This window comes from Mya arenaria, chromosome 6 (genome assembly GCF_026914265.1).
Source record: "Mya arenaria isolate MELC-2E11 chromosome 6, ASM2691426v1".
Lineage (NCBI taxonomy): Eukaryota > Metazoa > Mollusca > Bivalvia > Myida > Myidae > Mya > Mya arenaria.
In genome coordinates, this window is record NC_069127.1 from 31,853,648 (window position 1) to 31,958,628 (window position 104,981).

The 104,981-nt window shown below is 34.6% G+C and overlaps 1 protein-coding gene across 6 annotated transcripts; it reads right to left on the reverse strand.

Moving 5' to 3' along the window:
• Positions 1–1,821: 1,821 nt before the first annotated feature.
• Positions 1,822–97,402, reverse strand: LOC128239189 (uncharacterized). 6 transcript variants are annotated; one of them, XM_052955701.1, is made up of 4 exons: positions 97,073–97,402; positions 50,489–50,572; positions 43,146–43,229; positions 1,822–2,984 (listed from the first exon to the last, which is right to left on the reverse strand). In XM_052955701.1, the coding sequence occupies exon 4, from the start codon at positions 2,938–2,940 to the stop codon at positions 2,281–2,283; it is 660 nt and encodes a 219-aa protein (XP_052811661.1). In that variant the 5' UTR covers positions 2,941–2,984; positions 43,146–43,229; positions 50,489–50,572; positions 97,073–97,402; the 3' UTR covers positions 1,822–2,280. The 6 variants fall into 6 exon arrangements, with proteins under 6 accessions (XP_052811661.1, XP_052811662.1, XP_052811660.1 ...); XM_052955702.1 differs by lacking the exon at positions 50,489–50,572; XM_052955700.1 differs by lacking the exon at positions 43,146–43,229 and having other exon boundaries at positions 97,073–97,401.
• Positions 97,403–104,981: the final 7,579 nt, after the last annotated feature.

The following is a 104,981-nucleotide window of genomic DNA, read 5'->3' on the forward strand; positions in this document are numbered from 1 at the left end:
TAACACCTTAAAAGTTTGTTTGCTCGAAGTTTCATTAAAAATAGTATTATAAAGAAGTACGTTCAAATGTATGAAAACGGTTTGGGAATCAATTTTAAAAGGGGTCCCAGCCCCTTAGTCCTGCTTGGCTCTGATTTCTTAATACGGAAACTAGATTTTTTCTTATCTGCCCGGTTTTAAGGTGTTCAACCCACGTAGTCGATTTTCCATTATATGCATAGTAAACCCATGATATTTTATTATCATTTTAGGGATTTTTGTGAATAGGAAAATAAATGTAACTGTACTAAAAAGTAGGTTTGTGACATGAAAAAAGGACAAAATGTGGGCACGCCGCATCTACTTTCCATAAAATAAAAACTAAGCGATTCAAGTCTAAAGTTATTTTGAAAAAACAATTGATACACTTGAAAAGGGTTAAAACCTAAACATGCGTCGAAATGTATTTAAGTACTACGTGTAGAAAAATTATGACGGCAAACAATCACAGTAACCCCCGACTTTATCAGGAGGGGGCATCCTCGAGGCCCCCTGCCATCCCCCCCCCCCAAATGTATTACATGAAGCTTACGGCGTCTCTGAAATGAGTGAAAACACGCACTATGTACTTCAAAAACTTTTATCGGCAATTTTTTGTCCAAGCATTTATTTTACATCTTCTATATCAGCATTCAAAACATTTTGAATTTATTTTTGTTATTGAAACTCTCAGATAATTAGCTGACATGAGGATCGAATACCTTCAACTGACGGGCTGTGACTCATTCTGCCCGAAGTGAGTGAAGTCAGACATAGGAAATTCAAAGTTCCCCAAGTCTGTTGAAGATCAATGACGGAGCAATTTAAACGGATGAAAGTAAATACGTAAATTCAACAATATTTAAGCGTATGTTTTATGTAAACTGAAAAAAAACACTGTTCAAAGCACATATTGGCATTTCACATCCCAGATACCCTAACGTAAAGTCTCAAACATCTCCTGGTTGATTTTCTGTGATTAGGAAAAAAAAGATGTTTCCAAGATCTGAGTCACATGAAGGGAATGAACTCCTGCTAGTTTTATATAGTACCGTCATATGACCATTCGTAATACCTCGGCCATTTTCCATAAAAACAACCTCGAATGTTTGTCGGTACATCAGTAAAAGTATATCGTATTTTTTTTTATCTAAATAACATAAATTAATTGTAGTGTTTAAACATGTTTTTTTGTATAATATATCTAAGTTTAAATTGATTGCCAGCGAAGTGCATTATTGCATAAATAATCTTCATTCCCGAGACTAAATTCATTAAGTTCAACTGCTAAATTGAAATTACTACGCGATCTACTTGCAGCGTAGTTAAATGTAAAGATTTTAGACTTAGTAAACCGCCGTTATACATCCGAGGATGTTTTCGATGGAAAATGGCGAAGGAGTTCCAAATTGTCATATGACCTTTACAACTAATAAAGTGACATGTGACCTAAAAGTATGCTTTTTTTCTTTAGGTACTCTTTAGATATTTCATGGCATATCGTTGTATGAATCGACTTGTAATACAAATATTAAGGAAAAACACAAACTTATAGGTCAAATTCCACTAATTCCTACAAGTCTCATGGCAATCGTAACAACTCGGCCATCTCCGGCAAACATCGGGATAGATGTTGGATACCGACCGAGTTGATCCGATTGGTCACATGACATAATAACAGGATTTCACTTCCATCTGGTGACTTTGTAAAAGCCAGAACCGATAAAACATAAAGTTAAATTGCACAGACTCGTAGCAGACTCTTCTGTTCGTTATGCGAGAATGGACCACTCCCATCATAGCCTTCGTTTAAGATTTAATGTAATATACATGTATATATGTATAAGAACCAGATATCTGTCAGTTAAAATCCAAAACTTGAACTGTAAAATAACTTGAATAAATTTTAATATTTACAATCAATAAATTAATATCACTTAAACGTATTTCTAACATAATAGGTTTCCTTCGAGTCTTTGAAAATCATGGCCTCTGCACACGCAAGGTAACGTCGCATTTTGCAACATTGAAGGCAACATTATGTTTCTATTACGACAATTAAATAAACGCACTGCACGTTATAAGGCACATAATATTTTAGCTACGAATTCGCTGACAGCATGGACAAAAACACTAATTTTGCATAATCTCAACTTCCACCTTAAAAATCGCACACACTAGTGTTTCCATGTCAAATTATAAACACAATGAAGAACTAATATTCCAATGATGTCATAGAAACCGGAAATGACGTCACAATCACTACGTGCCCTTATCCCCTTCATCCGGGATACCCGCCTGCTGTTGGCGTTTCTTTGCCTTCGCGGTCGTTCTTTGTCGTCTTGTGTTCGGTCCAGTGGGCGGGAGACCGAGCGGCGTGACATCGCCCTCCGGTCTCGGGGGGACGCCATTTTCCGGCTCGTTTTCTTTATTCTCTTTATTTGTGTTTTCCTCAATACGGAGCCGTAGTTCGGGTGAATCCGAATGCACTCGCCCGATCTGAATAATCTTAGGCTTAGTCTGTTTGGGTTCATTATTGTTACCGGGCTCTACACATTCGTGAATAGTATCGTCCGAGATCCGGTGCTTGCCCTTTGACACAAGGCCATCCATTGACTTTGAGAAGGCGGCAAATGACGTCTTCAATCCACTGTGACCGTCAGTTTTATCCTCCTCTTTTATGTTTTCTTCATCTACTTCCTGTATTTCATCGAAGGTAACCGGCTGTGTCTTATAGCGGACGCCCTGCCGCGCGGCCCGCGACTTCTTCTTCCGCTGGACAGGATGTGAGCCGCCACTGCCGCCGCCGCCGCCCGTGGGGTAGTCTGGGGTCAAGTGGAGGCGGGAAAGCCGCTCCGGAAAATGGGTCTCGAAATGGAACAGCGGGTCATGCACGCGTCCCTGCACCGCCATATTGTTCATGTCACGTGGTAACGTCTCCGAGGCGTCAACAGGCGTTCATCGGTCTGTAATTATACAACACAGCATGTTTACCATCAGGTGATCAATTTGCGCCAACTACCTCCCGGTAATTAAATATTTACTTGCGGTGCAGATTGCATGTTTTGCCTTTCTATGAGGCAATCAATTTAACTTAAAGGATCTAGACATCAGATGAGAATAACTGCAAGAAAATTGTCAAAAAAAACAGATAAAAATGATATCGATGTGTACAACGCATTGCATCTTACTTACTGATGTATCACATCGCTTAGGACACATGTATGTTTTGCAGTTTTCGTATTTTTAGAAATCGGAATTTATTGAGGTTGTCTACAAAGTAAATCCCAATTAATTTAAAAATAGCGCCGGTATATGTATCTGTACTGATCACGTGACTTGCACATGCTAAATATACGCCCTATAAACTGGGAAAACAGAATACGCTTATTTTAAACGGGTAAACTCAGCTGAGACAGTGGCAAATATTCTTTTAATCGTGTAAATATGATTTATTATCGGCCTTATACTAGCTCATATTGACAATTCTAGGTTTGTCATTTGGAAATAATGTATTTGCCGATTTAGGGACCATCCGGTGTCTGGGCCCTTTTAATATGCGTTGACGTCAATTCAAAATATGGATGGTGTCTTTTTCAAGTAACATGCAAAAAAAGAGAGATTAATCAGATATGTTTTTTTCGCCGATGAATCTTATTTCCAACATCAAATATCTCCGTATTTACAAATCTGTCTGCGGAGGCAAAACTGAGATATCTTATCCTATAGAATGTCTACCTACATGCAACATATGGGGACGTCTCTACAATGCAGACGTCTTTTTATCGACTACAGCTAGAGGTTGAGTTTGTTCCAACTTCCCTTCAACACCTATTGGTAATAATTCAATCTGCCAATATATACGCTTTCATTTGTAAACTATTTGCCCATTATCAAACCACAAAATATATTACAGGTTGTTAAAAGACGTTTGATGAATTTTAAACACATGTTGAATGGCGCAATTAAGTCAATCTGCTGAGAGAATGTTATACACTTTGCAGCAAAAGAAAGTATGCACTTTGGTTTTAAAGAGTTTGAATGCATTCCATATCACAAAACATGCGGGGTACTAGATCGCACAACTTAAGTTCCAAAACTCTACATGTAAAAAGGCAAGCATTTTACACACACTTCATTGAGAAATGTTGGTTAATTAACTGAGCCCATTGCTCGGGCATCTACGCTCGGGTCGGAATAAACCTATCTTACACTCTCGGCCGTGGAAGATACTTATAATCTTACCCACGGGCAAAAAGGGTCTGGTATGTAAAAAATAATTAAATGTATTTTTACTATATATTTTTACTATATATTGTTTAACTGAAGTGGGAGAAAAAGAATCTACCATGGCCGCTTGTGTAAGATCTCCGGTAAGCTCGGTCTTTCTATTTGAACAATGGCCGAGTGTTGTCCGATTTTGCTTTTTCGGTTTTCTGGGTGCAGAACAGAAGATTGCTTTAGTGTTGTTGTTTTTCTAATATAAGTCCTTATAAAACAATGAGACTTAAACAGTATATGCACGGAGTCACCAGATAATATAGCAGCTTTGGTAGATAGTTACCCAAGGGTCGTATATTCCTGTTATTTTTCTTTTTATTTAAATCGAATCATCCATTTCCGACAAATGATTTTGAAATTTTCTCCTCTGGCACTTTTAGCAAGATCTAAAAATGTACATAATACAAAACTTGTACCAAAAAATTGCGATACTGCGCTCAGTTTAATCCTGTAATATTGGATTAAAGTTTCGAGAAATTTGGACCAGGTGAGAAAATAACATGTTTTCAATTTTTGAAAAACATACTTTGCTATATAACCACCCAGCTGTATACATTATTTCTGCCATTAGCATTATTTATGTTAACGTCACTTAGGTATTGTTAAAGAATTTACACCGCTAAAACGTATTAAATTTTGAAGAGTGTTCACTTTTCAACGGAGTATATCCAACATGCTTTATCACACACCTGCCCATGTTGAACATAGATAATTACATTTGCAGACTCTTCCAATTAAACAACCTCTTAAATTTCACCATCCAATTAACATTTAACATTTGAAGCTCAGACATTTTAAGCGATATAAACTGATGATACGAAATGTTCCGTACATTAAACATGGGAAGTAGCACACACAAAAATATCAAAAGCGATTACAAATACCTGAAGCTGCTGTTTTCAAACTAAGAGGTAAGTTAGAGAATATCCAATGTTCCGTATAGCATTTACAGGTCTTAAAACATATAACAAAACACACTAAACACTCAACAAGTACCACAGCAAAGAAATAACTCCTGAGTATTTTTGTGTGGTCATGTCATTGGATCCTACACCTCGGTATTGAAGACATCTGTATAAATGATTACAAGCAGTACATCGCCAGTGTGGTATTGATGTAGGAAACTGCAGGTCGTAATTGACCGCGCTGTTTCGCATTATGTGCGAGAATTCCTTCCATTCCTTTAGTAACAGCTGCTCCAGGTTTAATAAGCAATACATACTTACATAGGCGTCTAAAGCGTTTCTTTTCTAGCATTTGACAACATTCATTCATATAAAAAAGTATATATGTGAAACGTTGCCTTCAATGAAATAAGTTTTGGTTAAACATTAGCACTATCCGTAGAAATAAGTATACGATCTGAGGCTGTCCACATGTTCTAGCGTTTAAAACATTTACAATATCGTCATGGCGTCAATTTTGTTTGAAGCTCATGAACGAAACTAATTTAAGTACAATCGCATTCTATATTGGTCCATCTGTTATTGAAATACAATATCCCTCTGCATTGAATCAACAATTATTGAAATACAATATCCCTCTGCAATGTTTAAAAATGTTGAAATAGCATCTCCCGCTGCAATTATCCATCAATTATTAAAATATCCTACACTGATTAAGACAACATCTGTCTTTATATCGATCAAATATTTAATCAAATATCATCCCACTCTGCTTTGATCCAACACCTATTGCAAAACAGTTTCCTTCTGCATTAATCCAACACCTATTAAAATACCATCTCGCTCTGCATTGATCCAACAATTATTGAAATACCATCTTATTCTGCATCGATCCAACAATTATTGAAATACCATCTCACTCTGCATTGATCAAACAACTTTTGAAATACCATTTCCCTCTGCATTGATCAAACAATTATTGAAATACCATCTCACTCTGCATTGATCAAACAACTTTTGAAATACCATCTCACTCTGCATTGATCCAACAATTATTGAAATACCATCTCACTCTGCATTGATCCAACAATTATTGAAATACCATCTCACTCTGCATCGATCCAACAATTATTGAAATACCATCTCACTCTGCATTGATCAAACCACTTTTGAAATACCATCTCACTCTGCATTGATCAAACAACTTTTGAAATACCATCTCCCTATGCATTGTTCCAACAATTATTGAAATACCATCTCACTCTGCATTGATCAAACAATTATTGAAATACCATCTCACTCTGCATTGATCAAACAACTTTTAAAATACCATCTTCCTCTGCATTGATCCAACAATTATTGAAATACCATCTCACTCTGCATTGATCCAACAATTATTGAAATACCATCTCCCTCTGCATTGATCCAACAACTTTTGAAATACCATCTCACTCTGCATTGATCCAACAATTATTGAAATACCATCTTATTCTGCATTGATCCAACAATTATTGAAATACCATCTCACTCTGCATCGATCCAACAATTATTGAAATACCATCTCACTCTGCATTGATCAAACCACTTTTGAAATACCATCTCACTCTGCATTGATCAAACAACTTTTGAAATACCATCTCCCTCTGCATTGTTCCAACAATTATTGAAATACCATCTCACTCTGCATTGATCAAACAACTTTTGAAAAACCATCTCACTCTGCATTGATTCAACAATTATTGAAATACCATCTTATTCTGCATTGATCCAACAATTATTGAAATACCATCTCACTCTGCATTGATCAAACAACTTTTAAAATACCATCTCCCTCTGCATTGATCCAACAATTATTGAAATACCATCTTATTCTGCATCGATCCAACAATTATTGAAATACCATCTCCCTCTGCATTGATCCAACAACTTTTGAAATACCATCTTATTCTGCATCGATCCAACAATTATTGAAATACCATCTCACTCTGCATTGATCCAACAATTATTGAAATACCATCTCCCTCTGCATTGATCCAACAATTATTGAAATACCATCTTATTCTGCATTGATCCAACAATTATTGAAATACCATCTCCCTCTGCATTGATCCAACAATTATTGAAATACCATCTTATTCTGCATCGATCCAACAATTATTGAAATACCATCTTATTCTGCATTGATCCAACAATTATTAAAATACCATCTCACTCTGCATTGTTCCCAATTATTGAAATACCATCTCACTCTGCATTGATCCAATAATTATTGAAATACCATCTCACTCTGCATTGATCCAACAATTATTGAAATACCATCTCACTCTGCATTGATCCAATAATTATTGAAATACCATCTCCCTCTGCATTGATCCAACAATAATTGAAATACCATCTCACTCTGCATTGATCCCCAATCATTGAAATACCATCTCACTCTGCATTGCTCCCAATTATTGAAATAACATCTCACTCTGCATTGATCCAACAATTCTTGAAATAACATCTCACTCTGCATTGGTCCACAATTATAGAAATACCATCTCACTCTGCATTGATCCCTAATTGTTGAAATATCATCTCACTTTGCATTGATCCTCAATTATTGAAATACCATCTCACTCTGCATTGATCCCCAATTATTGAAATACCATCTCACTCTTCATTGATCCAACAATTATTGAAATACCATCTCACTGTGCATTGATTCCCAATTATTGAAAAACCACCTCAGTCTGCTTTGCTCCCAATTATTGAAATACCATCTCACTCTGCATTGATCCAATAATTATTGAAATACCATCTCACTCTGCATTGATCCAACAATTATTGAAATACCATCTCCCTCTGCATTGATCCAATAATTATTGAAATACCATCTCACTCTGCATTGATCCAACAATTATTGAAATACCATCTCACTCTGCATTGCTCCCAATTATTGAAATGCCATCTCACTCTGCATTGATCCAACAATTATTGAAATACCATCTCACTCTGCATTGATCCAACAATTATTGAAATACCATCTCACTCTGCATTGCTCCCAATTATTGAAATACCATCTCACTCTGCATTGATCCAATAATTATTGAAATACCATCTCACTCTGCATTGATCCAACAATTATTGAAATACCATCTCACTCTGCATTGATCCCCAATTATTGAAATACCATCTCACTCTGCATTGATCCAACAATTATTGAAATACCATCTCACTCTGCATTGATCCCCAATTATGAAATACCATCTCACTCTGCATTGATCCCCAATTCTTGAAATACCATCTCACTTTGCATTGATCCTCAATTATTGAAATACCATCTCACTCTGCATTGATCCCCAATTATTGAAATACCATCTCACTCTGCATTGATCCCCAATTATTGAAATACCATCTCACTCTGCATCGATCCAACAATTATTGAAATACCATCTCACTCTGCATTGATCCCCAATTATTGAAATACCATCTCACTCTGCATTGGTCCCAATTATTGAAATAACATCTCACTCTGCATTGATCCCCAATTATTGAAATACCATCTCACTCTGCATTGCTCCCAATTATTGAAATACCATCTCACTCTGCATTGATTCCCAATTATTGAAATACCATCTCACTCTGCATTGCTCCCAATTATTGAAATACCATCTCACTCTGCATTGATCCAACAATTATTGAAATACCATCTCACTCTGCATTGATCCAACAATTATTGAAATACCATCTCACTCTGCATTGATCCCCAATTATTGAAATACCATCTCACTCTGCATTGCTCCCAATTATAGAAATAACATCTCACTCTGCATTGATCCACAATTATTGAAATACCATCTCACTCTGCATTGATCCCCAATTCTTGAAATACCATCTCACTTTGCATTGATCCTCAATTATTGAAATACCATCTCACTCTGCATTGATCCCCAATTATTGAAATACCATCTCACTCTGCATTGATCCAACAATTATTGAAATATCATATCCCTCTGCATTGATCCCCAATTATTGAAATACCATCTCGCTCTGTATTGATCCCCAATTATTGAAATACCCTCTCACTCTGCATTGATCCCCAATTATTGAAATACCATCTCACTCTGCATGGATCCCCAATTATTGAAATACCATCTTACTCTGCATGGATCCACAATTATTGAAATACCATCTCACCCTGTATTGATCCGCAATTATTGAATAACCATCTTACTCTGCATCGATCAGCAATTATTGAAATACCATCTTACTCTGCATTGATCCAACAATTATTGAAATACCATCACCCTCTGCATTGATCCAACAATTATTGAAATACCATCACCCTCTGCATTGATCCAACAATTATTGAAATACCATCTCACTCTGCATTGATCCAACAATTATTGAAATACCATCGCACTCTGCATTGATCCAATAATTATTGAAATACCATCTCACATTGATTCGAACCGCAATTATTGAAAAGCCATCACACTCTGCATGGATCCACAATTATTGAAATACAATCCCCCGCTGCATTGATCCGCAATTATTGACATACCATCTCACTCTGCATTGATCCAACAGTAACATACCATCTCCCTCTGCATTCATCCAACACTTATTGAAAGACCAGCTCCGCATTTATATTGTCAGAGTTTTATGGCATAACCACCAACAACGGTAATCTGATAACGTTTAAAACGCATTCGAGAACAAGGAACTCTTCAAATTGTCAGATAAATAACAGCGCGAAACATAAAAAATCTTAATGCCAGAATAACCAGTTTAAATCGATCCACAGCTCCTAGACTGAGCTGTTAGTTGGACAAAATTAAAGGTTTCTTAGGAGGTATTGTCATCAAAGATAACCGAAACCATCTGATTCTCGTTTGAAATGGTGACCAACATATACATAGGCCATTTCTGACTTCAAAACCATATTAGTTAAACAACCTTGATACTGAACCTGTAGCTGGTTCTACATTCCAAATAAGAATTTAAGATCTTTAACTAAAACCGTTTTGGGGTGGCATTCAAAATTGGTCTTAATTGGATCTCTATACGAATAACGGACATATACAGTAAATGGAGTCAGTGATGTTAAACCATAAGAATGACTTAAGCCGCATATAAATAACCACCCTTGGTTTCGTTATCCCATATTGAGATAAGTGGTTATAAAAGTGATCACTATCTGGGGCATGATTTCAGAAAAAATAGTAACAAAATAATATTTATCTGACGCATCATACTAAATAATGAAGTTCATGGTCATCTTGCTTCAGAAAATAGAATGTTAAAGTAGATATTTCAGTTTACAGTTTGGTTAAAAAATGCTATTCGTCACCAATGCCAATAAAACAAACAATCAATATCTCATGGTCATAACTGTTAATTTATAATAGGATTCTTTCTGTCCACCATGATGTTTCCTATGTTAAGATGCTGGTAGAGCACAAGAAAGATCTAAATACTTATTTACAGTATACACTATTTCGTAATGACAACCCATTTGTTAAATGGACTAGCTCATGTTTTGAACCAAACACAAGTTTTCCCGATAATGCATATGGAAACACTTATTTTATCATTATTTGACTATATGATATCGAAATTGCAATACAATTAAAGAATAAAACAGGTATTTTGGTTTTAGTTTGGTGCGTACCCACACTGGTTAAGTCAAGGAAAAACTCCGACGCCTTAACAAAAACATATACGAAATTGATGGATATTTTAACATTACAATACATTGATAACATCACGTGATACAACAATTAAGCAAGCCCGCAACAACAATCGCCGAAAGCCGTTATTTACGCTTGTAAAAACTGTCGGCTTCAAGGACGATATTTGAGCAAATATCAACATTTGCTGATGGGTTCCAACTTTCGGTATCTTTGTTTTAAAACTCTAAATGATTTGCCACACATTATTTCGTGATACAAAAGTGCATTTTACAAACCACGAGCGAGTCCTCTTAAATAGCAAACATCAAATACTGGAAACCACAACTGTAACACTTAATTACAATATCTTTAGAATATCATCATGTTGATAATATAAACATTATTTCCTATTTAAAGTTTCTCTTGAATTTGATCGATCTAACTTTCATCTAAACACCAACGCTTCAAATTACTCGATAAATAGCATAGAAAAACATGAAATTCCTCAACTTTCAAACGTCCAGAACAAGTGTAACGCTTCAAATTACTAAATAAATCACAAGGAGTTCTAAACATGAAATCTCTCAGTACAGAAACTCCTCATAAATCATCGGTCTAAAACAGCCATTGGCTTCCTAAGGCTGTTTTCTCTGGTTAACAAAATTGAAGAGTCTCCTAAGAAGGCTCTAAAACCGTGAAACATAAACATACTTCCATGTCAACGACCCCAGCGAACACCGTATTCAATATGTTTTATTTTGATTTGATACTGTGACCTAGTTGTACCAACGCATTATGTACTGGAAGCAATCAAGTCGTATAAACTGTGAAGCCTCTTGACAATGCCATTTCTGATCATTCAGGGACTTGGCCCATATGCCATGATTTAAACAACTTTGGTACAGACTCTTAGATTAGAACCTAAGCATTTTGATTGGCCTGTATATTTAGCTGACCAATAGGCTTAATGGAATCACTGAGGCATATCTAAGGAAAAATTTAATATTGGTTACTGCCCTGCAGGGTCCTAATTTTAGCAAACTTGGTAAAGAACATTTTGCTGATGCTTCTCGGTCATATTGCTTCAGAATAAAGTGTTTTATTTTACTTATACAGTTTGGTCTTTATCAATGTCAATAAGACAAACATGATATTTTGGTTGGTGCATCAGGTGCTATGACTAATCATAGTGAACTAAAAGACTACAAAAGAATGTGCAAGTACAAAAAGCTTTTAAACCACTAATTACATAATTACAGTGTCGTTATCTCATTATCCTAAATACAGTTTATAATCGAATTGTTTTTGCCGATGGGTTCATATGTGTAATATTCTGGTAGAACAGAATGGAAGGAAAGTGCAGTCAGTACATACGGTTTCGTATATCCTTCTTGAAGTAGTCGGTCTGTGCAAATGCCACACACTTTTTCTATATATCCAACATAATAGAAGTAAATATGTCCAGAGGAAACCACTTCTTATGAAAAAATACACTATCTTCAGAGTATCATTATGTTGATGATAAATTTAAAGCGTGTCTTTAATGCGATTGATCCGATGTTCATTTGAAGGCAATTTCTGCAGCAGTTGTAATGGCAGTGTTTGCGTGCAGTGCAAGGTAAGCAGAGATCGATGTCGAGCATATTCAGGAGGCAATAGGGAACCATTAATAGTACTGTAACGCTTCAAATTGCTCGATAAATAACGTAATAAACATATGGTTACATGAAATATCTCAATTTAAAAACTCCAGAACTACCATAATGCTTTAAATCGCTAGATAAATAGCAGTTACACATGAAATCTCACATTTCTAAAAAACAAAACAACATAAATCATTAGTTCTGAACGACCATTGTTTTCGCTTTGGAGGACTGTTTCTACGCCGAACTCAATTTAAGTGTCTAAGTCTTCCCAGTTTAGTGCTTCCGTATAGTTATCGTTTAAATCAATGACCGTTTCCAGCACAAAGCCTCTTAGGCGAAATACGACCCTTGACGGCCACATTCATGAAACACGAAGGAACTGCGGTAAACACCGCGGATCTTTGTCCTTATTTGAACAATCTGGTCAAAACATCGATTGGACCCACCTCATGTTACTTATCACTTATCTATTACTTTCATAAAAGAGATTACCTAAGGACAGTAACCCCTCATTGGCATGATTTGGGCGCACCTGGTCAAGGACATTCTGATAAGCTGATTCTTCGAACAAAATATCTTAGTTCTTTGTAATCTTGCTTCAGAAAATAATATTTGAGAGTTTTCTGTGAACAGTTTGTTCGTCAGCAATGCCAATACAACAACATGATCCTGATAAAACTGAAGCGTAGTACACTCATTTACTGTAAAATAATTAGCAAGTACAAAACCACACACTTATGTGTCATGAAAAACATACATTGTCATTATATCATAAACATAACTATAGTTTATCAGATTGTTTCTTAACATGATGCTTCTTAAGCGTATCATGCTGGTTGAAAAATATACATGAAATACAACGTTTATTTATGACTGTATGTTGTGATTACACACATAAAAATGCTGCAGTTTTGTGCGAATTTTCTCTTCTGTATATGGACTGATAATGAATAAATCACTTTCTTCATGCTATCGCACACGTCATTTTAAACTTATACCATGAGCACATAACTTGATGACGTTGTGCACAAAAAGTAGTCTACACGTACACATACAAATACAAGTAGTATCTACTAACCTCTCTTTTGTTTTGTTTATCTGTCATATATCAATAAACAGTTTGCTGTTCTCCGTAACTATAGGAGAACTTAACAGTTTAACTAAAACTTGTTGATGGATTTTAATTTCAATTTTTACAAAACAAAATGGCAAGCTGTTAATAATGTTTATCTTCAAGGCCAAGCAGATGCTTTCAATGAAAAGAATGCTGAACGTTAAACAAGGAGACCGATATACTAAAAAATAATCTTTAAAAATTACATAACATATATTCGACATAAATACTGCTCTATTTTTAAATCACTGAAGCTAAACATTAATTTTTCATCTTGATGCAAAATTTCGAATATATATTGGCAGAGAGCAACCGTTGAACCTAGTTCAAAATTATATAAAAACGATGGTTGATGCAATGAAATTAATTAATGTTTTTCTGTTAATTGCATATGCTTTGATTTATTAAAAAATAGGCTCGTTAGTAATACCTTATTATATATATTCTTATCTTCATTACGTAAACGTATATATATATATATACGTTTATGTAATGAAGATAAGAATATACAAACAAGCAATATCTTTAAAGAGATGAAGACGGATGATTTTTCTGACATCTTTGAGAGTTAAAATTTGATACCCATTTTTCTTTACAAATGGTACGACATCTATGTGCCAACATTAGTACCTTAATCGAAATAAAAAAAATCGTTAATTACAAATACATGAATAGTAAGAAATTATGATTTCGAAACGCCGCATTTGAAAACTGGTGTTTTTCTTCATGGGAGCATGCTAGAAAACATTGTAATGGTGAAAACATAAGAAATAAGCACAAAAAGAGTAGATTATAATACAATGAAAAAAAAACAGTTTTGATTTTCGTTCGAATACCTTACAGTAACATTTGAGACAATATTTATCAGAGGTTTATCGACGTAAATGGGAGACAATTTTGCAGCAACGGGTTCTTCAGGTATTATTATTGTTGCACAAGTTATATTTCGACATGACTATCTATGAGTGTCTATTAGTCTCCTAAATGATATTGCTTTTAGTAGCTTCCGATATAGGCTTTGGATAAAAAAAGTTAAAGGAACAAAGTACAACGGGAGGTTACTTTGCAATAAAGTACTTAAAAAGTTGGAATTGCCGTGCTGTTCTAGTCTACACATTGTCTACACATTGATACTATCAATTTTTCAACTTTCCATAAAATCCTATCAGTAGTTACTGAGTCATGCTTCACGCAAATGAAATCATTAGTCGAGGAAATCAAAGTGCAAAGCGAGATAACTTTGCACGGAAGTTCCCATGAGTTACAGTTCCTGCGTTGTACATTTGTACCAATGTTCAAAGTTTAATTCTTAGCTATGCTTTTGACACACCATATTTAAAATTTAAAGAAAATAGGGTCTAAAACAATGATACCGAGAGTTATAATTAATTCCCAATGCAAAAGTTCACTTTGCCATTTATAATTGTTCAAAGCCTCAGTGAATTCCTCCCAATAGTGTTCGAGTAATGCCATGGACAATGTTTACTATAAAATAATTTTGAGAAGGGGAAAGAACTCTGTAACAAAGTACCCAAGAGTTTTAATGCTTGCAAGGTGCAGTTTCATACAATTGCTTCAAGAAGTTTTTGAATTCTGCTCAGGACAAATATTGTTTGATAATATTCATAACAGTAAAGATAAAACTCGTCGTTGAAGAGACATGATGAATTGTTCATTCAAGGTTGCAATAAAGATCAAGCAGTGCAACGCCTTGTATAATTAATTATCTGTACATCTTCCGTCTAAAGACAGTATTGTTTTTGGTACTTTGGAACCATTTCACGAATAGTGATATCAACAGGCGGTTGATAATGCAGACTTTACTAAATAATTAACGTCGGCTCACACGCAATCTGTCACATCTTCTTATATCATCTCTGGCAATATTGTGCACACGATGCATTTCACAGCAGAGAATTCTCGCATGTCTCGATTTTGTCTGCGAAACAGAAATTCTGAATATCAGCAACAAAAACACTACCAAGAATATTGACTAGCAAGTTTTACAATAGATGTCATTTTCAATCTGAATTTCTTTATTGCGTTGTTGCAAATCCGATTCAAGACTCGGGGTGTTACTTTGTGGTTTCTAGTACTAAAACATTTTCAACCAGTAAACCTTTTATACGCCAACTATTTAAAATGGGTATCTTCGGTACTAGATCTTATATCTTCCAGACTTGAAGCTTTTAGTTAAAGCGACGTACCCAAGCCAATTCTAATGTTATATAAAAGTCCAACAGCCAGTATACACATATATTTTGTGATATACACCATATGGCCTTAGAAACAAAAAAGAAACACCTTGGCAAATTCAATGATTTAGCCTTCTGTTCTTTTACAGCGTGTAGTAGCGCATCTGGGCAAGCTGGCTACTTGCTTTCGTGAAGTACGGATCGTATATTTAGGATATGATTTGAATTACATTGCGCATCTGGCACTTATGTTACATTCACATTGGACTAATTTTGTATATTTCTCTTATTACGACACTAAATAAGAACTATGCGCAATGGTTCTTTTATGAGCTACCAAACATTAACAATGTCATTAAAGGCGACAGCACGTACCGCGGAAATCAATGTTCGCTTTTCTGTTGTATGTGTCTATACTAGGCTTTAACAGGTTTTCATTACAATAAACCTGATGTATTTATTTATTATTCTAGCTTGCATGGCTTATTCAAAGATTAGTTTTAAAATTTGCTACATCTGCATGGCCATAATTTCGTGCAGCTAATGTTGTTGAAAATAGGTTATGGGAAGATAACAATACACTTAATGTAAGTTTTGGTTTTCTAACGACTGTACAATACCATTCAGCCACAGGTCGACGGCAACAAGCGGTATGATTGGCAATTCCAGAACGATTTACTCTCGTTTTTGCATTTGATTGCGTGTAACACAATGAAGGAAAATCACATTAGGATCATCCTTTTGAAGTTTGGGTAATATTGGCAAATCAGACGTGTGTTTTAACGGACGATGAACGATTACAACACGTATTTCAGATTTGGCGGTCAACTGAGTTTCTAAACATGCTACTGAAAAATCTAGATACGTACTAGAACAGGGGTGTTTTCAATTATCTGTCAATAGAGCATTTGATTAAGTTTACAAAAGTAAATGCTAGATGTGAAGAATTTTTCCAAATGAAACGCATTTCAAATCATGCTTTGACTCATAAACATCTCTATGGACCGTTTAAGACTAATACAAACAAACATTTATTAAGATAAGTTGCGAGCAAATGCGCAAACAACTCACTGCATATATCACTGTCATATGTCTCATTTTTCAATTCATGAATGATAATCTAAATGCCATTCACTTTGAATTCACGTGAAATGAAATGTAAACGATTCACATATAGTATACGTTTAATAACATATAAGGACAAAATCAAGTTACATGTTCAAACAAAGAGCTTTATATGATCTAAAAAAATAACAACATACACTTCAGCACTTGCTCCTATTGATATTCAACTTATTCCAATGCTTGCTCCAAATGATATTCAATTAACTTCACAGATTGCTCCAATTGATGTTCAACTTACGTCAATGCTTGCTCCAATTGATATTCAGCTTACTTCAATGACTAGGCGAATTGATGTTCAACTTACTTCAAAGCTTGCTCGTAATCAGTCATGTTTAGTTCTGTTATTAGTTCATTGATTGCTCCAATTGATTTTCAGCTTACTTAAATGATTGTTCTCACTGATATTCAACTAACTTCAATGCGTCCTCCAATTGATGTTCAACTTACTTCAAAACTTGCTCCAATTGATATTCAACTTACTTCAAAGCTTGCTCTAATTGATGTTTAACTTACTTCAATGACTGCCCCAATTGATGTTCAACTTATTTAAAAGCTTGTGGGCTTTTTCTAATCTAACACTATATAATCATCAACTTCCGTTAACTATTTAACCATAGTCTTATAATCACCAAACATTGAAAAGAAATAACAATGTAACTAAACATGACTGATTACGAGCAGCAAGCTTTTAAATAAGTAATTGCATTGAAGTTAGTTGAATATCATATCAGTTAGATCAATCATTTAAGTAAGCTGAATATCAACTGGAGCAATCAATGAACTAATAACAAAACCAAACATGACTGATTATGAGCAATTTAGAATTATTCTAAATTGCAGAAACACCTATAAGGTCTTCCCAATCTTTCACCACTTCATTATCTACATTCGTTGACTATCGACTGTCATCAGCGTATAATCACATAAACATTGAACTAATCAAAAACAAACAAATCACGTTTCATGAATGTACCACACGTAGTTCACATACATTAGATTCGACAACTTAGCTATATATTTACCAGTCTCTAATTGCAGTTTTGAAAAACAAAAACATGACTGTGTCCTATTTATTGGATATAACTATCATACATGTAAATCCATGGCCTCCTTTTCATAATCTTATTGCCTCTGAAGCTCGCATCAAAGCAGGGCAAACAATGACTTCAAAGAACTCGGATAAATGGAAGAATAATGACTTGAATAATCCTGTCCAACCTAAGAGGTTTGGAGGTTATTTCGGATGTAGGTGGTACTTAACTGTGCCACCACGAAACGTTTCCAAACATCAAGTAATGTACATTTTCTGGTTCAGAGTAAATTTGTGTGTATAGTATTAAACTCTTTTAGATTCAAACACCAACTGTCAGAAAACGGCAAGGGATACATCAAGGTTACTCAAAATGCTACCACTAAAATGCACAATGTTGTCCGGGCAGTTGGTGGTTAGCGGACTCGCTTCTCACCAGCAAGCTACGATTCCCCAGTTCGATGCCCTAGCGAGTTTGGTTGGTGGTCATCAAACCGGACTGATGGCTTTTCTCCGGTTTCTCGAACAACACAAATTTACACTTTCGAACAACAATATTGAGTAAATTAATACAATTTTCTTCACAATCGTTGAAAAATAAATAAAATTTAAACTAAAATGCCACTATTCTAATGATGCTACAATGCAGAACTACCAAGATTTAGTATGCTTTTTGTCTTTAATAGAAGCTTCCGTATGAACACGTAACTTCGCAGATACGTCAATTAATTTAACTGTTGGAGGATTCCACCTAGCACTTGAAGGACGATTGAATTAATGAAGTTCGAAAACTATCTAACTTTTTTGTTCGAAATTCTTCTCGAAAATGCCAAAACTGTTTAGAAGCCATGGTAATTACATCAATTATGTAATTTGTCTCGGTTCTCTGTAATTTACTCAAATGTCGTAAGAAGAAAAAAATGCAAATGAAATTCGAAATATTTGCATTTTTCAAACTGTACGAAACTGGGCTAGATTTTATATAATGTATACCAAAACGTATAACATGGAAGATCGAGTGTAATTTGTCGGTTTAACTTGTGAAAACATTTCAATAAGGGACAGTATTATCACACTATTATTGAATTTTTCCCTATAAGATTCGATTTTCTTTCACAACCTTTTTACAATTTAACAAAATGCTTTAAATTACGCTACATTTTTCGCCTCTTAGTTCCGATTTTCAGATGTGTTTTTTTCAGATTTGAAATACCTGTGTTTTTCCCTAGTCGACTTCCTAAGTTTGTGTCGAACTTTCCAACTATAAAGCAGACTTCCTCAATTACCTTTCTTACAAAAGGTTCACTTTGCACCGAACATTTTGCAATATTAAACCAGCGGTCTTGGTCTTGGAAATATTGCTTCCCAGTTCACGATTTTAATGCTTCTTTAAGTGCGACTTGGGTGTAACATTTTTAAACCAACTTGACATACAATATAAATGTAGTAAATAAGTATGAAAGCAAACAGGTATGTTCTTAATTATTTCTCAAGGTAAATCAGCAGTAGGTATGATCCCAAGCTACATTAATGTCTTTATTGTGCGAGTTTTATGACCAAAGTATATATTGTTAATCTTACCCGACCTACATTTGTGAAAGCAAGCTTAACAAGTCAATGGGAACAAAGAGCAGTGCAATTATCGCCAGTCACGGCACCTCTGGATAAATGTATTACCGATTACGCAAAATCCAAGACATCGAATTGCCATTTCTCAAAACAATCCTACGACATTGCCGACGCATATTTGTCAAAATTAGCTCGTTCAAAATTAGGAACGGAATCCGGTTTGTCTTTAAAGATTATTACCAGGAAACGCACAATGATAGTGCCTACCAGACACCAAAAGAATGACTCACAACGTCACAAACTGCACATGCAACAAAATATCCGTAATAATACAAGTATATCAATAATAAAAAAGTCCAGGTGCATAACTCACTTTGTAAAATATCTAAGTGATTGGTCATCTTGCTTCAGAACAATTTAAAAGACTAATTTCTGCAATTAGTTTTTGTTAGAAACTGCTCTTCATTACCAATGTCAATAAGACAATCATGGCCATACAGATGGAGAAGCAGAAGCCATGATATATCATAGTGAACTCAAAGATAACAAAACAAATGACAAGTACATACAAACCAGTGCTTCTAAACCACTAATTTCATAACTATAGTGTAATTATCTCATGATCATAAATATGTTTCATAATTTTATTGTTTTGTTTTTTACACTACTCATATGCATTCTTTATCTCATAGTCCTAATTATATTTTCATTATGGGATTATATCTGTCTACCATGATTCTACAATACACAAGAAAGGTGAAAACAATGCATATTGTTTAGATGTCTGTTTTGGATAAAGGAAAAGGTTGATGTTTTTGTAACTCTTAGAAGATAACTTGAGTGTTTGACTGAAAAGTTTTGATGCATTTTTAGCTTTATTTTCTAAATAACTCTTACTACTAAAATCAACATACGCTTTTACTTAAATAGTGCATGTTAAGCAAGGGACCAATACATTCCAAAATAATCAGTAATAATTCATCTTTCAATATTATATAAAGCATATTCCAAAAACATACTGCTGTACTTTTAAATTATTAAAGCTACATACTAATTAACCATCTTGATAAAAATATCGTGATGAGTATAGGCTGAGAAAAAAATACTGAACCTTGTTCGAACCTATATCATAAGGATGATGGATGCAATGGAATTAATTCATGATATGAAGTTCATATCGTATGAAATGATTAATTCAGAAAAAAGCCATAGCGGTTGTTAATAAAATCTTGTTCAAGTCACTGCGTCTTCGTAATAGTTTAAATCATATTAGACAAGTAATATCATTTAAGGGGTCTCGCTCATGCTTTTGTAAAATGCTCTTTTTTATATGGCGAAATTTAGTGCGATATATCATTAAGAGACTTGAAACTAAGATACTGACGATTGGAGCCCTTGGAACAAATATCGATAAATGCTCAAATTGTCTCTGAAGTCCACGATTTTTAAATAGCGTTAAAAAACAACAACAAAGGACTTAAGGGTTTGTTTAGGACTCTTCTTGGGCGAGTGTTTTTGTCAGTTTTCATTTGTTTCTATTGTTTCCTTGATTATTTCCCTGAAGTGTTTTCAGATTTGTTTTCAGATGCATTACCGGGAAAATATGGTGCCAACACACGAATGAATCCCTTTAAAAGATGGAGACGGATGTTTTTTTTCGGCCATTTTTGTAAGCTAAAATTCAATTTCCATTATCCTTTACAAATGGGATGACATTTATGTGCTAACATTTGTACCTTAATCAAATTAAAGCTACATTTCACCATTCACAAATATATAAATATTTAACTAGAAAGGATGTTTACGAAGCACCATATTTAAAACTGATGTCTTCATGGTGCGAGAGTTATTTTTGCTCAATAGACAATTTAACTTTTTTATTTTTAAGTGCCCTTACTTTTATTCACATAAGTAATTACCGTAAATGCGTTGTGTACCAATTAATATTGGAACGATCAATGCTCAAAGTTTTATATTTTGTAATGCGTTGGTCACCCCTTTTTATTCCATAGAAAAACGGGCGATAACCTGATAACCTATCAGCAATGGGACAAATATTTATAATTTTATTTAGTTTTTATTTATAAATATTCAAAATTTTAATGAATTCCTTAAAATACTTTTCGAGTAATGCTCTGGGCATATTTTTCCATGAAATAATTTAATAATGGAAGATAACTTTGCAACAATGTACCCAAGAGTTATAATTCTTGCAATGACAAGGGTTATTCAATTATTTCAGGTAGTTTTCGTGTTCCATTCCACACACAAATTGGTCTATAATAGGAATAAGAGTAATGATAAAATTTGTTGAAGTAGAGATATGATGAATTGTGTATACAGCGTTTCAATGAAGATCAATCAGTGCAATGCCGTGCATATCTGAACATCTTATTCTGATTGATGACCGTCTTGTTTTTCGGTACATTGGAAACATTTCAGGAACAGTGATATCAACAGGCTGAAGGTTGATGATGCATAATTTACTAAATCATCTTTGTTGGCTCACACGCACCCTGTCATGTCTACTTATCTGGCATAAAACGATGCATATAAACAAAACAATACATTTCACAATAGAGAATTACGGCATGTTTCGTTTTTGTCTGCGCAACAGACATTCTGAATATCAGCATCAACAACTTTATCAAACATGTTGACTGGTAGGCCGTACACTAGATGTCATTTTCAATCTAAATTACTTTTATTGCGTTGTTACAAATCCGATCGCAGACTGTGTGTCGTTTGGTGCTATCTAGACAAAATAACTTGCTATAGGCCAACTACATGTACATAGATAAAGGTCAGCTGTTCTCGAAACCAGATATACCAAGAATATAGCCTGTATATAGAATAGGTATCTACGGTACTAGATCTAATGTCTTCCAGCCTTGAAGCGCTTAGTTAAAGCGACGTACTCATGCTAATTCCAGTTTAATATTAGGGTCCAATAGCCAGCATACACCGTATAACGACACCTGGGACCAATAACAATCCTTCTCCCAGACGACACCAATAGTCGTAGAAAACATGTGTTTTTCAGACAAAGATAAAATGAACAATACCTGCACAGTGCGGGAACTCCAAGATCTGCGAACTCCATGTTTTAGCCTTCTGTTTTACTTAATACAGTGTGCATCAACGCTTCTGGTGAATCTGACTAGGATCGTCTTTAATCGCGCGAAGAATGGATTGTATATTTAGGATATGATTTAAATCAGATTGCGCATCTGGCAGCTATCGTGTATGGTGGTATATAACTGCCGTAAGATAACATGTTAACGTTCGCGATTTATTTCGCGTTTACCACTTAATTTAATCGATACTTTTTCGGTAAGATAAATATCATATGACTAAAAACTGGTTTTAAGGTGCCCAGAAGTGCCACCTGTTACCGTTTATTAGCTGTACAACATTAAGCGGTTAACTAGTTATGGTTTGCGAATTCCACTTAATAAGTAACATAATAACTGGAATTCTGGATAAGATTCGTCTTACCACTTACCTATAAATGCATTTTTTGGCTTTAGCAGTAAATGTTTATCTAGTCAATATTTGCGATTTCCACTTAGTAAGTAACTAACCAGTTAAATGCCACCATAATCTTGCATTTACCTAAGCTACGTCGACAAATCATTACAAAATGGCTCTTTCTGAGTTTGCAGACATTAATAACGTTTAAAAGAGATGTCATGAAGTCGATAAAAGGCGCCGCGAACATCAATGATATCTTGTCTGTTATAAGCGTGTATACCAGGTTTTCACTACAATTACATTGCTGCCAATTGTATAAAACTGGTTAATTCCTTAGCCAAAATATTTATAGATTGGTCGATATTTATCCAATAAATAAAATTAAACAATCAAAACATTAAAAGACCAATACTAGCCTATTATATTATTGGATGTTAATGTTTTTATTTATTTGTCTATATTGCATGGACTATTCAAGGATGAGTTTTAAAATCAATTGAGTTGCTATATTTTGCTGAATTTGTGTACTCAATTCCAGTATATCAAGGTAATTGGAAAATGAAACAAAATATCATAATGATGATTTTTGAAGTTAGAACATTAAGCCATGGGCCGAGCCCAACACAACTAAATTACAATCTTAATTACTAAGATGTATGATTGGTGAATGTACACTGAAGTAGTACGGTACTGTGTTTTCCCATGGGTTCGCAAGAAACTTATTGAAATACACCTTAGAAAGATTCATGTAAAGTTTGTGTGATATTTGTAAAATATATTATATTTAACCGACGATAGGCCTTCACAATATTCATTTCAGAATTAGCACGAAGCTTTGAAAGATATGACTAAAACACTAGATACATTCCAGAATGTGATTGCTTTCAATTTCTTTCTATCTGCAAACAAAGTATTTGAAAAATATCCAAGAAGTAAATGCTTGATTGTGAAGTTTCCCCCAATAAAACGCAATTCAAATTGTCCTTTAACTGCATAGATATATCTACAGGCCGTTAAATACTAATAAAATTAAACATTTATTAACATTAGCCTGAAGCAAATGCTTATATTTATTATAGCCCATAATTGCAAAAAAAAGTCTCTGCATCTATTACTGTGCAATTGATGTCTCATTTGTGAACTCAAGTTTGCTCATTCAAACGTCAGTCACTTTGATTTCACGTCAACTAAAATGTAAACAGTTCATTTAAAACATAAGTTTTATAAAATATACAATAATGACAAAATAAAGTTTAATTACACGTTCAAAGAACGAGCTCTATTGTATTTCTTACGTAAATGGTTTTAGGAAAAAAAATCAACATGCAGTGCTTGTTCCAATTGATATACAACTTACTTTTCTGTAGCTTTTTGCATATTACTTCAATGCTTGAATATATTTTATTCATGAAGTGTGTTGCTTGTGGAGTTTTGTGTTGTTGTTCCATGTTCCTGGTTTGTGATTGCTTGTTTTTGTGTTCTGTCATTGGTGTTGACCCTGTGTCATTAAACGGGGTTCGTGTTTAAACTTTCGACTACTGGACTTGTTTCTTTAGTTTTTCATATAAATATTGCTCAAATTGATATACAACTCAATTTACTTCAACGCTTGATCTTATTGATAAACGACTAACTTCAACGCTTGCTCCAAATGAATTACAACTAACTTCAATGTTGGCTCCAAATAAAATACAACTACAAGTAACTTCAACGCTTGCTCCAACTGAAATACAACTAACTGCAACGCTTGCTCCAAATGAAATACAACTAACTTCAATGATTGCTCCAAATGAAATACAACTACAAGTTACTTCAACGCTTGCTCCAACTGAAATACAACAAATTTCAACGCTTGCTCCATATGAAATACAACTAACTGCAACGCTTGCTCCAAATGAAATACAACTAACTTCAATGATTGCTCCAAATGAAATACAACTACAAGTTACTTCAACGCTTGCTCCAACTGAAATACAACAAATTTCAACGCTTGCTCCATATGAAATACAACTAACTGCAACGCTTGCTCCATATGAAATACAACTAACTTCAACGCTTGCTCCAAATGAAATACAACTAACTTCAACGCTTGCTCCAAATGAAATACAGCTAACTTCAATGCTTGCTCCAAATGAAATACAACTAACTTCAACGCTTGCTCCAATTGATTTACAACTAATTTCAATGCTTGTTCGTATTTGATCAGTTATGTTTAGTTGTTTTGTTATCAAATGTTAATATTCTCTGGTGATTATAATCTGAAAAGTATAGTCGATAGTCAACGAAAGATGATGATATAGTGTTAGACTGGAACAAACTGATAAAAAGCCAAAAAAAAGCATTTGTTGCAGAAACAAACGCTGAAAACTAGAAGGGCATCCCAATCTAACACCATATCATAATCTCCTTCCGTTGACTATCAACTAAAACCAGCAGCTTATAATCACCCTAACATTGGAATATTCAAAAACAAACAAACACATTTTATGACTGAACCACACGGAGTACACAAACATGATATGCCGTTTCCTGTACTCATTTTCCTTTAACCACTCTATATGTTTCCCAGTTTTTAATAACCTATTTTAAATAAATAAGTGTGTGTCCTATTTATTGGATTATTACCATCATACACGTAAACACAAAGCTTCCTTTTCATTATCTAATTGCCTCTGACATTCTCATCAAAGCAACGAAAACAATGACTTCAAAGAACACGGATCAATCGAACAATAATGACTAGAATAATCATGTCGAACCCAAGTAGTTAGGAGGTTGTTTCGATTGTGTGTGGTACTTGACTGTTACAGCGCAAACGCCTCAAGCCAACATGAAGTGTACGTTTTCTGTTTCAGAGTAAAATTGTGTCTATAGTAACCTCTTTCAAACCCCAAATGTCAGAAAAGAACAAGGGATGCATCCAGTTTATGCAAAATGCTACCATTAAAATGTATACTTAATGTGTCCGGTTAGCGCAGTGGTTAGCGCACTGGCTTTACACCAATTGGTTCGCTTTCCGGCTTATGTGAGTTTGGTTGAAGGTCGCCGAACCGGACAAGTCGATTTTCTCTGGGCACTTCGGTTTTCTAAACACTACAAAACCACACTCTCGCACAACGATGGTCACTCAGCTTAAGCTAATGTAAACTTTCTTCACAATAATGTATAATTAATAGATTTAAAACAAAAATGCTACCAATTAACTACCAAGATGTGTGGTGTTTATAAGGATCTCACCTCTTCACACGTAACTACACATAACTACAATAATGGATACGGCGAAAATATTAACTATTTGAGGGTTCCAACTCGCGCTTAGAGGACGATTAAACAAATGCGTTTCGTAAAATATCTTATTAATTTTGATTGAAACACTTTTTGGAAATGAGAAATCTGTTTTAGACATGCAAAATCTGTTTAAAAGCCATTGCTTTTACAGAATCAACGTCAGTTTTCTCTTTCCACTGAGACAAACATCGAGAAGACATTTGTTCACCGATTATGGAAGCTATTTCATCCATATAGTGGACATGTAATGGCGCCGTTGAAATAACAAAATAATTCTGGTTTTTCTCCAAATACCTCTAAATAGTTTAACAAAATTGTGCATTTTTTATATGTTTTCAATTTAATTTACCTGTTTTTTCCTAGATGTATTCATTAATTTGTGTCAGACTTAAACTATTTAGCAGAGACTCCCTCTAAAACCTTAATACAGACAAGCATCTAATATTTTGCAATATAAAACCCACGGCCTTGGTACTGGAAATATTGCCGCCCATATTGATCTGATTTCAAGATTTAATGGTTCCTTAAGTTCGACTTGGGCGTTACATTTTAAAACTAACTTGACCTACAACGGAAATGTACTAAATTTGTTAAAGTACTCTTTTGTTCGTAATTATTTCTTAAGGTAATTCAGAAGTAGGACTAGGTATTTCTAAGAATTTTCCTAACGTTTTCCTGGCGCAAGATTTTCAAACTAGCCATAACGCAATAGGAACGGAATCCGGTTTGTCGTTATTGAGTACTACCACGGAAAACACATAAAAGTCAAGGGTTCCCAGGCAATAAACGAGCGATACACAAAGTCACAAACTACACATGCAAAAATCCGATGTAACTAACGAATGCACTCGAGCCTTCAGTCAAATATACTATGAGTACTCAACCCCATTCTTACCCTAACAGTTTTCAAGAAAATGTTATATGTACGCTTCAAAAACGAAGGCCAACAATTTTTTTTGAAATAGCCAACATAATAGAACTAAATCAGCCCAATGGAAAGTTCAAGCTAAATTATAATGTCTTCCTATTACCATCATGTCGATAATTTAACTATAATTTGTGCTTTAGAAAGATTCAACTTTCATTTAAAGACCACCTCTCTCTGCATTTGTGTTATCAGGGTTTGCGTGCACTGCGGTCGTCCAATTCTGGCTCAGTTTCAAATCAATCATAAACCGGGAATTCACGTTGCAATTGGGAACCAGCAACGCTCTAAATTGTGAGCGAACTAAGATAGAGAAACATGAAATACTTCATTATCATCAGTTCTGAAAAATGTGTGTCTCATAAAAGCCGTTTCTTCCGATGTTAAAAATGATGAGTATCCTAAGACCGACTTTCATCAAATCTTATTTTATCCGAAACATTCACTTTTTTAATCAATGAACTACCAGCGCAATACAAACAGATACAAAATCGCCGTATGGATTTATAATAATCGCCCTCGACTGAGTTATTGCCTGAAACATGAATGACTAGACCTGAAATAAAAGCAAACTTGGCTTAAAAACCCTTAGCCAAGGAGCAAAAATTGAACAAACTTGGTAAAGTACATGAAGTCTGATGCTTTTTTATCTACGTTCTTGGTATTTTTATTTACAATGTCAATTAGACAAACATGATCATTCAGTTCAAGCAGGTGCAATGACTGATCCCTATGAACTCGACGACGACGTAAGAATGTGTAAAGTACAAAATAACACATGCTTCTTAACCACTTATTACATAAAGATAGTGTCAGTATCTCATTTATGATCATAATTATATTCCATAATCTGATCGTTTTTCCGGTGAGTTACTTATGTATCACGAGTTACATACTGCTCGACGGCATTCATTATCCCATGATCATGGTTGTGTTTTCTTAATCGGATTGTTTCATGATGTTTCTATACACAAGGAAGGTGAAAAGAGTACATATTGTCTGTCTTAGATCAAGATCCGGTTTGCTGTTCTCTGTAACTGTCAATTAATTGGATAATTTAACTAAAAAGTTTTGATGGTTTTCAATTCCAGTGTATACACAACTTAATTGCATGCTTGTGATGTTCTTAATAAGTTTGGCTTATTAAACTAGCATATGCCAGCAGATGCTTTTACTAAAATATTGCATATAAACAAGGGGACGGATACAATTAGAAAGCAGCCATTGAACCGCGTTCAAAACTATTATATAAGTATGATGGATGTAATGGAATAAATTAATGATATTAAATTAATTAAATATGATATTACTGATTTATAGTAACATTCATAATATTGACATCAACTCACTAATAAAATTATAATTTTTTTTCGAATTACTTTAAATTATATTCAACAATTTCATGTTATTCATAATTGTTTCAACCTTTAACTAATTCCTTCTGAATGCCCTTGGTATACAAAATAAACAAGGCGAGTTACTCTGATACAAAGTACTTTAGAGTGGTACTTGCAAGGTGCAAGTTACAAGCGTTGTTTAATTCCTTCAGGCAGCTTTCGATTTTGGTACGAAATTTGTGATGATAAAGTTTGTCGAATTTGAGAAATGATGATTTGTTCAAACATAGTTGTAATGGAAATTAATGCAACCCAGCGTATAAAAGTACATTTTGTCTTGAATTATGAACGTCATAAGATTGTTTTCGGTGCATTGGAAACATTTTTACGGAATGTGACATAAACAGTCTGGCGGTTTATGGTGCATACTTAACTTAAATCATGTTCATTGGCTGACAGCAACCTGTCACACTTACTTATCTTCTCTGTCATAAGACTATGCATATATACAATATGATACATACGATGCATATCACAGTAGTCTCGATTTTGTCTACGAGACGACAAACATTCTGAATGTCAGCAACACAAACTTTACCAAGAATATTGACTAGTAGGTCATACCCTAGATCTGTCATGTCCAATCTGTAATACTATTTTGTGTTGTTGCGAAATCTTTCCCCGACTGGGAGGTTATTTATTGGTATGTAGCACTCAAACGCTTCAGATCTGTTACCCTGCTATAACCTTTATACAGGTACGAGTCTGCAGCCAATTATAAAGAACTGGTTAAATAATCGGGAGGTTATCTTTGGTATAGTTTGCACATGCAAACAATTTATTTGGTCAACAGTCATAATTGGATATTTTTTACTAATCAATAAATATTTCGAATAAATTAAAACAAAGCATAAACCGGTTTTGTACAGTTCTCGAAACTCAAAAGACCAGATTTGCAGGCTGTATATAGAATGGATATGTACGGTATCAGATCTCATATCTTCCTGATTAGAATCTTTTAGATAAAGAGAGCAACATCTCACTGTTACCATGAACTGTTACCCGCTATCGTACTGTTTTACCCGCTGAAGATATAGTACGGTGTGATACGGGGTTAACCTTATACAGTTTAATCGTCAGTGACGTTTAGGCGCTTTGTTTATATTTTGGTATCAGAAGACAATGGCAAGGTAGCATAATTAAATTCTTAACCCATATTTACAGCAAGAAATAAGGTAAGATTTCGTTGTATAATAAATGAATTTAATATAATGGTAATTAATACAAAAGCCAGAACAAACAAACAAACGCATTGCGTATCAACACAAATATCGAATGTCCGTAAAACACCATATGGGATTCAGTAAAAAAAACCACCTGAACAATACCTGCATGATTTCGGAACTACAAGATAATAACATTTGCGAATCCCATGTTTTAGCCTCCTGTTCTTACACAGTGTGTGTCTTGTCAATCTTACTAAAACACTTGATTTTTGTTGCTTTCGCGATGCACGTATCTTAAACTGAAGATAATCCGACATGATTTAAATTAGATATAGCATCTGGCAGTTATCTTACATTTTCTTCGTCTTTATTTTTCACATTTTTCTTACAACAACAATTATAAAGCTATGTACAATGGTTCGTTTTGAGTTTCCAGACATACACATGTTCTCAATAGCTGCCATTAAAGGCGACAGCAGGTGCCGCAATATGACTGATTGATTGTCTGCAATAAAAAAAACACTAGGTTATCGTAGGTTTTTACAACAATAACACTTGTGTATTTTTTTAATTTATCTTTCTAGCATGGACTATCAAGGATATCACGGATATAAATATGCATGGCAATTATTTTATGCACCTAATTCTGGTGTATTAAGATAATTGGAAATTAAGAAAAAAACATAATATTTGTTTGTGCAAGAACATTGAATTATGATTCGAGCGCAACACCTGCACAGCTACTTAACCACTTATCTTTGGTGCAAAGAAAATAAGCTGTCGACAATTCCGCGGTACAGCTGTGTCTTGTGTTTACTTATACACACGTGAGTATGAGTTATCTTTTATGAGATGATTATAATAAATTGACATATTTCGAAAATCGGAGAATGTGGTACCGTGTAATAACACATTTACTGCAGGTTGACTACGACTTCGTTTCAAAGTTATGCATCCTGCGGTTCAAGGAGCTTTTCTCCCAAATCGGACGTGTGCAAATTTTGAAATCTGCTAGCATTTCAAGTATACTTTGTTGCTTACACACACCGTAAGAACTTTCAGGCGTATTTAAATATTACTATTGTGTAAAGTCCTAGAACTCGACAAAACTTATCAGCACTTCTTCAAAAATGAAGTATGCACATATTTACAAAAGTGGTGGCGCTGTTGCTGTAGTAATGGCGCTGTCGTGATAAGTTAGTCCATAATTGCACACAGCACACTGCAAATATCACATGTGCCATTTGTGTATTTTATGCGGAAATACAATTGTAGTTTTGCAGGGTTTGCATGGTACACAAGAAAGCATCATTCCTGTGAAAATACATTGGCAATGCAAATATTTCTTAACTCACAATGGGCTTTCACAATAGTTATTTCATGTTTAAAAGTGTTCGATTAAGCTTTCAAAGATGTGGCAAAGTTATCTAGATATATACAAGAATAAAATATTTATTTTCAATTCTAGATGTGAAGATTTTTCCCAATAAAACGCATTTCAAATCATGCTTTTACTGCATGAACATTTCTACGGGCCGTTTAAGACTAATAAAAACGAATGTCTGTCATGATAAGTTTGACGTAAATGTTCCTACGTATGTGAGCCCATACATGCACAGAGCACACTGCAAATACCTCATTTTTCATTCAAGTGTGTTCGTTTAGAATTCAGTCGTTTAGGCTTCATGTGAATTTAAATGGTTCGCGTATGTTAAAACAGAAAAAGAAATACTGATACTAATTCAGATTTTTGAACAACGAGCTCTTTTGTATCTCAGTAGTGTATATTACTGCAGGATAAACATGCAATATTTTACCAAAGTAATTCTACAATTGTCTTAAACGCTATTTCGTATCTAATCATTTTTGTAATTTTTTTTCACAATACCACAAAACAAGTGTCGAAGAATAAGCACACAGTTCAAAATCAAACGGTTATTCAAATCTAGAACCATACAACTTTTTCCATTTACTATCGCCTATTCTATTCGCCTCGGACGATTATCATTACAGCTTATAATCAACAAAACACTTAAAATTTATTAACAAAATCATTCCATCATTTAATACAATAAGTACATAAAATATGGTGAGCAGTTTTCAATTGTTTTTTTTTTTTTGTTGTTGTTTAATATTTTTTTTTAAATAACGTTGTGTCCTGTATATTGGATATAACCATCATACATGCAAATCCATAGCCTCCTTTTCCTGGCCTTTTTGTCTCCGAGGTTCTCATCAAAGCAAGGCGAACAATGGCTTCAAAGAATTCGGAACAATTGAAGGATAATCATTGGAATAATCCTGTCTAACCCAAGTGGTTGTGAGATGATCTGGAATTCTTGTGGTACTTGACTATGCCACCGCGCAACAAAACCAGACACCACAATCACTTTACACTTTCTTTTCCAGAGCAAAACCTGTCGGTAGGAACATCCTAGTAAACTGTTAAAACCCGAAGTTTCAGAAAAAAGGCAGGCATACGAAATATTTAAACTGCTTTATTTCACTAATTTCACAAATACTAAGACTTTTAAAGATGTTTTTCTTCCAAAGCTTCACTATTTGATGGTCCCGTCTGTGCAATAAGCTCATAACAACGACAATGAATGTGTTACATCAGTGCTATAAGCTCATAACTACAACAATGAATACAGCAAGTAGCTTCACTACAACAATGAATACAGCAAGTAGCTTCACTACAACAATGAATACAGCAAGAAACTTCAATACAACAATGAATACAGCAAGTAGCTTCAAAACAACAATGAATACAGCAAGAAGCTTCACTACAACAATGAATACAGCAAGTAGCTTCACTACAACAATGAATATAGCAAGTAGCTTCACTAAAATAATGAATACAGCAAGAAGCTTCACTACAACAATGAATACAGCAAGTAGCTTCACTACAACAATGAATACAGCAAGAAGCTTCACTAAAATAATGAATACAGCAAGTAGCTTCACAAAAACAATAAATACAGCAAGTAGCTTCACTACAACAATGAATACAGCAAGTAGCTTCCCTACAACAATGAATACAGCAAGTAGCTTCACTAAAACAATGAATACAGCAAGAAGCTTCAATACAACAATGAATACAGCAAGTAGCTTCACTAAAACAATGAATACAGCAAGAAGCTTCAATACAACAATGAATACAGCAAGTAGTTTCACTACAACAATGAATACGGCAAGTAGCTTCACTACAACAATGAATTCAGCAAGAAGCTTCACTACAACAATGAATACAGCAAGTAGCTTCCCTACAACAATGAATACAGCAAGTAGCTTCACTAAAACAATGAATACAGCAAGTAGCTTCAATACAACAATGAATACAGCAAGTAGCTTCACTAAAACAATGAATACAGCAAGAAGCTTCAATACAACAATGAATACAGCAATTAGCTTCAATACAACAATGAATACAGCAAGTAGCTTCAATACAACAATGAATACAGCAAGTAGCTTCACTACAATAATGAATACAGCAAGTAGCTTCACTTCAACAATGAATACAGCAAGTAGCTTCACTACAACAATGAATACAGCAAGCAGCTTCACTACAACAATGAATATAGCAAGTAGCTTCACTACAACAATGAATACAGCAAGTAGCTTCACTACAACAATGAATACAGCAAGTAGCTTCACTACAACAATGAATACAGCAAGAAGCTTCACTAAAACAATGAATACAGCAAGTAGCTTCAATACAACAATGAATACAGCAAGAAGCTTCACTACAACAATGAATACAGCAAGTAGCTTCACTACAACAATGAATACAGCAAGAAGCTTCACTTCAACAATAAATACAGCAAACAGCTTCACTTCAACAATGAATACAGCAAGTAGCTTCACTTCAACAATGAATACAGCAAGCAGCTTCGCTCAAACAATGAATACAGCAAGTAGCTTCACTAAAACAATGAATACAGCAAGAAGCTTCACTACAACAATGAATACAGCAAGAAGCTTCACTAAAACAATGAATACAGCAAGAAGCTTCACAATAAAAATGATTATAGCAAGAAGCTTCACTACAACAATGAATACAGCAAGTAGCTTCACTACAACAATGAATACAGCAAGGAGCTTCACTAAAACAATGAATACAACAAGAAGCTTCACTACAACAATGAATACAGCAAGTAGCTTCACTACAACAATGAATACAGCAAGAAGCTTCACTTCAACAATGAATACGGCAAGTAGCTTCATTACAACAATGAATACAGCAAGTAGCTTCACTACAACAATGAATACAGCAAGTAGCTTCACTTCAACAATGAATACGGCAAGAAGCTTCACTACAACAATGAATACAGCAAGTAGCTTCACTTCAACGATGAATACAGCAAGTAGCTTCACTACAACAATGAATACAGCAAGAAGCTTCACTAAAACAATGAATACAGCAAGTAGCTTCATTAAAACAATGAATACAGCAAGAAGCTTCACTACAACAATCAATACAGCAAGTAGCTTCACTTCAACAATGAATACAGCAAGTAGCTTCACTACAACAATTAATACAGCAAGAATCTTCACTACAACAATGAATACAGCAAGTAGCTTCACTAAAACAATGAATTCAGCAAGAAGCTTCACTACAACAATGAATACAGCGAGTAGCTTCACTACAACAATGAATACAGCAAGTAGCTTCACTACAACAATGAATACAGCAAGAAGCTTCACTACAACAATGAATACAGCAAGTAGCTTCACTTCAACAATGAATACAGCAAGTAGCTTCACAACAACAATGAGTATAGCAAATAGCTTCACTATAGTAGCGTTCAATATCTCCTCTTTACTTATAACTACGACAATGGCTTCATTATAGAAGGGTTCTTATTAATCTCTCCCTTTAGCTCATAACTAAGACAATGAATATAGCGAACAGCTTCGTTGTTGACGGGTTCCATCTCACGCATATCTACAACACTAATATAGCAAAAAACTTAATACTAAAAAATACAGTAGGTTTCCTGTTATCTTATTTACGCATAACTACGACAATGAATGTAACAAAACGCTTCACAATTGATGAGTTCCACCACCTCTCACTTATAAAACCATTCAACAAATGCATTTCATAAAATATCTCACTTTCAGAAAGTAGCAAATGAACAAGTAAATGAAACTGCCAAAAGCTATATAAATGCCATTGTAATTTACAGCATTAGCAAATTTTTGTCCAATTTAAAGACAATTTACTCAAATGTCGCGGAAGGAATGATGTGCAGATGCAATTCAGAACATTCCACACTTGTCAATCTTTACGAAGCTGGTTAATTTATGTGAATCGTCAACCAAGTGAGAATTGTGGCTACTTTTATCGGTGAATACGGATCAAGTTCAATTGGAATCGGTGTTTGAACATGTTGATGATGGACAGTATTAATATCCAATGTATATATTATTTCTTTATAGAAGAATATCGTCATATATCAGCTATTTAAAATGAACCATGATTTCCATCAATTACTCATTTATTCATCAAATATGGAAACTATTTCATCGATATGATGGACATGATGTCATGCCTAAAGTACAGTTTTGTTCTAAATGCTTATCACATCGATAAGGTTTTACAAACTTGGTGTATATGAAAAACGTTACAGGTTTTTTTTTCATTTTTAAGATTTCTGCTTTTTTTCCAAGGACGTTTTATAAATTTGTCTAATGCATGCTTCTGGCTTTCAAACAATAAAACAGACTTGGTTCTTGGTTGTGACTTCGACGCAATATTTTAAAACAAACTTGGCGCATTCAAGCTAAATAAAGCATATTTTATAAAAAGAAAACAAACACCTTTGATCTTAACTATTTCTCAGGTAAATCAGACGGCGAGTATTCTCCAAAGCTGCTTGAATGTCTTGCATATATATGAGGGATATGTGAGGTAAACCATGCTAGTGTTCCCGAGGAAATACTTCCCTAATCTTCCACAATCCCCACTGTGTGCTGCATATTTTATCAAATTTACGGCAACTTGCAGAAGTGGATTACCGAATTCTCCGAATCCAATACTTTGACTTACGAATTCTAGGAATTCTCCTATATATTTGCCTAGCATTTCTTTAAGAATAACCTATGACGGGAATCCGATCAAATTAATGCTTATAACCACGGCATGAGTTCCAAGCACGCTATTTGTTCCTTATGTGTTTCGGGCAGTGTCTGCTAGGCCTTAACATAGACTTACGAATTCTAGGAATCCTCCTTACCGTTTGTTCTACATTTCTAAATTAACAGGTTATGAAGGGAACTGAATCCGAATTCTTGTTCATGCATATAACCACGGAAAGAGACCCATCACGGCATTTGTTCATTGTCTGCAAGGCCTTAGCTCGGCACACTTGTTGAAAATGCCAAAACCGTATGAATGTCATGGTATCTTAATTCTTTAATAGCAATTTACTAATTGTTCTGAGTTGAATTAAAGGTAAACTCAGAAAAGTCTTCACACATGACAGGGAGAGTGTATGAAGTGTCGATAAATATGAAAAAAGTTGAAATGATATTTGTATTTGAAAATGATGATGATTGACAGTATTGATACTTTATACCTATATTGGGAACACTGTTCATATCTGAGTTTAGTCTTAAAGGGCTATCAGTATATACCAGATATTCCAAATGTGAATTTATCAGTGTCTAAATGACACTTTTTATACATCAAAAACGACCGACGGGCATGTAATGCCGCCTTCCATTTCTTTCTCATCTCCCCTGCTTTCCTCTAAATGCCTCTAGCCAGTTATACGAAATGCTGTGTACAGCGCACCTGATGTGCTTAAATATGCTGCAGTTTCATGACCTAGAGGTTAATCCCCTTAAAGGCAATCCCAAGCTAGCTCTTAAGATGACCTCCAAACTCCGCAAGTTTCATTATAAACCATCAATCCAAACTAAAATTATTGGGTGGAAACCACATCTTTCTGGTTTTTTTGTAATAGTGCCCTTGACCGAATCTATCAAAAGCAATCCCAAGCTAGTTCTTTACAAAAGCTTCACATTCACCAAGTTTCATTATTACCCAACAATCGAAACTAAAATTATTGGGAGGAAACCATTTTTCGATATTTGGTTACAGTGACCTTGACCCCACCACCCCCTTAAAAAGCAGCCCCAAACTAGCCCTTCACTTTGCTACCTATACACCATTATTCAGTTACCAGTGACCTTGACCTTTACAGTATCTCCCTCAAAATCAATCCAAAGCTAGCGCTATACATTAGTTACCTAGTAAAGCTTTTGATCAAATGTGCTTTTATCAGGAAATAAAACTAGGTAAATCATACGACGTGTGCATTTTGTGTACATTTTGTTTAATGTCTAAAATATGAGGCACGTGAGGGCTTTATGGTTGTATTATAACCTATATAATAATTTCCGCATCTGATACAATTAACACCGACTCGGGAAAGCTAAAGTTGGGCAGAGCGCCCATATTTCGTAAAATTTGTACAACAAGGAAACTTGAGGAAATGGATTACCGCATACTTGAAATTCAAGACACCGTCTTACCAATTCTAGGATTTCTCCTACAACTATTGGCGCCGCATTTCTACCAGGACAAGCTTTACTGAAACACGTTGGGAACGGAATCCGGCTTCTTGTTATTGCTTTTAACCACGAAATGAATTTTAAGGATGACATAAACCACTTGTATATCGAATTTCATTTTGTATTTTTTTTCATGATAATTGTAATCTCTCACGATATAATAAAAGTAAATAACTACAAAGACGGCATTAACACGGCATTTACTATTGTTTATTAGAATAAGTTACTTCATCATGTAATTATGTTCAAGGTACCGGTAATCTCCACGTAATTACAGAGTGACATACAGATATATAACAAAGCACAGTTTCCCACGATATGCTGCACTTACATAAAACATGGCATTAGCTATTGTGTATAACAATAAGTTACTTCATTACGTAATGGTGTTCATTGTAAGAGTAATCTTCCACTGCACAGTGACATACACAAATATTATAAACGCTTAAGCACAATATAAGGAACGCAATTAAAGCTGCACTCTCAAAGATTTACTGTTTTTACAACTATTTTATTTTTTGTCTTGGAATAAACAAAAGTGTTCGTAAATATCTGCAAATCAGTGATAAAAGACTGCTGACACACGTAATACATAAGAATATTACAGTCTATCACATTGATGTTTTTCAAAAGATTTATATTTGATATAGTTGGTTACATCATTATTACGGCAAATGCCACGGGGCTTTTAAGAGCTGTCAGATGCATTGCGCTAGAAAGTGAGAAACTGTGTTCCCCTGTGTGTAATTATATTTTCCTACTGTCTGGCTAAATCCATAATGCAGCGAATGAACAACAAACACATACGTTTGTTTTGCATTGCACATGTCGGCTTTGCGATGATGATTTTCTTATGTACTGTTCCTACTTATGTACTATAATGAACTTTTGAACAGTATGGAAAGATGACACCGACGGCACCGACGACACAACAGAAACGACGCCGACTGCCGAGACGCCGACGAAACATCGAAGCCGATGGCACAACAACGCCGAAAACACGACGCCGACGACACAACAGAAGAAACGACGCCATCGGCACCACAAAGCCGACGCTGCCGCTGAGGAATCCGAAAAAAATGCTATGACAAAACTTCTACTTATTTCTTTAAACAAAAGCAAGTGCAAATAAAACAAATTTATTAGTAACAGGAAACAACAGAAATACTAGGAATTCTAGAATGTTAAAGTTGTCTTTCAATCATAATAAGTATGTACCGTGAGCAAACTTTCCTTTGCCAAACACCTTTCAGACTAAATTATGTTTGTTTTATTGGACTATTATTCGGCTAATGAATAGCTGATGTTAACGCATTTATCCCCAAGTATTGCACAACTCATTTTGCTGTCAACATTCTCCCAAGAAAAGTATTTCCAGCATAAATATCTTCACCGACTGTTCAAGAGTATTGAAACTAGAAACATTTAAACGAAAGATACGAGGCATTCTCAAAGACTTGTAGGAGACATTTAAGACAATTGAGATGCATGTTTTAAGACGTGTAGGATACAAGGTTGAAGACTTGTAGGAGGCATGTTTAAAGGCTTGTAGGATGCATGTTTTAAGACTTGGAGAAGCCATGCCTAACAGTTGCATTGCCTAGCACACCAAATTATACGTTTCAGGAAAAGTTATTTACGATGTTGTACTGGTCAATTCGGAACAAAGAAATATTATTTGCTAAAAGATGTCTGACATGGGTTATCTGGAAGTTATAAATAGTTTATTTATACCATTTTCTAAACACGTTTGAAAGAAGACGTTAAACAGAGAGGTATTTTGTCCTTGCTTCAAACTGAGCCAATTAAAGTTAAAACCGTATGAGCTTCCATACTTCATTGTATCTAGTCTGTGCCCAATAACAACTACCATATTTAGTCAATTATTTTTGTTTTATTTTTGAAAATAAAGGGGCTAGACACCAGATGATCCCAAAATCGGCAAAACATTATTTCCACTAAAACAAGCCTAGATTTGTCAATACGATTTAGTATAAGGCCGACAATACATCATTTAACATGTTTAAAAGAGTAATTTGTAGCTCAAGCGCACAATGGTTTCCCAGTCCTAGTGTGTACAATTAGCATGTGAAAGTCACGTGATTTGTACAGATGCACATACAGACGTTATTTTTTAACTGGGATTTACGTGGTAGACAAAGCCAGTAAATTTCGAAATGAAAAAAAAACGCGGAAGATACATTTGTCGTAAGCGATGTGACACATCAGTAACTTTGATTCGATGCGATGTACACAAAGATATCAATTTTACGTTTTTGACATTTTGTTTCTTGCAATTGTATCAGCAGGTGTCTGATCCCTTTAATAAAAAATAACTAATACAGGTTGGGTTGATTCTGTACTTGTTCAACTTTTTTTACCCGCTTCCAACTTTCTATTATCCAGTCGTAGATCTTGTTTATTTTGATTACCTAAAATACTTGTAAACTCGTAGTAATCATGTTTGTTCTAATTTCCTCAGTACTTCCCATCAAAGCAGGGAGGGAACACTGACGTCAAAGCACTGAAGATTGGAAGGATAATCACTGGAAAAATCCAGAAACCAAAGAGTTATTTTAATGTGCGTCGTAATAAACGGGCATTGCAGTCAATAACTTCTAATTAAACGAACAAAACGTAGAATGACAGAAAATAAATCGTATACAATTGCAAGTTATTGTAATGACAAAAAAACAAAACTCCTCTCTCACAGATAGTTATGTATTTCTTCAAAAGGAGTTCGTAATATTCCTCGCTTTTATTACATCGTTTATCAGAGCCTTTGCTGGAAATGTCAATCTGTCTGGCTGTCACCATAAATTGCAGCATTTATTTAATCGTTCTCATTAGGCCGCAATTTCACATCTGACACGTGAATAATACAAAATTAAAGTAAAAAAAGTCTACAGTTTAGCTGTCATACTTACGAAGCCGGGTAATTTATAGGTATTGTGCGATATGCTATATGCTATGTAACTCCTGCTATATCTTTTATTGTCATATGACCTGTAAAATTTAGTTCATTATAATATGTTCTCAAAAGTATGTAATTTTATCTTTAGATTTGAGATCTGAATAAGACGTCCCGACCATGAAATATACCATTCAGAATGTCTGAAAATTGCGTTAGGCGTTATAAAACATAGAGTTAATTAATAGAAATGTTTTTGCTTCATCTGTTCAGTTGATGGAAATTTTAACATTCTAATACGCAATGTGTTCGTACTCCTGCTTGAATTGAAAATAGCATGTTTTCTCACTTTATTTCTATTAGGGTTTGCGAGATTTTCTGACATTCACAAAATCGTATAATTGATTTTTAGTTTACGTAAGAAAAAAAAATACTTTAGGGTTGCATATTGCTAAATATTGTACAGGCATATGACACTAGAGAAAATCGCAGGACTTCATTACATTCACACCACTGTATTTCCCCTTGGCACTGAACATTTGCAGACGGATTTGGAAATATATTGTATCTGAAAGTCGATTAACTGATTATATTTACACCTCAACTTCCATTCCTTAAATGAACTGCCTTTCGGCAATTGCGTTCATCAATCGATGAACGCAACATCTTCGGATATGTTCGGATCGTAATTCATTGCATAACAATATACATGAAAGCTATTGATCTTGTTATTGGTTGTATTGTGTCAGCAGATCCCGTAAAATAAAGATCAACATTTTAGGAAGTGTTAGTTTATTATATTTTAAATATATTGGTGCCAGAAGTGTTTCAATTTTTACGTTTTAAAGTGATTTCAAGTGGTTGATCTTTTCCCGCGTTATTGTGACGTCATTTGAAAAAAATGTTTCCGGTTATAGTCGGGTCGTTCTATTTACAGAATGGGTAAGAACGGGTTACTGAAAAGTTTTCTTAAATGAAATTAAATAGTTTTTTAACAATTCTTGAATGAAATAATGAACTATTGGTGTAAATATAAGGAATGAATTGCGGGGTTGATGTCATTATCGGGGATATTACCGCAATTGGGTTGGTCAAAGTACGCGTGGAGTCCATCGGACTCCACACACATTGACCAACCCAATTGCGTTCATACCCCGATAATGACATCAACCCCGCAATTCATTCCTTAACACACCACTGTATTTTCCCTTGGCACTGAACATTTGCAGACGGATTTGGACATATATTGTATCTGAAAGTCGGTTAACTGATTTTTGACGTATACATTGGACGTTATATTTTAAATACAAACCTGGGCTGGTATTCAAAATTGGTTTTAATTGGATATAAGAACGACGTAGCTAATCGAATTACTGGATATTAAAAACTGACCAATAGAGTGAATGAAGTCAATGATGTATGACCATAAGATTTACTTATGTTGAATACTGAATACCACCCCAGGAGCCATATTCAATAAGCAACTTAGATTGAACTTAAATTTATGATTAGAAACTTAGTGTTTTCATTGGACTGTATATTAAGCTGACCAATGGGCTAAATGGAATCACTGAGGCATGTCTACGGATAAAGATTAGATCAATGAACAATATGGCCCTGAACTATAAATGTAGAACATTTGTTAGGAAAGACCTAACACCTTGTGGCTTTGTTCTTAATTGTTTCTCAGGGAAATCAAACGGAAAGTACTCCCCAATGCTGCATTAATGTCTTAGATAATACAAGAGGCATGTGTGAGGTTTATGGGGTTATTATTACCAAGGGCATACTTTCCTTATCCTCCAAAATCCACACTGATTCGGGAAAGCTTAACCCACTTTTTGTTGAACATTTCACCCACGTTCCGACTTCGGGAAATTGATTACCGAATACGCCAAATGCAAGGCACCGACTTGTAAATTCTGAGAATTTTCCAAACTATTTGCTGCTCCTCATTTTTTTCTAAACTTTCTTTACTGAAACGTCCTAGGAATCAAATCATGCTCGCTTATTACCACGTACGGAATTCCAAACGTGGCATTAGCTACTGTTTGTTCATATGATTAAGTTCTTCTGTATGTAATTACTTTCAAAGTATAAGAATATTCTCCCATGATATATTGCCCAGTGCATATTGTAACCCAATGAATTACGAAGCATGCGAAATAATTGAGAGCTGGCTTATACTAGCAGCAAATGGCGTGAGAGTCAAAGTTTATCTCGTTTGTGTGTGTTTGTTATCTCCGTACCACCCAATCCTTGGTGGGCGTCTTTTTCGTGGCCTGCGTGCAAGTATGTAGTACAGTAAATCCCTTCTATTCAGACCACCTATGGGACTTTGAGAAAATGGTCTTTATAGCGGGTTGGTCTCATAACTGAGTTTGTGATGATTAGGGTTGTGAATGGTCAAGGTCAAGTGGTGGAATACATTAGATTCTAACTATGTAATGCTGAGTAATGGAATTACACAGTACATATTTTAGTTTTGGATTTATTTTAAGTTATGTACCCGGCAAAATGTGCCACTTTATTTCACAAATATGGAGCTATAATTTGAGTCTGCATCTGTGGCGGAGTGAATACTATTGAAACAGAGAGAATAAATAAAAAGTTCTGTCATTTTTCATTACATCATAATTTATTCAACGCGTTACGTGTATCAAAACAACACAGGTGCAATGTACGAAAAGCCCTTAAACTATATGTACCGCTAACTCTTACGGGCCTTTTTTCTCATCTGATTTGTCCAAACAGTTAAGTAATGTCAAATGATTTTTTAACATCATGGAAATAAGTCATAACACTCAAATTAATTAACTATTAAATATAGTCTAGATTTTTAAAAAAGGAATCATACCGTACGGTTGCGTGTGTGGTCTGTGTGCTGTGTGTGTACGTATGTGTTTCTCGTCCAGAGTCTTTTGGGCCCTTACCGTCTTCCCTTAAACAGGTAGAATATTTGATTGTTTGACTTCCATGCTTGTCCCTGTAGTTTTCATTGTATTATTTCTATGGAATACCCTTAGACACATATTCCGTAAAAGTTGTACAATAAGGAAACTTGAGGAAATGGATTACCGCATACTTGAAATTCAAGACACCGCCTTACTAATTCTAGGAATTCTCCTACAACTATTTGGCGCCGCTTTTCTACCAGGACGAGCTTTACTGAAACACGATGGGAACGGAATCCGGCTTCTTGTTAGTGCTTTTAACCACGAAATGAATTTTAAGGATGACATAAAACACTTTTATATAGACTTAGCTTTTTCATTTTGTAAATACTTTCTTGTTAGTGGTAATCTCTCACGATATAATAAAAGTACATAACTACAAACACGGCATAAACACGTCATTTACTATTGTTTATTGGATTAAGTTACTTCATCATGTAATTATGTTCAAGGTACCGGTAATCTCCACGTAATTACACAGTGACAAACAGATATATAACAAAGCACAATTTCCCACGATATGCTGCACGTATATAAAACACGGCATTAGCTATTGTGTATAACAATAAGTTACTTCATTACGTAATGATGTTTATTGTAAGAGTAATCTTCCACAGTGACATAAAGAAATATCACATAAACTTAAGCACAATTTAAGGAACGCAAATAAAGGCACACAAATGCACATGTTTTCTATAAACCTAATTTAAAGTTGCACTCTCACAGATTCAATGTTTGGACAACTTTTTTATTTTTTGTCTTGGAACGACCCAATTTTTGCGAAAATCCATGGAAACCAGTTATATAAGACTGCTGGCAAAAAATAGATAGCAGATTTATATATTTAAGTTCAAAAATTGATGTTTTATGAATTTTTCTTAAACCATTAGTAAGCCATAAATCATTAATTTTCGAACGGAAATATGAAACTCTCCGATCTGATTTTTGTCAGCAAACTTATATCATTGCTTTGCAGATATTTACGCAAAAATTTGCTCTTTCCAAGACAAAAAATAAAAAAAAATTGTAAAAAGGGTATATCTGTGAGAGTGCAGCTTTAATACATTTAATACAAATTAGTAATAAATTTCTTATACTGTACATTTGATAACCTAATCAATGCTTATGTTAAAAGAAGTGGTGAAAATAAAATAGAGAGTTTGAAATTTTAACTCTATAATGATTGGCCCTGTTTTTACAATTGAAATATAACATCAACTGTATGCATTCGTTCATCTAAAAATAGCTCATTTCGATCCCACCCCCAATTTATTACTTTGTATGAGTGGAAATTTGCCGATTACGAAATTTGAGTTTTGTATTTTTGCGATACTTTGCATAAGTATCTTTGCAAAACAAGGAATTTTTGCGATTACGAAATTTGAGTTTTGTATTTTTGCGATACTTTGCATAAGTATCTTTGCAAAACAAGGAATTTCAGGGCCTTTAAGAGCTGTCTTATGTAAGCCAGTGAGAAACTAATGGCCTAAGTTCCCCGGTGTGTAATTATATTGTCCTTTTGTCTCGCTGTGTTAGCAGTGTTACTAGCGCACGCCAAAATACGGACGTTTACGATCACGTCTCATATGGCTCAAGACCACAGTTATCTGCCCCCCGTTGACCAAGATCCGGATGTGAATACAGAAAAAAAGAGTGCTTGTGTTCAAGTATCAATATTTTATTAAAATTGAATGAAAAAGAAGCAAAAAATGTTCTTTTTGCAGAGAACTTGACTGAATTTGACACTCTATTGCAGAAATTGATAGTTTTCAATGTAAATATTGGAAAAATCATAGCTTGTGGAAGTCTGAAAATTAGTTCTTTGTAGCCGATTGACTCCCTGGTGGAAGGGTTATGTATTTGAACTCAATTTTGACAGTCGGGTCAATGGTCAACATGGTGTTTTCTTGTGATTATATTTTGTGTCTTGAATTGTTCTAGAGATGCCATGTCCTTGTTTTTCAATTGGGGTGTGTATAAAGTCAAAAGCCAGGTTAGTGTCTATATGAAACATATAGTAAAAATAACTGTGGTCTCACGCCATATACTGTAATGTACTCCGATCAACCCTAAATTTGCTTCGGACATCCATAGTTTAAAATCTCCTACGCAGTGATCTCCCCTAAAAAGCAGAATCGATCTCTACCTACATTTGCGAGTATTCCATATGTTATACATAACACTATTAAAGTCTATCACATTGATATGTTTTTCAAAAGATTTATATCATATATTTGATATTCGGTTTAAGAGCTGTCAGATGTATTGCGCTAGGAAGTGAGAAACTGTGTTCCCCGGTGTGTAATTATATTTTCCTACTGTCTGGCTAAATCCATAATGCAGCGAATGAACAACAAACACCTACGTTTGATTTGCTTTGCACACGTCGGCTTTTCTATAATAATTTTCTTATGTTCTGTTCCTACTTATGTACTAAAATCAACTTTTGAACAGTATGCATAGATGATACTGACGGCACAACGACACCGACAGCACAACGACGCCGATGACACAACAAGGCCGACGACACAATAACGCCGACGACACGCCGATGACACAACAAAATCAAGGACAAAACAACGGCGATGACAGTACGACACCGACGACACAATTACGTCGACGACACAGCGATGTCGATTACACATCAACGCCGACGACACATCAACGTCGGTGACACAACAACGCCGACGACACAACGTCGCCGACAACACCACAACGCCGACGACACAATAACGCCGACGACACATCAACAACAACGCCGACGACTTCACACAGCCGAAGACATAACGTCGCCTACGACACAACAGCGCCGACGACACAACGACGCCGACGACACAACTGCAACAACGACGCCGACGGCATCACAAGGCCGACGCTGCCGCCGAGGAATCGAAACAAATGCTATGACAAAACTTCTACTTATTTCTTTGAACAAAACAAGAGCAAATAAAACAAATTTATCAGTTACAGGAAACAACCAACATGGAATTCTAGTATGTTTAAGTTGTCTTTCAATCATAATAAATTTGTACTGTGAGCAAACTTTCCTTTGCCAAACACCTTTCAGACTAAATTACGTTTGTTTTACTGGACTATTATTTGGCTAATGAATAGCTGATGTTAACGCGCTTATCCCCAAGTATTACACAACTCACTTTTCCTGTCAACATTTTCCCAAGAAAAGGTATTTCCAGCATAAATATCTTCACCGACTGTGTAAGAGTATTGGAATTAGAAACACTTAAACGAAAGATACGAGGCATTCTCAAAGACCTGTAGGAGACCTTTAAGATCATTAAGATGCATGCTGCATGTTCCAAGACTTGGAGAAGCCATGTTTTAATACCTAACAGTTGCATTACATAGCATACAAAATTATACGTTTCAGCAAAAGTTATTTCCGATGTTCTATTGGTCAGTACGAAACAAAAAGAATATAATATGCCTAGAAATGTCTGCCATGGGTTATCCGAAAGTTATAAATATATGATTAATAACATTTTCTATACACCTTTGAACAAAAGAAGACGTTAAACAGAGAGGTATTTAGTCCTTGCTTAGAAATGAGCAAATTGCAGTCAAACTTTTATGAGCTTCAATACTTAAGTGAATCTAGTCTTGGACTAATAATAACTCGCATTTTTAGTCTATTATATTTGTTTTATTTTTGAAAAAAAAACACAACAAGAAAACAAATATTTTAGAATATAATTATTAAATATATCTCGCTTCAAAAACCTATGCTTACTTTAGCTAGCTAATAAGTAGTTCGTTGACCATGACTTTACGTTCATTGTTCATCAAACTACGTCAATTACAATATTAAAGGGGCTAGATACCAAAAGATCGCAAAATCGGCGAAACATTATCCTCACAAAACAAGCCTAGAATTGTCAATACAAGTAAGTATGAGGCCGACAATACATGATTTAACATGATTAAACGAATATTCTGTTGCTGTCTCAGCTGAGTTCACCCATTCAAAAAAGCGAATAATGGTTTCCTAGTCCTAGTGTGTATACTAAGTAAGTGAAAGTCACGTGATTAGAACAGAAACATATACCGACGCTTTTGTTTTAATCGACTTGGATTTACGTGGTAGACAAACCCAGTAAATTTCGAAATGAAAAAGAATAGCAAAAACTACGAACGATACATGTGTCGTATGTGTTGCATCAGTAAGTTTGATTTGATGCGATGTACACAACGATATCAATTTTAAGTTTTTGACAAATTTCTTTTTCTTGCAATTGTATCATCTGGTGTCTAGTCCCTTTAATAAAAATAACTAATACAGGTTGGGGCTGATTTTGTACTTGTTCAACTCTGTTTACCCGTTGTCAACTTTCTATTATCCAGTTATAGATCTTGTTTATGTTTATTACCTACACTACTTGTAAACTTGTAGTAATCATGTTTGCTCTAATTTCCTCAGTACTTCCCATCAAAGCAGGGGGAACACTGACGTCAAAGCACTGAAGATTTGAAGGATAATCACTGGAAATATCCACAAACCCAAGAGTTTTAGTATGTGCGACGTAGGAAACAGACTTTGCGGTCAATAACTTCTAATTAAACGAACCAAACGTATAATGACAGAACATAAATCATATACAATTGCAAGTTATTTTAATGACAAAAAGGCAAAAATTATCTCTATCAGATACTCCATTTCTCTTCAAAAGTATTTCGTAAAATTCCTCGCTTTTATTACATCGTTTATCAGAGCCTTTGCTGGAAATGCTGGAAATGTCAATCTGTCTGGCTGTCACCATAAATTGCAGCATTTATTTAATCGTTCTCATTAGGCCGCAATTATTACAACTGACACGTGAATAATACAAATTAAAATGCGGAAATGTCTACAATTTAGTTGTCATACTTACGAAGTTGTGTGTTTCTATTAAAAGTAGAGAAAATGATACAATTGTTTTGAGGAGAGTCTGTGATTGGTTATTGCGTTTTAAATTATATAGTGTGGATATAATTAAGATGAGCATGTCTATAAAAGAACACGTTTTCTATCGGAATTAGTCTTAACAGATTTTATTATTAAAGCTACATTACGAGCCTTGAATGGGAGCGAATTAATTGGTTCACAGTGTTGTGAAAGGGGTTTACTCCTACTGTGTCCTTTTGTGTCAAAATTATGACCTGTGAAATTGAGTAATTCATAATATGTAATTCCAAAGTGTGTTTTTTTTTTTCTTTAGATTTAAGATCTGAATAAGACGTCCCGACCATGAAATACACCATTTACTGACTGAAAATATCGTTAGGCGTACTAAAAACATAGAGTTAATTAATAGAAAGTTTTTGCTGTACCTGTTCATTTGATTTTAGTTTTTGCGTTCTGATACGCAGTGTGTTCGTACTTGCTTTAATTAAAAATGGCATATTTTCTCAATCTTTTTCTATACGGGTTTGCGAGATTTTCTTATATTCGTAAACTCGTATAATTCATTGTTGTTTTATGGAAGATTGTTGTAAGGAAAAACGTCTTGTACATCGGAAAAAAGTACAAAAATGTGCTTTACGGTCATATGCTACTAAATATTATACAGGTCATATTGCATATAATGAAATGGTAGGAGCTCATTCCCTAACACCACTGTATGTCCCCTTGGCACTGAACATATGGAAACGGCTCTGGAAAGATATTGTATTTGAAAGTCAATGGACTGATTTTTGATGTATACCTTGAATGTTATATTTTAAAAACAAACTCGACCTGGGCTGGTGTTCAATTATGGTTTATATTTGATATAAGAGCGATGTAGCTAATCGGATGACTTGTTATTAATAACAGACCAAAAGAGTGAATGAAGTCAATGATGCCTGACCATAAGATTAACTTATATTGAATACTGAATACCGCCCCTTGAGCCGTATTCAATAAGCAATAAGGTTGAACTTAAATTTATGATTAGAAACTTAGTGTTTTCATTGGACTGTATATTTAGCTGACCAATGGGCTAAATGGAATCACTGAGGCATGTCTAAGGATAAGGATAAGATCAAAAGTGAAGACTGGTCCTAAACTATAAATGTAGAACATTTGTAAGGAAAGAAAACTAACACCTTGTGGCTTTGTTCTTTATTGATTCTCAGCGAAATCAAACGGCAAGTACTCCCCAATGCTGCATTAATGTCTTAGATAATACAAGAGGCATGTGTGAGGTTTATGGGGTTATTATAACCAAGGCCATACTTTCCTTATCCTCCAAAATCCACACTGATTCGGGAAACCCACTTTTTGTTGAACATTTCACCCACGTTCCGACTTCGAGAAATTGATTACCGAATACCCCAAATTCTGAGAATTTTCCAAACTATTTGCTGCTCCTCATTTTTTTTCAAAACTTTCTTTACTGAACGTCCTAGGAATCAAATCGTGCTCGCTTATTACCACGTACGGAATTCCAAACGTGGCATTACCTACTGTTTTTTATATAATTAAGTTCTTCTGTATGTAATTACTTCCATGGTATAAGAATATTGTCCCATGAGATATTGCACAGTGCATATTGTAACCCAATGAATTACGAAGCATGCGAAATAATTTGAGAGATGGCTTAAGTAAGCAGCAATTTGCGTGAGAGTCAAAGATTATCTCGTTTGTGTGAGTGTGTTATCTCCGTACCACCCAACCATTGGTGGCCGTCTATCTCACGGCCTGCGTTCAAATATGTAGTACAGTAAAAACCATCTTATCAGACAACCAATGGGACTTTGAGAAAATGGTCTTTATAGCGGGTTGGTCTCATAACTGAGTTTGTGCTGATTAGGGTTGTGAATGGTCAAGGTCAAGTGGTGGAATACATTAGATTCTAACTAGGTAATGCTGGGTATCGGTATTGCACAGTACATAGTTTAGTTTTGGTTTTATCTGGAGTAATGTACCAGGCAACATGTGCCACTTTATTTCACAAATATGGAGCTATAGTTTGATTCAGCCTCTGTGGCCGAGTGAATACTGTTCAGGCCGAGAAAATAAATAAAAAGTTCTGTCATTTTTCATTACATCATCATTTATAATAAAAAACGTGTATCAAAACAACACAGTTGCAATGTACGCAAAGCCCTTAAACTTCATGTACCGGTAACTCTTACGGGCTTTTTTTCTTATCTGATATGTCAAAACAATAAAATAATGTCAGATGATTTTTTAACATCATGAAAATAAGTCATAACATTCAAATTAATTAACTAATAAATATAGTCTAGATTTTAAAACGAATCATACCGTATGGTTGCGTGTGAGGTCTTTGTGCTGTGTGAGTACGTTTGTGTCTCTCGTCCAGAGTCTTTTGGGCCCTTACCGTCTTCCCTTAAACAGGTAGAATATTTGATTGTTTGACTTCCATGCTTGTCCCTGTAGTTTTCATTGTATTATTTCTATGGAATCCCCTTAGACAAATATTCCGTAAAAGTTGTACAATAAGGAGAAATGGATTACCGCATACTTGAAATTCAAGACACCGCCTTACTAATTCTAGGAATTCTCCTACAACTATTTGGCGCCGCTTTTCTACCAGGACGAGCTTTACTGAAACACGATGGGAACGGAATCCGGCTTCTTGTTAGTGCTTTTAACCACGAAATGAATTTTAAGGATGACATAAACCACTTTTATATAGACTTAGCTTTTTCATTTTGTAAATACTTTCTTGTTAGTGGTAATCTCTCACGATATAATAAAAGTACATAACTACAAAGACGGCATTGACACGGCATTTACTATTGTTTATTAGAATAAGTTACTTCATCATGTAATTATGTTCAAGGTACCGGTAATCTCCACGTAATTACACAGTGACAAACAGATATATAACAAAGCACAATTTCCCACGATATGCTGCACGTATATAAAACACGGCATTAGCTATTGTGTATAACAATAAGTTACTTCATTACGTAATGATGTTTATTGTAAGAGTAATCTTCCACAGTGACATAAAGAAATATCACATAAACTTAAGCACAATTTAAGGAACGCAAATAAAGGCACACAAATGCACATGTTTTCTATAAACCTAATTTAAAGTTGCACTCTCACAGATTCAATGTTTGGACAACTTTTTTATTTTTTGTCTTGGAACGACCCAATTTTTGCGAAAATCCATGGAAACCAGTTATATAAGACTGCTGGCAAAAAAATAGATAGCAGATTTATATATTTAAGTTCAAAAATTGATGTTTTATGAATTTTTCTTAAACCATTAGTAAGCCATAAATCATTAATTTTCGAACGGAAATATGAAACTCTCCGATCTGATTTTTGTCAGCAAACTTATATCTTTGCTTTGCAGATATTTACGCAAAAATTTGCTCTTTCCAAGACAAAAAATAAAAAAAAGTTGTAAAAAGGGTATATCTGTGAGAGTGCAGCTGTAATACATTTAATACAAATTAGTAATAAATTTCTTATACTGTACATCTGATAACCTAATCAATGCTTATGTTAAAATAAGTGGTGAACATAAAATAGAGAGTTTGAAATTTTAACTCTAAAAGGATTGGCCAGTTCTGTTTTTACAATTGAAATATAACATCAACTGCTCATTTCGATCCCACCCCCAATTTATTACTTTGTATGAGTGGAAATTTGCCGATTACGAAATTTGAGTTTTGTATTTTTGCGATACTTTGCATAAGTATCTTTGCAAAACAAGGAATTTCAGGGCCTTTAAGAGCTGTCTTATGTAAGCCAGTGAGAAACTAATGGCCTAAGTTCCCCGGTGTGTAATTATATTGTCCTTTTGTCTAGCTGTGTTAGCAATGTTACTAGCGCACGCCAAAATACGGACGTTGCAACATTTACGATCACGTATCATATACTGTAATGTACTCCGATCAACCCTAAATTTGCTTCGTATATCCATAGTTTAAAATCTCCTACGCAGTGATCTCCCCTGAAATGCAGAATCGATCTCTACCTACATTTGCGAGTATTCCATATGTTATACATAACACTATTAAAGTCTATCACATTGATATTTTTTTCAACAGATTTATATCATATATTTGATATTCGGTTACATCATAATTACGGCAAATGCCATGGGGCTTTTAAGAGCTGTCAGATGTATTGCGCTAGGAAGTGAGAAACTGTGTTCCCCTGTGTGTAATTATATTTTCCTACTGTCTGGCTAAATCCATAATGCAGCGAATGAACAACAAACACCTACGTTTGATTTGCTTTGCACACGTCGGGTTTTCTATAATGATTTTCTTATGTTCTGTTCCTACTTATGTACTAAAATCAACTTTTGAACAGTATGCATAGATGATACTGACGGCACAACGACACCGACAGCACAACGACGCCGATGATACAACAAGGCCGACGACACAATAACGCCGACGACACGCCGATGACACAACAAAATCAAGGACAAAACAACGGCGATGACAGTACGACACCGACGACACAATTACGTCGACGACACAGCGATGTCGATTATACATCAACGCCGACGACACATCAACGTCGGCGACACAACAAGGCCGACGACACAACGTCGCCGACAACACCACAACGCCGACGACACAACAACGCCGACGACACAACAACAACAACGCCGACGACATCACACAGCCGAAAACATAACGTCGCCTACGACACAAGATCGCCGACGACACAACGACGCCGACGACACAACTGCAACAACGACGCCGACGGCATCACAAGGCCGACGCTGCCGCCGAGGAATCGAAAAAATGCTATGACAAAACTTCTACTTATTTCTTTGAACAAAACAAGAGCAAATAAAACAAATTTATCAGTTACAGGAAACAACCAACATGGAATTCTAGTATGTTTAAGTTGTCTTTCAATCATAATAAATTTGTACCGTGAGCAAAATATCTTTTGCCAAACACCTTTCAGACTAAATTATGTTTGTTTTATTGGACTAGTATATGGCTAATGAATAACTGATGTTAACGCGTTTACCCCCAAGTATTACACAACTTATTTTTGCTGTCAACATTCTCCCAAGAAAAAGTATTTCCAGCATAAATATCTCCACCGACAGTTAAAGAGTATTGAAAGAGGCATTCTCAAAGTCTTGTAGAAGACATTTAAGACCATTATAAAGATGCATGCTTTAAAAATTGTAGGATGCATGTTTGAAGACGCGAAGGAGGCAGGTTTGAAGACGCGCAGGAGGCAGGTTTTAAGACGTGTAGGATGCATGTTTGTAGACTCGTAGGAGGCAGGTTTTAAGACGTGTAGGATGCATGTTTGTACACGCGTAGGAGGCAAGTTTAATGGCTTGTAGGATGCATGTTTGAAGACGCGCAGGAGGCAGGTTTGAAGAGGTGCAGGAGGCAGGTGTTAAGACGTGTAGGATGCATGTTTGTACACGCGTAGGAGGCAAGTTTAATGGCTTATAGGATGCATGTTTTAAGACTTGGAGAAGGCATGTTTTAATACCTAACAGTTGCATTGCATAGCATACCAAATTATACGTTTCAGTAAAAGTTATTTCGGATGTTCCATTGGTCAATTCGAAACAAAAAGAATATAAAATGCCTAGATATGTCTGCCATGGGTTATCCGAAAGTTGTAAATAATTGATTAATATCATTTTCTATACACTTTTGAAGAAAAGAAGGCGTTAAACAGAGAAGTATTTTGTCCTTGCTTTGAAATAACCCAAATGTAGTTAAAATCGTATGAGCTTCAATACTTCATTGTATATAGTCTGTGACCAACAACAACTCCCATATTTAGTCAATTACTTTTGTTTTATTTTTGAAAATAAAAACCTAAGAAAACAAATATTTTAGAATATATATATATATAATACATCTCGCTGCTAATTCCTTTGCTTACTTAAGCTAGCTAATAAGTATTCCTTCGACCATGACTTTACGTTCTTTGCTCATTAAACTACGTCAATTGCAGTTAAAGGGGCTAGACACCAGATGATCCGAAAATCGGCAAAACATTATCCTCGCAAAACAAGCCTAGAATTGTCAATACAAGTTAGTATGAGGCCGGCAATACATCATTTAACATATTTAAAATAATATTTGTCACTGCCTCAGCTGAGTTTACCCATTCAAAACAACGCATAGTGTGAATACTAAGTAAGTGAAAGTCACGTGATTTGTACAGAAACGTATACCAACGCTGTTGTTTTAATCGACTTGGATTTAAGTGCTAGACAAATCCAGTAAATTTGAATATGAAAAAGAAAAGCAAAAACTACGAAAGATACATGTGTCGTATGCCGTGTGTTACATCAGTAAGTTTGATTCGATGCGATGTATACAACAATATTAATTTATAGTTTTTAACAAATTTCTTTTTGTTGCAATTTTATCATCTGGTGTCTAGTCCCTTTAATCAAAATAACTAATGCAGTTTGGGGTTTATTTTGTATCTGTTCAACTCTGTTTACCCGTTTTCCACTTTCTATTATCCAGTCGTAGATCTTGTTTATTTTGATTACCTACACTACTTGTAAACGCGTAGTAATCATGTTTGCTCTAATTTCCTCAGTACTTCCCACCAAAGCAGGGGGAACACTGACGTCAAAGCACTGAAGATTGGAAGGATAATCACTGGAAAAATCCACAAACCCAATAGTTTTTTGTATGTGCGACGTAGAAAACGGGCATTGCGATCAATAACTTCTAATTAAACGAACCAAACGTAGAATGACAGAAAATAAATCATATACAATTGCAAGTTATTTTAATGACAAAAAAGCAAAAAAACATCTCTATCAGATACTCCATTTCTCTTCAAAAGTATTTTTAAATTCCTCGCTTTCATTACAGCGTTTATCATAGCCTTTACTAGAAATGGTGGAAATGTCAAAGCTGTCTGGCTGTCACCATAAATCACAGCATTTATTTAATCGTTCTCATTCGGCCGCAATATTCATATCTGGCACGTGAATAATGTAGAATTAAAGTCAGAGAAGTCTACAGTTAAGCTGTCATACTTACGAAGCCGGGTAATTGATAGGTATTGTGCGACTATTAAAAGAAGAGCAAATGGTATGAAATTTTTGAGGAGAGTCTTTGATTGGTCATTGGTTTTTAGATTGTAGGGTGTGGATATTATTAATATGTGCATGTCTATATAAGAACACGTTTTCTATCGGAATTAGCCTTAACAGATGTTATTATCAAAGCTACATAACGAGCCTTGAACAGCAGCGTCTCGAATTAAGTGGTTCACAGTGCTGTGAAGGTAGTTAACCCCTGATATGACATTTAGTGTCATATGACCTGTTGAATTTAGTTCATCATAATATGAACTCAAAAGTCTGTAATTTTCTCTTTAGATTTGAGATAGAATAAGACACCCGACCATGAAATACACCATTTAGACTGACTGAGAATCTCGTTAGGCGTACTAAAAACATGAGAGTTAATTAATAGAAATTGTTTGCTGTATCTGTTCATTTGATTTTAGTTTTTGCGTTCTGATACGAAGTGTGTTCGTACTTGCTTTAATTGAAAATGGCACGTTTTCTCATTCGTTTTCTATACGGGTTTGCGAGATTTCTTATATTCATAAACTCGTATAATTCATAGGTGTTTTATGGAAGATCGTTGTAAGGAGAAACGAATTGTACATCGGAAGAAAAGTACAAAAATATGCTTTACGGTCACATGCTACTAAATATTATACAGGTAATATTGCACTTAATAAAATGGCAGGAATTCATTCCCCTAACACCACTTGCACTGACCATATACTTTGGAAAGATATTGTATTTGAAATTCGATCGACTTTTTTAGCTATACCTTGGCTGTTATATTTAAAAACAAACTCGACCTGGGTTGGTATTCAATACTGGTTTTAATTGGATGTAAGAACGATTAAGCTAATCGGATTACTGATTATTAATAACCAACCAATAGAGTGAATGAAGTCAATGATGTATGACTATAAGATTGACTCAAGTTGAATACTGAATACCACCCAAGGAGCCGTATTCAATAAGCAATTTAGACGAACTTAAAATTAAGATTCAAAATTAAGTGTTTTGATTGGTCTGTATATTTGGCTTACCAATAGGCTGAATGTAATCACTGAGGCATGTCTACGGATAAGGATTAGATCAATATTGAACAATGGCCCTGAACTATAAATGTAGCACATTTGTAAGGAAATAAAACAAACACCTTGTGTCTTTGTTCTTAATTAATTCTCATGGAAATCAAACGGCAAGTACTCCCCAAAGCTGCATTAATATCTTAGAAAATACAAGAAGCTTGAGTGAGGTTTATGGGGTTATTATTACCAAGGGCATACTTTCCTTATCTTTCCAAATCCACAATAATTCGGAAAAGCTTAACACACATTTTGTTGAACATTTCATCCAAGATTCTACTTCGGGAAATTGATTACCGAATACTTCAACTGCAAGGCACTGAATTGCGAATTCTGAGATTTTTATAACTATTTGCTGCTCCACATTTCTTTCAGAATTTTTCTACTGAAACGTGTTTGAATCGACTCATGATCGCTTATTACCACGTACGGAATTCCAAACGTGGCATAAGCTTCTGTTTTTTTATTATTAGCTTCTTCATTATGTAATTACTTTCAAAGTAAGAATAATTTCACATGTGATGTAGCATCGTGCATATTGCAATCAAATGAATTACGAAGCATGCACAATAATTGAGAGCTGGCTTATGTTAGCAACAAATGGCGTGAGTGTCAAAGTTTATCTCGTTTGTGTGAGTGTGTTATCTCCGTACCACCCAACCATTGGTTGCCGTGTATCTCGTGGCCTGCGTTCAAATATGTAGTAAAGTAAAACCCTTCTATTCAGACCACCTATGGGTCTTTGAGAAAATAGTCTTAATAGCGGGTTGGTGCTGATTAGGGTTGTGAATGGTCAAGTGTTGGAATACATGTAATTCTTACTATGTATTGTTGTGTATTGGTATTGCATGTAGTACATATTTTAGTATTTGTTTTATCTCAAGTTATGTACTATGCAAAATATGCCACTTTATTTCACGAATTGAAGCTATAGTTTGAGTCTGCATCTTTGGCCGAAAGAACACTATTCAAGCAGAGAAAATAAAACAGTTTTAAGGTACAATATTTATTGCCGGTTTCCCGACGTACCATATTTATTTGCCACTGCCCTAAACCATATTATTGCATTGTGATTATTTCTTTCATTTAAGGAATGAATTGCGGGGTTGATGTCATTATCGGGGTATGAACGCAATTGGGTTGGTCAATGTGTGTGGAGTCCGAAGGACTCCACGCGTACTTTGACCAACCCAATTGCGTTCATATCCCCGATAATGACATCAACCCCGCAATTCATTCCTTATATTTACACCAATAGTCCATTATTTCATTCAAGAATTGTTAAAAAAATACTTCATTTCATTTAAGAAAACCTTTCAGTAACCCGTTCTTACCCATTCGGAAAATAGAACGACCCGACTATAACCGGATTTTTTTTTCAAATGACGTCACAATAACGCGGGAAAAGATCAGTCACTTAAAATCACTTTAAAACGTAAAATTGAAACACTTCTGGTACCAATATATTTAAAATATAATAAACTAACACTTTTAAAAATGTTGATCTATATTTTACGGGACCTGCAGCCACAATACAACCAATAACAAGATCAATAGCTTTCATGTATATTGTTATGCAATGTATTACGATCCAAACATATCCGAAGATGTTGCGTTCATCGATTGATGAACGCAATTGCCGAAAGGCAGTTCATTTAAGGAATGGAAGTTGAGGTGTAAATATTAGTTTTAAGCCTTTAACAATACCAGTGACCTACTAATTGTATGTTAAGCAGACAATTTATAGTTTTTGTAACAGAAAATTTTATTGGGAAAAATGCCTTATAACAAAAAAGAAAAGATTTTCCGACCTACCCTATATGTTTGGGCATGTACACAACCGGAAACAAACATATTTTTAACGCTTAACTTTTTGCTAACACCTTTCTTTCCAGCTCGACTGAAACACTATGGAAACGAAATCCAGCTTCTTGTTCATGTGTATCATTATCACAAGAAGAATTGAAAACATGACATTAACCGCTCTCATAAAAAAGGCTTCATATAACTTCTTCAAGTTATGCAATTACTCCGGAGGTCATCATCAGCATCAGCCTCATAATACTTTTGTAATGTTCTTTCCTTGTGAATAAGACAATAATTCAATATAACAATTTATCACATTGATATGTGTTTGTTTTTAAAATATTCATATTATGTATTTGATATTTGGTTACATCATAATTACGGCAAATGCAATGGCGCTTTAAAGAGCTGTCAGATGTGTTGCGTTATGAAGTGAGAAACTGTGTTCCCCTGTGTGTAATTATATTTTCCTACTGGCTGGCTAAATCCATAATGAAGCGAATGACCAACAAACACCTACGTTTGTTTTGCTTTGTGCACGTTGGCTTTGCTATGATGATTTTCTTATGTACTGTTCCTACTTATGTTCTAAAATGAACTCTTGAATAGCATGGAAAGACGACACTACGACGCCGACGTCACAACAACGCCGACGACACAATAACGCCGAAAACACAAATGCGCCGACGAGACAACGACGCCGACAACACAGCAACGCCGACGACACACCAACGCTGATGACGCAGCGACGATGATGACACATCAACGTCGACGTCACAAATACGCCGATTACACATCCACGCCGACGACACAACGACGCCGGCGATACAACCATGCCGGCGACACAACAACGCCAACTGTACAACGACGCCGAAAACGCAACAACGCCGACGACACAACAACGCCGACGACATAACACAGCCGAAGACATAACTTCGCCTACGACACAACATCGCAAACGACACAACCACGCCGACGACACAACAGAAACATGGACGCCGACGGCACCAGAAAGCCGACACTGCCGCTGAGGAATCGAAACAAATGCTATTACAAAACTTCTACTTATTTCTTTGAACAAACAAGTGCAAATAAAACAAATTTATTAGTATCAGGAAACAAAAAAAACAGGAATTCTAGTATGTTCAAGTTGTCTTTCAATCATAATAAATATGTACCGTGAGCAAACTTTCCTTTGCCAAACATCTTTCAGACTAAATTATGTTTGTTTTATTGGACTATTATTTGGCAAATGAATAACTGATGTTAACGCGTTTATCCCCAAGTATTACACAACTTATTTTTCCTGTCAACATTCTCTCAAGAAAAAGTATTTCCAGCATTAATATCTTCACCGACAGTTAAAGACTATTGAAAGAGGCATTCTCAAAGACTTGTAGAAGACATTTAAGACCATTAAGATGCATGCTTTAAAAAATATAGGATGCATATTTGTAGACGCGTAGGAGGCAAGTTTAAAGGCTTGTAGGATGCTGTCTTAAGCCTTGAAGAAGGCATGTTTAAATACCTAACAGTTGCATTGCATAGCATACCAAATTATACGTTTCAGTAAAAGTTATTTCCGATGTTCTATTGGTCAATTCAAAACAAAAATAATATAATATGCCTAGAAATGTCTGCCATGGGGTTATCCGAAAGTTAATAATAATTTATGAATACCATTTCTAAACACTTCAGAACAAAAGGGAACGTTTATCAGAGAGGTATTTTGTCCTTGCTTAGAAATGAGCCAATTGTAGTTAAACTCGTATGAGCTTCAATACTTAAGTGAATCTAGTCTTGGACCAATAACAACTACCATATTTAGTCAATTATTTTTGTTTTGTTTTTGAAAATAGAAACCTAAGAAAACAAATATTTTAGAATATAATTATCAAATATATCTCGCTTCTAAAACCTATGATTACTTTAGCTAGCTAATAAGCATTCCTTTGACCATGACTTTACGTTCTTTGTTCATTAATCTACGTCAATTGTAGTTAAAGGGACTAGACACCAGAGGATCCTAAAATCGGCAAAACATTATCTCCACAAAACAAGCCTAGAATTGTCAATACAAGTTAGTATGAGGCCGACAATACACCATTTAACATATTTAAAATAATATTTTGTCATTGTCTCAGCTGAGCTTACCCATTCAAAAAACCGCATAATGGTTTCACAGTCCTAGTGTTTATACTTAGTAAGTGAAAGTCACGTGATCAGTACAGATACATATATCGACGCTATTGTTTTAATCGACTGGAATTTACGTTGTAGACAAACCCAGTAAATTGCAAAATGAAAAAGAATAGCAAAAACTACGAAAGATACATGTGTCTTATGTGGTGTGTTACATCAGTAAATTTGATTTGATGCGATGTACACAACGATATTAATTTAAAGTTGTTGACAAATTTCTTTTTGTTGCAATTTTATCATCTGGTGTCTAGTCCCTTAAATAAAAATAACCAATACAGGTTGGGGTTGATTTTGTACCTGTTCAACTCTGTTTACCCGTTTTCAACTTTCTATTATCGAGTCGTATATCTTGTTTATGTTTATTACCTACAATACGTGTAAACTCCTAGTAATCATGTTTGCTCTAATTTCCTCAGTACTTCCCATCAAAGCAGGGGGAACACTGACGTCAAAGCACTGAAGATTGGAAGGATAATCACTGTAAATATCCAGAAACCCAAGAGATTTTTGTATGTGCGACGTAGGAAACGGGCATTGAGGTCAATAACTTCTAATTAAACGAACCAAACGTAGAATGACAGCTATTTTAATGACAAAAAATGCAAAAAAACATCATCTCTACTAGATACTTCATTTCTCTTCAAAAGTATTTTGTAAAATTCCTCGCTTTCATTACAGCGTTTATCAGAGCCTTTGCTGGAAATGTCAAAGCTGTCTGGCTGTCACCATAAATTGCAGCATTTATTTAATCGTTCTCATTAGGCCGCAATTTTCACATCTGGCACGTGAATAATACAAATTAAAATGTAGAAAAGTGTACAGTTTAGTTGTCATACTTACGCAGCCGGGTAATATATAGGTATTGTGCGACTATTAAAAGAAGAAAAATGATATGAAAGTTTTTCGGAGAGTCTTTGATTAGTAATTGCTTTTTAGAATATAGGGTGTGGATATTATTATATGTGAATGTCTATATAAGAACACGTTTTGTATCCGAATAAGTCTGAACAGGTGTTATTATTAAAGCTACATAACGAGCAGTGCCGTAGCTACATTGAGGCAGACCGAGGCAGCTGCCTCTGTGTTTTTGGGGCATATAACAAGTTCTATAGTTCTAAACATAACTCTTTTTGACTTTCTTCTTACGAAGCCGGGTAATTTAAAAAGATTTGTGTGACAGTTAAAAGTAGAAAAAAATGATAATAAAGTTTTGAGGAGAGTCCTTGATTTGTAATTGCTTTTTTGATTGTACGGTGTGGATATTATAAATAAGTGCACGTTTATATTAGGACACGTTTTCTACCGGAATAAGTCTGAACAGTTGTTAGTATCAAAGCTACATAACGAGCATTGAATGGCAGCGTCTCGAGTAAAGTGGTTCACAGTGCTGTGAAGGGAGTTAACTCCTGCTATGTCCTTAAGTGTCATTTGACGTGTAAAATTTAGTAAATCATAATAGGTAACTCAAAAGTAAGTATACTGAATACCACCCCAGGAGCCACATTCAATAAGCAACTCAGATTGAACTTAAAATTAAGATTAAAAATTAAATGTTTTGATTGGTCTGTATATTTCGCTGACCAATAGGCTGAATGGAATCACTGAGGCATGTCTACGGATAAAGATTAGATCGATGAACACTGGTCCTGAACTATAAATGCGGTACATTTGTAAGGAAAGAAAACTAACACCTAGTGGCTTTGTTCTTAATTAATTCTCGGCGAAATCAAACGGCAAGTACTCCCCAATGCTGCATTAATGTCTTAGATAATACAAGAGGCATGTGTGAGGTTTATGGTGTTATTATTACCAAGGGCATACTTTGCTTTTCTTACTAAATCCACACTGATTCGGGAAAGCTTAACACACAATTTGTTGATCATATTACCCAAGTTCCTACTTCGAGAAATTGATTACTGAATACTTCAAATGCAAAGCACTGACTTGCAAATTTTGAGAATTTTCCTAACTATTTGCTGCTCCACATTTCTTTCAGAACTTTCACTACTGAAACGTGCATGGAATCGACTCATGATCGCTTATTACCACGTACGGAATTCTAAAGAAGGAATTAGCTACTGTTTTTGTTAATATAATAAGCTTCTGCATTATGTAATTTCTTTCAAGGTATAAGAATATTATCCCATGAGATGTTGCACAGTGCATGTTGTAACCCAATGAATTACGAAGCATGCGAAATAATTGAGAGCTGGCTTATGTTAGCTGCAAATGGCGTGAGCGTCAAAGTTTATCTCGTTTGTCGAAGTGTGTTATCTCCGTACCATTGGTGGCCGTCTATATCGTGGCCTGCGTTCAAATAATATCGGGTTGGTCTCATTTCTGAGTTTGTGCTGATAATAGTTGTGAATGGTCAATTGATGGAAAACATTAAATTCTTTCTATATATTGCTGGGTATTGGTATTGCACAGTACATATTTTAGTTTTGGTTTTATTTTAAGTTACGAACCAGGCAACATGTGCAACTTTATTTCACAAAGAAGGAGCTATAGTTTGAGTCAGCATCTGTGGCCGAGTGAATATTGTTCAGGCAGAGAAAATAAATAAAGTTCTGTCATTTATTCATTACATATTCAATGAACAACACGAATCGAAACAACACATTTAACAATGTACGGATAACCCGTAAAAAACATTTACCGGTAACTATTTTTCTTATCTGATTTGTCAATACAATACAGTAATGTCCAAAAAAGAATCTTGACGTTCATACAATTGATTGTGTATTTCCAAGAAAGCCCTTTGGCGTTAATGACCTTTCGATTGTGAATTTCCAAGAAAGAAACGTTAGTGTTCATAGAATCTCGATTGTGAATTTCCAAGAAGGAAACGTTAGTGTTCATAGAATCTCGATTGTGAATTTCCAAGAAAGAAACGTTAGTGTTCATAGAATTTCGATTGTGAATTTCCAAGAAAGACACGTTAGTGTTAATAGAATCTCGATTGTGAATTTCCAAATAAGAAACCTTGACGTTCATACAATTAATTGTGTATTTCCAAGAAAGACCCTTTGGCGGTAATAACCTTTCGATTGTGAATTTCCAAAAAAGAACCGTAAGCATTCACAGTTCTTGATTGTGAATTTCCAAGAATTAAACGCTGGCCTTTATACCCACTTGATTATAAATTTCCAAGAAAAAAAACCTTTGGGATTCATACCCACTTCATATTTTGAAAATGATATATTATGTTTGTTCTATGTGTTTTATGCTCATTTTGATTGGCGGCTCGAGGAAATAGCAAGCATCAAATGCGATAAGAGATTTCTTATAAAAATAGACTCTTTTGTACTTAAGCCAGTTAATCCAAAGCAAAATATCTTCCAATCTTCTCACATAAAAGCAATATTAATATCATCTGAAATCCTCTTTCAATAAAAAGAATCATATATTTGATATTGCAGGATTTTTACCAGTGATAACATTATGGAAGAGTGTATCGTACATAATGCTGATGTGATCATGTAAAGCCTAAAAATACATTTGGTTCGGGTTCGGCGCCGACCCTGCCGTTTTATAGTCAGCTAGCAAAACAAAATGTGTGTGCTTTTATATGTACTGTTAAATCTTCCAGCTATATACAGAATACTTCTTTAACACAATTATCCAATGATGACAAAAAGCCTACCTACCCTACCTGTTTTTAAACAGAATGTAACTCTAACCAAAGCATTTTTATTCTTGCCTTGTCGACTTGTTTATGACGGCTTGCTAGTTATAGAACGACATGTTGCAATAATTATTTCGACCTATCTAGCGAGTTTCGACTGAATAAACAAAGTTTTGTTACTTAAAAGTGCAAATAATTGCGATGCCAGGTTTCTGCGCTTCCCTGTTGTTTATTTATCTGTTCAACCCTCTGTTTCCCAGTTTCCCATTGTGTTTAGCTAAGAGCGTGTCCTGTTTATTTTATATCACCTATCAAGACAAGCATCACCTAATAAACGTTATGGTAATCTAATAGTTATCGATATCAGTGATCGTAAAACAGGGCAAACAATGACGTCAAAGCGGGTGAACTATGACGTCAAAACCCTCGAAACAATGGGAATACTCATGGTTGTTGGATTATCTTAAATGGCTTCGCGCCACAAATCATGCTTTTATTCCGCATATTAAAATATGTGAGCATTTAATTTGCGTAAAATAAACAGCGGTGTAAGGTAACAGGCAGGCTTGAACCCTATGTACGAGATGCCAAATGGTGATGGATGACTTACTATTTTCATATAAATCCATACCAAAATCTTGAAAGCTATACTATCATCATATCAAATGTTTCACGAAGCCAATTACACATATATATTGAGAGAGAACGAGGAATCACATGACTTGAAGGGGTTCTCACATTGGTCTCCAAGGGTCACAACTGATGTAAACAAACAAGTAAACAAGCAAATCTAACATATTTTACAATTGTCGAAGCAGAAAATAACATGGTAGTTTAAAGGTCAAGAAATATTTTTATATCTTTTCTTGCAGAAAAGTTGTTTAGAAATTGACGTCACTTACTCGATTGTTTACATCGGTTGGAACCCGTGTTGACCTACGTGAGAACCCCTTTAAGTCACGTGATTCCTCACACTGTATAGTGTATACCTCAAAATGGAATCAATTTCAATGTCAGAGCAGTGGACGGATTTAATAGGTGATGAATTTCATTATTTGTTTGAGTGTGTCCATTTCAATGGTTATAGGTCGAAATGTATGTCTCGTTACTATTTCAACTATCCCAATACTTATGAGCTTGATGATCTAATTAATAGTAATGACCAAACTTCTCAAACTAGCTTTATTTTCTAAGACCATCATGAACATGTTCAAGTAAATTTCACTCTCCTTTATATCTGTATAATTGATTTTGCATAATAAATGTCTGATATTTTCATAAGTGTGCCACAATGCCAATTGTTTGAGAACATTGCACTGTGGTTGTTTTGTTGTTTGAACTGTTTCTTTGTTGTTTATCAGTTGTTGTAGCTCATGCATATTATATGCCTTGATATAAATAAAACTTGAAACTTGAAACTTGGGTGATGACGTCCTAGAAACTTCTCTAGTTTCTCTGAATGCCACGATCATCAGTTTTATTTCAGTGTTGTAACATCGTGTTTCTAATTCGAAACTCTTATCTACCACGTTTATTTATTTTTTCAAAGAAAGTTTAAAAGCTTCCCATTTGGCTCAGGCAATTTGCACGATAAAACCAGTGGGCGTTTAAAGATACTTGATTTGAAGAGTTTATTTAAAGAGTTCAATGGAAATTGGAGCTTTTTTTAATCCAAGTGTGCCTATGTCGTAAATTTAGCACATTTGTAACGAAAGAAAGTTTAAACATATTTGATCTTAATTAATTATCAGGTAAATTAAACGGCGAGTATCCCTTTATGCTGTTATAATGGCTTACATACGAGGCATGTGTGAGGTTTATTATGATATTATTACATGGATATCATAATTTCTTAATCTTTGCAATCCACATTGTAAATTTGGAAAGCTTCATTTCTTCAATGAAACCATTTGTTGTTCTGCATTTTACACAAGTAACACAGGCAACTTAGGTGAAATTGACTACAAACTACTCTAAATCTTAGACACTTTCACTATTGTAAATAGCTTTTAATATAAAATGGTCAAATTTAAACATGTTCACTAAAATAAATTCCTTTATTTAGGCAATTAATGAAAATATCCACATATCGATCATAACGCAATAAAAACAGTATAGTGTCGGGCCGAAAAAATATGATCGTGTGCATAGAATTTTGTTTGGCCTAAGCATATAGAGTCAAAAAACGTTCGCTTGATATCCCAGGGACCGGCAAAAATACTTCGAGCCTTAGGAATATTGAGCCAAGCGGGAATGTTTACAACGAGTAAAACAAACTCGGTCCTTAGCATCCAGTTCGAGCCAACGGGGAAATCGAGCCAACCGATATCGAGACACGGGTTTCGACTGTATTATAATAGTCCATTACAGACGTGCGTTAATCGCCTATGAACTTCTCGTAAAAGAAGAATGATCAGTCGTAATACTTTTGTTGTTGGTTATTAAACAGCTGTTTATCAAACATTAAGAAAGTATTGTAAGCAAAATAACCCGGTGCCAAAAGTCTGTCAGCCATAATTGTATTTGTTTACCGGAATATAATGTTGTCTAATGAATACCTGGTGTGAACAATATTAAGTTTTTAAGAAAGTAGTAAACACTTCACTGTTCATTTGATTTATACGACATTTAAAGTGACTTCTTCACAAATATATATGTTTTGTAATGTTTGATGAAGTTAAGTTTTATTACTTAATTTTATGAACAAACAGCAACTGCCAGATAATTAACAGAACAGAATTGTGTAAATACAAGCCTAAAAAAGTTCAATTTTTAACAGTGTTACTAGCGCTTATTGCTTATTGACAAAAAAAATAGCATTTACTGTTACATTTTAGCTGAACTTATCAACATAAGATCTTTTATCTGAATATTTGACGATGATTTATCTTTGGAAAAAGTATGTTTTTGTACATATCATACAAAATTAAAACGATGTCTCATAACCATATAAAAAGGTGAACGAGACCTTTTTAAAAGTTTCGGACAAAACGCAACAACATCAATAGTGTAGATGTATACAGATATGTGATCTCTTCTGAATAGTGCATGTATCAACATTTCATTTACAGAATTCAAATATTTTTATAAATCCCTAGCTTTTTACCATTAGTTTCTCAAATATATTGACTAATTCAGTTGTCCGGTTAGCGCAGTGATTAGTGCAATCAATCTGACAGGGGTGACCCGGATGCGATTCCAGGCCTTGGCGCATGTAAGATTGGTTTGTGGACAAGTGGGTTTTCTTCGGGTACTCCTGTTTGCCCCACAACACAAGACCACACTCTCGCCCAACATCGTGAACAATATTAGTTGCAACAATTTGTTTTACAATTGTTGTAAAATTAAAAACGTTTAAACTAAACTAAAATATAGGTCACAACAATTCACCAACCCTCATACATCCATCTTATAACTAACATAAGTTCATAATATATGTGCAGGTACATACGTATTTGCATTATTCATAAATTCAAGAATCATATATAATAATCAGAGCGTTAATTTTAAGATAACTCAGTGCAAATTAAATATTCAAAGACATGCATTACTGCATTAAGGGGTTTCCACCACAACACAATAGTAAAATGTACCGTGGGCTAAGAGCAGGAAGGTTGTAACTCAATATATAAATAGAAGGCATTACGATATTCTTGTGCTAGGCTCTCTATACATCCTTAGCGACCTGTTTTGGTGTTTAGAAGTTCTTACGCAAAAATTAAGTTAACAGATCTTTGTTGAAATTCCATATTTAATTTAAACGAAAAATCCCTCCGTTTTTATGTTAATGTATTTTGTTATGTGTCAAAATGTTGCAGACCATCCTGTGAACAATGCATTGTGATTCTTGTTAATATATATTTTTAAATAGAAAAGAGTAGCTACAATTTGTTGTAGATTAGAAAGTGTCAATCACTCTGGCACTTGAAACAATTGCTATTCGTGTAGCACTTAAAACATGACATTTAAATGAAAATACGTTTTGAAATAAATTATGTTGAAATCTTCTATAATCGTAAAGTTCTCAAATCCCCTACAAATGTAAGAAAGGAAGCATGCATTATGTTTGCTAAGTATTTTAAGGAAGTCGTTCACAATTTTTATGTTGATAACGAGGGTTTTAAACTTCGTTGAAATTAAGTTATCTTACTTATTCTTATGAACAAACACCAAACAGCAACTTGCAGATATTTATTTAAACGTAATTGTAAATCTAAGCTTACAATGACTCAATTTTTAATAGCGTCACTAAATCACGTTGGCAAAATAAATTTCCCTGTTTTGCATCTGAAAGCACTTATTTTATCATTATTTTATTCTGATACCGAAATTGCAGAAGAAAAAAAACAGTTAAAGTATAACAACGTATTATGGTTTAGTGGGGTGCAAACCCACGCCGGTTAAGTCAAGAAATATTTTTTTTAAATCCACAGACCCCTCAGGTAATAGACAACAGGCGATGGATATTTCGACCTTTTAAGAATACAATGATAACATCACGTGATAATGTCAATCAACCAATCACGCTTCGACGAATCGCTGAATCCCGATGTTTTAAACAGTATTGATATATCAATATAAGAATTGAGGAGAAAGTCAAATATATTGATACGGACATGAATCCCGTTAGTAATGCTATACAAAAGTGTTGTCTTATAGGCGATATTTGACCAAATAGCAACATATGCTGAAGGGTTTCAGCTGCGAGATCTTAGTTTTAACATTTTAAATCATTTGCCAAAGTTCATTTCTTTAACCTCACTCGGCAAAAAAAACCCTGACTTTCCAAAAACATTTTGTGTTTTGGTCCTTTAAACCAACACTTGGACTGTGGCGGTCCCTAACAACGTAAGAATGCTACAACCACTTCTGATTTATGACAGTCGCAAGAAAGATTATTGTTTTCGGTACATTGAAAACGTTTCACGCGCAACGATACACCAGGTGTTTAAACAATGCACCATCTCATAAATAAGTTTACGTAACCGCGCAACATGTCTCATTTTGTTTTTTAACACCACGCGAGAGTTGATGCACAATCTAATAAATCATGTTTCGTTACTATGCAACATGTCACATTAACTGACAGGCGAGGCGCATCTGTAGGGGTTGATTCAGTAAGTCTGCAAAACAGAGAGTATGTTTATCAAACCCAAACAACTAGTATCTAATCAAAGTTTTATCCGTCTCTGTTCATGTATCATGGTTTTCTCTTGATTGTACAATGCCAACATCGTAAGTTATACGCCTCTTTGTATCTGCGATAACAAGTAACAAGTCAGTCTGTGTTAAAGGGAAAAAAGTCGCCAAATTTACGGAGTACGGAATATCGCTTGATTTTAAAATGGAATCCGGTATAGGTCACATACTACTAAATAAATTCCCAATATATTCTATAGACAAGTGGCCAAACTGCATGTGAAGTAACACTGATTCTTGTGCTTCACGACCCCGAACTCCATTTTGGGGTAGAAAGTTCCACATGTGTACAAAACATTAAACAACGTTTCTTATAAGGAAAATAAAATGAGTTGAACCTAACCACTCAGTATTCGATCAAGTGACCAAATCCGGGGTAGGTGTACAAACAATGCGGTGAAAATGTAAACATTAAACTAGATCAAGTATAACTGCCGTAAGATAACATTTTGACGTTCGCGAATTGTTTCGTGTGAACCACTTAATTTTTGCGATAGCTATCTAGCTATCTAGTTAATATTCGCGAAACTTTTCGGTAAGATAAATATCATAAGACTACAACTGGCTTAAAAGTGCCCAGAACTGCCACCTATTTTCCTTTTGTGCTGTACAACATTAACAGGTTAACTAGTTATGGTTTGAGAATTATACTTAATAAGTAACATAATAACTGGTTAACAAGATAAGATTCGTGTTACCACTTATCTAAAAATGCATTTTTGACTTTTAGCAGTAGCTGGTTATATAGTTATGATTTGCGAATTCCATTTAGTATGTAACTTGTAACTGGTAAACTAGATAAGATTTGTGTATGGGTTACCTTAACTGATGACTAACACGTACATCCATTACATAACATATACACTGAAGTATACACACGTCCACACATTTGAAGCAACAGTATTTTAGGTACAACTTTACTTCTGCTTAGATGTTATTATGTAGCACGCTATGTCTTGTTTTGTGTTTATGTGGCCTTGGTCCTTGTTCATTTAAACAGGATCTTGGCTATATGTATTATGATATGATATATTAAAGGGAGGTAATAAAACCAAATTTTATTAATTTGTTTTTTAAATAACGTAATTTCTTTCATGCTTTTCGATGAAATATGGGGTTTTACCAGTGAAATAACACAGTGAAAATATCAATTTAATATTTTCACTGCAAAATAAGGAGTGAAAATATCAACTTTCAGAACTACTTTAAATTCCTTTGTTGTTACATGTACTTGCCTTGATCAAAACAGAACACTGGACCTCAATAAATTACGTCAAAAAATGTTTAAAAAATATAAAAGAAATGTTTTATAAATTTAAACAAATAAATATATAATTGGAAATTAACAACTTACCGTTTATTACCGGTTATCCCGTTTATCAAACATTTTACTGATCTTTGAAGCTGAATGTTCGAACATTTGCTTTCATACCAAACAAATTACAGACAAAAACAACTGTTCGAACATAAATAAAATTTTATATCATCGTTCAAATGTATTTTGAACTGTTAACCATTGTAGTACGTAAAATGAGCTTCCTGGAGAAATCCCCACCCACACCTCAAAATGTGTCAACAAACTAGCGTGGCATTTACTCTTTTAATATCTGGAAAACAAACATTTTAAAGCGAAACAGACTGGTCTCTGACAGTAAGATGACTGAATATTAACTTACTATAAAAACAAGCGTACATGCAGCCTTAAACTAAGAAAAATGGTTAAAATCCAATGAGTATCCACATTTGTTTTGCTAACACATTTGACCTTCCAAATTTTCATTCTTTAAATAGCGGCGTAGTAATTTGGTTATGATTCATGTCCATCTTAAAATAAAAAGTGTTTTCATTATTTTTGGAACATATGTGCACTAATAATACTTCATTGTTTACTGTTCATAAAGCTTTGCAATAAAACACGAGCGAATATTAAGCTATAAGAATGAATAGCAGAGAACTATTTCTCAGCAAACTGAAAGTAGAAAAGTTGACAGCTATAATTATGCATGAGGGGCGCCCCACGGGTAGCGGCGTAAAGCCCACCCTTTTCAAAAAGGGGGTTATTCAGAAATAAATAAAAAAACACAAATAAAACTCCGAAAATAAGCATAAAAGAAACAGAAAATTTGTTTATTTCAGTGTAAGATCGTATTTAAAATCACTCGTGATCATAAAAAAACTACATTTTCACTCGTGGCTTCGCCACTCGTGAAAATATGTTTTTCTATGACACTCGTGAAATAAAATACAATCTTACACTGAAATAAAAAAATATCCTCTATGTCTATTTAATAAACTTTCGGTAAATACTTAACTAAGCATGACGTTAACAACGTTGTTAACTTAACAAAGTTCTGCACAATCGGCCCAATGTCAGTTTTTAAACAAATTCAAAATTAGGTTTTATATAAAAGATCACAATATGAAATGTTTTTATTTATTTAGCGAACGTAGTTAGTGTATATGCTTAATTTATAATCAGGCATTTTTTCGGTTTAATAATTGTTAAATATTGTAACAAAAATGAATTAAATTATCTAAAATATCGGTATTGTATATTATGTCCACATGGGCCAAGGCCTTCGGGTTAATTTGTAAATACATCTTGAAATTTTGAATCTTGTCCCTGTAGTTTTCATTGTATTTATGAAAAATAAAACTCAGTTAAAATAACGTTTTAAATAATAAGCTTACATTACGTTCATTAAAATGAGACAAATATATATCCCAACTTTAAAAAAACAACAACTATCATCTGGTAAGAGCATATAATATTCGTATGAATGCGAAAAATATAAATCCCTACTTTAAAACAAAGAGCTTGTATCCGGTTAAAGCATATATTTTCTTATGAAAAGCAGAAGATGCAACTTTTGATGCAAATGATATCTTTATTCAAGGATATCTGGCATAACAACAATTGCATAAACGACGCAGTATGTCTGTATGTGCATCTGTGATATGGCAAGGGAATGTTGCACAAAGATATGTTCATGAATATAATAAATAGTGAATTCTATAAATCATCCTTCCAAGTTCCTGAAAACCATAGTTTTATTGGTACAGATGATTAAAGTATATTTTAAGGTAATCTAGCCATAATTTATACAAAACATGCTACTGGTTTTACTTTCAGTTTCTAAATGTTAAGTTTGAGTATACTTTTACGGTTTTTCCCGAGAGCTTTTTTATATAGACATTATGATATTTTAGAAACAAATTAATAAAATTGCTAACTAATCATAGTTTTTTTTCAATTACCTCCCTTTAATACATCATTTAGTAGTAGCTTCATAACGGTATTATTAAAATGTAATCCATCGACGAATAACATAATAGTTTATCACTATTAATTAAACATAGAAATAATCACGATGATAATATCTAAAAAGCAATATTTGCATCCTAATAATGGATGGCCTACCTCATTATGCAATCGGTCTTTATTGTATTGTTATGCTATTTGTCTCTCGTTTAGCGTTTGTGAGGCCTTGAACCTTAGTTTAAACATCATTAAGTCAATATATATATATATCATACAATGCTGGTATGTCATACTTGTATATACATGATACAGTGAAACTGTTTGAAACGAAAGCAGAGCTTATAATGTTTGTCTCAAGATAGTTTTACTTACACTGATCAGCGGATGAATGCACACTTTAGAATAGTATTTATGTATGATTTTAAATATTTAAAGTGACACTCTCATTCAAAATCAATACATAAACATGTATAACAAACATCCATTTTGACTGATAAACCTTTAACTACTTACTAAATAATGCATTTATGGAAACTATGAATTACTGATAACAAGATTGTAACAGTTTAATTAATAGCAGAAAGCGCAACAGTATTAAATGATTGGTGAATGTAAAAAGATTTACAGTGATCTACAATAGTCTCATAACGTATAAATAGCGTGTTTTATGCTCATTTCTTTCAAATCAAACTCGGCATCCTTTATAACAACCACTGTTTTCGACATTTATTCATCCTTTCTTGAACATTAAGACAATATTATAAATTGTGGTAACTCATATCCGGGAGTTAGAGTGCATCTTTAATATGCTAACAATAATTACTTATGAAAATGTACGTTTATGAGGCATCAAATTCAGACAGGGACATTGGTTGAGCAAGGTGGATAACATATAGAAGCTTATCAAGATAGATATAACCGGTACATCGAGATAACAGAGTTCGACATAGCGAGTTTCGACTGAATATACAATGTTATGTTTCTTAATAGTGCAAATAATTGCGATGCCAGGTATCTGCACTTCCCTGTGGTTTATTTATCTGTTCAACCCTCTGTTTACCAGTTTTCATTGTGTTTAGCTTGGTGCGTCTCCTGTTTATTTTATATCAACTTTCTAGACAAGCATCACCTAATAAACATCATGGTAACCTAATAGTAATCGCTATCAGTGATCGTCAAAGCAAAACGAACAATGACGTCAAAGCAGGGCGAACAATGACGTCAAAGCAGACGTCAAAGCAGGGCGAACAATGACGTCAAAGCAGGGCGAATAATGACGTCAAAGAAGACGTCAAAGCAGGGCAAACAATAACGTCAGAGCATGGCGAACAATGACTTAAAAGCAGGGCGAACTATAACGTCAAAGCAGGGCGAACTATGACGTCAAAGCAGGGCGAACTATGACGTCAAAGCAGGGCGAATGATGACGTCAAAGCAAAGCGAACAGTGACGTCAAAGCACTCGGAACAATGGGAATAATCATGTTGAATCCAATTAAAATGGTTGTGCGATTATCTCAAATGGCTGTGCCGCCACAAATCATGCTTTAATTCCGCAAATTAAAATATGTGTGTATTTTATTTGCGTAAAATAGCGGTGTGGAGTAGCATGCAGGATATAAAATAAATGATCTTATGAATAGTAACAGTAAATCCAAACTTCTAAAAATAGATATATATTTTCTAAGATCATCATGCCCAAATTCAAGTGAATTTCTTTCTCCTATATATATGTTTCATTGATTTTGTATAAATAATGTCTTATAGTTTTTTTAATGTCAAATGTGTGAATACATTTCACTGTTGTTTTTGTTATTTTAACTGTTTCTTTGTTGTTTATCAGTTGTTATATTACAAGCATGGTTTTATATGCCTTGATACAAATAAACCATGAGACTTGAAACTTGGGTGATAACGTCCTAGAAACTTCTCTAGTTTCTCTGAATGCCACCATCATCAGTTTTATTTCAGTGTTGTAACATCGTGTTTCTAATTCGAAACTCTTATCTACCACGTTTATTTATTTTTTCAAAGAAAGTTTAAAAGCTTCCCATTTGGCTCAGGCAATTTGCACGATAAAACCAGTGGGCGTTTAAAGATACTTGATTTGAAGAGTTTATTTAAAGAGTTCAATGGAAATTGGAGCTTTTTTTAATCCAAGTGTGCCTATGTCGTAAATTTAGCACATTTGTAACGAAAGAAAGTTTAAACATATTTGATCTTAATTAATTATCAGGTAAATTAAACGGCGAGTATCCCTTTATGCTGTTATAATGGCTTACATACGAGGCATGTGTGAGGTTTATTATGATATTATTACATGGATATCATAATTTCTTAATCTTTGCAATCCACATTGTAAATTTGGAAAGCTTCATTTCTTCAATGAAACCATTTGTTGTTCTGCATTTTACACAAGTAACACAGGCAACTTAGGTGAAATTGACTACAAAATACTCTAAATCTTAGACACTTTCACTATTGTAAATAGCTTTTAATATCAAATGGTCAAATTTAAACATGTTCACTAAAATAAATTTCTTTATTTAGGAAATTAATGAAAAAATCCACATATCGATCAAAACGCAATAAAAACAGTATAGTGTCGGGCCGAAAAAGTATGATCGTGTGCTTAGAATTTTGTTTGGCCTAAGCATATAGAGTCGAAAAACGTTCGCTTGATATCCAGGGACCGGCAAAAATACTTCGAGCCTCGCGAATATTGAGCCAAGCGGGAATATTTACAACGAGTAAAACAAACTCGGTCCTTAGCATCCAGTTCGAGCCAACGGGGAAATCGAGCCAACCGATATCGAGACACGGGTTTCGACTGTATTATAATAGTCCATTACAGACGTGCGTTAATCGCCTATGAACTTCTCGTAAAAGAAGAATGATCAGTCGTAATACTTTTGTTGTTGGTTATTAAACAGTTGTTTATCAAGCATTAAGAGTGTATTGTAAGCAAAATAACCCGGTGCCAAAAGTCTGTCAGCCATAATTGTATTTGTTTACCGGAATATAATGTTGTCTAATGAATACCTGGTGTGAACAATATTAAGTTTTTAAGTAAGTAGTAAACACTTCACTGTTCATTTGATTTATACGATATTTAAAGTGACTTCTTCACAAATATATATGTTTTGTAATGTTTGATGAAGTTATGTTTTATTACTTAATTTTATGAACAAACAGCAACTGCCAGATAATTAACAGAACAGAATTGTGTAAATACAAGCCTAAAAAAGTTCAATTTTTAACAGTGTTACTAGCGCTTATTGCTTATTGACAAAAAATAGCATTTACTGTCACATTTTAGCTGAACTTATTAACATAAGATCTTTTATCTGAATCTTTGACGATGATTTATCTTTGGAACAAATATGTTTTTGTACATATCATACAAAATTAAAACGATGTCTCCTAGCCATATAAAAAGATGAATGAGACCTTTTTAAAAGTTTCGGACAAAACGCAACAACATCAATAGTGTAGATGTATACAGATATGTGATCTCTTCTGAATAGTGCATGTATCAACATTTCATTTACAGAATTCAAATAATTTCCTCTTTAAGTCCCTAGCTTTTTACCATTAGTTTCTCAAATATATTGACTAATTCAGTTGTCCGGTTAGCGCAGTGGTTAGAGCAATCAATCCGACAGGGGCCACCCGGGTGCGATTCCAGGCCTTGGCGCATGTAAGATTGATTTGTGGACAAGTGGGTTTTCTCCGGGTACCCCGGTTTGCCCAACAACACAAGACCACACTCTCGCCCAACATCGTGCCAACAAGAGTGAAAAATATTAGTTGCAAAAATTTGTTTTACAATCGTTGTAAAATTAAAAACGTTTAAACTAAACTAAAATATAGGTCACAACAATTCACCAACCCTCGTACATCCATTTTATAACTGACATAACATAAGTTCATAATATATGTGCAGGTACATACATATTTGCATTATTCATAAATTCAAGAATCATAATTAATTATCAGAGCGTTAATTTTAAGATAACTCAGTGCAAATTAAATATTCAAAGACATGCATTACTGCATTAAGGGTTTTTCACAACACAATAGTAAAATGTACCGTGGGCTAAGGGCAGGAGGGTTGTAACTCAATATATACATAGAAGGCATTACGATATTCTTGTGTAAGACTCTCTATACATCCTTAGCGACCTGTTTTGGTGTTTAGAAGTTCTACGCTAAAAATAAGTTAACAGATCATTGTTGAAATTCCATATTTAATTAAAACGAAAAATCCCTTCGTCAATGTGTTAATGTATTTTGTTTTGTGTCAAAATGTTGCAGACCATCCTGTGAACAATGCATTGTGATTCTTGTTAATATATTTTCAAATAGAAAAGAGGAGCTACAATTTGTTGTAGATTAGAAAGTGTCAATCACTCTGGCACTTGAACAATTGCTATTCGTGTAGCACTTAAAACATGACATTTAAATGAAAATACGTTTTGAAATAAATTATGTTGAAATCTTTTATCGTAAAGTTCTCAAATCCCCTACAAATGTAAGAAAGGAAGCATGCATTATGTTTGCTAAGTATTTCAAGGAAGTCGTTCACAGTTTTTATGTTGATAACGAGTGTTTTAAACTTCGTTGAAATTAAGTTATCTTACTTATTTTTATGAACAAACACCAAACAGCAACTTGCAGATATTTATTTAAACGTAATTGTAAAACTAAGCGTACAATGACTCAATTTTTAATAGCGTCACTAAATCACGTTGGCAAAATAAATTTCCCTGTTTTGCATCTGAAAGCATTTATTTTATCATTATTTTACCATGATACCGAAATTGCAGAAGAAAAAAAACAGTTAAAGTATAACAACGTATTATGGTTTAGTGGGGTGCAAACCCACGCCGGTTAAGTCAAGAAATATTTTTTTTAAATCCACAGGCCACAAGGTAATAGACTACAGGCGATGGATATTTCGACCTTTTAAGAATACAATGATAACATCACGTGATAATGTCAATCAAGCAATCACACTTCAACGAATCGCTGAATCCCGATGTTTTAAACAGTATTGATATATCAATATAAGAATTGAGGAGAAAGTCAAATATATTGATACGGACATGAATCCCGTTAGTAATGCTATACAAAACTGTTGTCTTATAGGCGATATTTGACCAAATAGCAACATTTGCTGAAGGGTTTCAGCTGCGAGATCTTAGTTTTAACATTTTAAATCATTTGCCAAAGTTCATTTCTTTAACCTCACTCGGCAAAAAAAACTTTCCAAAAACATTTTGTGTTTTGGTCCTTTAAACCAACACTTGGACTGTGGCGGTCCCTAACAACGTAAGAATGCTACAACCACTTCTGATTTATGACAGTCGCAAGAAAGATTATTGTTTTCGGTACATTGAAAACGTTTCACGCGCAACGATACACCAGGTGTTTAAACAATGCACCATCTAATAAATAAGTTTACGTAACCGCGCAACATGTCTCATTTTGTTTTTTAACACCAGACGAGAGTTGATGCACAATCTAATAAATCATGTTTCGTTACCATGCAACATGTCACATTAACTGACAGGCGAGGCGCATCTGTAGAGGTTGATTCAGTAAGTCTGCAAAACAGAGAGTATGTTTATCAAACCCAAACAACTAGTATCTAATCAAAGTTTTATCCGTCTCTGTTCATGTATCATGGTCTTCTCTTGATTGTACAATGCCAACATGTATCGTAACGTAATGTCTATTTAATAAACTTTCGTTAAATACTTAACTAAGCATGACGTTAACAACGTTGTTAACTTTAACAAAGTTCTGAACAATCGGCCCAATGTCAGTTTTTAAACAAATTCAAAATTAGGTTTTATATTAAAGATCACAATATGAAATGTTTTTATTTACTTAGCGAACGTAGTTAGTGTATATGCTTAATTTATAATCAGGCATTTTTTCGGTTTAATAATTGTTAAATATTGTAACAAAAATGAATTAAATTATCTAAAATATCTGTATTGTATATTATGTCCACATGGGCCAAGGCCTTCGGGTTAATTTGTAAATACATCTTGAAATTTTGAATCTTGTCCCTGTAGTTTTCATTGTATTTATGAAAAATAAAACTCAGTTAAAATAACGTTTTAAATAATAAGCTTACATTACGTTCATTAAAATGAGACAAATACAAATCCCAACTTTAAAAAAAAAAACTAGCATCTGGTAAGAGCATATAATATTCTTTTAATATGAATGCGAAAAATATAAATCCCTACTTTAAAACAAAGAGCTTGTATCCGGTTAAAGCATATATTTTCTTATGAAAAGCAGACGATGCAACTTTTGATGCAAATGATATCTTTATTCAAGGATATCTGGCATAATAACAATTGCATAAACGACGCAGAATGTCTGTATGTGCATCTGTGATATGGCAAGGGAATGTTGCACAAAGATATGTTCATGAATATAATAAATAGTGATTATTATAAATCATACTTCCGAGCTCCTGAAAACCATAATTTTATTGGTACAGATGATTAAAGTATATTTTAAGGTAATCTAGCCATAATTTATATAAAACATGCTACTGGTTTTACTTTCAGTTTCTAAATGTTAAGTTTGAATATACTTTTACGGTTTTTCCCGAGAGCTTTTTTATACAGACATTATGATATTTTAGAAACAAATTAATAAAATTGCTAACTAATCATAGTTTTTTTCAATTACCTCCCTTTAATACATCATATAGTAGTAGCTTCATAACGGTATTATTAAAATGTAATCCATCGACGAATAACATAATAGTTAATCACTATTAATTAAACATAGAAATAATCACGATGATAATATCTGAAAAGCAATATTTGCATCCTAATAATGGATGGCCTACCTCATTATGCAATCGGTCTTTATTGTATTGTTATGCTATTTGTCTCTCGTTAAGCGTTTGTGAGGCCTTGAACCTTAGTTTAAACATCATTAAGTCAATATATATATATCACACAATGCTGGAATGTCATACTTGTATATACATGATACAGTGAAATTGTTTGAAACGAAAGCAGAGCTTATAATGTTTGTCTCAAGATAGCTTTACTTACACTGATCAGCGGATGAATGCACACTTTAGAATAGTATTTATGTATGATTTTAAATATTTAATATGCTAACAATAATTACTTATGAAAATGTACGTTTATGAGGCATCAGATTCAGACAGGGACATTGGTTGAGCAAGGTGGATAACATATAGAAGCTTATCAAGATAGATATAACCGGTACATCGAGATAACAGAGTTCGACATAGCGAGTTTCGACTAAATATACAATGTTATGTTTCTTAATAGTGCAAATAATTGCGATGCCAGGTATCTGCACTTCCCTGTGGTTTATTTATCTGTTCAACCCTCTGTTTACCAGTTTCCATTGTGTTTAGCTTGGTGCGTCTCCTGTTTATTTTATATCAACTTTCTAGACAAGCATCACCTAATAAACATCATGGTAACCTAATAGTAATCGCTATCAGTGATCGTCAAAGCAAAACGAACAATGACGTCAAAGCAGGGCGAACAATGACGTCAAAGCAGACGTCAAAGCAGGGCGAACAATGACGTCAAAGCAGGGCGAATAATGACGTCAAAGAAGACGTCAAAGCAGGGCAAACAATAACGTCAGAGCATAGCGAACAATGACTTAAAAGCAGGGCGAACTATAACGTCAAAGCAGGGCGAACTATGACGTCAAAGCAGGGCGAACTATGACGTCAAAGCAGGGCGAATGATGACGTCAAAGCAAAGCGAACAGTGACGTCAAAGCACTCGGAACAATGGGAATAATCATGTTGAATCCAATTAAAATGGTTGTGCGATTATCTCAAATGGCTGTGCCGCCACAAATCATGCTTTAATTTCGCAAATTAAAATATGTGTGTATTTTATTTGCGTAAAATAGCGGTGTGGAGTAGCATGCAGGATATAAAATAAATGATCTTATGAATAGTAACAGTAAATCCAAACTTCTAAAAATAGATATATATTTTCTAAGATCATCATGCCCAAATTCAAGTGAATTTCTTTCTCCTATATATATGTTTCATTGATTTTGTATAAATAATGTCTTATAGTTTTTTTAATGTCAAATGTGTGAATACATTTCACTGTTGTTTTTGTTATTTTAACTGTTTCTTTGTTGTTTATCAGTTGTTATATTACAAGCATGGTTTTATATGCCTTGATACAAATAAACCATGAGACTTGAAACTTGGGTGATAACGTCCAAGAAACTTCTCTAGTTTCTCTGAATGCCACCATCATCAGTTTTATTTCAGTGTTGTAACATCGTGTTTCTAATTCGAAACTCTTATCTACCACGTTTATTTATTTTTTCAAAGAAAGTTTAAAAGTTTCCCATTTGGCTCAGGCAATTTGTACGATAAAACCAGTGGGCGTTTAAAGATACTTGATTTGAAGAGTTTATTTAAAGAGTTCAATGGAAATTGGAGCTTTTTTTTAATCCAAGTGTGCCTATGTCGTAAATTTAGCACATTTGTAACGAAAGAAAGTTTAAACATATTTGATCTTAATTAATTATCAGGTAAATTAAACGGCGATTATCCCTTTATGCTGTTATAATGGCTTACATACGAGGCATGTGTGAGGTTTATTATGATATGATTACATGGATATCATAATTTCTTAATCTTTGCAATCCACATTGTAAATTTGGAAAGCTTCATTTCTTCAATGAAAGCATTTGTTGTTCTGCATTTTACACAAGTAACACAGGCAACTTAGGTGAAATTGACTACAAAATACTCTAAATCTGTATCACTAGAGTCGAAAAACGTTCGCTTGATATCCCAGGGACCGGCAAAATACTTCGAGCCTTAGGAATATTGAGCCAAGCGGGAATGTTTACAACGAGTAAAACAAACTCGGTCCTTAGCATCCAGTTCGAGCCAACGGGGAAATCGAGCCAACCGATATCGAGACACGGGTTTCGACTGTATTATAATAGTCCATTACAAACGTGCGTTAATCGCCTATAAATCATTTGATTTATACGACATTGAAAGTGACTTCTTCACAAATATATATGTTTTGTAATGTTTGATGAAGTTAAGTTTTATTACTTAATTTTATGAACAAACAGCAACTGCCAGATAATTAACATAACAGAATTGTGTAAATACAAGCCTAAAAAAGTTCAATTTTTAACAGTGTTACTAGCGCTTATTGCTTATTGACAAAAAAATAGCATTTACTGTCACATTTTAGCTGAACTTATTAACATAAGATCTTTTATCTGAATCTTTGACGATGATTTATCTTTGGAACAAATATGTTTTTGTACATATCATACAAAATTAAAACGATGTCTCCTAACCATATAAAAAGGTAAATGAGACCTTTTTAAAAGTCTCGGACAAAACGCAACAACATCAATAGTGTAGATGTATACAGATATGCGATCTCTTCTGAATAGTGCATGTATCAACATTTCATTTACAGAATTCAAATATTTTCCTCTTTAAGTCCCTAGCTTTTTACCATTAGTTTCTCAAATATATTGACTAATTCAGTTGTCCGGTTAGCGCAGTGGTTAGTGCAATCAATCTGACAGGGGCCACCCGGGTGCGATTCCAGGCCTTGGCGCATGTAAGATTGGTTTGTGGACAAGTGGGTTTTCTCCGGGTACTCCTGTTTGCCCCACAACACAAGACCACACTCTCGCCCAACATCGTGCCAACAAGAGTGAAAAATATTAGTTGCAAAAAATTGTTTTACAATCGTTGTAAAATTAAAAAAGTTTAAACTAAACTAAAATATAGGTCACAACAATTCACCAACCCTCGTACATCCATCTTATAACTGACATAATATAAGTTCATAATATATGTGCAGGTACATACATATTTGCATTATTCATAAATTCAAGAATCATATTTAATAATCAGAGCGTTAATTTTAAGATAACTCAGTGCAAATTAAATGTTCAAAGACATGCATTACTGCATTAAGGGGTTTTCACAACACAATAGTAAAATGTACCGTGGGCTAAGGGCAGGAGGGTTGTTACTTAATATATACATAGAAGGCATTACGATATTCTTGTGCTAGGCTCTCTATACATCCTTAGCGACCTGTTTTGGTGTTTAGAAGTTCTACGCTAAAAATAAGTTAACAGATATTTGTTGAAATTCCATATTTAATTAAAACAAAAAATCCCTTCGTCAATGTGTTAGTGTATTTTGTTTTGTGTCAAAATGTTGCAGACCATCATGTGAACAATGCATCGTGATTCTTGTTAATATATATTTTTAAATAGAAAAGAGTAGCTACAATTTGTTGTAGATTAGAAAGTGTCAATCACTCTGGCACTTGAAACAATTGCTATTCGTGTAGCACTTAAAACATGACATTTAAATGAAAATACGTTTTGAAATAAATAATGTTGAAATCTTCTATCGTAAAGTTCTCAAATCCCCTACAATTGTAAGAAAGGAAACATGCATTATGTTTGCTAAGTATTTTAAGGAAGTCGTTCACAGTTTTTATGTTGATAACGCGTGTTTTAAACTTCGTTGAAATTAAGTTATTTTACTTATTTTTATAAACAAACACCAAACAGCAACTTGCAGATATTTATTTAAACGTAATTGTAAAACTAAGCTTACAATGACTCAATTTTTAATAGCGTCACTAAATCACGTTGGCAAAATAAATTTCCCTGTTTTGCATCTGAGGGCACTTATTTTATCATTATTTTATTCTGATACCGAAATTGCAGAAGAAAAAAACAGTTAAAGTATATAACAATGTATTATGGTTTAGTGGGGTGCAAACCCACGCCGGTTAAGTCAAGAAATATTTTTAAAAAATCAACAGACCCCACAGGTAATAGACTACAGGCGATGGATATTTCGACCTTTTAAGAATACAATGATAACATCACGTGATAATGTCAATCAACCAATCACGCTTCAACGAATCGCTGAATACCGATGGTTTAAACAGTATTATTATTGCAATATGAGAATTGAGGAGAAAGCCAAATATATTGATACGGACATGAATCCCGTTAGTAATGCTATATAAAATTGTGGTCTTATAGGCGATATTTGACCAAATAGCAACATTTGCTGAAGGGTTTCAGCTGCGAGATCTTAGTTTTAACATTTTAAATTATTTCAAGTTCATTTCTTTAACCTCAATTTGGCAAAAAAAAACCCTGACTTTCTAAAAAACATTTTGTGTTTTGGTCCTTCAAACCAACACTTGGACTGTGGCGGTCCCTAACAACGTAAGAATGCTACAACCACTTCTGATATATGACAGTCGCAAGAAAGATTTTTTTCGGTACATTGAAAACGTTTCACGCGCAACGATACACCAGGTGTTTAAACAATGCACCATCTAATAAATCAGATTACGTAACCGTGCAACATGTCTCATTTTGTTTTTTAACACCACACGAGAGTTGATGCACAATCTAATAAATCATGTTTCGTTACTATGCAACATGTCACATTAACTGACAGGCGAGGCGCATCTGTAGGGGTTGATTCAGTAAGTCTGCAAAACAGAGAGTATGTTTATCAAACCCAAACAACTAATATCTAATCAAAGTTTTATCCGTCTCTGTTCATGAATCATGATTTTTTCTTGAGTGTACAATGCCAACATCGTAAGTTATACGCCTCTTTGTATCTGCGATATCAAGTGACAAGTCAGTCTGTGGAAAACACATACAAAAATCGCTAATTTTACGGAATACCGCTTGATTTTGAAATGGAATCTGATAAAGGTCACAGACTACTTAATAAATTATCTATATATTCTACATCCAATAATAAAAATTGATCAATTTACACGCGAAAAAACACTGAAGTAGCGAGAAAGTTCCACATGTGTACTATATATTAAACAACGTTAGATAAACTACATGTAGTAACGTTTGCTATAAGAAAAATAAATTTAGTTGAACATCTCATCAACATTTCAAATGCTGAAGGAGTCCAGCTGCCAGTATCTTAGTTTTAACATTTTAATTTATTTACCAAAGTTAGCTACAACTTTACTTCTACTTATGTGTTACCATGGAGCACGCTATCTCTTGTTTTGTGTTTATGTGGCCTTGGTCCTTGTTCATTTAAACAGGTTATTGGCTATTAAGTGTTAGTCCTGGGCGGAAGGTCGATTAAAAGGATGCACACGATCGATTGTTATGATGCAGTGAAGTGCAAGGAAGTGATTGTGCATTTTAGATATAAACGTAGAGATTATTTATATGTTTTATTTCTATCGATTAACTATTAAATTGTCTTTCCTTGCATTTCATTTTTAATAACATCATAATGACGCTACTACATGTATTATGATATGATATAGTAAAGGGAGGTAATAAAACCAAATTGAATTCATTTGTTTATTTAGCAATGTTATATCTATATAAAAAGCCTTCGGTGAATACTTATCTTAGTATGACGTTTACAACGTTACTAACTTTAACAAACTTCTGAACAATCGGCCAAATGTCAGTTTTTAAACAACCTAAAAACTAAGTTTTATATAAAAGATAACAGTCAATATAAACTTAGCTTATGTAGTTGCTGTATCTGTATATGTATATTTTGGCTTTTTTTCTTTCAATGTATAAAGTTGTTTTTTTAAATTTAGTAACTCAAATGTATTGAATCATCTGGAATCACTGTATTGTATTTGTATATGTTCACATGGACCATGGCTTACTGGATATTTTGTAAATACATCTTGAAATTTTGAATCGTGTTCATGTATGTTGCATTGTATTCATGAAAATAAAACAGAGTTAAAACAACGTTTTAAATATTAAGCTTATATAACGTTCAATAATTGAAGACAAATATAAATCCAAACTTTAAAACAAAGAGCTCGTATCTGTTTTGCGCATATAATTTTCTTATGAATGAGAAAAATATATATCCCAAATTTAAAACAAAGAGCTTGTATCCGGTTAAAGCATATATTTTCTTATGAAAAGCAGACGATGCAACTTTTGATGCAAATGATATCTTTATTCAAGGATGTCTGGCATAACAACAACAACATAAACGACGCAGTATGTCTGTTTGTGCTTCTGTGATATGGCAAGGGAATGTTGCACAGAGATATGTTGATGAATATAATAAATAGTGAATATTATAAATCCTTCCAAGTTCCTGAAAACCATTGTTTTATTGATACAGATATTTAATGTATAGTTTAGATAATCAAGCCAACATTTATACAAAAAAATGTTACTGATTTTATTTTAAGTTTCAAAATGTTAAGTTTGAATATATTTTCAAGGTTTTAATCGAAAGCTTTTTTATACAGACACTATGTTAATTAAGGAACAAATTAATAAATTTGCCCTATAATCATAGTAATGGTTATATTAAAAATGTTATAATGCAAAACTGATATAAGGGTAAATCAATATGGAAAAAATCTCTCGGTGTTGATAATTTTCTGAAATGCACACACACATCTATGCATCCTAATGATGATGGCTCACCTTAATATTGAATCGGTCGTTATTGTGTTTAATGAATACATATGTAATCTAAACCTTCAAATCATTACTGCTCTGGATGTTTAATGAATACATATGTAATCTAAACCTTCAAATTGTTACTGTTCTGGATGTTTAATGAATACACATGTAATCTAAACCTTCAAATTGTTACTGGTCTGGATGTTTAATGAATACATATGCAATCTAAACCTTTAAATCGTTACTGGTCTGGATGTTTAATGAATACATCTAAACCTTTAAATCGTTACTGGTCTGGATTTTAATGAATACATATGTAATCTAAACCTTCAAATCGTTACTGCTCTGGATGTTTCATGAATACATATGTAATCTTAACCTTCAAATCGTTACTGCTCTGGATGTTTAATGATTACATATGTAATCTTAACCTTCAAATCGTTACTGCTCTGGATGTTTAATGAATACATATGTAATCTTAACCTTCAAATCGTTACTGCTCTGGATGTTTAATGAATACATATGTAATCTTAACCATCAAATCGTTACTGCTCTGGATGTTTAATGAATACATATGTAATCTTAACCTTCAAATCGTTACTGCTCTGGATGTTTAATGAATACAAATGTGATTTAAACCCTCAAATCGTAACTGCTCTGGATGTTTAATGAATAGATATGTAAGCTAAACCTTCAAATCGTTACTGGTCCGGATGTTTAATGAATACAAATGTGATTTAAACCTTCAAATCGTTACTGCCCTGGATGTTTAATGAATACATATGTGATCTGTTGTATTTCTAACATGATTTGAGACAGTTGATTCAGCTGTTCTGTTTTATGTTTTATTATGAGAGCTCATCATCAAATATTTCAAGTTAAAAAGTTAACAACGATGTCGTTAATCACTCTGTTAACTTTAACAAAGTTCTGAACAATCAGCCATCTGTCTAGATCTTTAACTGCCTGCTGTATTGTGGTTTGTACATATTGTGGTGTCTGTTTTTTTGTGTCAGTTTCTTGTTGTTTGTGTACCTGTTTAACTCTCATTTTACTCATTTCCAATAGTTTTTTAAGCGGTTATTGTGTAGCACTTACATTATAATGTTAAGTCATAGTATGTTGACAAATCTAATCTAATTATCTAGGTACTTAACATCAAAACAGGGCCATCAATGACGTCAAAGCTCTCGGAGCACTTGAACGATAATCAGTGGAGTAATCCTGTCGAACTCAAGTGGTTGTGAGATTATCTGGAATGTCTGTGCCACCGCCAAGCAAGCATGCATCCGGGGCGAGCTGCATAGACAGAGAGAACGGCACTGCGATCTGTTAGCCTGTGTTAGGGCACTGGCACCGATTTTCAAACTCTTTTTTTAAATAAAATTAATCAAACATATCCTTAAAAAACAGTAAAAATTACGGTCCCAAAAATGTGAAAAATTATTGAAAATTATTATTTCTTACATATGCTTTTTGCACTGTCTATTTAGAAAATATATACTGAGTAGAGATTACGTAAGTGCATACTTATGGAAAAAAATATAAATTTTTAATAATTGTTCACATTTTTGGCATCATTATTTTTAGTTTGGAATTATTATATATATATATATATATATTTTAATTTGAGTTTGAAAATCTGGTGCCGGACATTCTAGCCTGTTGAGCTGTATGTGCACTTATCGTTGTTAAGATAAAGTTGTAGAACAGCTTTGGCATGGACATTGCGTCCCACGGCCTAAACGAACCAAACGCGAATGAGAGTTAAACGATCGTATAAAAGGCAAATTACGCCTGCTATATTTACAACAATCATTTAAACTTGATAAAATAAGATATCAACTTTTTATATATAAATAAATAAAAACATAATACCGATATGGTAAAGACAAAAAAAAAGTGATTTTTGAAGTTGCTGCGGCTCAGAGCAACTGGACTGCAATAATACAATGGCAAAAATGCAGCATTAACGAAATGCTTCTTATTTAAGAGTAATTTACACAAATGTCCGTTGTCGTATGTGGCAAAAATATCAGATAACGCTGTAAGAAGATTAATCTAAAACGAGAAGCGAACCAGATATTCGTCTGTGAACATAGCGAAAGTTCAATTGGTGAAATTGGATTTGAAGACATATGAATGAAGAAAACTGTAAATACATTCGCTATATTTAGTATGAAAAGGCTTCAATTAGCAAAGCTATTTTAAAACCAACCGTGATGACAGCTGCGCCTCGTATATTCTGTAAATAAGGAAACCAATTAATCCATATAGTGCTATAAAATGACGCTGTCCTTTTTTTTAACCGCCCCTGGTTTTCTCGTAATTTGTTTTTTCTCCTATAAATGTCTCTAAATGCCCTTAAAGGAACTATACACCAGATTGGCACCAAAAAAAGTTTTTTTCTGTAACGAATCTCAGGACAACTATTTAATAAAATGTTTAACTCATTGTTATCACAATTGTTAAAAATTCCAAAATGTAAAAAAATCGGGTCGGAGACCGGGTTCGAACCGGTGTCGCCAAAATTGCAGTCCACTGTGCTACGAAGGTTGCATCGAACGGGTGGAATTTTTAAGTTATATACCTAACTTGGTAATATCACGTGATAACATCGACTAGCCAATCACGCATAAGGAATGAATTCAACTAGGTAGACATGCCTAGAAATAAATCAATACATTAAAAATAAATTAAAGGCAAACTATGTTGTACTTCAGTTAGTAAGTTTCAATGCATTGTACACATCGATACCAAGTTTATATCAGTTTTCGACAATTTTCTTTTTTTTTCGCTATTCAATCATACGGAGTGCAGCCCCTTTAAGCACATTCTTTGTTAAATCCGATCAGGTGTTTTAGATTGTAAATACTTTGTTAACCGAATTGGTAAAGTTAACAAAGTGATTAACGAGATAGTTGTGAACTATTTTATTATATACCCATCATAAATCCACACGCAATACATATCGCAAAATAGTGTAGTCCGTATTCCACTCCAGTGCAATACGGCCGTATTCCACTGTTGTGACGTCACGTCATAACAAATATCGTTGCGCGATTTTATAATGACGTCATAAAACAAAATAGTGCGTCGGTAAAATGATCTAAAATGTAAAATGTGGCTTTAAAGTGGTCTAACCAGATATATATCTATATATATATATAATAAAAGGGTTATTAGTACTGCGTTTTGATCCGGAATGTCGTGTTCGACTCGAGCGGATTTTTGCAGATTTTGATTACACTCGGATTGCGCCTCGTGAAATCCGAATCTGTAAAACTTCACTCGGGTCGAATACAACCTCCCTGGTCGCAATGCAGTACTAATAATACCTATTATATTCGAAATAGTTGATGGTGTGTTCATATATTTAAACACAAACAAGAACAGCTGAAAAGTTTTCTAAACTCTTATTAGAAATAATGCAGATCGGAAGTATATCCAAAAAATGAACTTTCCAGGGCAGGAAATATTTGAAAGCACGTCTGACAAATGTAAAGAAAGGTGAAGAAAATTAAGCAGACCTTCATAATTGTCCCACCTATGGCACAGAATGTTTGCAATGTGAACCAGTTGACTTAAAGCTGCACTCTCACAGATTGAACGCTTTGACAACTTTTTTTTAACAAGCCAATTTATGCGAAAATGCATATAAAACAGTCAAATAAGACTGCTGACAAAAATAAGATCGCAGATTTTTATATTTAAGTTAAAAAATGATGTTTTATGCATTTTTCTTAAACCGTTAGTAACGCTTTAAGCCATAAAACATAAATTTTCGAACGGAAATAATATATGAAAAATTGCGATCCGATATTTTGTCAGCAGTCTTTTATGACTGGTTTGCATATATTAGTATTTACGCAAAATTTTGCTCATTCCAAGACAAAAAAAGAACATAAAAAGTTGTTAAAAACGGTAAATCTGTGAGAGTGCAGCTTTAAGCTCGCTTAGGTCAATGACCTAATAACATTTCTGTACAATTTACCCGAGATGATGACCTGATTACTCAAGTAACCGTAGATTTCGGAATAGGTGAATATAACAGAAGGAGATGGCATGCTGATTTAACAATCATTCCATATTTCTGTTTCATAAACTACAAAGTTAAGAAAAGTTGTGGGGTTTTGTACCAAAAACACAACATCAAAGTCACTACTTCAAAATTTAACAGAAGCATGATGGGGATGGTACCTGGTTTCTCATTAATAATTGATTGTAACCAAGAAATAAACTTCAAACAAGGAATTTATTATTGTTTATTAGAAAAAACCTTCTTGGTAAATGAAACACAGTCAATGCTGGGGCCCTGTACAATTGCCAACGGAGATCTAACTTAAGGTTAAGCGGCGAATCTTAGGATTTTGATTGGATTGTCAAAATAACTGTCCAGTAAACTGAATGGAATCGCTGGGACATTTCTAAGGATAAGGATAAGTATAATGACTGGCCAATGATATCAACAAACCGATGTTCCCATGGTACGCCCTGCAGTTTACTGGGAGTAGGGCTAATACTAGCCCATTTATTCCAAGAGGGGTCACATCACATCCTTGTCTACAACCTTTACCAATTGGTGTTGTTTGATGGATATTAGTGTAAATACTAAAAGGCAAATAGCTCTATATACAACGGTGCTGCACGAAGACGTGTTCGACTAAGGGTATGCTAAATCGTTTCTATGTTAAGCGTCCGCGGACGGATAGGTTTTGGACTTCCAGGTCGAAAACAAACCCCAAACATTTTATATGATCAACGATTTCCTTGAAATTTAATTCCGACTACAGAACACAATTGCAAACAACATGCTTCATACTTTGTTCTAGTATTCGTTCCATTTGATATCAGAAAATGATGCAATCTGTGGGATTCCTATTATCAACACACTTAAATTAATGTTCATTTAAACTCAATTTGCAGTAGAAATTATATAAATATTTATACGAAAAACTACAGAAACAAGCTCAGTAACCGAAAGATTAAACATACAGGGTAAACGCCAATGACATAGAACACAAAAAAAAAACAATCACAAACCAGATACATTGAACAACAGCACAAAACTCCACAAACAACATAGTACATATATATACTATATAAAAAAGCTAGGTGTGTTTATCAAGAATTGTGAGGTACCGCCTTGGAACGCTTGAAATGGTTTGGGATAGCTAGATAGGACAGAGCGGGAGGTCGTGGGTTCGATCCCTGGCCGCGTCATACCAAAAGACGTTAAAAGTTGGTACAAGTAGCTCCCTTGCCTGGCGCTCGAAAGGGTTGTTCCCGTTAAACATAAACACAATTTGGTATGGCCTTACTAGTGGAATCATGTTGCTGTGTATGTGAGTAGGAAACACCAAATTTCTGATTTGTTAATTCAATATGTCAAATACTGATATCTGCCTCTGAAAAAGTGACATTTAATGATTCAATATATACAATTTCACTGAATTATATATACAATTTCACTGAATTATATATACAATTTCACTGAATTTCAATCTAAACAAATTGTGTCTGAAAATTAAGCACAGACATCAGCCAATCTAATTGAAGTAACCGATCCACGGAGAGTATATCTAGTCTAGGATTTTAATCAGATTGTGACTACAAAATGAACTTGGATTATAAAATAAGACAAAATTGTCTTACATTTCAAATATTGAATTAAAACAATTACCCTTTGCCAAAAACCTTATCAGACAAATTGTGTTTGTTAACGTCTAATGAAGAGACGTAACGTCAAAAGGTCAGGCCAAGTCGAACATCGTAACATATCGATATACTTTATGTTCCAACAAATTCAGATGCCCGTGAGATTAATACTGTTAAGTCGAACCCCGTTAGCTCGAACTCCAATTAGATGCAAAGGGCAATTTCATTTTCGGTTTTGAGGGAAGAGAAAATGTCAAAAGGTTGTGCCCCTAAAGTAACCCCCGCCCCTCCCCGTCTTATGTCATTCCCGGAACCGACTCTGATTTCCCGTGACAAGTTTTGTGACCTTCTACTGTAAACTCGCCTTGAGGCATCTGGTGTCTCTTAATTTCGACTTACGTCCCGTTAACTGAATTCTAGCTAAAATTACTTCTTAGGAAATGCATAAACAGTTTACTAAAGACAAAACGTATCATTGATAATTAAATTTGCAGAGTTTTAATGGAAAACTTTTTTTGTTTTTGCATGTAATAATATAGTGCGAGTAGTTTCTTGCCTTGCATGTTTTATGACAGCGGCTGGATGTCACATAAAATAGCGGTTAGTTCATAAAAACCTGTAGGTGTCAGAAATATTTAAAATTGTCGCTTAAATGTAGGTACATGTACTGTCGCAAGAGTAGACGACTGTTATCCGGAATAGCCTCAAATCTCTAATATATCGCGCTGCTATAAAATAAATTAATTTTATTACATGCACGTACTATCTTATTAATTAGAATGACGTTGGTCTCCTTGAAGATGCATTTTGAACAAGTGCATTTGCATGGAAATGTAATATATTCAAAGTGCATTTACGGGCTAAATTACCATTTTACGGTTTTTAAATTGCTGTAATAAAATATTTTATAGAAACATTCATTCTTATAATCACGATTAATTCAAGGTTAATTAATGTACAGATTTTTAAAGTTTGTAACTTATAAACATAGTGACATAGTTTCTTAAAGATGCTCCTACCTCCAAATAAGATTTACCACAATTAATGCAATTGTTTCAATGTAACCAAAAAGGGTAAATAAATGTCGAAAACAATGGTTCTTATGACGGATAGCGAGTTTAATTTGAAAGAATGGCGCAGAAAATACGGTGTCTCTACCTTATGAGATGATAGTAGATCACAGTAAATCTTTAATCACTCACCAATCATTTAATATTTTTGCGTTTTCAGCTTTTAAATACACCATTACAGTCGTGTTATCAGTAATTAATAACTTCCATAGATGCATAATTTAGTAAGCAGTTAAAGTTTTATCATTTAAAATAATGTTTGTTATACATGTGTATGTATTGATGTTGAATCAGAGTGTCACTTTAAATGCAGAAGGCCCTAGGCCGATGAGCTCATATAGACATACGCCTTTACCTAGTCAATAATATTTACAAGTCAGTCTTATCGGTTTCGAGCGCACTTAACAAAAACATGCAGTTTTTTGTTCGGTACACCATGTCGTCGGTGTATAAGATGTGTCACTAGCGGGTTCAAAGGAGGGCCAGCCTTAGGCCTATGAGTAACATTCATATATGGGTATCAAGCAATTAATCTTTGGTCACATATAGACATAAATCTTTAATCTTGTTTAACACGTGTTTAACAAAAACATGTTACGTTTTTTGTTCGTTACACCATGTCCGTGGTGTATTAGATATGCTGTTAGCGGATCCAGAGGTGGACCAGACGACGCCTCCCCCCCCTGTCCCCACCCCACACCTAACGTTCGTCCAAATAAATAACATTTCATGTCAATATGGTAGAACATTACGCAAATGTTACAACATTTCAGACTTATATTAGCTAAATAGATAACTAAGGCCCACGCCCGAACGTGCACCCTGAAGTGCGCCCCTCCTCAGTCACATTCAGGACCGCCCCTAGTTGCAACTGTTTAACACAAACAGTTGCTATCTTGCCTTTTTGCATTAAAATGATAAAAATCACAAAACGTTCCAAGATCGGAAGGCGTTCCCAAGTAAAGTTTCGATAAAGTAGGGTGTCTCCCGCCGTGTTTATCCTCAATGTTTTTAAGTATCTCTCTCTGTTGATTGACCTATTGATCTAAGTATATAGGTAAACAAGGGGCGGATTCCAGGATTAGAAGTTAGAGGGGGCGTAACTTATGGGCGTTAGCTTTTGACTTGCGCCCCTCCCCCGAACGAAATTTATTTGGTACAAAGTGTTGGCGTGTGAGGGGGGGGGGGGTCCTTAAAGAAAATTTTAACAATTTCTAGTCCGGAATGGTCCATTTCGGGCGATTAACATTAATTTTCCCCTTTATTAAGATATAAAAAATAAACTCGTACAAATTTAGGGCCGAGGGGGGAGAGGGGCGTGGGGGCTGCACAGAGTTTGCCTGGACCCGCTTGTGTATACATGTATACATTAGCTTTGTACAAATAGTATGTTAATGTATAACCCTTTACCAGGCTGAGGCCAGTACTATATTGATAAAACATTCATTTTACTGGTGTAGAAGTTGAGACAGACGTGACGAGAATAATAATGATGCCGGTCGTGAACTTGCGTCAAACGAAATAAAGAGATCGGATAGTTTTGACACACAGCAATGGCAGGCCATTGTACGGTCCGTATTTTAACATAACTTATGAGAACCAGGGGCGGTTCCAATATTTGACGTTAGAGGAGGCGAAACTTCGGGCTTCTCCCCGGATTTAGACGGGGGCACCCCCTCTAAAATTGTTCACAGTTTGTTTTGTTTTATGTCAATACCCGAGAAACAATATGAAAGAGTGCACTATTTTCGACTAAAATCATTCCTGGCGGATGACCGAACGCAAACATTTACTCATTAAGCCTTGTATTTTTTTCGTTTTCTTCCTTAGTTGCGCACCCAAACCGCGCCCCCTCTGACGCAAAGTCTAAAAACCGCCCCTGATAGTGACATGAAAAGTTTACTTGCTCAATTTAAGGGGTGGGGGGCTAACTACACGCCTCACACCCCTAAGGTCGGTAAATGAGAACATCCAACAGAATTATAATAAAACCAGTATCGTTAAATGTACATACAGTAAATCTTAATAATAAGTGGGTCGAACATATGAAGATGAATAGACGGGAAAGAAGTTTGCAGCCAAAACAACATCGTTGTTGGCAACATAGGTGCTATTATAACTCCTGAAGCCACAGGTAAATAGATGTTTGAAGTTAACAAGCTGATCCGTTTTTATTGTAAAAAAGCTATTGTGCCAATGAACTTGTGACTCCCTTCAGGATAACTTTCATTTTTCACTTCCACAGGATTACCTGGGCGATATGTTTAGGAAACGTATACTCTGTTCTTTTTTCTATTCAATATATGTCATCATGGTAGAGACAATAGGCATGAAAATTCACCAAATTGCAGCGATTCCGACTGAAATAATCAAAACTGTTCGTAGGGGAATACATCAAAATCCTTGCAAGGTTTAGAGCCAGTGTTGTTGATGTTGTTGTTTGTTTGTTTTTCCGTGTGTTCTTTATGTGTGTATCTGTTTTTGTGTGTTTCTTTATGTGTGTGTTTCTTTTTTTCTTTCTTTTTTTATAGGGGGGGGGGGGGGGCTGGAGCAGAAAGCCAGGCCCAAATTAGCGTCCCTTATGTGCCCCCAACCACCCTTTCCATGGATCCGTCCAAAGAATTATCAAACAATGTAGGTCAACAGACCTGGACCCGTCTTAACACCTCATGTAACATAAAAAAGAAGAACTCAAAGAAGCAGCAAACAATTCAGTGAGATAGAGGCTGACATATAAAGCGTCCTGAATCTCGAACATAAATCTGTCAATACGTTAGGTATGATAAGAGACAGGTAAAAAAGAATTACATGTTTTTTATAAGTAGATAGAAACCAGTTTAACCCAGCGCCGATAGAAATTGGCCTTGTTATTGTCTTATCGTAATTAATACGATGTTGTAGTTTTTGGTCGTGTTCGCGTTAAAGCTGCATTCTCACAGATAAATAGTTTTGACAACTTTTTTTTTACTTTTTTTTGTTTTTGAATGAGCAAATGTTTGCGTAAATGTCTGGAAACCAGTAATATACGACTTCTGACAAAAGATCAGACCGCAATTTATCATACAATAAATGTATTTGAAACAGTGAATTATTTGAATCTAGAAAAAAACATTAAATCTAGAATGATTAGTCCAAGTTGAGCACTGCTTCAACACCTCTGAGAATAATAGAGTAAAGTGCACGCTTCCACAATGTATATAGACTATAACAGAGGAGTTGAAGTAAATCTTCCAAATCTCCGGCTGAATACATTGCATAGAGAACAGAAGTGTTGAAGCACTGCTTCAACACCTCTGAAAATGAATAGAGTATAGTGCACAGTGTATACTGGTATAGAATATAACACCAGTGTATGTGCTGTCACGGTATATCGTGCATATCCATATAGTGCATAGAGTCGATGCTCTGCGTGGACACCTCGGATCTAAATCTCAACTTGGACTAAGCATTCTAGATTTAATGTTTTTTTCTAGATTCAAATAATTCACTGTTTTAAGTTCGAAAAATGTTAATGAACTTTTCGGCAGTTTTACAGACCAAACTGAGATTGTTCTATTGTGAATTATCTAAATTGAATTACTGAATAGAAGCATTGAAGCCCAAATCAACCGATTCTGAATCAACGTTTTTAAAAAGTGTCAAAACTGACAATCTGTGAGAGTGCAGCTTTAATGATCAAACTAGTTACGACCAGCAACTGAAAAGCAATGTCTTGTTCGAGAAGAGTTTGGTATAAAACAATGTGTCTTCGATATACCCATAGTATGTCTTCAAAATACACATATTGCGTTTTCGATAAACACATATTACGTCTTCGATATACACATATTGCGTCTTCGATAAACATATATTACGTCTTCGATATACACATATTGCGTCTTCGATATACACATTGTGTCTTCAATAAATGCATATTGTGCCTTCGACATAAATATATTGTGTCTTCGATATACACATATTGTACCTTCAATTAATGCATACTGTGCCTTCGACATAAATATATTGTGTCTTCGATATACACATATTGTACCTTCAATTAATGCATACTGTGCCTTCGACATAAATATATTGTGTATTCGATATACACAGTTTGAGTCTTCGACATACATAAAATTTTGTGACTTCGATGTATACATATTATGTACTCAACAAGTGTCGTCGGTTAACGAATTTTGTGTATTCCACATACATATATGTGTTTTCGATATTCATATTTTGAGTCTTCGATATAAACTCAATATTGTTGCTTCGATGCACATCAGATTTTGAGCATAAGGAAAACGCAATGCAAAAGATAGTTTTCAAGAATTCTTGAAAACAGAACAAAAAATGCATGTCAGCATGATCATATAATCGTTGTCCAAACATACCCAACAATGAAACAAATAATTGAACGAAAATATTGTATGTAATTACCTTATAACTAATGTCCCAGTTGCAAGCCAAAACGAAATTCCGCACAATGCACGAGATATATGTGCGGAGAAAGCTTACTCCTCTAGGAATTCACATCCGACAAGTGGCCGAGAGAGTTTTTTCCTCACAAACACTTGAAAAACTTCACTTTAATACCTTTGCCAAAATTTTAATCGTATAACCTGAAATAATAAAACGTTTATTTATTGGAAAACCTGCTGCTCTATCGTAACATCCCCACTGTGCAGGATACACACTGATGTTCAGCGAGTGAATACAGCCAGTGAAGGTCGCTGTATCTATTGGCGCGGATAATACACGAGCGCCACCGTTCGCTTGGTACGCAATGATGGATCAGCCTTCATCAAGTCTGTTTTGTCTTTCTAGCGTTGTCGACGGTGTCATACAGTTCATAAACAAAACATTCGTACGGACAATACATGTATCGCTCTGGGCTCATTCTTTTTTTATGAAACTGCAGCAGGTTTACAAGTTTACAAATATGTATATGAGTGTTCAGTAATGATGACTTCAAACAAGAGTTTTCTAAAGTGCAGGAGTTATAAATAAACCCAGAGTATGAAGTAGTCGTACACTCTTCTTACATGATATAATATGTATTGAAGTTTACCTCAAAACTCAACCTGCCGTATTGACGCCTCTTAGTGTATTCTTTTAAAGCTGAATACTAGACGTTTTGAAAACTTTTTTTGTGTGTGTGTTTTGGAATGAGCCAATTTTTGCGTATATGTCTGGGAAACCAGTGATAAAAGACTGATGAAAAAAGTTCAGATCGCAGTGTTTCGTATTTACGTTCGAAAATTGATGTTTTGTGGCTCAAAGTGTTACTTAACGTTTCAAGAAAAATGATTTGTTCGGCAGTTTTGGAAACAATTGAGATCAACTCTATTGAGAGTTGTCTTAAATGACTGAATTGAAGGCATAGATGCAATAAAATCAGCTGACTCTGAGACAAAAAATAAAAAAGTAAAAACTGTCCCTCTGTAAGAGTGCAGCTTTAAGGCTTACATACCACATCAATTGACTTTCCACACTCGTTATTAAAGTAAAATATTCCATTGAATATCAGTCTTATCAAAATGGTACAATAAAATATTGTTTATGATTTTTTGGAATGAGTGAAAATGTTATTATCTAAGTTTATTGGCAAAAACTCAAAACGTGTTCTTTGTGCTACTTAGTGATGCCCCTGTGTTTCTGGCACAAACCCTCACATGCACTGGGAACTTTCTCCTCCCTCGACCAGGTAAGTAGCAACGGAGAAACGCCAGAACAGCGCAAATCAGGCATACGAAAGTATTGTTTGTTTCCACTAACCATAAGGGAACATAAGACCACACTCTCGCATAACATCGGGCCAACGAGAGTGATTTATATAAGTTGCAATAGCTTGTTTCACAATCGTTGTAAAATTAAATAATTTTAAACTAACCATAGGGGACAAGAGAAAACTTTCCGTGTTTTTCTAGCCTATATATACTAAATAATCATATTTGCTCCTGCCCCTTTCGCCACTTCCAGGTGGGTTTTTTATAAGAATGGGTTGGGGAAACGACCTAAACCATCAGAAATTGGGATTTCTCTTGTCGTTTATCACAACCTTGGGACACTTGAAATAACCGATTTTGGAACTTTTATTCAACATCTTTATATTTTTAGTCGCAATATAAAAGTAATTTATGCTTTTAATATGGAGAATTTCTTTTGTGCTTGAAAATAAAGCGTTGCATGTACTTAGTCATTTACTAATGCCATAAAAAAGTGGGCAACAAATTATCAGGTCGTAGCGTTGCATTGTCGGATACCCCAGATACCATTCGGAACACCTCGGCCATTTTTCATCGAAAATAACCACGAATGTTTATGGACGATTTACAATGTCAGAAATATTTACATTTGACTACGCTGGATGAAGATCGCGTAGTTATTTCAATTTTGCAGTTAAACTTAATGACTTTACTCTTGGGCATCTTGATAATTTATGCAATAATACACTTCACTGGCCACTATTATCTAAAATTTTGTTGTTGTTGTTGAGTTTATAACGGTCTGCCCGCGCCCTATAATGGCTGCATTGTGGCTTGACCCCGTCACATCCCCAAGTGTGACTTAAACAGAATTTTGAAGCCAAAGGGGTGTTTTACCCCCATCGGTTGATGGGATATTCGCCAAAGGAGTAATTTAATTTGTACCCAAAATGCCGCGAAACCTGCGATGAATGACATCTAGAGTGGTCCCACAGCTCTGAATATTGGATATGGTTTCATTTCTCTAGTCTTAACTACAGTTGTAATTTTGATATTGCACTGTATCTTAAAAAAAAACATTTACGTGTAAGAATGGTATTTTTTAAAGGATGGGCAACACTCGCGGTCAGTTCATTGACAAGGAAGTGTTGTGAGAACAGGACCTTTCGCCCACTATATATATTTCTAATATATATATGAACTGACCACTTTGTTGTCGATGCCCGACTATTGCCTCACTATTTAATTATTGAAACTTCTTAAAGTCCAGAGAGTGCGTTGACAATCTAAAATTTTACGATCTACTACTAGTTATATACCGGTATACATACGAGGATACATTGGAAAATTGCCGAGGTGTTCCGAATGCCCGGATAAACTGCGCTATGCTTCATGGAAGCAATGCATGAAGTGCCCTCGGTAACGGAAAGATGAGCCTTGGTTGCCGACGATGGTTACTAAGCGGACAAGAAGCAAACAACTTCTCTATCATGCCTAAGCTATCAGGGTCTGGCAATCTAGTATAAAACACAATGGATTCAGATATATTCCCAGAGCGTGACTCATCTGTGTTCAATGTTAGATCAGCTTCCATAGGTGAAAGTGAAAAAAGGTCAATTGCAGTTATTGTTAACATCTGTTTTGGCAAATATACACACCGATGCATACAACGCGCGCGTATGTATATATAAACACTTTCCCCTCCATCATGTCTGTTAACAACCCATTTTATCTTGCGAAAATGGTCTTGTCAGCAATCTGGTATGAAAACTGTATAAATGCTAGTGGCCGGGTTACTATTTATCATGAACAGATAATACCGAATACAAAATATCTATACAAAATAACAACCGAATAAATAATAATACATTTATGTTGCAAGTTATAATTATAATCGTTTATGCTTTAAGGTCATTTATAAATAAATATGGTGTAAAATGGTACTTTTTACTGTTTTGATTGCTTTTTCAAACATTTGTTATAACCAAGATTTGCCTACCTTTGTTTATTCGCTAGTTGTTGCCTCCCTTAATTTGCCACAACTGTCAGTAATTGAGCTGTTCGACCTTTTGCAATTTTGGACATGTGCCGTGTGCCATAAACCTGGAAAAAATGGTTTCAATTTGGTTAGGGGCTGATGGGGTCCTCCTCACAGGGTTTCTCTCCATATCTTTTTTTACCCTATATATTATCTATTGACACGGGTAAGAACTCAAAGCTTCGCAAAGCTAAAAAATATGTATGTAAAAGTACCTCTTGCAATCAAAAGACAAATATTACAAGATGAAAATCATTAAAATAACATAAAATATTCACATTCCATGTATAACAGATTATATATAGGATAAACAATAGCTGTCGTAAGACAGCGCGCTCGACTACGCCGCTTTGTCTTAGAAGTGAAAACAGTGATGTAATATGTGCCTGTCAAAAGCAATAAAAAATTTCAATGGAAAAGTGAACAAGAACCCCGATGTGACAAAACCAGTTGTTTAAATGATTGGCAGAAGAGATTCAGTTTCACCTGTTTTTTTTTCTATTTTTGTAACAGAGACCTTGATCCTAGGGGCCCAAAACACAATCCCATGGAAGTCCTCCATAAACTCTTCCTACATATCAAGTTTGGTCACAGTATGTCAACCATGTCTATTTATTTAGTACCAAACAGTAATCTATTTGACCTTGACCCTAGGCGGCCAAAGGGCAATCCAATGAAAGGTCTCCATAAACTTGTCCTATATACCAAGTTTGGTCACACTATGTCAACCATTACATAAGTTATTCAATACTAACCATTTTTCCACAGTGACCTTGACCTTGACCATATCTCATGAAAGGTCTCTGAAAGAAACTTCATATATACTAAGTTTGGTCGCAATATGTCGACCCTTACTTAAGTTATTCAATACTTACCATTTTCTTTTTAAAAAAATAACTTTGACCATGACCTTGATCCTAGGGGCATCCAACGCAATCCCATGAAAGGTCTCTATAAACTCTTTCTATATACTTAGTTAAGTCACTATATGTCAAACCTAGCTAAAAAAATCGATACATAAGGTGACTTTGACACTGCACTCCCATCAACCTGCACGAACAATGGCGCAAATCATTTTAATAGTTAAGAATATAAAACTGTGCCTGTCAAAAGAAAAAAAAATGAAAAAAAAGTCAATCAAGGGCCATAATTTGTATTAAAGGTTAAAATGGAGTTATGTTACCTTGTTGTAAGATGTTCGTCAATAGTTCTGCGAAGTATTAAGTCGATTGAATGAAGGGTATAGAAGCTTCTTTTTTTTAAATCCCAACTTGCCCTCAAACTTTAACCTGTCCGAGAACTTTAATCAAAGTTCCTTGGTTAATCAGGGGCCATAACTTGTATTAAGGATAACATTGAGTTATGTAACCTCATTGTGTGATGGTCAGGAACAACTTTGTGAAGTATTAAGTCAATTGAATTAAAGATAAAAAAGTAATTAATAAATATCACAACCTGCCCTAAAACTTTAACCTATGTACTATAGTCAATCAGGGGCAAACATTCGTATCAAGGATAATATGGAGCTGTCTAACCTCATTATGTGATGGCCCTGAACAACTGTATGAAGTAATAAGTGAATTGAATGAAGGGTATTGGAGTTATATGTAAAAAAAAACCTAACTTGCCCTAAAACTTATACCTGCCCTAAAACTTTAACCTATGGCTGCGCAACTTGACAAAGCCCAGCTGACCCGGTGTCTCGACTTCTTCCGGTCAATCAGGGGCCATAACTTGTATTCAGGATAACACGGAGTTATGTAACCTCATTTTGTGATGGTCCTGAAAACTGTGTGAAGTATCAAGTCATTAGTATGAGGGATATTGAAGTTATTAATAAATATCCCAGCCTGCTCTAAACTTTAACTTAAGTTCCGTAATCAATCAGGGGCCATAATATGTACAAACGATATTATGGAGTTATCTAACCTTATTATGTGATGGCCCTGAACAACTGTGTGAAGTATTAATTGAAATGAATGAAGGGTATTGGAGTAATAAGTTAAAATCCCAACTTGCCCTAAAACTTAAACCAGACGCCGAAGCCGACGTCGACGCTGGGGCGAGTAGTAAAGCCCTCCTTATTCTTCGAATAGTCGAGCTAAAAATGGAGAGAAACCCTTGTTCTCCGTTCTAGTCATATATTTTTCTGCTATTGTTGACATATAAGGATCAAGATATCACTTAAAATATCACGATGGCTAGGCTGCCTCCTGAAACTTGAAAAGGCCCTGCTTGTGACGCTGTGTACCTATTTCCTTACAATGCACGTGTATCGCACGTATTTCGTTTGAATTTTAAAAACTAGGGTCAATAATTATGTATACATTTATTTTGCAGCAACTAAACGTAACATTCGTTTCCCATTCAGGTAGTTATCGTTTTAGCAAAGACTTTCTTTAACTGTTTAATTGAAACTTAGTCTTTTTTCTGTTCTTTTTGGGGGGATTTCTGCGTCCAATCCGTCATTCGGTACTCCTCGGTCATTTGTATTGAAAACAACCTCGGATGTTTGCCGGTACATCAGTTGAAGTAGTTCGTTTTTTTTTTAATTATATCATCAATTAAAAGTAGTATTTTAGGGTTGTATTTATTGATCTAAGTTTAAATTAATTGCCAGTCAAGTGTATTATTTCGAATGCTAATCCGTTTACTGAGTTTAATTTACCGAATTGACTTTTCCAATTGCGAGTGTTCGTCATATTGGTCGTCTCGTTCCGGTCGTTCTGAAGCGTTGGTCGTGTGGGTCATCATCATCATCATCATCATCATCACTACCATCATCACCATCATCATCATCATCATCATCATCATCATCATCATCATCATCATCATCATCATCGCGCTTCATCATGAACCGATTATCTCCGAATGTAAAACATCTTATTTAAATTGGACATTTACACGCATGTGATCTAGACTATGAACATCGGAGACCTCGTCGAAGCAAAAACAGTGAATAGCGATCTAGAATGGACTGATGTACCGTTCTGGTTGAACGGTTCTGCCAAATCAGCATTATCAACATGTTTGAGATATTGAGAGGACCATGCCTCGGGGGACCCCCTCTGTCCAAGAGTAATTTCAATTAGGTCCAATTTCCATTTTGGCTTAGTCCATTTCAGCCCATTTTAATTTATACATGACAGACAGAGAATAACATTTATATTTTTTGTTTCATATCGTTGTTGTATTTATTGTGTCCGTTTTGTCATATTTGCGTGAATAAAGATGAAAACGGAGGAGAGAAAGAGCTTACTTATCGTGTCTGTCTTGAAAAATGCCACCGGAAACAGTATTTAAGCTTAAAGTCATTCTTGGCGTCAATATTACCGATCATAATACAATAATGGAATGGACCAGACCGAAATGTTTACTGTGCCGAAATGGAAACAGGGCCAAATTGTCCCGGATTCCTCCTGTCCCATGTACCCTGGAACCGCAAGTAGATTATGGGTAGACAGAGTGGGGTGTCAGGAGCAATACTTGGACGTCTTGAAAAAGACATACAAACAAGTTTAACAAAGTCCTTTCAGTTTTCAGGTTTTCATTTGATGCAATGTAAGTGGTAGTTTGTTAAATGGCTTTTAAAACACTTGCTGTAGAGAAAAGCAGGTTTATGCCTGGAACATAGACATATTTAAGCTACCAGATCACAAGATTTTGCATTTAAAGTTTGGTATAAATGAACAATAAACACTCAAGCGAGCGCGCGCGTACGCTCACGTCATAGAATTTCGTATAAAACTGTTATGGAGAGATAAGCTGGTGGATGGCGGATTTAGAAGCATTTTTTTCAAGCTCCACCACTGATCGGTGGCGCAAAGAAAATGAGCTGTCGACACTTCCGTGGGGCAGCTGTGACTTTTGTGTGTTTGTAACTTTGTACACACATGAGTATGTCTTATACTTCATCTTATTAAAAGGACATATTTCGAAAATCGGAGAGTGTGGTACCGTATAAGAACACTTTTACTGCAGTTTGGCGACGTAGACAAATACGATCAAGGGAGATTGCCGAGTAGCCACGAGAGCTCCGAATAAGTGAGTAGGTCCCAGCCTCGCTTATGTATCGAACGTTTGTGCCGGTACAAAGATCAGAATAATTGTGTCTGAACAGCCAACATATTCAAATGGCCACGACGTACGAAAGTTGAATGTGGATTTAAATTTGAACACTAATACGATTGTCTTTTAGTGGTATTTCCGAATGATATAGCACAATCTATGCACAGAAGCATTAAATCACTAAAATATTTCTGTAATGCTGTTTACAACATTGATCTCTAACCTTTAATTGACATGTGTGCACGAAATTTATGCGGGACACACCTTCTCATTATGTTCTATAAGCATGACTGTGAAGTATAATAAAATATGTAAATTGTAGGCTGAGAAATGATTGTAACAGACGGACGGACAACGCAATTTCCATATTCCCCCCTCATGCAGAGAGTAATTGAAGAGGCACAATATAGGCTGATGCAAAAACGTTGTTGTTTTTTAATTTATCATTATATTTATCTAGTTTGACTTTAAAGCTGCACTCTCACAGATTTACCATTTTTACAACTTTTTTTATTTTTTTTGTCTTGGAAAGAGC

Coding starts and splice junctions, on each gene's coding strand:
- LOC128239189 (XM_052955702.1), bottom strand. CDS start 2,940: ATGAACAATATGGCGGTGCAGGGACGCGTGCATGACCCGCTGTTCCAT.